General features: G+C 47.5%; 2 protein-coding genes across 2 annotated transcripts; both read left to right on the top strand.

Moving 5' to 3' along the window:
• Positions 1 to 27,934: 27,934 nt before the first annotated feature.
• LOC143958856 (Fc receptor-like protein 2) lies at positions 27,935 to 43,338 on the top strand. The gene is made up of 4 exons (XM_077467837.1): positions 27,935 to 28,522; positions 29,533 to 29,814; positions 38,377 to 38,655; positions 42,455 to 43,338. The coding sequence occupies exons 1-4, from the start codon at positions 28,234 to 28,236 to the stop codon at positions 42,622 to 42,624; spliced, it is 1,020 nt and encodes a 339-aa protein (XP_077323963.1). The 5' UTR covers positions 27,935 to 28,233; the 3' UTR covers positions 42,625 to 43,338.
• Positions 43,339 to 77,792: 34,454 nt separating this feature from the next.
• On the top strand, positions 77,793 to 131,544 carry LOC143958844 (Fc receptor-like protein 5). Its single transcript, XM_077467826.1, has 8 exons — positions 77,793 to 77,814; positions 77,857 to 78,123; positions 95,300 to 95,581; positions 97,645 to 97,926; positions 120,338 to 120,616; positions 120,932 to 121,093; positions 130,807 to 130,878; positions 131,444 to 131,544. Exons 1-8 carry the CDS (start codon positions 77,793 to 77,795, stop codon positions 131,518 to 131,520), a joined length of 1,443 nt encoding a protein of 480 aa, XP_077323952.1. The 3' UTR covers positions 131,521 to 131,544.
• Positions 131,545 to 144,179: the final 12,635 nt, after the last annotated feature.

The following is a 144,179-nucleotide window of genomic DNA, read 5'->3' as shown; positions in this document are numbered from 1 at the left end:
TAAATAACCTTCCGCTGCAGCATACATGCGTTCATATGCACAATGTGTATGTACTAAGCGCACAATTTCCGTACAGGAGATTGGTACGGGGGATTTCCAGTTACGGGCTATCACCAGTCTAGTAGCTAGTAGAATCTGTGTAATAACATATTGAAGTGTGTGGGGGTACTGTTCTATGCCTATGGACAAAATCGCTAAGGCCGGGGATGGTTCAATGGGAATACAGGTTACTTCAGCAATGAGGCGGAAAATATCTATCCACAGTAATTTAACGTGGGGGCAGTCCCAAAGTATATGGTAGAGGGTGCCTGGTGCACCGCATTGTCTCCAACAATGCACGTCGAAAGAATCATTGTACAAGTTCATACGTGCAGGGGTGAGATACCATCTAAGGGTAAGTTTATAAGTGAGTTCCCAAAGGTTAGCAGATTTCGTAGTTTTGTAGATGGAACGTAATGCACATTGCCATTGTTGTGGAGATAGTGACACACCAATATCCCTTTCCCATTTAAGCATGGGAGGAAGAATATCAATGATGCTTTTATCTTTAAGCGAAGCATAAAAAAGTGAGATGCCTTTGACGGGGGCCATAGTGTTAGTGAAATACTGCCAAATTTTCGTGGGCAAGGTGAGATGCGTATGTGGGTGTCTGAGCAGGCAGTGTGAAACTTGAAGGTATGTGTAATAGTCCTTTGAGGTGAGCGAACAAGCTTGCTGTAGTGTGGGGAATGGATGGAGAAATTCAGAAGAGTATAAGTCTCCAATATGTGCTATACCTTTTTTTTTCCAGGGAGCTATTTGTAGGTTAGGGATGAGCAAGTTAAGGATTTCGATTGGTATGGGCACTGTACACAAAGCGGTTGGAGTGGGTACGTTCGTAAGGAGATATAGGAATGCTTTAACGGATGCACGGACAGTCAGGGATATATGCTTGTCCAATTTACATAAAGAGGGAAAGCTTAGGAGCCAGACTGTTAAGTTGCCACCGGGGATTTGAGAAGCTTCAATAGAGCTCCATTGATTAAGGGGGTTAGGAGAGAACCATTCTCTCATCTGTGCTAAGATAGCCGCCATATAGTAGTCCTGTATATCGACGTAACCCATACCTCCAGCTAATTTATGTTTAATAAGGGCTGTTTGGGTTACTCTCTGTCTTTTACCTTGCCACACAAAGTGTTTGAGAAGGGATCGTGTCCGTGCGAAGAAAGACATGGGTATTGGGATGGGCAGGGATCTGAAGAGATATAGAAGCTGTGGAAGTAAGATCATCTTGAAGGCAGCTAACCTACCTGCGCTGGAGAGTGACAGTTTGGAGAGTTTATTCAGTTCTATAGGTAGAGTATTTAGGAGGGGTAAGTAATTAGCTTGATATAATGCTGTAGTGTGTGCGGTAAGTTTTATACCCAAGTAAGTGATAGTATTTGTGGACCATGCATAAAGATATCTGTTCTGCAAAAATGTTTGTTGACGCTGAGACAATGCTATTGGTAGGATATAAGACTTAGAAGCATTAACCTCTTCCCGCCCGCCCTATAGCCGAATGACGGCCGTGGGGCAGGCGGGTTCGTTCGGGCGGTCGTCCCTGGACGGCTTTGTGTTTACTTCCGCAATGCGCGCCCCCGGCGGCGCGCATCGCGGAAGTTTTGTATCCGCCGTGTCTCCGGGAGACAGGCGAATACAGATCGCCGTGAACGGCCAATCAAAGCGGCCGTTCACAGAGCGATCACAGCTGCCAATAGGAGATGATCTCAAATATAAACAAATGAGATCATCTCCCGTTGCCGTGTCTCTCTCTCCTCACACAGAGACAGCGTGTGAGGAGAGAGAGCGGATCTGTGAGTTGTGAACTACTGTGCTAACATCTGTCAGCCCCAGTGCCAGTGCCAGTGCAAACTGTCAGCCCAGTGCCAACTGTCAGCCCAGTGCCAACTGTCAGCCCACTGCCATCTGTCAGCCCACTGCCATCTGTCAGCCCACTGCCATCTGTCAGCCTAGTGCCATCTGTCAGCCCAGTGCCATCTGTCAGCCCAGTGCCATCTGTCAGCAGTGCCGCCAGTGCCAGCACCAGTGCCACCTACCACCTGCCAGTGCCACGTGCCACCTGCCAGCCCCAGTGCCGTCAGCCCCAGTGCCGTCAGCCTCAGTGCCGTCAGCCTCAGTGCCGTCAGCCCCAGTGCCGCCAGCCCCAGTGCCGCCAGCACCAGTGCCGCCAGTGCCAGTGCCGCCAGTGCCAGCGCCAGTGCCACCTGCCAGCGCCAGTGCCACCTGCCAGCGCCAGTGCCACTTGCCAGTGCCGTCAGCCCCAGTGCCGTCAGCCCCACTGCCGTCAGCCCCACTGCCGCCAGCGCCAGTGCCGCCAGCGCCAGTGCCGCCAGTGCCACCTGCCAGCGCCAGTGCCATCCGTCAGCCCCAGTGCCGTCAGCGCCAGTGCCGTCAGCGCCAGTGCCGTCAGCCCCAGTGCCGTCAGCCCCAGTGCCGCCAGCGCCAGTGCCACCTGCCAGTGCCAGTGCCATCTGCCAGCCGCAGTGCCATCTGCCAGCCCCATTTGCCAGAGCAAATAGCCAGTGCCATCTGCCAGTGCCAGCCCCAGTGACATCTGCCAGCCACATCTGCCAGCCACATCTGCCAGCCACATCTGTCAGCCACATCTGTCAGCCACATCTGTCAGCCAGCCACATCTGCCAGCTACATCTGTCAGCCACATCTGTCAGCCACATCTGTCAGCCAGCCACATCTGCCAGCCACATCTGTCAGCCAGCCACATCTGCCAGCCAGCCACATCTGCCAGCCACATCTGTCAGCTACATCTGTCAGCCACATCTGTCAGCCCCATCTGTCAGCCCCATCTGTCAGCCCCATCTGCCTCCAGTGCCATCTGCCTCCAGTGCCACGTGTTGTCAGTGCCACGTGTCGTCAGTGTCACCTGTGATCAGTGCTGTCAGTGTCACCTGCCACATCAGCGTCGCCTGTCAGTGCCATTTGTGATCAATAAAAATGTCACAAAGATTGTATTCAGCTGAGGAGGCATATGATATCCTTGCAGCCGACGAGAGCAACGGGGAGGTTTCCGCTTCGGATTCCTCCTCATATTCAGATTGTGACTCTGACGTGGACTACGAGCCTGTCCTCAGCAGTGGTACCATGACAGCCTCAGAGGAGGAAGATGATAGTCCGCCCGTCAGACGAAGGCGCACTGGTGAGGAGGCGGTACCATCCACCAGCACCGCAGAGCCATCCACCGGCAACCCAGTGCCATCCACCGGCACCACAGTACCTCGGCAAAGGCCACGTACCAGTGGGGTGTCAACTCGGCCCCAAAGGGTTAGGTCCCATGCCAGCCTTCCCTATTCCCTCCAGAACCCCTTGTGGCTTCCTCCTAACTCAGGAGAAGCCAACGTTCCCCCTTTCACTGCCAACCCAGGAGTCCAGGTGGACACACAAAATTTTTCCCTGATGGACTTTTTCCACCTAATTTTTACAGAGGACTTGCTTGAATCCATTGTGGTCCAGTGCAACCTATATGCCCAACAATTTATTCAAAGTAACCCAACGTCCTCTTATGCCCGTCCCTACGAGTGGAGAGCCCTAACAGTGGAGGAGTTTAAAATTTTTTTGGGCCTCACATTTTGTATGGGACTAAACAATAAAAATGAAATACGTGCATATTGGTCAACCCGCCCCATCTATCACATGCCCATCTTTTCCTCAATAATGTCCCGGACCAGATATCTAACGATAATGAGATTCCTACACTTTAACGACAATACCCAGTGCCTTCCCCGGAATGACCCAAATTTTGATAAACTTTACAAAATTCGGCCACTAATAAATTATTTTTCTCAGATTTTCCCCCAGTTGTTTACCCCAGACCAACACATATGTGTGGATGAGTCCCTGATAAAATTTTCTGGCAGGCTGGGGCTAAAGCAATTTATTCCCTCCAAAAGGGCCCGCTATGGAGTGAAGATGTATAAGTTGTGTGACCGAGCCACAGCATATACATATTCCTTCATGGTATACGAAGGGAAGGACACCCAGCTACATCCCCCTAATTGCCCCGAATACATCGGATCGAGTGGAAAAGTTGTTTGGGAACTCATAAACCCACTCCTGGAGAAAGGCTACCATCTCTATGTGGACAATTTTTATACAAGTTTACCCCTGTTCCGCAATCTCCATAGAAAGCAAACTCCAGCATGTGGCACCGTACGAACGAACCGGAAGGGCTTTCCTCAAAGCCTCGTCAACAAAAGGCTAAGAAAAGGCGAAGCGGCGAGCTTACGGAACGAGGAAATTTTGGCTGTGAAGTGGAGGGACAGAAGGGATGTCTATATGCTTTCTTCGATCCACAACAACACTTTTGTTGAGATCACCAGGAGGGATGGCCCAATACAAAAACCCACTTGTATCCATGAGTACAACATGTTCATGGGGGGTGTCGACTTGAACGACCAGATGCTCGAACCCTATCTTGCCATGAGAAGAACATACAAGTGGTATAAAAAAATTGCAATTTATTTCTTTAATTTGGCCATATACAATACATATGTCATTTATCGTAAGTCCACAGAAAGACCCATACCCTTCCTTGGCTACCAGGAGGAAATCACCATTGCCCTTATATACCCCAACGGCCCGCCACAAAACATTCGATCCGATGTAATTAGCAGACTCTCTGAACGCCACTTTCCTGACAAAATCCCTCCCAAACCAACAGGCCGAAGACATCAGAAAAAATGTCGGGTGTGCAGCAAACGAGGAGTGAGAAGAGACACCACTTATCATTGTGCCGAATGCCCTTCCCAACCAGGCCTCTGCATAGGTGACTGTTTCCGCCGTTACCATACTTTAGTGAATTATTAGTGAAGTATGGTAACCCTAACCCTCACTTCCTGCCATTTACCTTCAAACCCCTTATGCCTCTGCTTGCTCTGTAACTGACCCTGGCTTGTTATTCGACCACGCTTCTGCCTACTGATTTTGTACAAAGCTCTGCCTGATCTGGAACTGACCCTGGCTTGTTATTCGACCACGCTTCTGCCTACTGATTCTGTTTATGCCTCTGCCTGATCTGGAACTGACCCTGGACTATTATTCGACCATGCTTCTGCCTACTGATTCTGTACATACCTCTGCCTGATCTGGAACTGACCCTGGACTGTTTGACCATGCCTTTTGCCTGCCTCTTGGACTGATCTTGTACCCTCTGTGGACTAGTGGGATTCATAACAGGGGTCTCACATATGTGAGGGGCTCCAGAATAGATTTTTTGGATGAAGAAGACAATTTCCTTTGTTTTCTCATTCCTAGGGTCTGGAGACTCGGAGGCTTCAAAGAGATTTGGGTGGGAGAAGCCTCTACCCCTATCCCCATTCTGTCCTGAACAAGGCCCTACTTCTGCCTGCTGCCTGTAGGACCTATACCATCATGCCTCTGCCTGTCGCATGAACTGACCACACAACATGGATGGACCATGTTCCTGCCTACTACCAGGACCAATATTTTGGCAATGCTGACGATCTCTGCCTGCACTGACCTTGGACTGTATATGGACAGTATCCCTGCCTGCTGCCAATATTGACTATGGACAGTATACCTGCCTGTTGCCTGGAAAATTGTGTTCATTTTTGCTGACCAAGTCCCTGTCTGCTGCCTGGACCAGTGCTAACATCCTGTGGACAACTGTGCTGCTAAAACCACAGGTAATCTTTTGTTTACTCTTTTCTCGGCAGAATGTATTTTGGGGTGTAATTCTTGGTATGTGCATGCTATGTGTCCCTGGAACACCTGATGGTGTTCCTTGCATGTTGGGCCTCTGTATGTGGCCAAGCTGTGTAAAAGTCTCACACATTTGGTATCGTTATACTCAGGAGGAGTAGTAGAACATATTTTGGGGTGTCATTTTTGCTATGTAAATGTTATGTGTTGGAAATATCTTATAAATTTACAACTTTGCGTAAAAAAAATGCGTTTTCATTTTTTTTCCACATTTTCCCAAAACTTCTGGAAAAAAAATGAACCATCAAACGACTCATTATGCCTCATAGATTATACGTTGGGGTGTTAGCTTTCCAAAATGGGGTCACTTTGTGGGCATTTCCATTGTCCTGGTGCTCCAGGGCCTTCAAAACTGTAATAGGTGGTTGAGAAATAAGATGTGTAATTTATGCTCCTAGAACGCCTGATGGTGCTATTTCAATATTGGGCCTCTGTATGTGGCCAGGCTGTGTAAAAGTCTCACACATTTGGTATCGTTATACTCAGGAGGAGTAGAAGAATGTATTTTGGGGTGTCATTTTTGCTATGTATATGCTATGTGTTGGAAATATCTTATAAATGGACAACTTTGCGTAAAAAAAATGCGTTTTCATTTTTTTTCCACATTTTCCCAAAACTTCTGGAAAAAAAATGAACCATCAAACGACTCATTATGCCTCATAGATTATACGTTGGGGTGTTAGCTTTCCAAAATGGGGTCACTTTGTGGCCATTTCCATTGTCCTGGTGCTCCAGGGCCTTCAAAACTGTAATAGGTGGTTGAGAAATAAGATGTGTAATTTATGCTCCTAGAACGCCTGATGGTGCTATTTCAATATTGGGCCTCTGTATGTGGCCAGGCTGTGTAAAAGTCTCACACATTTGGTATCGTTATACTCAGGAGGAGTAGTAGAACGTATTTTGGGGTGTCATTTTTGCTATGTATATGCTATGTGTTGGAAATATCTTATAAATGGACAACTTTGCGTAAAAAAAATGCGTTTTCATTTTTTTTCCACATTTTCCCAAAACTTCTGGACAAAAAATGAACCATTCAAACGACTCATTATGCCTCATAGATTATACGTTGGGGTGTTAGCTTTCCAAAATGGGGTCACTTTGTGGGCATTTCCTTTGTCCTGGTGCTCCAGGGCCTTCAAAACTGTAATAGGTGGTTGAGAAATGAAATGTGTAATTTATGCTCCTAGAACGCCTGATGGTGCTATTTCAATATTGGGCCTCTGTATGTGGCCAGGCTGTGTAAAAGTCTCACACATTTGGTATCGTTATACTCAGGAGGAGTAGTAGAACGTATTTTGGGGTGTCATTTTTGCTATGTACATGCTATGTGTTGGAAATATCTTATAAATGGACAACTTTGCGTAAAAAAAATGCGTTTTCATTTTTTTTCCACATTTTCCCAAAACTTCGGGAAAAAAATGAACCATTCAAACGACTCATTATGCCTCATAGATTATACGTTGGGGTGTTAGCTTTCCGAAATGGGGTCACTTTGTGGGCATTTCCATTGTCCTGGTGCTCCAGGGCCTTCAAAACTGTAATAGGTGGTTGAGAAATGAAATGTGTAATTTATGCTCCTAGAACGCCTGATGGTGCTATTTCAATATTGGGCCTCTGTATGTGGTCAGGCTGTGTAAAAGTCTCACACATTTGGTATCGTTATACTCAGGAGGAGTAGTAGAACGTATTTTGGGGTGTCATTTTTGCTATGTACATGCTATGTGTTGGAAATATCTTATAAATGGACAACTTTGCGTAAAAAAAATGCGTTTTCATTTTTTTCCCACATTTTCCCAAAACTTCTGGAAAAAAATGAACCATTCAAACGACTCATTATGCCTCATAGATTATACGTTGGGGTGTTAGCTTTCCAAAATGGGGTCACTTTGTGGGCATTTCCATTGTCCTGGTGCTCCAGGGCCTTCAAAACTGTAATAGGTGGTTGAGAAATAAGATGTGTAATTTATGCTCCTATAACGCCTGATGGTGCTATTTCAATATTGGGCCTCTGTATGTGGCCAGGCTGTGTAAAAGTCTCACACATTTGGTATCGTAATACTCAGAAGGAGTAGCAGAACGTATTTTGGGGTGTCATTTGTGGTATACACATGCCACGTGAGAGAAATAACCTATTATATTGAAAATTTTGTGAGGAAAAAAAAAAAAAAAAAAAATCTTCATTTTGCAAAGAATTGTGGGAAAAAGATGACAACATCAAAAACCTCACCATGCATCTTAGTAAATACCTTGGAATGTCTACTTTCAAAAAAGGGGTCATTTGGGGGGTATTTGTACTTTCCTGACTTGTTCGGGTCGCAAGAAATGAGATAGGCCACCAGTACATCAGGTGTGATCAATTTTGTGCGATTCGCACCACAGCTTGGAGACTCTCTAACTTTCACAAAGACCAAATAATATCCACTAATTTGGGTTATTTTTACCAAAGATATGTAGCAGTATAAATTGTGGCCAAAATTTATGAAAAAAAAAATATAATTTGCAAAATTTTATCACAGAAACAAAGAAAAATGCGTTTTTTTTCAAAATTTTTGGTCTTTTTTCTTTTATAGCGCAAAAAATAAAAACCCCAGAGGTGATCAAATACCACCAAAAGAAAGCTCTATTTGTGGGAAAAAAAGGACACAAAATTCATTTGGGTACAGTGTTGCATGACTGAGTAATTGTCGTTCAAAGTGTGAGAGCACCAAAAGCTGAAAATTGGTCTGGGCAGGAAGGTGTTTAAGTGCCCTGTAAGCAAGTGGTTAACCTTGTAATATGAGACATAGCTGAAATCATCAAGTACACTTTGTACCGAAGCCAGGGAAGTGACTGGGTTAGTCAATGCAAAAATAATGTCGTCCGCAAAAAGGTTAATTCTGTGGTCAGTGTTACCAATGAGAAAACCAGATATAGCATCATGGGACCTAATTCTGGCTGCGAGGGGTTCTATCATGAGATCGAATATCAGAGGCGAAAGAGGGCAGCCTTGTCTCGTGCCGTTCGTAATGGGAAATGGTGTAGAGAGCATAGACAAACAATAGACTTGGGCTGAGGGGGTAGAATACAGTGCTAGAATTGCAGAGAGGATAAAACCTCGAAATCCAAATTTTTCTAGGGTAAGTTTTAGGTATTGCCAATGAACCCGATCGAATGCCTTCTCCGCATCCAAAGAAAGGAGCAGAGAAGGCACTCGATGGGTCGCTGCGTGATGAATGATGTTGATCATACGCCGTGTGGCATCAGAGGTCTGGCGACCTTTGACAAAACCAGATTGGTCAGAGTGTATTAACAATGGCAATATGTCAAGCAGCCTAGATGAGATCACTTTCGCATATAGTTTTACATCGTGATTTATACGAGAAATAGGACGAAAATTCTGTGGTAGGTTTGGTTCCTTCCCCGGCTTCGGTATTGTAACAATCAAAGCTTTAAGCATTTCCTGAGGAAAGGAGGCGGAGGAGGCAGCGGAATTGAAAACATTGGTTAAGTGTTCAAGAAGCACATAGTCGAATTGCTTATAGTATTCACCTACAAAACCATCCGGACCAGGGGCTTTATTATTAGGTAAAGTATGGATAGCTTTTCTAATTTCGTCTCGGGTAAGTGGGGCATTTAGTTGTTCCAGTTGCTGAGGGGTCAATTGGGGAAGATTGACTGATTGTAAGAAGGTCTGAATTTGGGAGGGTTGAGGTTGATGTAGTGTCATATCATCAGCGAGATTGTATAGGCCGCTGTAATATTCGCTAAAAGCATTGGCAATAGATTGAGGGTTAGTCAATTTGGAATTGGTGATAGGGTGGAGCAAGTAGGGTATAGTAGATTTGGATACATGGCCTTTGACCTGATGCGAAAGTAATTTACCGGGTTTATTGCCCTCAGCAAAAAATTTCATTCTAAAGCGTTTTTGTGTTTTGTCATGGGTTTCTAGTAGTAAAGTTCTGAGTTCAAGTCTGAGGGAGGTCAGTTGGGCTTTGAGTGCCAGAGTGGGGTGCTGTTTGTTCATGGAATCAGTGGTTTGGATTTTGGCAAGGATATCATCTAAACGCTGCCTCCTACATCTTCTATCTCTAGTTCCATATTGAATAAACAAGCCCCTCATGTACGCTTTGTGGGATGCCCAGAGCACATGAGGGTCAGTAACTGAGTCTTTGTTCTGCGAGAAAAAAGCTAATAAGTTTTCACGTAACAGGTCTTTATATGGGTCTGTTTGCAGGATCCTAGTGTTAAGTCTCCATAAATAGGCCGGAGGGGTTTTAGTTGAGTCCTCAATAGTAATGCTAACCGGAGAATGGTCTGACTACGTTGTGGGGTGAATAGTAGAGGAAGAAATTTTCTGAAGGGTCCAAGGATCTGTTAGAAAAAGGTCAATACGTGAGTAAGAGTTATGGCAGGAAGAAAAAAAAGTAAAGTCCTTTTCATCAGCATGTAAGCATCTCCAAACGTCGTACAGACGAAAGCGGGAGAGAAGGGGATTCAGAGCCGGTCTGGGTCTTTTGGTGCGGATAGAGGAGTCCAGGGCAGGGTCAGGGGTGCAGTTAAAGTCTCCACACCATATCACTGCTCCTTGTTGAACTGCAGTTACTTTCTTATGAAGCTTACGTAGGAATCGTGCTTGGTGCACGTTAGGAGCATAGGAGTTAACAATAGTGTAAGGAATAGTATTGATCGTGCAAGTTAAAATGATGTATCGACCATCGGGGTCCAGGGTAACCTGGGTGAGTTGGTATGTGAGGGTATTGCGAATGGCAATAAGAACTCCTTTCTTTTTGGAGGTAGCGTTGGCCATGTAGATTGTACTAAAGTTCTTGTTTGTACAAGAAGGAGGGTGGCTAGACAAGAAGTGTGTTTCTTGTGCACATAAAATATCACATTGGGTTTGCTTGGTGAGTGACCATAGAGAGGACCTCTTGGCAGGATGATTTAATCCTTTAGCATTGATGGAGACAAATTTGATGGTCATGTTTGCAGGTCAGGTCGGGAGAAACTGTAGTAGCTGGAAAGTTACCTGAAGTACCGTAGAAAAGAGAAGTGAGTCCAAGTGAAGATTATATGCGGTTGCAAGGGATGCTTCCGAAGAAAACTTGATAGTTGATCAGAACGAGGTGTGGACGGGAATGTGGACACTTTCACCAGGGAGTATAGATATTGTGGTAAGCCTGCTGGGAGAGGATAAGAGGAAAAGAAAAACAAACCACACAGAAGAAACAAAAGGGTAAAATCGGTTGGATCAAAGCAGAAAAAGCACGTGTCTGAGCCTCTAGATGTGACTAATTACTGCCTGGTAATTAACCAGAGGGCCGTGCTGCGGCCGCTTACAGTGGCAGTAAGAGGAAAAAAATAAAAATAAAATAAAATAAAATAGAAAAAATAAAAAAGAGACCAATGAAAAAGTGTTTCCAATAGAACAAACCTTAGTACCCTGTGCTAGGAAACACTAACTGGGGGTAAAGAGTTTTTGTACCGAGCGTGAGTGTGAGCAGAAGGCACACCGAATCGGCATGCAGTAATCGTACAACCGGGACCCTAGGTAGGGAGTTGGTTCCTACGGGGTCTTGGCGGAAGAGATTGAGGAGACATGGCCCCTGTGTTGCTCTGATCCATAGGAGTTGCCTCACTATGAGAAGGAACAATGTTCCAGTTGCGCAGGAGTAGCAGGCCTTGCTGCAGCAAATGGACCAGGTGTTTCGATCACTCGTGTTGGATAGAGATTTTGGATGGGGCAATCCATTGATACTGGATTTGATTGTTGCGTAGCGCTTTAGTGATAGTGTTGAGTTGTCTGCGTCTGCTTAAGGTGTGTTGAGACAGATCAGCATACACTTGTAGGTGCCCATAAGGGTCAGGGAGAGAGGGCAGTCCTCTTACTATGCGCATAAATTGCTCCTTAATATGATAAAAGTGCACCCTAAGGATGACATCCCTAGGCACAGCATCTGGGAGGAAGGAGGGCTTGGACAGCCTGTGTATACGATCAATAACTAGTTCAATGCCTTTCTCATCAGGGAGTATAGCTTTAAGAAGGTTTTTTGCAAATAAAGGTAACTCAGTGTTTTGAACAGATTCAGGAATTCCACGGATCTTAAAGTTGTTGCGTCTGGCCCTGTCCTCTAAATCTGCGATTTTGTCCTTAATCCAGCACGTTTCTTGGGCCTGTGCTTCTTGGGCATCAATCATGTCATTTACAGTAATAGTGACATCTCCCATGTTAGCTTCAAGCTGTGTGGCTCTGTCCTCTAGTGCATTGATGCTGGTGCTAAAGTTCTGCATAAGGGAGAGCATGTCAGACTGTAAGGAGCTTCTAAGGGACATCAGCATCTCCTTGAGAGTGGTGTCCATGACTGCCTGACCTGCTGTGGGGAAGGAGGCAATGGCGTCCGGTTGTGGGCTCTGCTGAGGGAAGACATAGGGCATGGTAGTGGCCTGGACACTATCCTGAGGTAAGCCATTATCCAGTCTCATCTTAGATTTCGCCGGACTGTTAGTCAGCGGCGTACCTGGGGGCGATGTATAATTTTCTCCGGTATTGGCACTTACCAGTGCGGTGTGATGTGTGGAGATGTGCTCTCCTTGATGGGAAGAAGCAGCTGCTATTTTCAACCCGCAGCGGGACGGGGCCTCGGCGCCATTTTGGCTGCGCCGTGTGGACGGCTGATACATGAACTCCGTCAGCTTCCGAGGGATCCTGTCCTCTTTTCGTTTGAGGGACATCTCTCCTCTGCCTTGCAGTAAAAGCTCCGGTCAATCGGTGGAGAAATAATTCCCGGGTGTCGCTGTAAGCCGCTGTTTCGCGCCGTCAGTGTGGAGAGCTCTGAGTTCAGGCGTCCATCTTGGTCACGCGCCGGACACGCCCCACTCTACGTGACTATCTTTACCCTCATAAACCATAAAGCTCCATGTATAGCCTGTGGCCCTGTCACAGAACTTATAGAGCTTGACCCCATATCTGGTACGCTTGTTGGGAATGTATTGTTTGAATGACAAGAGACCAGTAAACTTAATCAGGGACTCATCAATGCAGACAACTTCATGGGGAGTAAACAAGTCTGCAAAACGTTGGTTGATGTGGTTTATGAGGGGCCAAATTTTGTAGAGCTGATCGTGTTCAGGGTCTCCACGAGGACGACAAAGTTCATTGTCATTGAAGTGCAAGAACCGCAAGATCTGCTCGTATCGTTTCCTGGACATGGAGTTAGAGAACACGGGCATGTGGTCAGTTGGATGCGTGGACCAATAAGCCCGCAACGTCATGAATTTATGTGTGCCCATGTTGAGGGAAAGGCCCAGAAAGGTCTTAAATTCAGAAACCGCTTGGTTTCCAATCTCTGGCAAGGGAAGGCAACTGGGGATTAGCGGCAATGTGTTGACCAGCATATAAATTAGTTTGGTCCACAATAGATCTATAGAGATCTTACGTGAAATACAGCGAATAAAAATCAAGTGGCGTAAAATCAGCTGTATCCACCTGAATACCGGATTGGCCAGTGAATGGGGGAAGTACTGGTGCTGCAGAAGTGGTGGGCACCCAATTAGGATTGGCGAATTCTGCAGGAAGGGCACTATGGGAACAATGGGCCTGCCTTTGTCTTCTTCTTGGTGGCAGCGGGACACTACTTGTGCTTGCCACCTCGTCAGCTTGAACTGCACTTATGGGACGTCACCACGTGATACTGCAGTGCTGGATGTACGTCCAGGGTGTACTAGGCCACTGGTGCTTGCCAGTTCACCAGAAGGATGAGCGTCTCTAGTACTTCTCTGCTCTATACGAGAGACCTGCGATTCTTGCACCTCAACAACATCAGAAGATCAGGGTCGGGTACACCTGACGTTAGCAGGGACCTCATCTTCGTCGTCAGAGCTATCTGTCATGGAGTCGCTGTACTCTACAGGTTCGTATTCTGAGACTGAATCTGACAGATCAGTGTCTTCCTCTTCACTATCTGTCATGCTCAGGAACATGTAGGCCTCTTCACTAGTGTACCTTCACTTTGCCATTTTGGGCTCTAAATTTAGGGGTACACTAGTGAGACTCACAGGTAAAAAAAGCACCTAGGCTGTCAGCGACTGTATCAAATGCTACAAAAAAAACTGTTAGCGATCGCAGGGATCAAGCCTGACTCTGCGAAAGCTGCAGTTATGTGTGTTGTGTTTTGTAAGTGACAGTGATCGATCGATACTGCACTTAGGTGGGCTGGGCGGAGGGGCAAAACGCAGGTGCTAGCAGGTATTTGGATTGATCCCGCTAACAATGCGTTTTTTTGGAACCCTAAACTGCTGTGAACGCTAGTATAGATCTGATCAGATCAGATATTGATCTGTTCAGATACTATACCACTAAGGGAGGTGTATGCTTTTTGCGCGTGGGTGTTAGCGGTACTGGCACTAACCTAGCACTGCCTGGGGCAACGCAGACCCTAAAACCTAATTGATATCACCCGCCGGGTGATCAGGGGGTTAAACCTTTATTGGGTAATAAATGGTGGGTGCCCTGATGCTATAAAAAGCGAACTACCTAACCAGAGTCACCCGTAACACTTATACGGTGATCACTGGTGAAAGGGTTAACTAGGGGCAATCAGGGGGTTAAAACCTTTATTGGGTTTTTATATGGGGGTACCTGACGCTATATAAAAACCTGACGGGGAACCTAAATAACTAACTTCCTAGCGGCACCAGTGACACTAATGCAGCGATCAGAAAAACGATCGCTTAGTGACACTGGTAATAGGGGGTGAAAGGGTTAACTGTGGGGCAATCAAGGGGTTAAACCTTTTTTGGGGGGGGGTAGGGGGCTACCCTGGACCTAAAGGGTCCTAACATTAGCTGCCCTGACACTTTTTACAGTCACAACTGACAGTAAATGCAGTGATCAGTAAATAAATGATCACTGCAATCAGTGACACTGTGACTGGGGGGGGCGATCGGGGGGTGACTGGGGTGAAAAGTGTGCCTATGTGTGCCTACGTGTCAGTGTAGTGTTGGTGCACTTACTTGGATGTCTTCTCTCCTCGCCGTCCGGTCAAAAAGACCGCCACGAGGAGAGTGACATCACTTCCTCCCTGCCTGTGTTTACAATACACAGCGGAGGAAGCTTCTCATTCGCCAGGAGCGATCGAGAGGGGATGGCCAGAAACCAATGGCCATCCCCTCATCCCTGATCGCTCCTGAAGCGAAACGGACCGCCGCATCCAGCGGGAGGGGGTCCGATCGGACCCCCCACCCGCTGGAAGGCAAGAACGTACATGTACGTGCTTGTGCCTGTCGGTGCCATTGTGCCGACGTACATTGCCTAACGGCGGTCCTTAAGTGGTTAAGGTGAAAAATGATAAGGCTTTACAACCACTTTAAACATTTCTATTACATATGTTTTCAAGCACACAAAAAAGTTGACTTACTGAGCCTACCTAGAAGAACTTAAAAACAGCAACTATTGGGACAATGAACACCTCGGTCAGGACTATTTAATGTACAAAATAATATATAGAGTTCAGGGGTCAGGAGTAAGTTATATGCAAAACAACATATAGAGTGCAGCAGTCAGGATATACCCTGTGGTCACATCAGAGCCCCCTCGTATATCAAAGTCCCCATTATTTCCCTATACATCAGAGTTTCTCCTTACATCAGCGTCCCCCCCTATATCAGAGTTCCCCTGTACATAAGACTCCACAGACTTCCTCCTTAGATCAGAGTCCACAGAGTTCCCCCTTACATCAGAGTCCTCAGAGTTCTTTGCATCAGACTCCACAGAGTTCCCCCTTACATCAGAGTCCTCAGAGTTCTTTACATCAGACTCCACAGAGTTCCCCCTTACATCAGAGTCCTCAGAGTTCTCCTTTACATCAGACTCCACAGAGTTTTCCCTTACATCAGAATCCCCAAAGTTCCCTTCCTTTACATCAGAGTCCACAGGGTTCAGTGTAAGGAGGAACTCTGCAGATACTGATGTAATGGGGAACACTGTGGACCATGATGTAAGGGATGTGATGGGGTCCCCCTTCCATCATTGCAAAGGGGGAACTCTGAAGATCCGGATGTAAATGGGAATTCTAATGTAAAAATGCTGTGCACCATGATGTAAGGAGGAATGCTTTAGACCCTGGTGTAAAAAGGAACTCTGAGGATCACCAGTAGGGATGAGCTTTCTGTTCGAGTGGAACATGAGTTTGATTTGAACATCGGCTGTTCGATCGTTTGATGAAGATCGAACATTATGGGGCGTTTGCGCCAAATTAGAGTGGCACGCTACGCCCCATAATGCACGTTTTATCACAGTACATTGATGGCTGATGATTGGCCAGGCATACACTATGACCCGCATGCTTTGGCCAATCACAGCGCTGTCAGCAAAGAGAGTCATAACTGGCCAAAGGCAGCACGTTGGCCCTGTGTAGTGTGTTGCTGGCATTATATTGTGCAGGCAGTCTGTTCCTAATCCACTTCAGGCAGCAGTGTATTTAATACCTATATACAGTCAGACACGTATACATATATATATATATCCACTGTATCCAGTTTAGCTAGATCTCACTGCAGACCATTCCTGGTGTACTGTTTCTATTATAGTTCAGGTAGTTGATTCAGTTAGCTGTAGTGTATTTAGTATATATATATATATATATATATATATATATATATATATATATATATATATATATATATATATATATATATAGAAAGGCCAGTATGGTGGCCTGAAATTATGGGAGGAGCCCGGTCGTGTATATAACCCGCCGTTCGCCCATCCTTCATCGTCGGTTCCGGTGCGCGATACCTGATACGTCAGATATCAAGGGCCGACTATCCTAGACCAGACGCAGTGATCCCGTTCGTGAGTTCCCGCGTTGTTCGTCTCCGTCTTTACCATCTTCCCGTTCATCAGCGTCCGTGGGTTTCACCGTCGGAGTGTCGTCTTACCATCGAATTTATCGTCACACGTCGGGCCGGCTGTCGCAGGTAGGGCTTCGGCACCCCCTTTTTCAGTTCATGTATTACAATGCAAACATTCCCTGAACTCACGAACCGCTCGAATGTTTTACTGTGGCTCTCGTACGCATGTCACTGTTTCTACTTTCGATGTAGTCGTTGTCACCTTCGGTCTATCACGCCACGTCAGGCGATTCGTTCGCAGGCACATTCGAAACCGTTCGACTCCCCGAGCATTCTATTAGTATCGGTCGAATCGTTCGACTCACAGCCGACTGCTTGTTACGACAAAGCAAGCAGTCCGCACGTATTGGTTGGTCTACCCCAGTTCGACATGTCTCATCATTCATACAGTTGTGTTATGTATCTCATTTTTTCTCATTCAAGTCATTTCAGTCCTACTCATTTCTACCGTTTCTAGTCATTTCTGTCACTAGCTGCGCTCCGGCGCGAATCTTGTCGCACCTCTGGTGCACCGATTCGCTTTGAAGTGCCCCAGGGTTCGGCCTCATTTCTGTACATGCTCCAGAGACTGAGTCACTCGCAGGATCACGTACGGTCCCTGATTCTTGTCTTTGTCATGGCATACCATTTCTGTCACTTATTACGCTCCAATTCGAATCCTGTCGCATTCTTCTATGCACCGATTCGTCCTGGTGTGCCCAGCTGCTACGCCTCATTTCAGTACATGCTCCAGAGACGGATTCTTGGTAACCTACAGTCCAGTCGTTGAATCCTGTTTCTGTCATGGGATATCATTTCTGTCACTTATTACACTCCAGTTCAAATCCTGTCGCATTTTCATGCCCCGATTCGTTCTGGTGTGCCCAGCTGCTACGCCTCATTTCAGTACATGCTCCAGAGTCGGATTCTTTGTTGTTACCGTCAGTCCAGTCGTGGAATCTTGTCTCTGTCATGGGATATCATTTCTGTCACTTATTACGCTCCGATTCGAATCCTGTTGCATTTATTTATGCACCGATTCGTCCCGGTGTGCCCAGCTGCTACGCCTCATTTCAGTACATGCTCCAAAGACGGGATTCATCTGTTAGGTTCATGGGCTTGTCTGCTGATTCCAGTCTTTGTCATGGGTTTCATTTCATTTCACCTATCACGTTCCGGTACGAATAGTCACATTCGTGGACCAAATTCGTCCCGGCGTGCTCCAGGATTGGCCTCATTTCAGTACATGCTCCAGAATCCGTTTCGTGCTCGGTCGCAAGTTCGTGGCATGGCGATTCGGATCTCTGTCATGGCAGATTCACTCATTTCACGGTCTCTCATCGCTTCCCGCTTCTAGTCCAGTTGATTCTTCAATGTTGGATTTAATCGGGGGGGCCCTTGCTCGTCAGCCTCATTCGCTATGGAGTTGACAAAAAAAAAAATAAAAAAAAAAATATAAAAAAAAAAAAATAATTAAGGAGAGAGAAAGGGGGAAAAGAAAAGGGAAGAGGAGATTTCATTTGTTTCTTTCATTGTGTCGTTTCATCTCATGTCTGAATCTCACCTCCACTGTTAGCTAGCCGTTCGTCAGGTGGGAGTCTCAAACAAAACTTCACCTTCATCTCCTCAGGTCAGTCGAGTTCAGTAGGTCCAGCCTGCACCTGGTCGGACGGTGCCTCCTTAGGTAAGCATTATCTTCTGGTAGGAGATGCTCTTCAGCACAATCATCCTTCTTTAAAAAAAAAAAAAAAAAAAAGGAAAATGTATTTTCTTTAGGAGTCTCCAACCAGTTTGTAATCCATGTCCCCCCTATAGGTCCATATTAGGAGAAAACCCGGATCAGAGGACTAGTAGCCTCGCCAGACCCGCATTCTGCCACCATGTCCCAGGCTGGCAGCGAGGACCTCACGGCTCCATTATCTCCATCTATTGTCTCAGAGAATGGCAGCCAAAGGGCCTTCAGAGCGTGGACCATTCCCAGGCTCACAGCCGAGCTAAGACGCAGGGGCGTGCCCTTTCCAGCAACAGCCAGAAAGGCCGAGCTTTTCAGGCTCCTGTTTCCTCCCCCTGCGCCGGTCGAGGCTTCTGCCCAGCAGGCCTCCCTGGGCTCCATCGCCTCCTCAATCTCACAGCTTCACACCCTGGTGTCGTCCCTCACAACCTCAATGTCAGAACTGCAGAGTCGAGTGGCCCTCCTCGAGACCCACCCCGCTGTTCCTCTGCCAGTACCAGCATCCGAGCCAGTTGTTAATCCTCCCGCAGGTATCTCCGGATGTGCACCAATAGTGTACCCGTCCCATCTGGTGTCAGCTAACATCAGGAAGGACATCTTAGAGGGCAAAGACGTCAATTTGGCTTCTCTCCTCATCTCTATTCATGAGCTGGCAGAGAACAAGGCGTATACTTGGGGGGACGTATCAGTGGTCCTCAAAGCCAAGGATTCCAGACTGGACAGGAAACTCTCTATCACCGAGTTTACCTTGGCTTTCGGCATGATGAGGGACATCATTTGCTCAGCTTCCCCTGGCAGGAGGGAGGAGCTGGATCGGTACCTCCATGTGGTAGTTGACCTGGGTTACAAGTACGGCGGGTTTTCATTCTATGATTACCACCGCTCCTTCTCGGCTAAAGCGGCCGCCAGGCTCTCCCAGTTCCAGACACCTACGGACTGGAGCACAATGGATACCGAGCTGTTCTGCCGCCACTTCGCGGGGCTACGGTCCCCTCTGTGTGCGATCTGCCAGTCAGCAACTCATACTGCGGCTTGGTGCGCAAGCTCAGTGGCAGCCCCGCCCTTAGACGGTCCATCTACCTCGAGTGCCGCTCAGGGCCTACAGGCACCGGCACGCCTGCCACAGACCGATAAGCTTGGGCGCCCAGTCAAAACCATGGGCGGTGCACCAATCTGTAACAATTACAACAGTGGGTCGTGCAATTTCAGCCAGTGTAGGCTGCTCCATGTGTGCACCCAGTGTCATAGAGCTCACCCCCGGCTGATGTGTGAGCTCAAGCCGCTCAAGAGGTCCTGACTAAGCCGGCTCAACATTTCATGGCTTAGTGCCTACCTCACCAGTCATCCTACCCCCTCACTATCCGCCTTCCTCGTCCAGGGCTTCACGCATGGTTTTCATACTGGACTTGTCTCTCTCCCTCACATCACGCACGAATGCCAGAACCTACGATCGGCAGCCACGGATGAACAAGCCATTGACCTACTGCTGCAATCTGAGCTAGACCAGGACTTTGTCATCGGCCCTTTCGTACAGCCCCCATTTAACACCTGGCGAGTCAGCCCTATTGGGCTTGTCAAGGGCAAGTTCTCTAATAAACTCAGATTGGTTTATGATTTGTCAGCGCCTCATTCCTCTACGGTCCCCAGCCTCAATTCCCTTATCCCCTCTGAGGAGTTCTCCCTTAAGTATGCATCTGTAGACATGGCCATCCAGGTCATTCTTAAAACAGGCACAGGTACCTGGCTTTCCAAGGCCGACATCTCAAACGCCTTCAAGCTTCTTCCCATCCATCCATCCCTCTGGTGCTGGCATGGCATTAAGTGGAGGCAGCTGTACTACTTTGCCACTAAACTCACGTTCGGATCCAAGAGTAGTCCCTGGCTCTTCGACACTTTTGCGCAGGCTCTCGCATGGATCTTGCTGCACGTAGCCCAGTGTCAGGAAGTCATTCATTATCTGGATGACTTCCTGCTGATAGAGTCACCCGGCTCTCCTCCACGAGATCTGGGTAAGTTGAGGGCAGTCTTCAATAATCTTAACGTCCCCATTGCCGAGCATAAGGTGGAGGGGCCGTCACAGGCCATCACCTTTCTCGGGGTCAGCCTAGACACTAACACTATGCAGGCCAGCCTTCCCCCGAATAAACTGACCCGCATCAGGACGGTCCTGAGGGACTTCACCCGTGCCAGGACTTGTACCAAAAGACAGCTTCAATCCCTTCTTGGCATGCTTAACTTCGCCATGCGCATCATCCCTCAGGGGCGCTCGTTCGTGTCACGTCTGTTAGCCTTACTGTCCCACTCACAGGACCCGGAGCAAGTACTCAGCCTGGATTCCGCAGCTATAGCAGACCTTGCCATGTGGGAGGAATTCCTATCTTCCTGGAATGGAGTGTCCCTGTTCGTCCCCTCCGTGTCCTCCCTTTCACCTCGGGTGGTGACCGACGCGGCGGCCTCCACGGGCTTTGCGGCGATCTTTGGCAACCTCTGGCTCGCAGCCCCCTGGCCTCCCCAGATACTGGCTATTCCTGGCTTCACTGAGACGTCCTCCCTGTTCGAGTTATATCCCATTGTAGCCGCTGCACACACATGGGGCCGCAGCTGGTCGGGCCAGACGGTGGTTTTTTCTACAGATAACCTGGCCACTGCGGAGATCATTAATAAAGGCAGGTCCAGGTCTCTACAGATTATGTCCTTCCTGCGGCGACTGACCCAGCTCTCATTGTTGTTCCAGTTCAACCTTCATTGTTCCTTTGTCCCCGGTAAATTTAATCAGGCAGCGGATGCCCTCTCCCGCTTTAACTTTGTTTCGTTCTTTGACCAGGTGCCCGGAGCCGGACCAACATCAGCAGCTATCCCGGACTGGTCTCAACTGACCTTGGATTAGCCCCACACCTCTCAGCAGCAACTCAACTCATTGATCTCTCCCTCTCAAACAATACCCGCAAGGCCTATCAATCGGCCTGGAGGGCCTTCAGCCGCTTCACGTCGTCTCACGGCACAGAGTCCTCCCGGGTCAAACAAGTCCTTGCCTTCATTTCTTACTGCCATTCGGAGTTGGCATTGTCTTTTAATACGATCCGGTTGTACTTGGCCGGGGTACAACATTTCACGTCCCTTCAGGACCCTACTAAGCCCTCCTTGTTCACTTACCACGCCGTCCGGGCACTCATGCGCGGCATTCAGAAGCGTCGGCCGGTGTCCAGCACCAAACGGCTGCCTATCACAGGTGAAGTGTTCAGGGACATGTCAGATATTCTGGCCTCTTCACCTTTCGGTCTCCACGTTAGTGTTGTCCTGCAAGCAGCCATACATCTGGCCTTCTACGGCTTCTTACGACCAGGCGAGTTTACCTGCAGTAGCCCCTCGGCACGCATGCTGTGCAAGCACCATCTAATCAGGTTCGAGGACCACTTCATCCTACACTTAGCGGTTTCCAAGACACAGCAGCTTGGCTCAGGCACGGACATACACTTCTATAAGACCTACAACCGCTGGTGCCCGGTCACTGTTCTCACCCGCTTGTTGACCCTTTTGGCCGATCAACCAGGGACTGCCCCGCTTCTGCCCTTCCACACGAAACCTCTCAACGCAGCCCAGTTCATGGAACATGTCAGGATACTCCTGGGCATCCTTCACCTCAATCCTGCCCAATACTCTGGACATTCATTTCGTATCGGGGCAGCTTCGACGGCCTCCCGCCAAGGGGTCCCGGTCCATGTTATCAAAAAGTTGGGTAGATGGAAGTCCTCCTGTTTTGCCCGTTACATACCCAATCCGCAAGTGGAGATGGCCCAGGCCTTCGTCAAACTCACCCAGTAACAGTCTTGGTTCAATAAAATGTATTCCCTACCTGAGTGTTTTGCCCCCTTATTTTGGTATACCGTACGTTAGACCAGGGCACACTTTCAGGTTCATTTCAAGTAAGCGAGTTTATGTTATCCTTGTTTGTCATCCTTATCCGTATCGGTCAGAGGGCTCTACACCATAAATAGAAAGGCCAGTATGGTGGCCTGAAATTATGGGAGGAGCCCGGTCGTGTATATAACCCGCCGTTCGCCCATCCTTCATCGTCGGTTCCGGTGCGCGATACCCGCCCACCCGCCCCTTTATCAGGGCTTTTCTCCAGCATACTCCTCATGTGAGTACTCATTTCATCATTTCATATTCATTTCATTTTGAGGTATGCCCCCTTATTTTGGTATACCGTACGTTAGACCAGGGCACACTTTCAGGTCCATTTCAAGTAAGCGAGTTTATGTTATCCTTGTTTGTCATCCTTATCCGTATCGGTCAGAGGGCTCTACACCATAAATATACATCCCGGCTTTGTATATATATCCACTATATAGCCACTGTATCCAGTTTAGCTAGATCTCACTGCAGACCGTTTCTGGTGTACTGTTTCTAATATACTTCAGGCAGGCAGTTGATTCAGTTAGCTGCAGTGTATTTAGTATATATATATATATATATATATATATATATATATGCACTGTATCCTGATCTAACTGCAGGCCATTCCTGGTGTATGTATTCAATTACACTTTCAGGCAGGCCAGGCAGGTTATTCAGTGATCTGTAGCGCATAAAAAATATATATATATATATATATACTGTCGCCTACATACAGTGGTGTGAAAAAGTGTTTGCCCCCTTCCTCATTTCCTGTTCCTTTGCATGTTTGTCACACTTAAGTGTTTCGGAACATCAAACCAATTTAAACAATAGTCAAGGACAACACAAGTAAACACAAAATGCAATTTGTAAATGAAGGTGTTTATTATTAAAGGTGAAAAAAAATCCAAACCATCATGGCCCTGTGTGAAAAAGTGATTGCCCCCTAAACCTAATAACTGGTTGGGCCACCCTTAGCAGCAACAACTGCAACCAAGCTTTGCGATAACGTGCAATGAGGCTTTTACAGCGTCCTGGAGGAATTTTGGCCCACTCATCTTTGCAGAATTGTCCTAATTCAGTTACATTAGAGGGTTTTCGAGCATGAACGGCCTTTTTAAGGTCATACCACAACATCTCAATAGGATTCAGGTCAGGACTTTGGCTAGGCCACTCCAAAGTCTTCATTTTGTTTTTCTTCAGCCATTCGGTGGTGGACTTGCTGGTGTGTTTAGGATCATTGTCCTGCTGCAGAACCCAAGTTCGTTTCAGCTTGAGTACACGAACAGATGGTCGGACATTCTCCTTCAGGATCTCTTGGTAGACAGCAGAATTCATAGTTCCTTTTATCACGGCAAGTCTTCCAGGTCCTGAAGCAGCAAAACAGCCCCAGACCATCACACTACCACCACCATATTTTACTGTTGGTATAATGTTCTTTTTATGAAATGCAGTGTTCCTTCTACGCCAGATATACTTGGACACACACCTTCCAAAGAGTTCCACTTTTGTCTCATCGGTCCACAGAATGTTGTCCCAAAAGTCTTGGGGATCATCAAGATGTGTTGTGGAGAAATTGAGACGAGCTTTGATGTTCTTTTTGCTCAGCAGTGGTTTTCTCCTTGGAACTCTGCCATGCAGGCCATTTTTGTCCAGTCTTTTCCTGATGGTGGAGGCATGAACGCTGACCTGAACTGAGGCAGTTCCTTGGACGTTGTTGTGGGGTCTTTTGTGACCTCTTGGATGAGTCGTCGCTGCGCTCTTGGGGTAATTTTGGGCGGCCGGCCACTCCTGGGAAGGTTCACCACTGTTCCATGTCTTCGCCATTTGTGGATAATGGCTCTCACTGTGGTTCGCTGGATTCCCAAAGCTTTGGAAATGGCTTTATAACCCTTTCCAGACTGATAGATCTCAATTACTCTCTTTCTCAATTGTTCCTGAATTTCTTTGGGTCTCGGCATGATGTGTAGCTTTTAAGGATCTTCTGGTGGACCTTACTGTGTCAAGCAGCTCCTATTTAAGTGATGCCTTGATTGTGAACAGGTGTGGCAATAATCAGGCCTGGGTGTGGCTAGAGAAATTGAACTCAGGTGTGGACAACCACAGTTATAGTATGTTTTAACAAGGGGGGCAATCACTTTTTCACACAGGGCCATGATGGTTTGGATTTTTTTTCACCTTTAATAATAAACACCTTCATTTACAAATTGCATTTGATGTTCCGAAACACACCACTGTATATATTTTCACACCACTGTATATATCCACTGCATTCTAGTCTAGCCAAGCCTATATCTGACTGCAGGCCATTGCTGGCATACGTTTTCAAATACACTTTCAGGCAGGCAGGCAGGCAGGCAAGTGATTCAGTGATCTGCAGTGCATTAAATATATATACAGTCTCCAACATATATATATATCCACTGAATTCCAGTCTATCCAAGCCTATATCTGACTGCAGGCCATTGCTGGTGTATGTTTTCAAATATACTTTCAGGCAGGCTGGCAAGTTATTCAGTGATCTGCAATGCATTAAATATATATACAGTCTCCAACATATATATATATATCCACTGTATTCCAGTCTAGCCAAGCCTATATCTGACTGTAGGCCATTTCTGGTGTACATTTTCAAATACACTTTCAGGCAGGCAGGCAGGTGATTCAGTGATGTGCAGTGCATAAAATATATATACTGTCTCCCACATATATATCCACTGCATTCTAGTCTAGCCAAGCCTATACTTGTCTATAGGCCATTCCTGGTGTATGTATTCAAAGACACTTTCAGGCAGGCAGGCAGGTGATTCCGCGATCTGCAGTCCATAAAGATATATATACAGTCTCCTACATATATATCTACTGCATTCTAGTCTAGCCAAGCCTATACCTGACTGCAGGCCATTCCTGGTGTAATTTTTCCTAGTAAACTTCAGGCAGTGTTTTGCTAATCCAAGTTTAAAGCATTTCTGAAAGGCCACCAAGGAAAGGCAAACTCTCACAGGTCACTAAAAGAGGACAAGCAGGCTCTGTGTCTACAGGCAACAGTGCTGGTCGTGGACACGGTGCATCCTCAGCATGTGGCCGTGGGGCACACTTGTCCTTTTTTTCGACAGCTGGCTGCGTTGAGCCATGACATGCAGAAGAGTTGGTAGAGTGGATCACAAAGCCCTCCTCATCCTCCTCATCCTCTGTCACCCAGGCTAATGAGACGTTTGACTACCAATGCAGCTGCCAAAGCGGCCTATTCCATCGGCTCAATGGCATCAGTCACTCCTTCCCTAGCCCCACCATCATGTCCTGAGGAATCCCCTGAACTGTTGGACCACAGTGTCGGGTACATGCTGCAGGAGGATGTGCAGCATTTTGAAGGCTCCGATGTGATGGTACCCAGGTTGAGGATGAAGGCAGTAACGTGAACCCAGAGAGAGGTGGTGCCCAAGAAGGACAAGAAACTGGCAGTCATGTTCCTCTGGCTGCAGCATACTGCCAGGTTTTCTCCAGTGGCGAGGAGGGAAGGGATGATGAGGTCACTGACTCTACGTGGGTGCCTGATAGAAGAGAGGAGGAGGAGGCACATCTCCAACGAGGAAGAATGCCCTCCAGGGGCCAGCTTAAGGACAGGCAACCAACTGCATCACACCGCCCAGCTCCGCATGTGCAGGGCGCTGAAGTTTTTTCAAAAGTTCTTTGGTGTGGGCCTTTTTTTGAGACGTGAGCAGCAGATCTCACTGTTGCTGTTTGCAACATATGTCTGAAGCGTATCAAGCGTGGCAAAAACAGCAGCCGCTTGGGCACCACATGCTTGACCAGACATATGTCGAGCTCCCATGCAGTCCGTTGGCAACAGTACTTAAAAGACCCACACCAAAGAACAAGGCGGACCTCTCCTTGCTCCTCATCAGCTGGGATCTCCAACCCCACTATGCCTTCAGTCCTCTCAGAGACCTGCACTGAGAGGAATTAAGGTGTAGAATTAGGTGTCCCAAGCACTTGCGGGTAATCTGCTAGTAGAACACCTAAACCCAATTGTAGCAGGCAAATTTCCCTACCCCAGTTCCTAAACCGTCTAAAGAAATTTGGTCCCAGCCATCCACATGCTCTAAATTGCTAGCACTCCTGCTGCCTTTTCAGCTGGTAGACTCTGCCCCCTTTCGAGAATTTGTGGAATGTGCAGTACTTCAGTGGCAGGTTCCCAAACACCATTTTTTTTTTCTCAGAAAGCCATTCCGGCTCTCTACCGGCATGTGGAAGGCAATGTCTTGGCCTCGTTGGACAGGGACGGCATATTACCGCTGACTCATGGTCCAGCAGGCATGGACAGGGACGTTACCTTTCTTCTCGCACTGGGTAACTCTGCTGGCAGCTGGGAAGGATGCAGGACAGGGTGCAGTAATGTTGGAGCTTGGTACGCCACCACACCTGCAAAATGCTGGTAGTGCTGATTCTGCCACACCTCTCTCCTCCACCCCCTCCTCGTCTTCTTCCTCTATGGCCTCTTCCTGTGCAGATTTGTCCTCGAAACCAGCGGTGCTCCGTAGGCGTTCTAGGAGCTATGCAAGCACTCAGGCAAAAAGATGACATACGGTGCTTGAGTTGGTCTACTTAGGGGACAGGAGCCACACTGGGGCAGAGATTCTGGTAGCTCTGCAGGGGCAGGCTCAGAGATGGTTGACGCCACACCAGCTTCAGCCAGGAATGGTGGTTTGTGACAATGGCACCAACCTCCTCTCACATTCTACTTTATCACATTCTACCTTATATTTAATTTCATTTTATTTCATTTATTCACCAACTATTCAGGTGCTCACATATTTATTGGGCATATTTACAGCTCACGGTTTATTGGAATAATTTTTTTAAACAAAATAAGTTATTTAGACACTTTATTTTAGTTGGTGTCAATTTTATTTAAAACATTATAAAAGCATTTGCCTCATCTTTGCACTGAATTCACACATTCATGTGTTTTCCCCCAACTCACACACGTTTAACACGTTTGTTAATCAAGGGTTTCTTTCAGTTGAAGATCTAATTGAGTAATTAACCACACATGAAGTTGCATATTTAAAATATTTTAGTAAGTATGTATATTGTGGTGGTAGGGTAGGTATGACTAAGCACCGTTAAAGTGGAGGTCCACCCTAAAATGGACCTCCGCTCATCGGAATCCCCCCCCCCCTCCGGCGCCACAATTGGCACCTTTCAGGGGGGAGGGGGGTGCAGTTACCTGGATAATCCAGGTAACTGCACCCACTTCCGGGATAGCTGTCTGCGGAAAGGGGCGTAGATTACGCCCCTTTCCGCAACTGCCCGGAGCAAAAAGACAGAATGCCATAGGCAGAGGGAAGCCTATGACTGTGGGAACAGGGGCTGGATGAGAGGGGATCAGGATTGGCAGTGTCTAGGGGGGAGGGGGGTTGTTGTTAATATAAGGGACAGACCCCTCCCCAGAGCATCAGGGAAAGTTGCAGGGAGCATGGCAGAAATGGAGCGCCTGTTAGCACGGCTGAGTGAGGAAGCGGCGTCGCGGGGCCTGGGATGGCTGGAGCAGATGCTTGTGCCAGTGCTGACGTGGCCAGTAGAGACCGGGGGGAGGGAGTCGGTATGAGCTCGGAGGTCCCGGCCTCCGGAAGCACTTCTCGCCGACCCTGCCGACATGAAAGCAGCCCACTGGGGGCTCCTTCGGGCCCATCCGCTAAACGAGCGACCCAGGCAGCAAAGGGGAGACAGGCCAGCAACTCCCCGCCACAAGAGGGACATGTAGAGGGTTGGTCAGGCGGGTTGAGAGCAGCAAGCAGCCCGGGAGGCGGCGGGATCAAGCGAGCGCAGGCCCCACCCCCAGTGTGACGTCAGAGCGGACGGGGGCCTCAGCGGGGAGATTAGAAGTTGCGGCTGCTGGGCATGCCATCCCCTCAGCTGTAGTACCGGATAGACGACCGGCAGTGAGAGGGAGCGGAATGCCAGGACAAGAACAACTAAGTGGGGCTGAGGTGGGATGCACCGGCCCTAAGAAATCCATGCACAAATCAGCAGGCGGGTATGCAGCGTGGAGGCGAGAACGGATGGCTGCTGGTCCCTTGGCATCCAGGGCCATGTCTCCTGGAGGGCTGTCGGAAGGAGGAGAAGAGATGTCCGGGCAGAGGTCGGAGGGTGAGCTGATGGGGTCGGAGGAGGAGGTTCCCCTGAGCCAACCAACAGCAAGGGAGATGGGACGATCGGCTGGTGGGTTTACCCCTGTGCAGCCCAGTAAGTCCATTTCTTCTTTTCCTTCAATAGGGCTAGACTGTGGCAGTACTGAAGCGGGCTGTGGGGGTGGTGAGCAGTCACAAATGGGGGTAGTGGGCAAGACGGGGGGGGAATGGCTAAGGGCACAGGGCACGGTACTGCAGGGGTGGCGGAAAAAGTCTGCTGCGGTTTTTGGCAGGGATCAAGAATCTGGTTACCAGGTTTGAGAAAGAGGACAGGGTTTCCGCCAGTCTGGCGGCTGCCTGGGTCCCTCCGGTTGGGGCGGCTACCTCAAAGCACCCTCCCAATGTTGAGGGCATGTGGCCTGGTACAGATCAGGAGGGCGGGCGCTCTCTTGTCCCCCTCTTTTCCTGCAGCCTGCCAGGTTGCGTGCTTGGATAAGGGTTTGGTATGGATTTTTGGGGGGCCCCACACCATTTTTTTTAAACATTTTGGTGCGGGATACCCCTTAAATCCAATTTTGAGGAGGACCCCACGCCATTTAAAAAAAAAAAAATTGGCGTGGGGTTCCCCTTAATATCCATACCAGACCTGAAGGGCCTGGTATGGAATTTAGGGGGACCCCCATGCATTTGTTTTTCTAATTTTGGCTTGGGATTCCCCTGTGGGGAAATCCCCACGCTGTTTTTATCAATGAACTTTTATGTGTATTGCGGAAAGAAAATTCATCGTAGCTGCGAGTAGTTTTAAATTACTTTTTTTCCTTTAGAAATGTCATTTTGCTGTCAGACTGTTCAAAACGCGGGAAACAAGCGCCCCTTTACAGGCATACTATAGACACCCAAAATTGTGTGCTGTTTGGCGAACAGCCAATGTTCAAGTCGAACATAAAGCTCATCCCCGGTTACTGATTGTCTGTTCACAATTTTACCAAAAGGTTGGAAGCACTGAGCAAAACACTGAGATCTTAATTTAAATTTCCCATATGTATTATTAAGATTCCATACCACACTCACAACAATACAGAAGATACATTACTATAACTGTTTGTCTATGTGATTATTTTTTAGATCTATTTGAAATTCCAGAGATAAAAGTGACCCCGTATCCAGTGGTAGAAGGTGATGAGATGACCCTGACATGTGACACTAGTCTCAGCCCTCTCAGACCGAGGACACAACTGAAATTTCCTTTTCAAAAAGATGGGTGGTATGTCCAAGGATTCTCTTCAACTAATCAATATGGAGTTCAGTCCGCTCAGGTGAAGGACTCTGGGAATTATTCCTGTGAAGTGACAACTACAACCAACAGTGTAAGGAAGAGGAGTCAGGAGATATTGGTGAAGATAAATGGTGAGTCAATTACAGGACCGACCAAAAGAATGAGTAACATTTTATAAACCCAAATCAGAAGACTCAGATTTGTGAGTAGGGATGAGCCGAACACCCCCCGGGTTCGGTTCGCACCAGAACTTTCGAACGGACCCCAAATTCGAACGAACTTTAGAACCCCATTGAAGTCTATGGGACTCGAACGTTCGAAATGAAAAGTGCTAATTTTAACGGCTAATATGCAAGATACTGTCCTAAAAAGGGTTTGGGGACCTGGCTCCTGCCCCAGGGGACATGGGTCAATGCCTAAAATGTTTTTAAAAATGGCCGTTTTGGCGGGAGCACTGATTTTAATGACGATTAAAGTGAAAAAAAAGTGAAATATTCCTTTAAATATGGTGCCTGGGGGGTGTCTGTAGTATGCCTGTGAAGTGCCACGTGTTTCCCGTGTTTAGAACAGTCCTTGCACAAAATGACATTAAACAGAAATAACACCATTTAAAACTGCTTGCGGTTTTAATGTTATATCTGGTTCCTGCAATATGGTTGAAAATCATTGAGAAAAATGGCATGGGTAGCCCTTCCTGCCCATTACCAGCCCCTTTAGGTCTTGTACGCATATTAAGGGGAACCCCGTACCCATATTAAAAAAAGGAAATGCGTGTGGCCCCCAGGCCCTATATACTCAGAACAGCAGTATACAGGCGGTGCAAACAAGACAGGGACTGTGTAGGTTTGTTGTGTTAAGTTGAATCTGTTTGTAATTTTCAACTGGTACATTTTTAAAGTGTAGCTCCAGTCAAAAAAACTATTTTTAAGCTTTTTGGAAAACATAGGGAAGGGTTATCACCCCTGTATAATTTGTTTTGTCGTCCATCTTTTTTCATCTCACTTGCTGTTGTCTCCTTCCGTTTGCAAGTAGGAGATGTTTGTAAATTGGATGTTTGAAAGTAGGGGCCTGCCCTATATGCTCTGCAGAAATAGCGGAACAAGGTGTTGGTTTTGCCACAACATTGTAAGCCCTCAAAGTGACTCTTGGTGGGCGCTGGAGCACCCTGCTGTGAATGATTATTCCGAAAGAACGCTGGATGCAGGACAGGCCAGTAGCTCAATTGCATACTGTGCAAGCTCTGGCCAGTGATCCATCCTCAAGACCCAGTAAGTCAGAGGATTTTCGGTGGGAAAGGTATCCAAGTCTGACCTTGCCTCTAGGTATTCCTGCACCATGTAAATCAGACGCTGGCGATGGGTGCTGTAACCGATCATACCTTGGGGCTGCGGACTAAAAAATTGTCTGAAAGCATCAGTCAGACGGCCACCTTCTCCACCGCTCCTTCTGACTGATGCCTCAGCAACACGTTGTCCAGGACCAGGAGTTTGTAACCTCCCAGTCTCTGGGAACGCGTTGCACAGACCTTTCTGCAAGGCCTCCCGGAGATGTCTCATCCTCTGCTCCCTCTGTGATGGCAAGATAAGGTCGGCAACCTTACCCTTGTACCGTGGATCAAGGAGAGTGGCCAGCCAGTAATGGTCCCTCTCCTTGATCCGAAGAATAGGAGGATCCTTCCGCAGGCTTTGCAGGATCAGGGAGGCCATGCAGCGTAGGTTAGCTGAGGCATTCGGTCCGGAGTCCTCTGGGTCACTAAGGACAACATGATCCGCAGCTACCTCCTCCCAGCCACGTACAAGTCCACGTGTTTCTTGGGACTGTAAATCATCCCTACAAGACTGCTGCTGCTGCTGCTGATGCTGAGTGCCAGCCTCCACCTCCATGCTGACACAATCATCCTCCTCCTCCTCTTCCTCCTCCTCATCCTCTTCCTGTGTGATGGGTGGCACAGCAGGAACACTGTCTGGATAAAGGGGGCCTTGAGAGGCAAGGAAGTCCTCCTCTTCCTGCCTCTGTTCTGCCTCAAGTGCCCTGTCCATTATTCCACGCAGCGTATGCTCCAAGAGGTGGACAAGAGGTACAGTGTGACTGATGCATGCACTGTCACTGCTCACCATCCTTGTGGCCTCCTCAAACAGTGACAGGACAGTGCATGCATCCCTGATCATGCCCCACTGGCGTGGTGAGAAAAAACCGAGCTCACCTGACCCTGTCCTGGTGCCGTAGTCGCACAGGTACTCATTGATGGCCCTCTGCCGCGTGTGCAGCCGCTGCAGCATGGCCAACGTTGAGTTCCATCTGGTGGGCATGTCACATATAAGGCGGTTCTTGGGCAGGTTCAACTCCTTTTGGAGCTCAGCCAGCCGAGCACAGGCATTAAATGATCGGCGGAAATGCATACAGACTTTCCTGGCCTGCTTCAGGACATCCTGTAAGCCGGGGTACCTGCCCAAGAACCGCTGCACCACCAGGTTAAGGACGTGAGCTACACAGGGCACATGGGTCAGTTGTCCCTGTCGGAGGGCGGAGAGGAGGTTGGTGCCATTGTCACAAACCACCATTCCTGGCTTAAGCTGGCATGGCGTCAACCACCTCTCGGCCTGCCCCTGCAGAGCTGACAAAACATCCGCCCCAGTGTGGCTCCTGTCCCCCAAACAAACCAGCGCAAGCACGGCATGGCATCGTTTTGCCTGCGTACTTGCGTAGCCCCTTGAACGCCTACGAAGCACCACTGGTTCTGAGGACAGAGCACTGGAAGAGGCCATGGAGGAAGAAGAAGAGGAGGGGGTGGAGGAGAGAGGTGTGTCACAACCAATAGTAGCATTTTGGAGACCTCCAACACTACTGCACCTTGTCCTGCATCCTTCCCAGCTGCCAGAAGAGTGACCCAATGGGCCGTGAAAGACAGGTAACGTCCCTGTCCATGCCTGCTGGACCATGAGTCAGCGGTAATATGCACCTTACCGCTGACCGCCCTGTCCAGCGAGGCAAGGACATTGCCTTCCACATGCCGGTAGAGAGCCGGAATCGCCTTCCATGAGAAAAAGTGGCGTTTGGGGACCTGCCACAGAAGAACCCCACATTGTACAAACTCACGGAAGGGGGCCGAGTCTACCAACTGAAAAGGCAGCAGTTGAAGTGCTAGCAATTTAGCCAAGCTAGCATTCAACCGCTGGGCATGTGGATGGCTGGGAGTGAACTTCTTTCGCCGGTCCAGCAGCTGGGGCAGGGACATTTGCCTGCTATAATCGGACGTGGGTGTACCGCTAGCAGAGTTCCCAGAAGCACTTGGCTGTGACACACCTAATTCTACACCTTCATTCCTCTCAGAGCAGGTTTCAGAGAGGACTGAAGGTCTAGTGGGGTTGGAGATGCCAGCTGATGAGGAGCAAGGAGAGGTCCGCTTTGTTCTTTGGTGTGGGTCTTTGAGGTACGCTTGCCAACGAGCTGCATGGCAGGTCAACATATGTCTGGTCAAGCATGTGGTGCCCAAGCGGCTGATGTTTTGGCCACGTGAGATACGCTTGAGACATATGTTGCAAATAGCAGCGGTGCGATCTGATGCACTCGTCTCAAAAAAGGCCCACACCAAAGAACTTTTAGAATAACGCGCAGAGGCAGCGCTCTGCACAGGCGGAGCTCTGCGGTGTGATTCAGTCGGTGTGCTGCCCCTAAGCTGGCCCCTGGAGGGCATCCTGCCTCGTTGGACATGTGCCTCCTCCTCCTCCTCCTCCTCTCTCCTTCCAGGCACCCACGTGGAGTCAGTGCCCTCATCATCTCCTCCCTCTTCATCGCTGTAGCAAACCTGGCAGTATGCTGCAGCTTGTGGAACATGACTGCCAGATTGCTGTCCTTCTTGAGCATCCCCTCTCTCTGCGCTCATGCTACTGCCTTCCTCTAGCTGAGTGTCATCATCAGAGCCCACAAAACACTGGGCATCCTCCTGGAGCATGTACCCAACACTGTGCTCAAAGAGTTCAGGAGACTCCTCAGGAGGACGTGGTGGGTCTAGGGAAGGAGTCACTGATGATGACATTGAGAGGAGGGAAGACGATGCGTTGGCAGCTGCTTTGCTAGTACCCTGAGACTGGGTGAGAGAGGATGAGGAGGATGAAGAGGGCTTGGTCATCCACTCTACCAAGTCGTTGGCATGTTGCGGTTCAACATGTCCAGCTGCCGAAAAGAAGTACAAGCGTGTCCCATGGCCACGTGTTGATGACAATGCACCGCGTCCATGACCAGCACTGTTGTCTCTAGACACAGAGCCTGCTTGCCCTCTTTTATCGGCTCGCGCCTGTCTGCCTCTCCTTGCTGGCCTTCCAGACATGGTAATGGCCTGAAGGGAGTTGGGTAAAAAAGCAGTTGGGTAGTGTATATTGTGCTAGAGGCACACAACACCCACTAACTCCTGCAGATGCCTTTATTATAGAACACCAGAGATAAAGGGGTATATACAGATGTATACTGTGCTGTGCTGGAGGCACACACAACTTCCAATAACTCCTGCAGATGGCAAGTGGGCTCAAATAGATAACAGCTATGTAGGTGGATATAGCGGTATGTACTGGGTACAGAGCATGCAGACAGCACGCACTCCTAACACTACTGACTGCAAGCTCTATTATAAAAGATAGATCACTAGCTATATAGGTGAGGTGAATATAGCGGTGTATACTGCGGTCAGGGCACGCAGACAATAACCACTACACAACAGCAAGATCGAAAATAGGCCGACAACGATCGGTGTGTACTGTGTTGAAGGTACACAGAACACCCACTGCTTCAGATGCCAACACAATACACAAGGCCGCCACGCTGGCGGCCTTATATAGTGTGGGGCGTGCACTACACAGCCTGAGCTATGATTGGCCACAGGCATCCTGCCTGTGGCCAATCATGGCTCTCCTCGCTGCTGGCGCTGCGATTGGCCAAGCATGCGGGGTCACAGTGCATGCTTGGCCAGCAATGCACTGCGCCATCGCAGTGCATTGTGGGCCGTGAGCGCCACTCGAATTTGGCGCGAACGGACCAAAATGTTCGGACTTCGCCGAACGGACGAACAGCCAATGTTCGAGTCGAACGTATGTTCGACTCGAACACGAAGCTCATCCCTATTTGTGAGGATCAGAATTTACAGTAACAATGAATTCATGGGAAATCAAACATTCTTCGATGCCCAGTTTCAACTGTAATAGTCCCTAAAAACAAGTGGACAAACCTCTTGGTATGTAGCACCCCCTCAACCCCTGGGGGCAGTTCAAGACCTCCAAGTGGCTCAGGGGGCTGACTTTTTAACTTCAGGGTTGAATCATTGACTTGTAGGGTGGAAGAAAGTGAGAGCCAGTCATTTTAGGACAGTTCAACAGAGTTTATTATATGACCAAATCAACTCAGAGACAGAGGGATTAGGGCAAAGGCTACACAAAGAGCAAAAAGTGCAGACTCCAAATTTCTACTCAGTCAATAAAGAAAAAGGAACTTTAAATGAGATTGGAGCTCTGTACTATTCAGACAGTAGAGCAGCTTCAATTCAGCACAGTAACCACACCGAGCCACCAGAACTTCCTGCAATGTCCACCAGTAGAAGCTTCTCCCGAGCTTCCATTCACTGGTGTCACGAGGGTCACGTTCCTGATGTGAGAACCAAAGTAGTGGGGAGACCTCCCTTGCACCATGAGTCCTTAAACCCTCTGAAGATGGCGACAGAGACCTGGTGGACACCGAGTGGCAGGGGTGCTAGGGGTGCAGAGCACCGAGCAAGCCTTAGTTCGAGATCTGAGCCGAGATCAAGTCCAGTTGGGCAACGAAGCATAAAAGGGTTAATCCGAAAAAGAATGGTCGAGATCCAAGCCGGGGTCATTCCAATCTGGCAGCTGAGTACAAAAAGGGCAAAGAAGTAGAATGGTTAAGGTACAAATCCAAAGTACACCCGCCCTGAGGGATCTTTGGTGCATGCTCATTTGGCACGGATTTCATCTTGCGGTAACACACCATTGGTGTATGCGTAGTAAGCCCTGGACTCTTGCAACTGGGCACTTCACAAATGTACACCAAAACCTGGGGGGGGGGCAGGGACTTTAAAAGACTCTACATGACCCAAGATGGCCACCAGGGTGACCTAGATCCAGTGTAGGCAACCAGTACACTGCTATAGGGAATCTTAAAGAAACCCAGTTTGCCTTGACATCCTCCTCAAGCTGCCTTGCTGTTGCACTCTCCTGCAGTGGAGAAAATAGACTGCACCTGCCTAAACACCACTAGCAATGAATTCCCTAGTGGTTGGTCAGGGAGATATAATTATTGATCACTTACATTTTGGATCCTCTTGCACCATTCTCTAGGCTGTGTTCCTAGGTAAACTGTGAGTGAGCCCACTCCTTGGCTGAGAAGCAACCCCACACATGAATGGTCTCAGGATGCTTTACTGTTGGCATGACATAGAACTGATGGTAGCGCTCACCTTTTCTTCTTCGGACAAGTTTTTTTCTGGATGCCCCAAACAATGGGAATGGGGATTCATCAGAGAAAATGACTTTACCTCAGTCCTCAGCAGTCCAATTCCTGTACCTTTTGCAGAATATCAGTCTGTCCCTGCTGTTTTTCTTGGAGAGAAGTTGCTTTTTTGCTGCCCTTCTTGACACCCAGGCCATCCTCCAATAGTCTTCTCCTCACTGTGCATGCAGATGCACTCACACCTGCTTGCTGCCATTCCAGAGTAAGCTCTGCACTGGTGGTGCCTCAATCCCACAGCTGAATCAACTGTAGGGGACAGCCCTGGCACTTGCTGGACTTTCTTGGGCGCCCTGAAGCCTTCTTCACAAATGCAGTGGAAATGTTTTTATGGGATTAAAGAGGAGTCCCGCCTGGGAAAAAAAATTAAAAGTCAGCAACTACAAATACTGTAGCTGTTGACTTTTAATATATGGACTCTTACCTGCCCAGGGAGCCTGCGATGTCAGCACCCAGGCTGATTTTTGGATCGGCTGTTGGGTGCTGCCGCCGCCGCTGCCATCTCCTTTCGGATTCACAGCCGGTTCCCTACTGCGCATGTGTGCTGCGCTTTCTAATTGTGCCAGCGGCCGAGAAAGGAGGAGGGGGGCCGAACTTCCGAGGGATGCAACAGGTTCCTATTCCCCTCTCCCCACTGAAAGGTGCCAAATGTGGCACTGGACAGGGGAGAAAGCAAATAAACTGAGGTTACACTTTTGGCCACTCACCCCACCAAGGAAAACGGTGTTCCTTCCTAGATATCCCATATAGATACCTTGCTGATGTCTTGGTATAAGATCTCACGCTGCTCGAATCTGGTCAATCCTGGGGCTTACTACTTTTCAGTTCACGGTTCTACTTCTGGTCAACGTGGGACTGCTGGCAGCCTGGCCAACATCCCGAGGCATGGCTCTCCCTCGTTGGGTCGACTTGCTGCTCTGGCCTTCTTCCGCAGCCCTGGCTGCATGTTCTGGACATCTGTGATGGGCAGGAGGGGGCAGAGCCCTGTGATGTGCTGGGTCCTTCTCATGTAGCCGTTCCTGGGTCCCTGGGTCTGCTGGGCACTGGGGGTGGAGAGTCTTTCACGATCCTCTGTTGCAGCTGCCTCTGACCACCAGGGGAAGTGTCAGGGTTGAAGCGCTCCGGCGGCCATGACTGCCAAGCATGTGGAGTCGCAGGTCCCCCCCATTTGGCACCACTCTCCTTTCATTAATTATGGCAGCTATCTGTGCCTACAGTCAGTCAGTACCTTGAGTGGCTGCCGTCGCTCGCAGCTGTGCCATGACTTCATCCATCGCCGGTAGGCAGAGAGGGGACAGAGAGCGGTGAGCGTGTGAATCTTCTACTCACGAATTATGTCACCCCCTTCCTCTTCTCCTTACTGCACACTGAGCGCCTCCCTGCTCCTGGCCCCTCCCCTTTTCTTAAAGGGTATACATTTTTCTTTTGCCAAGCATGACTGTGCTGTCTTAATTTGTCATGCCGTTCCTGCGCTCATCTTTTCTCTGCTCCGGGACTTTCTCTCTAGTGTGCGTATGGAATTTTCTCCCTTTTGTTTCTAGAAGTGACAACTGCAACCTGCAGTGTAAAGAAGAGGAGTCAGGAGATATTGGTCGAGATAAACGGTGAGTCAACCCGAGGGACCAACCAAAGGAATGAGTTGTATTTCTTAAACCCAAATCAGAGGACTCAGTGCTTAATAATAAATGAATGAGCCATAAATTAACTTCAAATTTACGTAGTAATGATGCCCAGTCTGGGCTGTAATAGTCCCCCCAAAAAAAAAAACAGATGGATAAACTTCTTTGGATGTAGCACCCCTCACCCCCTTGATGCAGTTTGGGCCCTGAAGTGGCTCAGTGGGCCACGAAGCTTGAGGATTTGTTTACTACCACTGATGCTGAGCCATTTTCTACTCCCACTAGCCACAGTCTGGCCCTCCCGAAATTATGAGCAACAGTAAACTGGCCCTTTGTTTAGAAAGTTTGGAGACCCGTGCTTTACACTATACTAATTTATAGGGATGAGCAGCAACTTCAACTTGTATTGAAAAATCTTTGATAATCAACCCCCTAATTGACTCCAAAACTAAATTTGTCTTTGTCAAATTTTTGGGACAGTTTAGAAAATATGTATTGATATTAATCCGAGACTGATACATTTCATCAAAATTTCACAGAATGTTTTTTGTTACTCATTTTTAGAGCTGTTTGTCACCCCGGTGCTAAATGTAAGCAATTTTGAAGTCCTAAAAGGTGACAACGTGACCCTGACATGTAACACAAGTCTCAGTCCACTCAGACAGAGGACAGAACTTCAGTTTGCTTTCTCCAGAGATGGACGGAATGTTCAGGACTTCAGTTCATCTGATCATTATGGTATTCGCTCTGCTCAGCTGGAGGATTCTGGGAATTATTCCTGTGAAGTGAGATCTGCAGCCAACATTTCTAAGAAGAGTGAGGATGTCTTTGTCCACATAAGAGGTAAATTGTTTCACAGTTATGAAGAAAGTTACCCTACATGGGTATGTACATCCAGTGCCTTGTTTTAAATTAAAAGTGTAAAATGATTAACATTGTCTTTCTCCTCCGCTGGGCTGATCCTGAGTATTTCAGGGGGCCTGCCACCTGCCAACCCATCTGTCGGGGACTGGTACTGGGACTCTTCTCCAAGTTTCCAGCAAGAAAATCACCAGAGATGCTGCTTCTGAGTCATCCAGCCCTACCTGAGTCACTCAAACTCTGACCCAGAAAAACACGCAGGCATGGCTGCCAGCCAAACCTGAATTTACCTACACTAACAAAAAACCCTAACATTAGCTCTCTAGCAACACTAGGGGGTGCTACACCAGTATGGATCAGAGTGAGTCTGATTGGTTAGTGTTTGCATGTGAATGTGAATAAGACATTAATATTATTATTATTATATTAGGTATACTGTGTTAAAGAGGAAGTAAACCCTGATGGGTCTACTTCCTCTTTCATTCCCTGCAAAGGTAAAGCATAATGGACTACTATGCATCGCATAGTAGTCCATTATGTGTCACTTACCTGACACAGGAGCCAGCGAAGTCACCGCTGTCCCCTGTAGTCCGGCGCATCCATCTTCTCGGTGGGTCTCGCCGCGATGACGTCACTCCCGCGCATGCACATGCGAGCCGCCACTCGCGGCATTTCGCCGTTGACCGCGGCACGCTCAGTGCACCTGCGCGCCACTGTCTACGGTGCATGCGCCGTAGACATCAGTGCCTGTCTTTCGGAAAATATCTCCTAAACTGTGTAGGTTTGGGAGATATTTCTTGGACCTACAGGTAAGCCTTAATCTAGGCTTACCTGTAGGTCAAAGTTGGTTGTAAGGGTTTACAACCACTTTAATGGGAACACATAACAGACATATGATGGAGTTACAAAGGTCGCATCTGGGAGGGGTCCCAAGACGGCAGGAAGGGAGCCCGCTGCAGGACATGTGAAAGGTGTGTGACGGAAGACTGGTTCACACTGCTGTGACCCCAAAGTTGTGTGACTTGTCTGTGACTTGCTTGCCCTTTTCTTGCAACTTGCTTGTGATCTGCTTGCAACTTTTGTGATTTAATTTTGAAATCTATGGCACTCAGGTCGCATAAAAGTAGTGCAGAAAACTTTTGGCACCCATTGAAATGAATGTGTTTTGACTTGTCATCTGATTTTATGGGGTTTTAGTAAATTAACCCCTATGTGTTGCATGATAAGTCACAGCCGTGTGAACGGGGGACTATAAAGGGCTCTCTCTGCCCCAGGAGTAATGGGCCCCTGGGATCAATGGAAAGGGCCCCTGAACCCGGAGGGAAGGGCCCTGGGCTCAGACGAAAGGGCCTCGGGACAGATGGAAAGGGCCCCTTCATTGTTTCTTGCACTAGAGCCTTGAAGGTTCTAGTTACGCATCTGCTGCTATAACCACTTGCTGATTATATAACTTATATATACGGTGGCAAAGTGGTACAGCTGTGCCGGATCATGTACCTAGTAAGTGGTCCAACACTTCCGGGTCTGGGGCGCGCATGCACACCACCAGCACCCACTGGTCCTTCGGTACAGAGGGAGAATGGTGATCTGCCTATATAACAAGACAGATTTTAATTCTGTCAGTACAGAAGGAATGGATCCTGTGTTCCTGCAAAGCAGGGACATGGATCCATGCCTTCCTCTAGTACAAGCACAGTAAGAAAATACTGGCTAGGCACACATTTAACCCTTTGATCACCCCTAATGTTAACCTCTTCCCAGCCAATGTCATTAGTACAGTGACAGTGCATGACAGTGTATATCCAGGCTCACGTCCCTCAAGACACAGTTGCTTGTATTAGGCAGACAAGTATCGATTATGCACGCCTGCAGAATGGTCCGTGCGTGTTGATGTCACGCTACTAGCTCCTAACCAACGCGTTTCCTCTCAGGAGGCATCGACTGGGAATGGAGGCTTAATATACCTTAAAGGGGTTGTAAAGGTTTGTTTTTTATTTTCTAAATAGGTTCCTTTAAGTTAGTGCATTGTTAGTTCACTTACCTTTTCCTTCGATTTCCCTTCTAAATGTTTTTTTTCTTTGTCTGAATTTCTCATTTCCTGTTTCTCCTCAGTAAACTTCACACCATCATCCGAGCGATGTTTAGTCAGCCAGAACAGCTTACTGAACAGCTTACTGAGGAGGAACAGGAAGTGAGAAATTTAGACAAAGAAAACAAAGAAAACATTTAGAAGGGAAATCGAAGGAAAAGGTAAGTGAATCAACAATGCACTAGCTTAAAGGAGCCTATTTAGAAAATAAAAAACAAACCTTTACAACCCCTTTAATCCCCTAAGGCTGGTCGGCAATCAACCCTTGGTTGTGATTTTGTTCGTGCACATAGGATCCCTTGGTGGGATCTATATATCTGGTAAGCCGCCATCCTTTTGTTGTGGAGTACAGTGGTGATGCACAAGCACTTTTCATTTATTTATTTTTGCACAAGGACACTCTTTTATCTTCTCGCATGTGGGGAAGTAGTTCCACTACAGATCAAGTTTATGCAAAGAGACTGTATCAACTGTTGGATCACACTTTTAATCATATGTGTTTTGGAGCACAATGTTTAAATTACATATTTATAGCACAATTGTTTACTACCACTGATGCTGAGCCTATGGGCAATTAAGGGGATTGTCACTTTTGTATGTTATTCGATTTTTGATGCAATTTTTATGAGTGCATCAAAACACAGGCAGTGGCTCATCAGAAAAAGCACACTATTTCTAGATTCTACAAATATAATAACATAAGGTATGGAATATGAATGAAAATTAAGAATTTGAGAGGTACGTATGAACGTTCAGCATTAGATCAGCATAGTCTACAGTCTGACAAATGTGCACTCCTCAAACTACTTTTCAGACTATTTATGACTTTACCATTTAAGACAGGGCCTCATTAAAAGTATTTTTTGTAGACCCTGAGCTAGTAAAGGTTTATGATGCCTTGCATACTGTCTAACTTCTCTGCTTTCTATCAAATGTGCCTTAAGCAGTCCATCTTTCCATTACCATTTCTACTTTTCCATTATCATTCAATATGACTACTCTCCTTTACACTAGCATTCAGAAGAATTGTCCACTTTACATTAGATGTCAGTGGAATGGTCCACTTTATATTAGATGTCAGTGGAATGGTCCACTTTATATTAGATGTCAGTGGAATGGTCCACTTTATATTAGATGTCAGTGGAATGGTCCACTTTATATTAAAATTCAGAGTGATCATCCTCTTTAAATTTGAATTCAGAGGTATTGTCTACTGTACATTAGAGTTCATAACGTTCATTTGCTTTACAATTAATGTTCAGAGGAATCATCCATTTTGTATTAGAGTTCAGAGGAATTGTTCCCTTTCATTAAAGTTCAGAGGAATTTTCCACTTTGTATTAGTGTTAGGAGAGATAATCCACTTTATATTGACGTTCAGAGAGATCATCCACTTAAGGTGAGGGAATTCCTGGTTGCCACCAGAACTAGTGTCCCTTTGGAAGATTTTCCTCCCTATTCTTGTTCTGGGAACAACCCATAATTTGGGATTTTCTTTCATTCTAAGTGATAACAGTAAACAGGACAAATAGAAAAGGCTAATCCGCCGAATAGGGGCACAGACATTGATAAAAACCTGACAAGGGCTCTAATCCCTCTCTACTCTATACAAAACGTAAAAAAAAATGTTTTGCATTTAGTTATACTTTCATGGTTATAGTTATTTCATATGTTCCTTTTTTATTTTTTAAGGCGAAAAGACCACAGATTACACATTACAGAACATACTTCGATTGTTGGCGTCTGGAATCATAATACTTATAGGGGCCTTTATTGTCTACTGTCACATGAAGTTTGTCAGGGATTCCAAGACCAAGAATGGTGAAGATGCTGAGGAGAGAGTGGAAGAGCACCAACTCTAATCTCTATGACTATAAAGCACCAATTGTATGTTGTCAATAATAGGGAAATATAGGAAAGAAGAAGCCATGATGGTTTAGCAGCTTTATCATTAAAGCTGATTTCTAGGCAGATATAACAGACACAAATATTTACAGCTCTGTAATCATTAATATGTTATCAAATATGTATATTTTATAAATAGAAGTAGTGTATATACAGTTCCTGAATGTGACTGGTACAGGCCATGTGCAGGGCCTGGAGTGTGAGAGCCAATCAGTTCATGTGCTGACAAGAAGGATGCTAATAGGAAGAGAGCAGAGTGACAGAGAGATGAGCTCATCACTGTGCTGCTTCTCCTTTCACTGTTCAGTCACAGGTTGGGGACTGGTCCGGGATTATCTAGGCTTGGGGGATGTGGGTTGAATGGTGCTGCCCATTCAAATGGGGACCTTTATTGTAAGGTGAACATTGCAGAAATGTTTCTTTTATTTTATCTTTTAATGGACTATTCCAGTGGTCATTAACCCTGTCCTCATGGTCCACTAGCAGGCCAGGTTTTATGTATTACCTTGGGGAGATGCAGACTAGAATACTGCAGCAAATATCACCTGTGATGTATTTCAGTTATCTTGCAAACCTGGCCTGTTAGTGGGCCCTGAGGACAGGGTTGATGACCACTGGGCTATTCAATTATACATTATATTACCAAAAAGTATTGGGACGTCTGCTTTTACATGCACATGGACTTTAATGGCATCCCAGTCTTAGTCCGTAGGGTTCAATATTGAGTTGGCCCAACCTTTGCAACTACAACAGCTTCAGCTCTTCTGCAAAGGCTGTCCACAGGGATTAGGAGTGTGTCTATGAGAACTTTTGACCATTCTTCCAAAAGCGCATTTGTAAAGGCACTGATGGTGGACGAGAAGGCCTGGCTTGCAGCCGCCTGTGTAATTCATCTCAAAGGTGTTCTGAAGGGTTGAGGTCAGGACTCTCTGCAGGTCAGTCAAGTTCCTCCACCCCAAACTCGCTCATCCATGTCTTTTGAACCTTGCTTTGTGCACTGGTCCAAATCATTTGGTGGAGGGGGGATTATAGTGTGGGGTTATTTTTCAGGGGTTGGGCTTGGCCCCTTAGTTTCAGTGAAAACTTAAGGCGTCAGCATACCAAGATATTTTGGACAATTTAATGCTCCCAACTTTGTGGGAACAGTTTGGGCATGGCCCCTTCCTGTTCCAACATGACTGCGCACCAGTGCACAAAGCAAGGTCCATAAAGACACGGATGAGCGAGTTTGGGGTGGAGGAACTTGACTGGCCTGACCTCAACCCAATAGAAGACCTTTGGGATGAATTAGAGTGGAGCCTCAGAGCCAGTCAATCTCGCCCCAACATCAGTGCCTGACCTCACAAATGCACTTCTGGAAGAATGATCCCATAGACACACTCCTAAACCTTGTGGACGGCCTTCCCAGAAGAGTTGAAGCTGTTATAGCTGCAAAGGGTGGGCCAACTCAATATTGAACCCTACGGACTAAGACTGGGATGCCATTAAAGTTCATGTGCGTATAAAGGCAGGTGTCCCAATACTTTTGGTAAAATAGTGTATTTTCTTATTTTTGGATAGTATAGTTATGTAACTATTTCTGACAAGCTATAGTAACATATGACAATGTAGTGTTTATATAGAATTAAATTCAATTTTAAAAAGGCAAAGCTGTAATTCCCTTCAGCCACCGCTTACCTAATATGTGGCAGTGTAGACTACAGACTAGCGTGGAACAATGTTTGGAGAGTGGTAGACCACGTGTTCTTAGCTTGATCACAATTCCTTCTTGTTAAAGCCTATAAGTATGAAAATATAACAGATCTGTATATAGAGAATCATTTCTTTATACCAGCTGCAGGAAACTGTGCAACCACTAAGGTCTATATTTTTGTAAAATACACCAATAAAGCTTTTACCAAACTAACTCTATTGTTGTTTTGATTTGCACTGAGGCTTAAGCCCGACCCGATCTAAAACTTTCTTAATCCAAGAAACAGTATGTAAGGGTTAGAATCTCTTTCAATTGTTCATTATCACTTTTTTCCCCATTTGGGAGATTTCTCCTTATTTCCTGTGTGATTAAATTATATCAGATGGGACAGGATATAAGAGGGAATTCTTACAGGCAGAAATTAAAAAAATTTCCAGCATAAAGAGCAAGGGTTAGAAACTCTGTAGGACTTTATTCTTATCTGTGCCCCCCATGAAATAAACTTTTCCTCACTTTTGTATGTATAATGGAAAGGAGACTTGGGCAGCTATAAAAACCCATTTGTTGACTCTTAACCACTTGCCGACCAGCCGCCGCACTTTTACTGCAGCAGAATGGCACGGCTGGGCAAAACGACGTTACCTTATGTCCTCGCCCTTCTGGCCACTAAGGGCACTCGCCCACAAGCGTGTCCCTGGAGCCGATGCAAGTGCCCGGCGGGCGCAATGACCACCAGGCACCCGCGATCTCTCGTAACAGAGCGAGAACCGGGATCTCATTGTGTAAACGCACACAAATCCCGGTTCTTTCAGGGGAGTAGAGGCAGATCGTGTGTTCATACTAAGTAGGAACACCGATCTGTCATTTCCACCAGTCAGTCGCCTCCCCCCTGCAGTTAGAACACACATAGGGAACGCATTTAACCCCTTGATCGCCCCCTAGTGTTAACCCCTTCCTTGCCAGTGACATTTATACAGTAATCAGTGCATTTTTCTAGCACTGATCGCTGTATAATTGTCAATGGTCCCAAAAATGTTTCAAAATTGTCTGATCTGTCCCCTGCAATATCGCAGTCCCGATAAAAATCTCAGATCGCCACCATTACTAGTAAAAAAATAAATAATAATAAAAATGGCATAAATCTATCCCCTATTTTGTAGACACTATAACTTTTGCGCAAACCAATCAATATGCACTTACTGCGATTTATTTCTTTTTTTTTACCAAAAATATGTAAAAGAATTCATATCGGCCTAAACCGAGAGAAAAAAAAATTTGGGGGGGAAAAAAAAATGGGGATATTTATCATTATTATTATTTTTCAAAATTTTCGCTTTTCTTTTGTTTATAGCGCAAACAATAAAAACCCGCAGAGGTGATCAAATACTACCAAAAAAAAGCTCTATTTGTGGGGAAAAAGGATGTCAATTTTGTTTGGGTACAACGTTGCACGACCGCACAATTGACAGTTAAAGCAACGCAGTGCCGAATCGTAAGAAATGGCCTGGTCGTTGAGCATCCAAATCTTCCGGGGCTGAAGTGGTTAAAAAAGGAAAAAAAAATAATGCCATATAATACTGATATATATAACCAGTTGGACCGCCGCATGAAGATGTACGTCGGCACAATGTCACCGACAGGCACAAGCACGTACCGGTACGTGCTTGCCTTCCAGTGGGTGGGGGGTCCGATCGGACCCCCTCCCGCTGGCTGCGGCGGTCCGTTTAGCTTCAGGAGCGATCCGGGATGAGGGGATGGCCGTTGGTTTCTGGCCATCCCCTCTCGATCGCTCCTGGCAAATGAGAAGCTTCCCCTGCCTGTGTATTGTAAACACAGGCAGGGAGGAAGTGATGTCACTCTCCTCGTGGCGGTCTTTTTGACCGGACGGCGAGGAGAGAAGACATCCAAGTAAGTGCACCAACAGTCCACTGACACATAGGTACACATAGGCACACTTTTCACCCCAGTCACCCCCCGATCGCCCCCCCCCCAGTCACAGTGTCACTGATTGCAGTGATCATTTATTTACTGATCCCTGCATTTAGTGTCAGTTGTGACAGTAAAAAGTGTCAGGGCAGTTAGTGTTAGGCCCCTTTAGGTCCAGGGTAGCCCCCTACCCCCCCTAATAAAGGTTTAACCCCTTGATTGCCCCCTCAGTTAACCCTTTCACCCCCTTTTACCAGTATCACTAAGCAATCGTTTTTCTGATCGCTGCATTAGTGTCACTGGTGCCGCTAGGAAGCTAGTTATTTTTTAGGTTCACCGCCAGGTTTTTATAGCGCTAGGTACCCCGATATACTACCCTATAATGGTTTTAACCCCCTGATTGCCCCTAGAGTTAACCCTTTCACCGGCGATCACTGTATAAGTGTCACTGGTGACGCTGGTTAGCCAGTTAGTTAATTAGTTATTTAGGTTCCCCGTCAGGTTTTTATATAGCGTCAGGTACCAACATATAATACCTAATAAAGGTTTTAACCCCCCTGATTGCCCCTAGTTAACCCTTTCAGCAGTGATCACCATATAAGTTTTTTACGGGTGACGCTGGTTAGGTAGTTTGCTTTTTATAGCATCAGGGCACCCGCCATTTATTACCCAATAAAGGTTTAACCCCCTGATCACCTGGCGGGTGATATCAATTAGGTTTTAGGGTCAGATAGGGTCTGCGCCGCCACAGGTAGTGCTAGGTTAGTGCCAGTACTGCTAACACTCACGCGCAAAGCATACACCTCCCTTAGTGGTATAGAATCTGAACAGATCAATATCTGATCTGATCAGATCTATACTAGTGTCCCCAGCAGTTTAGGGTTCCAAAAAAAACGCAGTTAGCGGGATCAATCCAGATACCTGCTAGCACCTGCGTTTTGCCCCTCCGCCCAGCCCAGCCCACCCAAGTGCAGTATCAATCGATCACTGTCACTTACAAAACACAACACACATAACTGCAGCATTCGCAGAGTCAGGCCTGATCCCTGCGATCGCAAACAGGTTTTTTTCGGTAGCGTTTTATACAGTTGCTGACAGCCTAGGTGCTTTTTACCTGTTAGTCTCACTAGTGTACCCCTAAATTTAGAGCCCAAAATGGCAAAGCGAAGGTACACTAGTGAAGAGGCCTACACGTTTCTGAGCATGACAGATAGTGAAGAGGAAGTCACTGATCTGTCAGATTCAGGCTCAGAATACGATCCTGTAGAGGACAGCGGCTCCATGACAGATAGCTCTGACGACGAAGATGAGGTCCCTGCTAACGTCAGGCGTACCCGACCCCGATTTTCTGATGTTGTTGAGGTGCAAGAATCGCAGGTCCCTCGTATGGAGCAGAGAAGTACTAGAGCCGCTCATCCTTCTGGTGAACTGGCAAGCACCAGCGGCCTAGTACACCCTGGACGTACATCCAGCACTACAGTATGCTTTGCAGGTATGGTATGGTAAGGTTTTACTGTTATACTGTAATGTTACTTTGTTTTAACGTTAACCATAATTTGCTTAGCAGGTACGCCATTCAGTTGCAGCGCGGATTTATTTATCTTGACAGCAACAGCGTTTGCTCCCACAATACATAAAGCCGTGACTCCAACACTGTAGGAGGTGGTTTCACCTCTACAGTTAAAAAATATTCAATGGGCTCAACCTGCCCTTCAGCAAATAGCTTGGGGTATCTACTTTCCAAAATGGGGTAATTTGGAGGGGGTTTTGTGCCATCTTGGCATTTTATGGACTTCAAAACTGTGATAGGTAGTGATGGGTAGTGAGGAGTAAAATAAAAAATGAATGCCCTTAGAAATCCTGAAGGCAGTGCTTGGATTTCGGGGTCCCGTATGCGGCTAGGCTCCAAAAGAGTCCCACATATGTGGTATCCCCGTACTCAGGAGAAGCAGCAGAATGTATTTTGGGGTGTAATTTCACATATGCCTATAGCATGTGTGAGCAATATATCATTTAGTGACAACTTTGTGCAAAAAAAAAAGTTTGTAATATTCCCACAACTTGTGGCAAAATATAAAATATTCCATGGACTCAACATGCCTCTCAGCAAATAGCTTGGGGTGTCTACTTTCCAAAATGGGGTCATTTGGGGGGGGTTGTGCTATTTTGGCATTTTATGGCCTTCGAAACTGTGATAGGTAGTGAGGAGTGAAATCAAAAATTTGCGCCCTTAGAAATCCTGAAGATGGTGATCGGTTTTCGGGGCCCCGTACGCAGCGAGGCTCCCAAAAAGTCCCACAAATGTGGTATTCCCGTACTCAGGAGAAGCAGCAAAATTTATTTTGCGGTGCAACTCCACATATAACCATGGCATGTGTGAGCAATATATAATTTAGTGACAACTTTTTGTAAAAAAAAAATATTTTTATTTTTTGTCATTATTCAATCCCTTGGGACAAAAAAAAATTCAATGGTCTCAACATGCCCCTCAGAAAATAGCTTGGGGTGTCTACTTTCCAAAATGGGGTCATTTGGGGGGGGGGTTTGTGCCATCTTGGCATTTTATGGCCTTCAAAACTGTGATAGGTAGTGAGGAGTGAAATCAAAAATTTGCGCTCTTAGAAATCCTGAAGATGGTGATCGGTTTTCGGGGCCCCATACGCAGCTAGGCTCCCAAAAAGCCCCACAAATGTGGTATCCCCGTACTCAGGAGAAGCAGCAAAATTTATTTTGGGGTGCAACTCCACATATAACCATGGCATGTGTGAGCAATATATAATTTAGTGACAACTTTTTGTAAAAAAAAAAAAAAAATTATTTTTTGTCATTATTCAATCCCTTGGGACAAAAAAATATAAATATTCAATGGTCTCAACATGCCCCTCATCAAATAGCTTGGGATGTCTACTTTCCAAAATGGGGTCATTTGGGGGGGTTTTGTGCCATCTTGGCATTTTATGGCCTTCAAAACTGTGATAGGTAGTGATAGGTAGTGAGGAGTAAAATAAAAAATTAATGCCCTTAGAAATCCTGAAGGTGGTGCTTGGATTTCGGGGTCCTGTACGCGGCTAGGCTCCCAAAAAGTCCCACACATGTGGTATCCCTGTACTCAGGAGAAGCAGCAGAATGTATTTCAGGGTGTAATTTCATATATGCCCATAGCATGTGTGAGCAATATATCATTTAGTGACAACTTTGAGCAAAAAAAAAAAAAGTTTGTAATATTCCCGCAACTTGTGGCAAAATATAAAATATTCCATGGACTCAACATGCCTCTCAGTAAATAGCTTGGCGTGTCTACTTTCCAAAATGGGGTCATTTGGGGGGTTTTGTGCTATTTTGGCATTTTATGGCCTTCGAAACTGTGATAGGTAGTGAGGAGTGAAATCAAAAATGTTCACCCTTAGGCCGCGTACACACGGGCGGACTGTATGGCCTACTTAGTCCGTCATACAATCCGACGGACAGTCCGTCATACTTTCGAATGAACGGACTTGACCACACACGGATAGCCAAACAGTCCGACGAAAGCTTGCGCGATGACGTGTACAGCACGTACAACGGGACTAGAAATAGGAAGTCCAATACACAGCAATGCACCCTTCTGCCGTGTAAATCCTTTCTGAGAATGCGCCATTCTTAGTCCGTCGAACTAGCCTACTGACGAGCGGATTGTCCGCTGAAACCAAAGTATGACGGACAGAATTACGGAAATTCCGAAATACTTAGTACGCCAGACTGCACGCTGAAAAAGTCCGCTGAAGCCCATACACGAGTGGACTGTCCGCTGAAATGTGTTTCGACGGACTAAGTAGGCCATACAGTCCGCCTGTGTGTACGCGGCCTTAGAAGGCGGTGATTGGTTTTCGGGGTCCCGTACGCAGCTAGGCTCCCAAAAAGTCCCACACATGTGGTATCCCCGTACTCAGGAGAAGCAGCAAAATGTATTTTGGGGTGCAATTTCACATATAACCATGGCACGTGTGAGCAATATATAATTTAGTGACCACTTTTTGTAAAAATTATTATTATTATTATTTTTTGTCATTATTCAATCCCTTGGGACAAAAAAAAAATATTCCATGGGCTCAACATGCCCCTCAGCAAATAGCTTGGGCTGTCTACTTTCCAAAATGGGATCATTTTGGGGGGTTTTGTGCTATTTTGGCATTTTATGGCCTTTGAAACTGTGATAGGTAGTGAGGAGTGAAATCAAAAATTTGCGCCCTTGAAATCCTGAAGGCAGTGATTGGTTTTCGGGGCCCGTACGCAGCTAGGCTCCCAAAAAGTCCCACACATGTGGTATCCCCGTACTCGGGAGAAGTAGCAGAATATATTTTGGGGTGCAATTCCACATATAACCATGGCATGTGTGAGCAATATATCATTTAGTGACAACTTTTTGTAAAAATGTATTTATTTTTTGTCATTATTCAATCCCTTGGGACAAAAAATAAATATTCAATGGGCTCAACATGCCCCTCAGCAATTCTTTGGGGTGTCTTCTTTCCAAAATGGGGTCATTTGGGGGGGGGGGTTTGTACTGCCCAGCCATTTTAGCACCTCAAGAAATTAGATAGGAAGTCATAAATTAAAAGCTGTGTAAATTCCAGAAAATGTACTCTAGTTTTTAGACGCTATAACTTTTACGCAAACCAACAAATATACGCTTATTGACATTTTTTTTGCTAAAGACATGTGGCTGAATACATTTTGCCCTAAATGTAGGACTAAAATTGAGTTTATTCGATTTTAGAAAATATGTTTTTTTCTCAAACTTTTCGGTCTTTTTCCATTTATATCGCAAAAAATTTAAATCGCAGAGGCAATCAAATACCATCAAAAGAAAGCTCTATTTGTGGGAAGAAAAAGACGCAAATTTTGTTTGTGTAAAACATTGCATGACCGCGCAATTACCAGTTAAAGCGGTGCAGTGCGAAATTGTAAAAAAAACTCTGGTCCTTAGGCTGACAATTGGTCCGGGGCTTAAGTGGATAATATATGTACAGCTCTGTGTACAGATAAATTGGGCACAGGCTGCAAAGTGAGAGACATCAACAGCCATTTCCTGTAGACGTGAGAATTTCTCACATATAGATATGTAGCAGTCGGGTGTTTGATGATAGTGGCACTCTATACATCTCAACATAGAAAAAAACAATCTATAGTCTTTAACTTCTTCAGCCACAACATCTCTATTCCCCCTACAGACAGGAGCATTCTTTACATTACTGCCATAGGCCCATTCAGCAATAACTTTGTCATCAGTTAGGGTAACAACATAATACATATATTGTATTTTTAAGGACAAATTAGGTTTTTATTTGGTGATATTGTCTTGTATTGTTTTTATTTTCTCCGCATTCCAAAAAACTAAAACAAAAATCTATTTTTTTTCTATTTCCCCCAGTATTAGCTTTGATAAAAGTTTTTACTTTAGATAAAAGTATAAATGACATTCAATAATTTGTCCTGTTTATAGTCACAAAAAAAAATTAATTGAAATTTTCTTCTACTTTGACCAGTGTTGGTTTTTTATAAATGTTTTACTTTAGATAAAAGTATCAATGTTTTTCAATCATTTGTCCTGTTTATAGTGACACTAAAAATGCTTTCTGATTCAAAGCATTGCATTCATTAACAAACAAATTTATGGATTTTTTTTTTAAATATTGCAATTTTTTTTTTCTTCGTTTAATACATTTTTTATTAGAATTTTGACTGGGTTACATTAAAATCATAAATAAATTGTAAAATTAGCATTTAGTAATAGAATTATGCAGCTTTTAGTTTATGACTGCCTATCTCATTTCTTGAGGTGCTAAAATGGCAGGGCAGTACACCCCCCCCCCCCATGACCCCATTTTGAAAAGTAGACAGCCTAAGGAAATTGCTGAGCGGCATGTTGAGCCCATTGAATATTTTATTGTTTGTGATTGAATAATGACAAAAAAAAAGCTGTCACTAAATGATATATTGCTCACACATGCCATGGATATATGTGGAATTACACCCCAAAATACATTCTGCTGCTTCTCCAGAGTATACCACATGTGTGGGACTTTTTGGGAGTCTATACGCTTACGGGCCCCCGAAAACCAAGCACACTACCTATCACAGTTTTGAAGACCATAGAATGCCAATATGGCACAACCCCCCCCCCCCCCCCCCAAATGACCCCATTTTGGAAAGCAGACACCGCAAGCCGAGTACATGGGTACTAAACACGACATGCTTTAAAATTGCGCACAAACGTGTATCAACGACAAACTACATACATTTTTAAAAGCCATTAAAAGCTTTTACAGGTTACCACTTTAGATTTACAGAGGAGGTCTACTGCTAAAATTACTACCCTTGATCTGACCTTCATGGTGATACCTCACATGCATGGTGCAATTGCTGTTTACATATGACGCTAGGCTGACGCTTGTGTTTGCCTTTGCGCAAGTGCGGGGGGGCAGGGGTGCTTTTTTTTATCTTATTTTTAAACAGTTCTCTTTATTTTTTTATTTTTTTTATCATTTTTATTGTTATCTCAGGGAATGTAAAAATCTCCTATGATAGCAATAGGTAGTGACAGGCCCTCAAAGCATCTGACCACACCAAGATTGGTGTGATAAAATGCTTACCCAATTTCCCAATGGCAAAATCTAAGTCATGAAATGCTCGTAGCTTCTGGTTTCTTAGGCCATAGAGATGATTGCAGCTGTTCTGGTCTCTGATCAGCTCAATGGTCAGCTGGTGGAACCACCGGCTGCATTCTCAGGTTCCCTAGAGGCTAATTAGCCGCTATGATTGCTTTAACATGAAAGACGACCGCTGGCTGAAAAGAATGATACCAAGATGATACCTAAACCCACAGGCATCATTCTGGTATAACCACTCAAAGTCTAGCAACATACCAGTACATTGCTGGTCCTTGTTGGGCATATATTGCAATCTTTTTTTTCATGCAGCCTGTGGGCTGAACGAAAAAAAGAGATTGATCGGTGGGTATGCCCACCATTAGAATACCTCCCTTCATCCACCCACTTCTAATGATGGGCATACATGCACCATTTTATTTTTAATTGTGGCGGCGAAATTCCCTCCTACAGCACTGGAGTCACGGCTTTATGTATCGTGAGAGCAAACGCTGTTGCTGTCAAGATAAATAAACCCATGCTGCAACTGAATGGCGTACCTGCTAAGCAAATGATGGTTAACAATAAAACAAAGTAACATTACAGTATAACAGTAATATTTACCATACCTGCAAAGCAAATACAAAAAAAAACATAGTAAAAAATAAAACATTTTTAACACAATCTGTGCCTAAAATATATATATGCTGAAGCATGGGGGCATCCACCCCCAAAAGTTAGGAGGATATCACTCCTCCACCCCTGCTGCCCCCATGCTCTGGCATATATGCTCTTTTTTTTAACTGTGGTAGTGAAATCACCTCCTACAGCACTGGAGTCACGGCTTTATCTATCGTGGGAGCAAACGCTGTTGCAGCTGAATGGCGTACCTGCTAAGCAAATTATGGTTAACAATAAAACAAACATTACAGTATAACATACCATACCTGCAAAGCAAATACAATAAAACATAATAAAAATAAAACTGAGAGAGAACAATAGATATAGAACAATAGTGAGCGAACAGACACCTTTTGTATACAGACACCTTTTTATACCAGTGTCTGGCCTTACAGGCAATTAGGTACGGCGCCAACAACTGGTTGTTGAGGTCCACCCCTCCCATACTGAGGTTATATTTTCATGGACACAGTCCACTCCTGACTGATATTTCATGCATAAATTCTGGCCTGGCTCCTGACTCTGCTCCTCGCTCTTCCTTTTGCCAAGTCTCATCTGGTTCTCCTGAGAGACTCCAGCGAACATCTCCTCATCACCTCAGCCTATCACACCTGGCAACCGCTGCTTCTTTGGGCGTAGCACTTCCTGTCACCACCTTCAGGGGTGCTCTGCACATAGCCGCAAGAGAAGCCCTCTCAGCACTTTGGCCTCCGACCAGGTATGTGACATGCCCCCAGACCTAAATCAAGTATTTTAACCCTTATAGTTTGGGGTAAACCCACTGCGGGGGGGTCAACTTTTTTTTTTTCCCCGAGTTAAGCTTTAGAGAGAGAACATCTCTACAAGATGTCACTTGCTTAGTTCCTGTTTTTTTTATTTTTAGTTATGTTAGTTTCTTTATTCTTCTTTGTGGGTGTTAATAACATGAGCCCTCCAGGCGTCTCGGAAAACCCAACACTTCTTAAAGTCCTCGTTCTTTCTACACTCTTAATATGGAACCACAAAGCTGAAATGATGGTCCGGGCCACAGCTCTGATAGTCTTCATCTGTAAGTATCTGCTTTAATTATTGTCAAGATATTAATTGATCTACCTATTTGTTCCATATCTATTAAATGTTGCTACTTATTCTAATTACTTACCCAATGAACAATTAACTAGTAACTATTTTAAAAAGAACTGCAAAAAATAACATTTTACTTGAAGTTGCTGCGAGGTAACAACAGTTGAGTATTGTCCGTGATACTTTTTTTATTTGCACTAAAATACAAATTTTCAGGACAAGCTTTCGCAGTGTGTCCCCTTCAAGGTCCAAGCCGTACCAATACCAGTATGGACATTGAAGAAGGGAGTACACCATGAAAGCTTGTCCTGAAAATTTTGGGTTTTATTGCTATAAAAAAAAGAAGTACCACGGACAGTTCTCAACTGTTTTTGTTGCAAGTGCACTGTATTAATGCACTTGCAACAACAACAGTTGAGAACTGTCTGTGATACCTTTTTTTTTTTTTTGCAATAAAATCCAAAATTTTCAGGACAAACTTTCAGGGTGTACCTCCTTCTTCAAGGTCCATACTGGTATGATCCACAATCACCTCATACGAGGCAACAAAAACAATTCAAGTAAAAACCAAGACAACGTTTTTACTACTTAGAAATGTGGATAGAACTCTTTGTGTGATTGCTTTGTATCCTTGTTATTGTTATCACCAAGTGTTGCAGTAAAGTGTAGGTACAGTGGGTATAGAAAATAATCACCCCCCCCCCCCCCTTTAAAATAATCACATTTTGTTGCTTTGCAAACAAACATTAAGGCAGACACAGTTTTTGTCTTATCTAGCTGTATTTACTCAGTGCAACTTATAACGCGCCTAGAGGCGATTCAGTTCGCATTGTGCGCTATATAAGTATTTCATTCATTCATTCATTCATAACATCCAAGTGAAAGGTATAACTCTAACATATCAGATTTTTTTTTTTTTTTATTCAAAAACACAATCACTGAGTTGGAAAAAGGATCACCCCCTTGTGTCAGTATTTAGTTGAACCACCCTTTGTTTTAATTCCAGCCTTTAGTCTGTTGGGATTTGTCTCTACTAACTTTGCACATCTAGACTTTGCAATATTTGCCCGCCCCTCTTTGCAGAACTGCTCAAGTTAAATTTGATGGTGACCATTTTTGGACTGCAGTCTTCAAGTCATTCCACAGATTCTGAATAGGCCATGCAAGGACATTCACCCTTTTCTCCTTCAATCACTGTGGGGTCATTGTTGCTGTGTGCTTTGGATCATTGTCATGTTGGAAGGTAAGCCTTCTTCCCATTGACAACTTTCAGGGAGAGGGCAGCAGTTTTTCTTCAATAATTTGATGGTATTTTCCTACATTCATTTTTCCTTCTATCCTGACAAGTGCTCCAGTCCCTGCTGCAGAGAAACACCCTCATAACAGGATATATACCACCTCCATAATTTACTGTAGGAATGGTGTTGTTTGCATGGATTTCTTCCAGACATATCATTTGATGTTGAGGCCAAATAATACAATTTTAGCCTTATCTGACAATAACACCTTTTTCCATGTGGCCTCAGAATCTTCAAGATACGTTTTGGCAAAGCTCAGTTGTGGTCTTTCTTGAGGAGCGGCTTTTTTCTTGCAATGCCTTTGACATTTTTTTTATCCATCTCCTGACTTGTGCCTGTCCACAACTTTATCCCGGAGACCCCGGTGACAGTTCCTTGCCACCCATAGTTGATTGTTTGCTTCAGTTGCACTACCAGGGACTGAAATGCTCCAGCAAAGCTCTCTTCATGCTGAGCTAATCAAAATGACCACCGTTGTTCATAGTTGAAAGTCAAATGGCTTTGTGTGCCATTGAGAAGGTGATTAGCTAGACCCGATTGAGTCATTTTTTGTGTAGCGATTTAGTTGCCGTTAGAAACAAACAATCCACCAATTCACCCCACTGCCAGACTTCATACATCACTTACAGAGACAATGAACAGTCTTTTGCTGGTTTTGTTTTTGTTGTTTTATTGGGGGGTACAACTTGGATAGGGGAAAGGGGATATGGGATGTCCACAGGACCTTTTGAGTGCCATCATATTTTAAGAATAAGCACAAGAGCACATAGTTAGAGCCAGAAGATATGATGTTAATTTTTACTGGGTATGAATCTCCTCCTGCATCTCCATGCAGACTGTTGCTCCTCCACTGCTTAACTCCCACAGACTATTTGGGACACTTTTTTGGCAGTAGGCGGAGTCATTGTATAATTAGGGGGCGGGGCATTCTTTTATAGGTGTTGCATAGAAAAAGGTAAAAATGCGGCACTTAGCGCACCGCGGCGAAAAATGGGCGTGATTACGTAGAATAGTGGGTGTGGCTTACATGGGGCGTGGCTCAAAGGGGTGTGGTTAGAGTCTGAGATGAATGCGGGATGGAGAGGGAAAGGAGGGGGATGGAGAGAGGGAAAGGAGGGGATGGAGAGAGGGAAAGGGAGGGGGAGAGAGGGAAAGGGAGGGGGGGAGGGAAAGAAGGGACAGCAGCCCCCCAATCCTACACCACAATAGCAATATGTGTTTTCCAGAGTTTGACAATCAGCAGATAAAGATACTCCAAATACCTGGTGTTGGCGCTTCAATCATCCCGGCGCCATGATTGTTATGGTGTCAGGATGATTGAAGCGCATTATTTCTATTATTACATTGTAATATAAAATGAAATCATTCAACTTACCATAATGCAGAATCAGTGGTACCCATGCGCGTGTCACTAGCCACGTTGCCTGCCACCAGATGCCATCAGGTGTCCCAAGTGGAGTCTGTCCTTACATCAGGTGCCCCATCAGAGGTACCTTCCTCACATCTGTGTCCATCAGCGGAGCCCCTTCTTACATTTGGTGCCCCTCTGACATCCACAGACCGCCCCCCCCACACCCTGCACAGACCTGCCCCCATATACTCCACAAACCAGCCCCCACATCTCCAGACTGGCCCCCGACATCCACAGACTGGCCCCCGACATCCCACTGGCCCCAGACATCCACAAACTGGCCCCCGACATCCACAAACTGGCCCCCCACATCCACAGACTGGCCCCCACATCCACAGACTGGCCCCCGACATCCACAGACTGGCCCCCACATTCACAGACTGGCCCCCGACATACCACTGGCCCCCGACATCCACAGACTAGCCCCCACATCCACAGACTGGCCCCCGACATCCACAAACTGGCCCCCCACATCCACAGACTGGCCCCCCACATCCACAGACTGGCCCCCACATCCACAGACTGTCCCCTGACATCCACAGACTGGCCCCCGACATCCACAGACTGGCCCCCACATTCACAGACTGGCCCCCGACATCCACAGACTGGCCTCCGACATCCACAGACTGGCCCCCACATTCACAGACTGGCCCCCGACATCCACATACCATGACTGTCACTGGCCCCCGACATCCGACTGGCCCCCGCCCCGACATCCACATTGACAGACTGGCCCCCAACATGCCACCGTTGCCGCGTGCAGACATTTAACTGTGGCGCCGCCCACCGCCCTTTACACTGACACAAACACACACTAGCAGCGGGGGTGGGCGGCGCCACAGGTGTAGACCAACTTCTGGTCCTCTTAAAAATGGCGGCCGGCAGGGAAAAAAACGGGAAATTCAATTTCCCGGGAAAAACCGAATTTCGCGGGACATTTCCCGGGACAAAATAAATTTGGGACAAATGTCCTAATGTCCCGCGAAATTTGGGACAGTTGGCAACTATGCCCATCCATTACCATGTAAAGATTATAGACATCACTGTTGACCATGTAACAGTGATGGTCTCAGAACTCCTTCTCCTCCTGCTCAAACTTATGATTTCTGAGGTAAAGTAATGTCACATCTTCTTCTTTTGAGCAATAAGGACCCACTGTGAATAAGCCCCTAAACAGGCTCTGGTTGATCACTGCTACTAGGCCTGAGGCCTGCAGCACCTCTCCCCGGAGGCCTAGTAGTTTCAAAGCATTTGTTTGGATGGTGGACTACTGTTCCCAGCCAGCCCAACTTGCAAATCCTGTGCCCTCAGGCCACATCGATTTGACACAGATCCCCACAGTCTCTCCTCTGATCCATGACTCCCCATCATTCACCGTGTAAATGATGAAGACTTTTATAATGACTGTGTAGAAGCAGAGTTCCCTCAATGACTTCCTGGCACATCCAGCCCTCCACTGTAGTAACACTCACCGACCTTCCACAGCCCCGAGTCCTTGATGAGGAACTTGACCGTACCGCATGTTCCCACAGCTTCACCTGCCCCTCTGCTCCAGGAGTTCCTTACCACCGACCGTGTGGTGAGAAAGACATTGCCAATGCCCATGTCCCTAGTAAAAAAAAATATTATTAGCACCTACCTATTGGTAGAGGGTGCTACACAAGTCAGTAATTCTGTTTTTTGATTTTTTTGGTGTTATATCTTTTACTTGGATGTTATAAGTAGAGATGGACGAACTTCCGACGGGACGTTTCGCGAATGCGAACCGTGAATGCGGCCAAAAGTTTGCGAACTGCAAAGTTTGCGCCGGGCTCCATTGACTTCAATGGCAGGCGAACTTTAAAAACCTTCAGGTCATATTTTCAGCCACAAAATACTTACTAGCTGTGCACACATAGTCCCACCACATGGCCACTGACATAACACATATATGAAGTGAATCTGGGATTGACAACTACAAGCATTCTTTTTTTATCTGTAAAATTTTGACAATTCAGGACTCAGGAGTGCATGAAGGCAATGGAGGAGAGGAAAGGTCAGGGTAGGCTATGAAGGGGGTGCAGGAGATGATCACCAGCAACATGATATAGAGCACTGACACCAGCACCATGATAGAGTGCACTGACACCAGCACCCTGATACAGAGCACTGACACCAGCCCTGTGATAGAGTGCACTGACACCAGCACCGTGATATAGAGCACTGACACCAGCACCATGATAGAGTGCACTGACACCAGCACCGTGATAGAGTGCACTGACACCAGCACCGTGATATAGAGCACTGACACCATCACTGTGATAGAGTGCACTAACACCAGCACCGTGATATAGAGCACTGACACCAGCACCTTGATAGAGTGCACTGACACCAGCACCATGATAGAGTGCACTGACACCAGCACCGTGATATAGAGCACTGACACCAACACCGTGATATAGAGCACTGACACCAGCACCGTGATAGAGTGCACTGACACCAGCACCATGATATAGAGCACTGACCCCAGCACCGTGATAGAGTGCATTGACACCAGCACCATGATATAGAGCACTGACACCAGCACCGTAATAGAGTGCATTGACACCAGCACCATGATATAGAGCACTGACACCAGCACCGTGATAGAATGCTCTGACACCAGCACCGTCATGTAGAGCACTGACACCAGCACCATGATAGATTGCACTGACACCAGCACCATGATAGATTGCACTGACACCAGCACCGTGATATAGAGCACTGACACCAGCACCATGATATAGAGCACTGACACCAGCACCGTGATAGAGTGCACTGACACCAGCACCGTGATATAGAGCACTGACACCAGCACCGTGATATAGAGCACTTACACCAGCACCGTGATATAGAGTACTGACACCAGCACCGAGATATAGAGCACTGACACCAGCACCGTGATATAGAGCACTGACACCAGCACCGTGATAGAGTGCATTGACACCAGCACCATGATATAGAGCACTAACACCAGCACTGTGATAGAGTGCATTGACACCAGCACCATGATATAGAGCACTGACACCAGCACCGTGATAGAATGCACTGACACCAGCACCGTCATATAGAGCACTGACACCAGCATCATGATAGATTGCACTGACACCAGCACCATGATAGATTGCACTGACACCAGCACCGTGATATAGAGCACTGACACCAGCACCGTGATATAGAGCACTGACACCAGCACCATGATATAGAGCACTGACACCAGCACCGTGATAGAGTGCACTGACACCAGCACCCTGATACAGAGCACTGACACCAGCCCTGTGATAGAGTGCACTGACACCAGCACCGTGATATAGAGCACTGACACCAGCACCATGATAGAGTGCACTGACACCAGCACCGTGATAGAGTGCACTGACACCAGCACTGTGATATAGAGCACTGACACCAGCACCGTGATAGAGTGCACTGACACCAGCACCGTGATAGAGTGCACTGACACCAGCACCGTGATATAGAGCACTGACACCATCACTGTGATAGAGTGCACTAACACCAGCACCGTGATATAGAGCACTGACACCAGCACCTTGATAGAGTGCACTGACACCAGCACCATGATAGAGTGCACTGACACCAGCACCGTGATATAGAGCACTGACACCAACACCGTGATATAGAGCACTGACACCAGCACCGTGATAGAGTGCACTGACACCAGCACCATGATATAGAGCACTGACACCAGCACCGTGATAGAGTGCATTGACACCAGCACCATGATATAGAGCACTGACACCAGCACCGTAATAGAGTGCATTGACACCAGCACCATGATATAGAGCACTGACACCAGCACCGTGATAGAATGCTCTGACACCAGCACCGTCATATAGAGCACTGACACCAGCACCATGATAGATTGCACTGACACCAGCACCATGATAGATTGCACTGACACCAGCACCGTGATATAGAGCACTGACACCAGCACCATGATATAGAGCACTGACACCAGCACCGTGATAGAGTGCACTAACACCAGCACCGTGATATAGAGCACTGACACCAGCACCGTGATATAGAGCACTTACACCAGCACCGTGATATAGAGTACTGACACCAGCACCGAGATATAGAGCACTGACACCAGCACCGTGATATAGAGCACTGACACCAGCACCGTGATAGAGTGCATTGACACCAGCACCATGATATAGAGCACTAACACCAGCACTGTGATAGAGTGCATTGACACCAGCACCATGATATAGAGCACTGACACCAGCACCGTGATAGAATGCACTGACACCAGCACCGTCATATAGAGCACTGACACCAGCATCATGATAGATTGCACTGACACCAGCACCATGATAGATTGCACTGACACCAGCACCGTGATATAGAGCACTGACACCAGCACCATGATATAGAGCACTGACACCAGCACCGTGATAGAGTGCACTGACACCAGCACCGTGATATAGATCAATGACACCAGCACCGTGATATAGAGCACTGACACCAGCACCGTGATATAGAGCACTGACACCAGCACCGTGATATAGAGCACTGACACCAGCACCGAGATATAGAGCACTGACACCAGCACCGTGATATAGAGCACTGACACCAGCACCGTGATAGAATGCACTGACACCAGCACCGTGATTGAGTGCACTGACACCAGCACCATGATAGAGAGCACTGACACCAGCACCGTGATATAGAGCACTGACACCAGCACCATGATAGAGTGCACTGACACCAGCACCGTGATAGAATGCACTGACACCAGCACCGTGATTGAGTGCACTGACACCAGCACCATGATAGAGAGCACTGACACCTGCACTGAGATAGAGAGCACTGACAGCAGCACTGATCCCACCAACTCGCTGCAAGACCCCAAAAATATGACACCGCTCAACCTCTTCAAACAGGAGGGTACGGGCATATAGTACGGTGTGCTTTTTTCTACAAAGAAGTGAGCCATATGTAGAAAAAAGGTCTGTGTGCTCGATTAAATAAATCGTTTATAGAGATATACATGGTCTACTGGTCACATGTGTTGAATTGCTTCGAGATCCATGCCTCATTCATTTTTATAAATGTGAGGTAGTCAACACTGTCGTGAGCTAGGTGAGTGCGCTTATCGGTCACGATCCCCCCTGCTGCGCTGAACGTCCTTTCGGACAGGACACTGGACGAGGGGCAAGCCAACAGTTTGATTGCAAATTGGGCAAGCTCTGGCCAGAGGTCAAGCCTGCCCACCCAGTAGTCCAGGGGTTCATCACTCCTCAGAGCGTCCACATCGGCCGTTAACCCGATGTAGTCGGACACCTGTCGGTCTAGGCGTTCCCTGATGCTGGAGCCGGATGAGACCTGTCGATGGGTCGGCTGAAAGAATGACCTCATATCAGAAGTCACCAACACATCTTCAAACCAGCCTCTTCTTTCAGGCGCTGTTGGATTCGTAGCTGCAACTCTTTCTCTGGGAGTTGGAATTCCTCCTCTGCCAGCGCACGCAAAAGCAGAATGCAGCATTTCTTGAAGCAAGGCCTGGAAGTGCTCCATTCTGACATTCCTCTGTGACGGTGGTAACATTTCCGCCATTTTGTGTTTGTACCAGGAGTCTAAGTACGTTGCCACCCAGTACTGGTCCTTGACCCTTATGCTTTTTATATGGGGGTCCCTGTTAAAACACTGGAGCATGAAGGCCCCCATTTGTACTAAACTGGAAGGGGTGTGGTGGCCTGGCTCCTGCTCATCATCCAGGATAATGTCGTCCTCCTCGTTCTCCTCTCCCCATCCACGCACAACAACAGGGATCCCAGAAAGGTTTAAAGCATGCTCTTCTTGCTCCTCCTCATCCGCCCCGGCACCATCCTCCTCTGACTCCTCTTCAGACTCCTGTTGTCTCAGATAGAGTAGCCCCCCCGGGAATTCATCCAGCATTGCAACTTCCTCATCTTCCCGCTCCTGCTCCTCCATGGCTTGATCAATGTCACGACGCAATGCACGCTCCATAAAGAAGGCATAAGGTACCATGTCACTGATGGCACCATGGCTGCAACTGACCAGTTTGGTGATCTCATCAAATGGCCACCACAGAAGTCTGCAGGCATCGCGCATGAGCAGCCACTGGCGCAGTGAAAAAAACCAAGCTCCCAAAACCTGTTCTGCTGCAGAGTTCATACAGGTAGACGTTAACTGCACTTTTCTGCTGGAGCAGCCTATCAAGCATATAGAAGTTTGAGTTCCATCGCGTCGGGCAATCGCAAATAAGACGTCTGACTGGCAGATTGTGTCGCCGCTGAATGTCAGCAAGGTGAGCCATGGCCGTGTAAGATCTTCTGAAATGGGCCGAGATTTTCCTTGCCTGCCGCAAGATGTCCTGGACCCCAGGGTATTTGACAACGAATTTCTGCACAACCAAGTTTACGACGTGTGCCATGCATTGCACGTGCGTAATTTTGCCCTGTTTCAATGTGTTAAGGAGATTGGCACCATTGTCACACACCACTTTACCAACTGTCAAATTGAGCGGTGTTAGCCACTGATCTGCCTGTGAATGCAAAGCTCAAAGGAGTGCAGGGCCAGTGTGGCTCTTGGCTTCCAGGCACAACAGACGCAGCACAGCATGACACCGTCTCACCTGGCATGTCGAATAGGTTCTGGAGAGCTTGGGCGGCGCAGCGGAAGAGACACTAGTAGCGGAAAAGGAGGAGTCAGCCGAGGAGAAGAGGGAGGATGGAGTAGGAGGAGGAGAAGAAGAGGCAGACCTGCATGCAATCCATGGCGGTAAAACCAAATCTACACGGGTGCCACGGGTTACATGCTTGACGGCCGTCAGATGTTTCACCCAGTGGGCAGTAAAAGTGATATACCTTCCCTGCCCGTGTTTGCTAGACCAAGTGTCTGTGGTCAGATGTATGTTGGCACCAACACTGTGTGCCAGAGATACATTCACTTGCCCTTGAACATGGCCATATAGCTCTGGGATGCCCTTCTGTGAGAAATACTTCCTTCCTGGGACCTTCCATTGTGGTGTTCCAATGGCCACAAATTTTTCGAAAGGCAGGCCTCCGAGTCCACAGTTTATATGGCAGTAGTTGGCAGGCTATCATTTCTGACAAGCCAGCCGTCAACCGTTGGGCAAGAGGGTTATCTGGCGTCATCATTTTTTTACGCTCAAACATTTGGTCCACAGAAGCCTGCCTTTTTGCAGAAAAACGTGAGGATGGCGTGATGGAAGGTGGAGTGGAGGACAATTGTGAGGAGAGAGGAGAAGGAGAAGTAGAAGACGAGGCTGGACAGTGAGAGCCTGGAGTGTGGCTTTGTGGGTTCCGTTGCTCCCACTGGGCTCGGTGATGGCAGCTCATGTGCCTTCTTAAGGCACTCATCCCTAGGTTGTTGGGCTTACCGTGACTTATGCGTTGACTGCAAAGATTGCAGATGGCAACACTATTGTCAGCAGCGGACACGTTAAAAAAAGCCCACACTGCGGAGCCATGTGCCGGAGTCCTGGGAGCTCCAGATGTGACCGTACATGGTTGATGCCTCACTCCTGATACATTCGCAGTCTGCTTTGTCCCTCCTGTGCAATCTAAGTTCTTCCTGCTTCTCCTCCCTATCTGCTGGTCCATATCTCCCTCTGAACTCCCCTCCTCTTCCTCTCTTGTGGGCACCCACGTGAAATCACTAGACACGTCATCATCTATGTCACCTTCCCCACCGCTATAATTAGAGATCTCGGAGTAGGCAGCAACAGCGGGGACCAACCTCCTCCTTGGGCTGATCTGGGTACTGTCGTCAGACTGCTGAGTGGCGGTTGTTGCTACCTCCTCTTCCTGATCCAATGCCAAGAGTGGCTGCGCATCGGAAATGTCTTGATATGGATCGGAAAATAATTCCTGTGACTCAAGCGGAAGGTATATAGTGGTGGTGTTGTTGGTAGTAGTGTCTTTGGGGGTGCACACAGCAGAGAGTGAAGAAGAGGGTGCAGATCGAGAGGATGAGGAGGGTGCAGAAGAGTAAGGCTGAGTGAGCCACTCAACCAAGTCTGGTGTATCCTTTGACGTAATCGCACGCACCTTCTGCAATTTGCCCCTTTGTCTCAAGCCTGTTGCTCTTGCCCTACCCCTACCACCCCTGTGGAAGGGCCTGCCTCTTCCTCTGCCTATCATTTTTTAAATGACCCTGTGACAAAAGTCTCTAGAGAAGTGCAGTATGTATGTGGAAGAAGGTATATAACTCCCCGCTTCAATCTGTCGTTTGTGGGGGCCACTGGTCTATCACACCAGTTATAATACTTTTTTTATATTGCGTTTGTCACTCTTTGTAGTATCGCTGCAGAACCGCTCAGCAGTCACAATGCTGCACAATGGAAACACACTATACTATGCTTTCTATATGTGCAAGTATTTTATACGTGTATTACACACCTATATACTGCACACCAAATAGTAAACCTATACCAGTCCTTAACAGGACCTTTGTGGACCTAGTAGCTAGTGATTTGCAGACTGTCCCTCAGTCCCTACACTGATAAAAGACTGCTGCAGAATAGGGCAGTAATCTGCAGCACAGCCCTGCACCAGCACCCTATATATTGTACACCTATACCAGTCCTTACACGGACCTTTGTGGACCTAGTAGCTAGTGATTTGCAGACTGTCCCTCAGTCCCTACACTGATAAAAAACTGCTGCAAAATAGGGCAGCAGTGCACCACAACCCTATATATTGTACACCTATACCGTGTTTCCCCGATAGTAAGACACCCCCGATTGTAAGACGTATCGGGAGTTTCAGAGGGGTCGGCTAATATTAGCCGTACCCCGAAAGTAAGACATATGTCTTACTTTCGGGGAAACACGGGGGTATTGCCGCCTCCAGTGGCGTACTAAGAGTGGGGCGGGGGTGCGGGCCGCACCGGGTGCCACACCCTGGGGGGGTTGCCAGGCCAGCGCCCTCCCCCTCCGACTGAAGAGACAGCGCCGTTCTGATCAGTCTCGGGTAGCGGCTGTCACTCACAGCCGAGCAGAGTGAAGCCGCCTCCCCCTCCTCTTGTATGGCTACACAGTGCTGTCCATGAAGGAGAAGGAGGGGGAGGCGGCTTCACTGAAGCCGCCTCCCCCTCCTCCTCCTCCTCCATACACAGCACTGTGTAGCCATACAAGAGGAGGGGGAGGTGGCTTCACTCTGCTCGGCTGTGAGTGACAGCCGCTGCCCGAGACTGATCAGAACGGCGCAACTCAACCACAGAGAAGGGGATTATTGCGCCAGGTCCCGGATCACTGCCGACAGGTGTCACTGGCTCTGTGTCCTCCCGGTACAGGTCAGTGCTGGTCATACAGAGAGAGACCAAGGAGGGGGAGGGGGAGGGGGGGTGTGAAGAGATTCTCTGCAGCTCTTATTATGTAACCGCAAGATGCAGCTGAGGAGGACTACAAGTCCCAACATACCGGGCTGTGTGGGCTTACAGTTCTCCTCTGCTGAGCATAGCAGCTTTGTATGCTTGGACTTGTAGTCCTCCATAGTGCAGCCTTGCATGCTGGGACTTGTAGGCCTCCTCTGTAGTACAGTGCAGCCTTGCATGCTGGGACTTGTAGTCCTCTGTAATGCAGTGCAGCCTTGCTTGCTGGGACTTGTAGTCCTCTTCTGTAGCGCAGTGCAGCTCTGCATGCTGGGATTTTTTTCCAATATAAGACATACCCCGAAAGTAAGACATAGTGGGGCTTTTGGGGATAAAAAGAAAGTAAGACACTGTCTTACTTCCGGGGAAACACGGTACTAGTCCTTACAAGGACCTTTGTGGACCTAGTAGCTAGTGATTTGCAGACTGTCCCTCAGTCCCTACACTGATAAAGGACTGCTGCAGAATAGGGCAGGAATCTGCAGCACAGCTCTGCACCAGCACCCTATATATTGTACACCTATACCAGTCCTTACAAGGACCTTTGTGGACCTAGTAGCTAGTGATTTGCCGACTGTCTCTTAGTCCCTACACTAATAAAAGACTGCTGCAGAATAGGGCAGCAGTCAGCAGCAGTGCACCACAACGCTATATATTGTACACCTATACCAGTCCTTACAAGAACCTTTGTGAACCTAGTAGCTAGTGATTTGCAGACTGTCCCTCAGTCACTACACTGATAAAGGACTGCTGCAGAATAGGGCAGTTATCTGCAGCACAGCCCTGCACCAGCACCCTATATATTGTACACCTATACCAGTCCTTACAAGGACCTTTGTGGACCTGTAGAAATTGAGTTATTACTGTATTAATAACTATATTTCAATACATCATATTAATGAGGAAAGTTCCAAGAAAATCCGTTCAGTTCTCATGTAAAAATACCAAAATTGATTTAATAATAAAAATGGCAAAATATTACAAGAACAGTGTCAAAATGTAGAATATAAAATAGCATCGATAAGTTTCTTATTCTTAAAATGAAGATTGTATATATGTATCTTTGTGTGTGTATGTGTGAGAAGGTTTGTCAGCTTCTCCTCCCAAGTCTGCTCATGTCTGCTGGTGTGCAAGTCTGCCCTCTAGAAACAGCCTGTCTGTATTTTCTACCCCTAAAACTAAAAACCCCCACCCTTTTACCAATTAAAAATGGTTTAACAATCTCTGAGCTCTGTTGTACCACAAGAAAAGCCCGCAAATTCTGAATGAGCAAATTCCCTCCCACCTCATCCAATAGGATGTTGAAATACAAAACCGTCTCTAATCAAAACATTCCATAGGGATGGCAAAACTGCCATGTATTAAACCATTTACCTTATACAATACAAGTTTCCTATCTTCTAAACCAAATACTACATATATCAGTAAATAGATTATATACGTTTAAAAAGCAATGTACGTAATGATAATCCTAATCAGGAAATACTGTAATATAAAGAAATAACTTATATCATACTGAAACTTTGTGTCTTTTAGACAAGGATGTAACCTTATCTCTTATAATGGGGGGATGTGAATAGTCAACTGACTCTAAATTACAGCCATATGTGAAATGTACATAGAACTGCTTCCCATGAAATGCATATGAAGCTTTAAAAAGACTTTTACATACATGTATGTAAATACATATACATACATATACACACATACACATATATACACATATATATATATATATATATATATATATATATATATATATATATATATATATATATATATATATATATATATATATATATATATTTATTTCACTTTATCCATATCTAGAACATATAATGATATACATAAGCAAGTCAATCATTCTCAAAAGACCCAAACCATTTATAAATTTTCATATTCTAACAGGACCTAGTAGCTAGTGATTTGCAGACTGTCCCTCAGTCCCTACACTGATAAAAGACTGCTGCAGAATAGGGCAGCAGGCAGCAGCAGTGCACCACAACCCTATATATTGTACACCTATACCAGTCCTTACAAGGACCTTTGTGGACCTAGTAGCTAGTAATTTGCAGACTGTCCCTCAGTCCCAACACTGATAAAAGACAGCTGCAGAATCGGGCAGCAGTCAAGTATAATATTCTTTCTATATTTGGAAGAAAGTATATCATACGTGTACAACCCTATATACTGTATACCTATACCAGTCCTTAAAAGGACCTTTGTGGACCTAATAGTAATAGCTAGTGATTAAACTGACTGTCCCTGCTCCACACAGCGTCCTGTCCCTACATTGACAAAAGACAGCTGCAAAATCAGTCAGCAGTGCACTCAGCAATCACCAGCACAGCAGTGCACCAGAACCCTATATACTGTACACCTATACCAGTCCTTAAAAGGACCTTTGTGGACCTAATAGTAATAGCTAGCTAGTGATTAAACTGACTGTCCCTGCTGCACACAGCGTCCTGTCCCTACACTAACAACAGACAGGCTACTGCAATCACCAGCACAGCAGTGCACTGAACCCTATATACTGTACTACACCTATACCAGTCCTTTAAGGGACTTTTGTGGACCTAATAGCTAGCGATTTGTGTCACTACAGTCTCTCCCTGCTCCACACAGCGTCCTGTCCCAAAACTGACATAAGACAGAATGTAAAATGCCCGCCAGATCAGGTCTATTTATAAGGTAGGGGGAATGTCCAATTGTCCATGTGCTGAAATGTCTCAATTGGCTGTCCTGTCCCCCATGATGGATGTGTCATCATGGGTCAAAGTTCTTTCACACTGTAAACACATATGTCCTCCGGGCGAACAGCGGCAATAGTCCACCGATTGGGCGAATCGCGAACACGCCAAATTCGCCGCGAACCGACCCCCGGGCGAACAGTTCGGCCATCCGAAGTTATAAGGTACACTAAGTAAATACAGCTGGACAAAAAACAAAACAAGCTGCATGCTATGGGGGCACTGGTGAGGGCTCGATCCCAAGCCAGTCTCTGTGTGTGCACTGACACTCATACAGTATGGCTCAGCCCTGCCCCACCCTTTCCTCTAAGGCTGTGATTGACAGCAGCAGGACCCAATGGCTCCCACTGCTGCCTCCTTGTCCAATGAAGAGAGACGTAAGAGAGAGCTGCTGTTCTTCGGCACAGGGCTGGATTGAGATCTGGCTCAGGTGAGATTAGGGGGGCTTGGGGGGGGGAACTGATCGCAGAAGGTTTTTTTACCTTAATGCAAAAATACATTAGAGATAAAAAAAACCTTCTGCCTTCACAATCGCACTAAGAACTGAAGCGCCACACAGTCCAAATACAAGTTTATTCCAATGATGAAATGTCTGTCAAGCCAATGTGTTTCGGGAGCCACAGTCCCTTCATCAGGGCTTGAAAGAATGATACTTTGTAACAGTCTATATGGGCTCAAATTGGTTTATAGTTGTGTATTGTTAGTTTGATTTTCTATGGCTGTCAGTAGCTAATTTAGATTGTATTAAGGTATCAGGGTATGGAAGAATGCTTAAACCGGCTGCTGGCAGATTGCTGTGCCAACTCACATTAATAATATACAACTATAAATATATTCTTATCTCCGTATACACTGTTACAATGTATCATTATTTCAAGCCCTGATGAAGAAGATGGAGATACAACCCCCAAAGTGTGTTGGTTTTACAGACATTTTATCATTGGAAAAATCGTATCTTTAATGGATCTTTAATCTTACCATATGGCACATCAATTCTTAATCATTCACAATTATTAATACAGCCAACATTTATCTGAATTGTTCTTCTCTTTTTTCAATTTGTATTTCAGACATGTAATAGTTTTTTTGTCTTATTTTACAGCCACAATCTTGGGACACACAGGTGAGTCTTTATTTTATATCATTCAATCAATCCATCAATTAATCAATCAATCGCTATAGTAAAATGATAGAAACTGAGAGCCTGAGCCAGCCGCTCCCTCCACAGCTCAGCGCTCCAGTGAGCGAGGAGGAGGCAGAGCAGAGATCAGTGACTGACAGTCAGAAGCTCTCTGCTCATGAGGTTGTGAGAACCGAGCGATGGGCGGTGTTTGATCGCTCGGTTCTCAGTGTTAGAGGTGCCAGTGGACAGATGCTACATCCATTTAGGTAAATATGAATCTACAAAAAAACCTCATACTTCTCTTTTAATAAATGAAATCATCATTTGAAACTGCATTTGGATTTACTCGGGTTATCTTTGTGTAATATAAAAAACAAGTTTGATGATCTGAATCATTTAAAGTGTTTGTTACCCCAACATTTCATATTCCTGATATGTGCCTGCTTTACCATGTACTTGTATGAGAAAATGTTCTATTCTTTTTGTATTACTTCCTTTGTGTGAAATTCCTCTAAATCCCCCTGCTTTCCTATTAAAAACTGACCACACTAAACATGAGAGCACAACATGGTCAGTGCTCTAGCTATGCTGGGAACTTAGCTTGCTCCCCTCTAATGATCAGACTTGTCTTGACATGTTCCCCCACCTTGCTCAGCACAGTCTTTCACTGGGGAGATCAGTGTGCTGTTGCTTCTCCTCCCCCAGCTCTTATGCAGCTGAGGACAGAGGGAATGTGATCAAAAAAGGTAAAAAAGGTATTTATAATGTTTTTATATCTATACACAAATGTTTTGCCTGTCATGTCTATTTGAAACTGAATGGGTTGTTTTTACAAGGTGATCGTTTCCAACCACTTTAAGTATTACAAATATGCAAAAAAATAAAAATAGAGGGGCAAACACAGCACTGTATATGGGAAAATATTTTTATATTGATTTTCACTATGATTGTGGGGGAAATTAGCGCTGCCTCTTTATGTATACATATGTTTTACATCAGATATTAGAAAATAAGGTCTTCACCTTTCTCTTCTTTTTGGCTGCAAGCGCAGTTTTCAATTCACATTTGATCACCGCGATTGGTCATCACGGCGATCACATGGTACCGAGCCACTCAGATCAGCTCTGTACACTGTATGTGTGACCGGAGCCGTCCAAGAACAGCTCAATTTACAGACATTAATATGACTAGTTATGTAGATGAATTCATCTGAAGGGTCAGTTGGCTGAGTACCATGTCATGCCACTTTCTTAGAACATATTACATTTTATTGTGTGGAATTACCATGGCAGAAGTTAGAATTCCACTTTATTCCTCTTCAGGATGGGCAGTGAGTCCTGTGGTCACCTTCACCCCAAACTGGAGGAAGATCTTCACAGGAGAGTCTATAACAATGACGTGTGATGTGGGGTCCTCTGGAGGAGAAGATCTGACCTACGACTGGTACAAAGATGGTACACGGGCACGTACAGGAAAAATCTATAACATTACAACTGCAGACACTTGGAATAGCGCGAACTACAGCTGCCAGGCCGGTACAGAAAGAAGCGGCACTGCCAGACTGGACGTTGTTTATGGTCAGTTCATTTTTTTCATCTAATGATAAATTCATCCATCAAAACAGCGCATAATGTTATATTTACAAACAATAACCATAGAGTGCAATAAATGATAAGATGATCCTCATTAAAATTATATAGATTCACAATGTATATATAATCAGTGGATTCAAACTCTGTGTCTCATTTTTTAGTCCATCTCCAATCTTAAATTGTTAACTCTTGATGGTGAGTTTTTAAATCTCGCAGCAATTTAACCACTTCAATACAGGGCACTTAAACACCTTCCTGCCCAGACCAATTTTGAGTTTTCAGCGCTGTAGCACTTTGAATGACAATTGTGCGGTCATGCTACACTGTACCCAAATGAAATTTTTATCATTTTTTTCTTACAAATAGAGCTTTCTTTTGGTGGTATTTGATCACCTCTACGGTTTTTATTTTTTGCGCTACAAATAAAAAAATACCGAAAATGTTGAAAAAAATTTTTTTTTTTTTTATTTCAGTTTCAAAACTTTGTAAATAAGTACGTTTTCTCCTTCACTGATGGGCACTGATGGGGCTACACTGATGGGCACTGATAAGGTGGCACTGATGGGCACCAATGAAGTGGCACTGATGAGGTGGCATTGATGGACACTGATAGGCGGCACTGATAGGGGGCACGGATGGGCGACACAGATGGGCGACACGGATGGGCGACACGGATGGACACTGATAGGTGGCACAAATTGGCACTGATAGCTGGCACAGATTGGCATGGATGGGCGGCAGAGATGGGCATGGATAGGCGGCACAGATGGGCATGGATAGGCGGCACAGATGGGCAAGGATAGGCGGCACAGATGGGCATGGGTGGGCACTGATAGGCAGCACAGGTGGGCACTCATAGGCGGCACAGGTGGGCACTCATAGGCGGCACAGGTGGGCACTCATAACAGGTGGGCACTCATAGGCGGCACAGGTGGGCACAGGTGTTATACTGTACTAATGGATGCCAATCAGTGCCAAACAATAATGCATGCCAATCAGTGATGCCCATTGTGGGCACTGATTGGCATCCATTATGGGCACTGATTGGCATCCATTGTGCTGACCATTGGCATCCCTGGTGGTCTAGGGAGGATTACCTTTTCCCTGGTGGTCTGGTGGCGTCCCTGGTGGTCCAGTGTGGGCATCCTCGGGGGGGGGGGGGGGGGTGCTGATAATCGATCAGCACAGACCCCCCCCTGTCAAAGGAGCAGCCGGTCGGCTCTCCTCTACTCGTGTCTGACAGACGCGAGTGAGGAAAAGCCGATCACCGGCTCTTCCCATTTACACTGTGATCAGCCGTGATTGGACACGGCTGATCACGTGGTAAAGAGTCTCCGTCGGAGACTCTTTACCGAGATCGTAGTTGCCGGGTGTCAGACTGACACCCCGCAACAACGATCGCCGCGATGCGCGCCCCCGGGGCGCGCATCGTGCAGGAATAACATGAATCGGACATTTGGTTTGCAACACATAAGCAGGTCCCTGCAGTAACCAGTAATAAAGAGAAACAGAGTAATCAGCATAATAAAGTATTGCTATGCAACTCTAGCGCTGCCCTTTTTCAGCTACTTCCCTGCATGGGTAAACTAACACCCAGCACTATCTACCTATGCAGTCAGGCCTGACTGATCTAGATGGAAGTCCAGTGAGACAATATTCGCTAGCAATCTTTCGGTGGTGCACTTGAAGAACAACTTTGTAATCCAAACGAATAATAAAGATAAAGTATCTGTCTTTAAACAGCTCTCACCACCCAGACAAGTACAAATCCGTTTCCTCCGCCGATTCGTCTAGGAACAGGAATCCACCGACCTCCGAGTCTTCAATCCTTCTGGTGTACTGCAGCAAGGATGAGAAATGTCTCTCAGGTGCAGCTAGGCTGGCAGAGGGCTCTTTGGAAAAGAGCACAAGGCCCAGGCTTCAGGCCTTGTGCTTCCAGCAGTTCAGCACAGACCTCCTCTTGCTAGGAGAGGGGAGGGGGTGTCCAAAGAGAGAAAGAAACTAGGCCTCCCCCCCTCCTTATATGCCCTCCCCCATGAGTCTCTGGGGCATAACCCCAAACATCCTGGGAACCAGCGGGGTTCTGGGAAAAGTAGTTTTATAGTCCTTAAAGAGACCCCGCTACACACTCCCCCCACTTAAACTCTTTGGTCCCCAAAGATAAACTTTTAACACATATCCTGTACCAATTTTGAAAGTGCTGGGTATGATGTTGGTACAGATGTTATACTGTACTAATGGATGCCAATCAGTGCCAAACAATAATGCATGCCAATCAGTGATGCCCATTGTGGGCACTGATTGGCATCCATTATGGGCACTGATTGGCATCCATTGTGCTGACCATTGGCATCCCTGGTGGTCTAGGGAGGATTACCTTTTCCCTGGTGGTCTGGTGGCGTCCCTGGTGGTCCAGTGTGGGCATCCTCGGGGGGGGGGGGGGTGTGCTGATAATCGATCAGCACAGACCCCCCTCTGTCAAAGGAGCAGCCGGTCGGCTCTCCTCTACTCGTGTCTGACAGACGCGAGTGAGGAAAAGCCGATCACCGGCTCTTCCCATTTACACTGTGATCAGCCGTGATTGGACACGGCTGATCACGTGGTAAAGAGTCTCCGTCGGAGACTCTTTACCGAGATCGTAGTTGCCGGGTGTCAGACTGACACCCCGCAACAACGATCGCCGCGATGCGCGCCCCCGGGGCGCGCATCGCGCAGGAATAACATGAATCGGACATTTGGTTTGCAACACATAAGCAGGTCCCTGCAGTAACCAGTAATAAAGAGAAACAGAGTAATCAGCATAATAAAGTATTGCTATGCAACTCTAGCGCTGCCCTTTTTCAGCTACTTCCCTGCATGGGTAAACTAACACCCAGCACTATCTACCTATGCAGTCAGGCCTGACTGATCTACATGGAAGTCCAGTGAGACAATATTCGCTAGCAATCTTTCGGTGGTGCACTTGAAGAACAACTTTGTAATCCAAACGAATAATAAAGATAAAGTATCTGTCTTTAAACAGCTCTCACCACCCAGACAAGTACAAATCCGTTTCCTCCGCCGATTCGTCTAGGAACAGGAATCCACCGACCTCCGAGTCTTCAATCCTTCTGGTGTACTGCAGCAAGCATGAGAAATGTCTCTCAGGTGCAGCTAGGCTGGCAGAGGGCTCTTTGGAAAAGAGCACAAGGCCCAGGCTTCAGGCCTTGTGCTTCCAGCAGTTCAGCACAGACCTCCTCTTGCTAGGAGAGGGGAGGGGGTGTCCAAAGAGAGAAAGAAACTAGGCCTCCCCCCCTCCTTATATGCCCTCCCCCATGAGTCTCTGGGGCATAACCCCAAACATCCTGGGAACCAGCGGGGTTCTGGGAAAAGTAGTTTTATAGTCCTTAAAGAGACCCCGCTACACACTCCCCCCACTTAAACTCTTTGGTCCCCAAAGATAAACTTTTAACACATATCCTGTACCAATTTTGAAAGTGCTGGGTATGATGTTGGTACAGATGTTATACTGTACTAATGGATGCCAATCAGTGCCAAACAATAATGCATGCCAATCAGTGATGCCCATTGTGGGCACTGATTGGCATCCATTATGGGCACTGATTGGCATCCATTGTGCTGACCATTGGCATCCCTGGTGGTCTAGGGAGGATTACCTTTTCCCTGGTGGTCTGGTGGCGTCCCTGGTGGTCCAGTGTGGGCATCCTCGGGGGGGGGGGGTGTGCTGATAATCGATCAGCACAGACCCCCCTCTGTCAAAGGAGCAGCCGGTCGGCTCTCCTCTACTCGTGTCTGACAGACGCGAGTGAGGAAAAGCCGATCACCGGCTCTTCCCATTTACACTGTGATCAGCCGTGATTGGACACGGCTGATCACGTGGTAAAGAGTCTCCGTCGGAGACTCTTTACCGAGATCGTAGTTGCCGGGTGTCAGACTGACACCCCGCAACAACGATCGCCGCGATGCGCGCCCCCGGGGGCGCGCAGCGGCTCATAATCCTGAGGACGTCATATGACGTCCGGTCAGGATTATGAAACCACTTTGCCGCCGTCAATTTGTAATAGGGCGGGCGGCTAGTGGTTAACATAGTTCATTAAACTCTTGACATATATTACACCATTGCCCGGAATTTATCGTTAGATGTATTGATTCATTTTTATAGAGTTTTCTTTGCGATATTGACAGGGTTTTATTTTACATAAAACCTGATTTAAAGCAGCTTCAAAATAGGAGCGTAATTCCACAGTCCCCAGAAGATATACACACAATTTTGGGGTGTAAGCGCTTGTCTTTTTACATCTAGCAGGGCGGTGGTTAGCTGTAATAAAGTTGGGGTAGTTTCATTTTTTTCATATTTGGAAATATTTCATTTATTATTCTCTTTGCCCATTCCAGACAAAATAACAGAAACCTATTATCAAGCAGTACCCACATTTTTCTTCTTAGTGCAGCCAGCAGTTGACTATATTATGGATTACAGATATAACAGATTCTACAAGTCCCAGCATGGGAGGCTGCCATATCTCAGCCCCCTGTAGTCTAGGGCATTACAAGTCCCAGCAGAGCAGGCTGCTCTTACAGAACAGGAGAAGGAGCTGGGGGGGGGGGGGGGGGGATTGCTGGGAGGGGAGAGAAGGAGCCACAGGTTTTAGATGAAGGAGGATTTTTTCTGAAAGTGAGGATTTATGCTGGGAGGGGGAGATGTGGGAGGATTTGTGCTGAGAGGGATATTTATGCTGAGAGGGGGCAATGGGGGAGAATTTGTTTTGAGAGGGGTATTTATGCTGGGAGGGGGCGATGGGGGATGATTTGTGTTGAGAGGGTGAATTTATGCTGGTAGGGGTGATGGGGGAGGATTTGTGCTGGGAGGGGTATTTATGCTGGGAAGGGGAGATAGGGAAGGATTTGTGCTGGGAGGGGGAGATGGGAAAGGATTTGTGCTGGGGGGTTTTTATGCTGGGAGGGGGATATGGGGAAGGATTTGTGCTGGGAGGGGGAGATGGGGAGGATTTGTGCAGAGAGGGGGAGATGAAGGGATTTTTGCTAAGAGGGAGAATTTATGCTGGGAGGGGGTGATGGGGGAGGATTTGTGCTGAGAAAAGGGGGATTTGTACTGGAAGGGGTTATATGAGGGTGAGGATTTGTGCTGAAAGGGGTATTTTTGCTGCTAGGGGGAGATGGAGGGGGTGTGGCTTACAGATGATAGGCCGGGTCTTATATAGGTAGGGGTGTGGCCTTGACAGGAAGGGTGGGTCGTATTTAAATTAGGGGGTGCATGAATCTAGTCTGGCCTAGGACAGTACAAAACCTAAATACACCACTGCTCTGGAGCGCCCTCTGCTGGCCAATACAACATGTAGCAGCCCCTGGAAGGGAAGACTGGAGTCACTGCCCGCCAGACAGATAAGTATTGGAGATCCTCTTTACAGCGTTTTCTCCTAAATTGTTATCCTAGTGATGAGGTCTCCTAAATGAAAATGAATTGATAAATGAAGCATACAGTATATACTAATTCCTGGAGGTCACACACAGGAGGCATCTACTACACATCTCTACTACAAATGGTTGTGGGAGTAATTCTGTGTCTGTCCTCCATCTTCTCATGAGATCTTCTCTGTGTTCCAGGCCCGGTGATCCTGAGGGTTCCTCTCCATGTTCATGAAGGAGATGATCTGACTCTGAGATGTCTCCATCGTTCTGACTACAAGGAAAAATATACAGAATTCTACAAGGAAGATTCTGTCATTCAAAATCAGAGCGAAACATCTGAATTTCATGTAGGAATTGTAAACATGATGAACATCGGGAGATACAAATGTGCAAAGAAATTAGCTCCGAAAACTTGGAATAATTATAAACATTTCTCAGATGAAGTTTTTATCTCCATACACAGTAAGTCATGGGATGTGTACATATCTACCCTTTAATACAGCCAAAATAGTTTATTTATAAATCCTTTCCAAATGCACATTTTAGGCCTGAAGATTCGTTTGCAATTTTTAGAAACATATAAAAGATGGGGTTATGTCAATCAAATAGATACCAAACATAACAAGCTTTAACCACTTCAATACTGGCCAGTGGTATTTAATCACCTCTGTGGTTTTTATTTTATACGCTATAAACAAAAGAAAAGCGACAAGTTTGAAAAAAAAAAAAACAATATTTTTTTACTTTTTGCTATAATAAATATCCAAATTTAAAAAAAAAAAATTTCTCAGTTTTGGCAAAGTATTCTTATACATATTTTTGGTAAAAAAAAATCGCAATAAACGTATATTGATTGGTTTGCACAAAAGTTATAGTGTCTACAAATTTATGGCATTTTTTTTTTTTTTTTTTTACTAGTAATGGTGGGGATCTGTGAATTTTATCGGGACTGTGACATTGCGGCGGACATATCAAACACTTTTGAAACCATTTTGGGACCATTCATATTTATACAGCGATCATTGCTATAAAAATGTATTGATTACTGTATAAATGTCACTGTCGGGGAAGGGGTTAACACTAGGGGGGGATCAAGGGGTTAATTATGTTTCCTAGGGAGTGATTCTAACTGTAGGGGGGGGACTCACAAGGGGAGGAGACCGATCATTGTTCCTCTATACCGGGAATAGGGATGAGCTGAACACACCCCCCCCCCCCCACCACCACCTTCGGTTCACACCAGAACATGCAAACAGGCAAAAAATTTGTTCGAACACACGAACACCGTTAAAGTCTATGGGACACGAACATGAATAATCAAAAGTGCTAATTTTAAAGGCTAATATGTAAGTTATTGTCATAGAAAGTGTTTGGGGACCCGGGTCCTGCCCCAGGGGACATGTATCAATGCAAAAAAAAGTTTTAAAAACTACCGTTTTTTTGGAAGCAGTGATTTTAATAATGATTAAAGTGAAACAATAAACGTGTAATATTCCTTTAAATTTCATACCTGGGGGGTGTCTATAGTATGCCTGTAAAGGGGTGCATTTTTCCCCTGTTTAGAACAGTCTGACAGCAAAATGACATTTCTGAAGGAAAAAAAATGCGTGGGGGTCCCCCTATATTCCATACCAGGCCCTTAAAGTCTGGTATGGAAATTAAGGGGAACCCCACACCAAAATGTAAAAAAAAAAAAAATGGAGTGGGGCTCCCCCTCAAAATCCATAGCAGACCCTTCAGGTCTGCTATGGATTTTAAGGGGAACCCCGCACCAACATTTAAAAAAAAAAAGGCGTACCAGACCCTTAACTAAGCACGCAACCTGCCAGGCCACAGGAAAATAGGGGGAGGGGGACAAGAGAGCGCCCCCCCTCCTGAACTGTACCAGACCACATGCTCTCAACATTGGGAGGATGCTTTGAGGTAGCCCCTCAAAGCACCTTGTCTCCATGTTGATGGGGAGAAGGGCCTCATCCTCACAACCCTTGCCCGGTGGTTGTGGGGGCCTGCGGGCGGGGGGGACTTATCGGAATCTGGAAGCCCCCTTTAACAAGGGGACCCCTAGATCCCGCCACCCTTGTGTGAATTGGTAATGGGGTACAAATGTACCCCTACCATTTCACAAAAAAAGTCTCAAAAAGTTCAAAAAGACAAAAGACAGTTTTTGACAAGTCCTTTATTAAATTCTTCTTCTTTGCACTTCTTCTTTTCATCTTCTTTCTTCTGGTCTTCCTTCCTTTGCTCTTCTCGTCCCGCATCTTGCTCCTGCTTCTTCTCCGCGCTGTCCGCACGATTCATCTCTGTGGGAATCTTCAGCAGTGTAATGCTCCACTTCTTCTGACAGTTCTTAAATAACGGAGGGCGGGGCCACCCGGTGCCATGCTCTGACCCACGGGGACTTCCCTATGGCTTTCGCCATGTTACGTAAATGGGTGACCACGCCTCCCTCTGACATCACGGGGAAAGTCATAGGTAAGTCCCAGTGCGTCAAAGGAGGGCACTGGGTGGCTCCGCCCTCCAATGATTGGCCAAGCATACACTATGACCCACATGCTTTGGCCAATCACAGCGCTGTCAGCAAAGAGGGCCAATTATGGCTCGGGGGTTAAGTCCACGCCCCATACTATATAAGGCTGCCTGCACGTTGGCCCTGTGTAGTGTGTTGCTGGCGTTATATTGAGCAGGCAGTCCATTCCTAATCCACTTCAGGCAGACAGGTGATTCAGTTAGCTGCAGTGTATTTAATATCTATATACAGTCAGACTATATATATATATATATATATATATATATACACACACATTCCGGATTTTTGTGTATATATATATATATATATATATATATATATATATATATATATAGCGATACCCTCACTTAAGAGGGCCGCAAGTTTGGTTTGGGCCCTGAGCACAGCTCCGCCAACCCCCCCGGCAATCTGCTCTACTTGTTGTTTTATAAAAGGAATAACATGAATCGAACATTTGCTCTACCCACTCTGGCACAGTTAGTATCTAGCAATACACATTAAATCGCTTATACTCTAAATATGTGTGTGTGTGTGGGTGGATAACTCAAGCTCATAGACAATCTTTGAAAGTATATAACTGACTTTACTTGTTGTTTTTATAAAAGGAATAACATGAATCGAACATTTGGTTTGCAACACATAAGCAGGTCCCTGCAGTAACCAGTAATAAAGATAAACAGAGTAATCAGCATAATAAAGTATTGCTATGCAACTCTAGCGCTGCCCTTTTTCAGCTACTTCCCCGCATGGGTAAACTAACACCCAGCACTATCTACCTATGCAGTCAGGCCTGACTGATCTAGATGGAAGTCCAGTGAGACAATATTCGCTAGCAATCTTTCGGTGGTGCACTTGAAGAACAACTTTGTAATCCAAACGAATAATAAAGATAAAGTATCTGTCTTTAAACAGCTCTCACCACCCAGACAAGTACAATCCGTTTCCTCCGCCGATTCGTCTAGGAACAGGAATCCACCGACCTCCGAGTCTTCAATCCTTCTGGTGTACTGCAGCAAGGATGAGAAATGTCTCTCAGGTGCAGCTAGGCTGGCAGAGGGCTCTTTGGAAAAGAGCACAAGGCCCAGGCTTCAGGCCTTGTGCTTCCAGGAGTTCAGCACAGACCTCCTCTTGCTAGGAGAGGGGAGGGAGTGTCCAAAGAGAGAAAGAAACTAGGCCTCTCCCCCTCCTTATATGCCCTCCCCCATGAGTCTCTGGGGCATAACCCCAAACATCCTGGGAACCAGCGGGGTTCTGGGAACAGTAGTTTTATAGTCCTTAAAGAGACCCCGCTACACACTCCCCCCACTTAAACTCTTTGGTCCCCAAAGATAAACTTTTAACACATATCCTGTACCAATTTTGAAAGTGCTGGGTATGATGTTGGTACAGGGAATTTCCACCAGAACTCAGAGGTGGGATTCCCTGTCCCACAGGTCACACTGGCATGAGTGGCCTGCCTAACTGTGCCAGAGAGTGAGCTGGGGTTGCCCTCCACCAAATGGTCAGTGGAGGGATTAGAGCGTTCAGCACTTCTTCTAGCAGTCACAACAGAGTCCTCAGAGCTCTCCCCCATTTGAGAGTAGGTTAGCTTCTTGGGGGGTCTCACAACTCGGCGAGCTCTCTGTTCTCTTGGGACTTCAGGCTCTGGTGCCACAGGCTCTACTTCAGAAACACACTCTGACAGCATCACTGGTTCTGGAACATCGGCCCTTTCCTCTTCTGAGTAAATGCTAGGGATATCTTCCCAGCCTTCAGGCACACCACTAGATGGAATGAACTCTGTAGCTTCTGGGTTCAGTGTCCCATCCTGTATATCCTCAGTAGGTGGGAGATCTATGGCAGAATTTCCTGGAGTTGATGAAGGCCACAGCCACTCAAGCTCTCCTCTTCCACCTTCACCTCGTTGGGGATCTTGTCCATCTCTAACCCGGGAGGTCTGAGACCGAGTGCTAGGACCTGGGGTATCCAGAATGGAAACAGATTCAGGTGGATTTCTCACTGGAGGTATTCTGACTGCTTCAGTAAGCGGGAGCAAATGATTCATGTGCCAAGTCTTCAAGGGCCCCACTTTCCCCTCTGGTTTTAACTTATACACAGGCAATCCAGGTAGCTTTCTGCAAATGACATAGGGCTCCGATCTCCATCTATCAGCAAGCTTGTGCTTCCATGGGATCCCCAGATTGCGTAGCAGTACATGGTCCCCAGGCTGCAGGTCTTGCACTCGAACCTTCAGATCGAAGTTCCTCTTGTTGCGGGCTCCGCTTTGGTCCGAGGCCGCCTGAGCTCGTTCATGGGCCACTTTCAAATTGTGCCTAAGTCGGTCCACATATCCCTTGTGGGAGGTAGCAGAGGTATGGTCTAGGGAAATGCCAAAGGCCAGATCCACCGGCAATCTTGCTTCTCTCGCAAACATGAGCCGGTAGGGGGAGTAACCCGCCACATCACTTGTGGTGCAGTTGTAAGCGTGCACCAAAGCTGATATGTGTTGGCTCCAGTGTTGCTTCTTCTTTGTCTCTAGAGTTCCAAGCATGTTTAGTAAGGTCCGATTAAACCTCTCAGGTTGGGCATCTCCTTGTGGATGATAAGGTGTAGTCCTGGTCTTCTCTACTCCCAATGAGTCTAGTAGGTTCCGGATCAGACGACTCTCAAAGTCCCTTCCTTGGTCTGAGTGGATTCTCTGTGGAAATCCATAGTGGACAAAATATTTTTCCATGAGCACCTTGGCCACAGTGGAGGCCTTTTGGTCTTTGGTGGGGAAAGCCTGGGCATAACGGGTGAAATGATCGGTTACCACCAGAACATTTCCCAATCCACTCAAATCGGGTTCGAGGCAGAGAAAGTCAATGCACACCAGATCCATTGGACCCTGACTCTGTAGGTGGCCCATTGGGGCAGCTTGATGGGGTAGAGTCTTCCTCTGGATGCATCGTGCACAAGAACGGCAATATTCCTCCACTTCTGCCCTCATACAGGGCCAATAGAACCGGCTTCTGACAAGCTGGAAAGTCCTCTCCGCCCCTAGATGGCCATGCTGGTCATGTAAGGCAATTAGTACCGTCTCTCGGTGCTTCTCTGGGAGAAACAACTGCCACTTATCTTCTGAGTTATCAGAGGGGCCCCTTCGGTAGACCACTCCCTGATGTACTTGTAGCTTATCCAACTCTTTCCTCAGCAGGCGAGCCTCCTTGGAAGGGTGATGTCGAAGTCCCTCTGGATTCTCGTTCTCCAAAGCTTCAAGGACCAATCTCCCCATGGGGTCTTCCAATTGGTCATAGCTCAGCTCCTTTCTGGACAGCTTTGGCAGGAGTTCCTCTGCTAGTTGAGTTACCCCACAGTAGGGTTGAGGGACTCCCACTGCGGTGACTCCTATCTCCTCGGCTCTGGAGCGCCCTCTTGCTTGAAACTCAGCACCCTGACAGAGTGCTCGCACTCCTTCCGGTGCTACCTGGGTCCAGTCTTCCCAGTCATTGACCATGACATGAGATCTTCGGGACAGGGCATCTGCATCCCTATTTCCAGCCCCTGGTCTGTATTTTTGACTGAAGTTGAATCCGGATAATGCAGCCAACCATCTGTGTCCGGTTGCATCTAACTTTGCAGTAGTGAAGAGGTAGATCAGAGGATTGTTATCTGTCTTTACGGTAAACTCCGCCCCATAGAGATAGTCCTTCAGTTTGTCTACTACTGCCCATTTGAGGGCCAAGAACTCCAATTTATGAGTGGGGTAGTTCTTCTCCGAGGGAGTCAGGCTCCGGCTCACATAGGCCACTGGTCGCAGCTGCCCTTCATACTCTTGATAGAGCACTCCGCCTAGGCCCTCATGACTGGCATCGACATGTAGCTCATATGGTCTGGTGGGGTCGGCATAGGCCAGGACTGGGGCCGTGGTAAGGCTCCTCTTCAAGGTTCGGAAAGCCTCTTCACACCTTGGGTTCCACTGATCTTGAACCGACTCACCGGCCCTCCTAGGTCCCAAGCCATCCTCTTCTCCTTCAGTCTTGAGCAATTCGTTTAGTGGCTTGGCAATCTGGGCAAACCCCTCCACAAATCTTCTATAATAGGAGCAGAACCCCAGGAAAGATCTGAGCTCTGTGACTGTTGTCGGTCTTGGCCAAGAGGTAACTGCCTCCAACTTCTCAGGGTCTGTAGCCACTCCCTTTTCAGACACTATGTGTCCCAGATAGTTCACAGAGGATTGGTAAAACCGGCACTTCTCGGGAGAAAGCTTGAGTCCCTCTTCGCTGAGTCTTCTCAACACCTTCTCCAACCTGGCCTCATGTTCTTCCAAAGTCTTCCCGAAGACAATGACATCGTCCAAGTATACAAGGACTTCTATGAGGTTCATGTCTCCAACGGTCTTCTCCATGAGGCGTTGAAAGGTAGCAGGGGCTCCAGACAGGCCCTGAGGCATTCTGTTGAATTCAAAGAATCCCACTGGGGTTATGAAAGCTGTCTTCTCTCGGTCTTCCTGGTGCATGGGGATTTGGTAGTACCCACTCTTGAGGTCCATTACACTGAACCACTTGGCACCAGACAAACTCTGTAGGGCATCCTCTATTCTCGATGTGGTATACTGGTCAGGGATGGTCCTCCTGTTGAGAGTCCTGTAGTCGATACAAAGCCTCAACGACCCATTCTTTTTCCTGACCACCACTATGGGGGAGGCATAGGGACTTCTAGACTCCCGAATCACACCAGTCTTCTTCAACTCCGCAAGCTGCTCCCTCAGATCCTCCAGATCAGCTAGAGGGACCCGCCTAACCCTTTCCCTGAAGCGGATTCGGTGGGTGGCACTCCTGGCACATCCCACATCAAACTCATCCTTTGAGAAAATCCTCTCCCATCTAGTCAGCTGGGCCTTGGCTCTCTCCTTCCAGGCTCCAGGTAGGTCCAGGTTCTCCATGGAAAGTTTTTCCCAAACATCTCCTCCTTCACCCGTTCCTTTTACTTCTGACCAGCTGACTGGGGCCGCAGGACTCACCTGCCCCAACAGCATCCTGGCAGGGATCTCTATGGGTCTCTCCGTAGGGTTTCTCACACTCACTGGGACTCTTCCTCAAACCTTCTTCAGGGCCTTGATTGGAATCACTTCCGGTATCACTTCCAGGCCTGAGTGGTCCTCCCTTGGATCGGATTCCAGCATGACAAAAGGGCCAGGCTGCTCCCAGGTAAGCTTCACCGTGGCCCTGAGGCAGGCTACCTCTCCGGGCTGCAGCACCACTCCTTCTCTCCCAAGTCTCCACACCTTCCCTATCCCCTCTCCTGGGGTCTTCTGCTCTAGGACCAACCGTTGGTAGGCTGTCTTCAGCATGGGATGGATATTGGGATCTTGATGGTTTCTCGTCTTCACTAGAGGGGTCAGAAGTCTTCGCACCAGATCCGTATTGGTCCCTATGATGAGGGATATCTTGCTGGCCCCGGGCGGTCTAGGACACACAACTGCCAGGGTGTCAAACACCTCTGTTTTCCCCGCCACAGATGGATCGAAGGTCAGCTTTATGGGCAGGTAACCATCGTAGGGGAAACTCTGAGCTCCCAGGCCCCATATCTCCAGCTCTTCTATCTTCTGTATAGGCAAATGGCTCAAGTGCCTATCATAGAAGTCTCTGTACAACAAAGTCACTTGAGCTCCAGTGTCCAGGAGGGCCTTCGTGTAGACTCCTTCCACCTGGATGGAGACAGTGGGGGACGGGCCGACCAATTCTTCTGGGTAGGGCCGGGTTGAGGCCACCCTCTTCTGGGGACCCGTCTTCATCCAGTTGGGTTTTGACTTTATTCTTTTTCGAGCCTAGTATGCATTGACCCTCCCCACAGTAATGGGAGTACAAACCCGCTGAGGGATGTTATTGTTTCTTATTTGTAGACATTCCTTCTGAGGGGTCTGGTTTTCTCTCTCTCTCTTCCTTCTATTCAGTTTGGAGTTCACTGAAAGGCATGGGCACCCGGTTGACTCCCTCACCGGGGCCCTCTGGAGTTTCCCGCCGGCTGGCGGTTATCTGTCTTCTTCTTCCTGGGACTGGAACATCTACTGGCGAAGTGGCCACTGCCCCCGCAGTTGTAGCATAGCATCTCTTCTCGGTCTCGAGTGGGGCTTGGTGTATCTGGAAACAACTCCTTCCTAGAACTTGGTTTCTCGGCTCCCCCTTGACCTTTCGCCATCATAGCAGTCAACATCTCCATCACCTGGGACATCTGTAACTTCAAAGTGTCCACCTCCTTATCTCTAGCGGGAGTCATGGCCGGTGTAACTATTGCTACCGGTTGTTTGTCGGGCTCGGTGAGATGTTCTTCCCTTTTCTCTTCCAGTAGGGCCTCTTCCTCTCTGATCATTCGGATGAGGTCAGTGTACTCCAGACTCTTCCCATCCTGTCGGGCACGCAGTGTCCATGCAATAGGATCCATGGGTTGAGCTCCCCTCAGTACCTGTTGAGCACGGGCCTCATCTACTTTTCCTGGGCTGATCCCCTTCCTTAGGATCATCCTATGCAGGATTTTATCTAAACGTCCCATGTAGTCTGATAGTTTTTCACCTTTCTTCTGGTAGCAATGCTCTAACTGATAAGCAAGCTCAGAGATTTTCTCTGTCCCACCAAACACATTCTGTAATACATCTAGGTACTCCTGCGCATTACAGTCTGTCTTGCTCATCTTCAGGTTGCGTACGGCCTCTAGAGCAGGCCCCTTTAGACTTTCCACAATCCTCTGCTTCTTTCTGCGCTCTGGAACTTCCCATTCCTCTAGTGCCTGAGTTGCGCTATCTAACCACTCTTCAAATCCCTCTTCTTCCGAAGGTACAGGTTTCCTCCCTGAAAACATCCAGAGTTTTCTGTACCCCGACATCGGGTAATCTGTGGGATCCTTCTTGCACTGGGCCACAATCTCCCCCAGGACAGCACACAGTTCTGCGCTAAGGGTGGCCGGTGCTGATCTGAGACTCTCGGGTGATCCCGTTGGTGATGGCTCCTCCTTTGTTGCGTGCGCCAACCTATAGGATCTGTTGTCTTGTGTCCGTACACAGTTGCGCTTAAAAGCCTCCGGCATCCCATCCCAGTATTCCACTAGCGCGTACTGATATGAGATGTCTGGGTCTGATTTTATCTCCATCACCCATGGTTCATGGTCTGGGGACACTGACTTCATTAACTCCTCTACGGTCTCAGTCGACCATTTCTCCCCTGGGAGGCTAATGACCACTGACTGATTTGGGTCGGCCTTAGCCGCTTCACACCACGCTCTGACTCCCTGTGGGTCCATGCCGGTACCTCTGGCGTGTTCACCGCTGTCTCAGAAATCCCGGATTTACGAGCCCCCACGTATAGCGATACCCTCACTTAAGAGGGCCGCAAGTTTGGTTTGGGCCCTGAGCACAGCTCCGCCAACCCCCCCGGCAATCTGCTCTACCCACTCTGGCACAGTTAGTATCTAGCAATACACATTAAATCACTTATACTCTAAATATGTGTGTGCGTGGGTGGATAACTCAAGCTCATAGACAATCTTTGAAAGTATATAACTGACTTTACTTGTTGTTTTACAAAAGGAATAACATGAATCGAACATTTGGTTTGCAACACATAAGCAGGTCCCTGCAGTAACCAGTAATAAAGATAAACAGAGTAATCAGCATAATAAAGTATTGCTATGCAACTCTAGCGCTGCCCTTTTTCAGCTACTTCCCCGCATGGGTAAACTAACACCCAGCACTATCTACCTATGCAGTCAGGCCTGACTGATCTAGATGGAAGTCCAGTGAGACAATATTCGCTAGCATCTTTCGGTGGTGCACTTGAAGAACAACTTTGTAATCCAAACGAATAATAAAGATAAAGTATCTGTCTTTAAAGAGCTCTCACCACCCGGACAAGTCCAAATCCGTTTCCTCCGCCGATTCGTCTAGGAACAGGAATCCACCGACCTCCGAGTCTTCAATCCTTCTGGTGTACTGCAGCAAGGATGAGAAATGTCTCTCAAGTGCAGCTAGGCTGGCAGAGGGCTCTTTGGAAAAGAGCACAAGGCCCAGGCTTCAGGCCTTGTGCTTCCAGCAGTTCAGCACAGACCTCCTCTTGCTAGGAGAGGGGAGGGGGTGTCCAAAGAGAGAATGAAACTAGGCCTCTCCCCCTCCTTATATGCCCTCCCCCATGAGTCTCTGGGGCATAACCCCAAACATCCTGGGAACCAGCGGGGTTCTGGGAACAGTAGTTTTATAGTCCTTAAAGAGACCCCGCTACATATATATGCACTGTATACTGATCTAACTGCAGGCCATTCCTGGTGTATGTATTTAAATACACTTTCAGGCAGGCAGGCCAGGCAGGCTATTCAGTGATCTGTAGTGAATAAAATATATATACTGTCACCTACATATATATCCACTGCATTCTAGTCTATCCAAGCCTATATCTGACTGCATGCCATTGCTGGCATACGTTTTCAAATACACTTTCAGGCAGGCAGGCAGGCAAGTGATTCAGTGATCTTCAGTGCATTAAATATATACACAGTCTCCAACATATATATATATCCACTGAATTCCAGTCTAGCCAAACCTATATCTGACTGCAGGCCATTGCTGGTGTACATTTTCAAATACACTTTCAGGCAGGCAGGCAGGTGATTCCGCGATCTGCAGTGCATAAAGATATATATACAGTCTCCCACATATATATCCACTGCATTCTAGTCTAGCCAAGCCTATACTTGTCTACAGGCCATTCCTGGTGTATGTATTCAAAGACACTTTCAGGCAGGCGATTCCACGATCTGCAGTCCATAAAAATATATATACAGTCTCCTACATATATAGCCACTGCATTCTAGTCTAGCCAAGCCTATACCTGACTACAGGCCATTCCTGGTGTAATTTTTCCTAGTAAACTTCAGGCAGTGTTTTGCTAATCCAATTTTAAAGCATTTCTTGAAGGCCACCAAGGAAAGGCAAACTCTCACAGGTCACTAAAAGAGGGTAAGCAGGCTCTGTGTCTACAAGCAACAGTGTTGGTCGTGGACACGGTGCATCCTCAGCATGTGGCCATGGGGCACGCTTGTCCTTTTTTTTCGACAGCTGGCTGCGTTGAGCCACGACATGCAGAAGAGTCAGTAAAGTGGATCACAAAGCCCTCCTCATCCTCCTCATCCTCCTCATCCTCTGTCACCCAGACTAAGAGAAGTTTGGCTGCCAAAGCAGCCTATTCCATCGGCTCAATGGCATCAGTCACTCCTTCCCTAGCCCCACCATCATGTCCTGAGGAATCCCCTGAACTGTTCGACCACAGTGTCGGGTACATGCTGCAGGAGGATGCGCAGCATTTTGAAGGCTCCAATGTGATGGTACCCAGGTTGAGGATGAAGGCAGTAACGTGAGCCCAGAGAGAGGTGGTGCCCAAGAAGGACAAGAAACTAGCAGTCATGTTCCTCCAGCTGCAGCATACTGCCAGGTTTTCTCCAGCGGCGAGGAGGGAGGAGATGATGAGGTCACTGATTCTACGTGGGTGCCTGATAGAAGAGAGGAGGAGGAGGCACATCTCCAACGAGGAAGGATGCCCTCCAGGGGCCAGCTTAAGGACAGGCAACCAACTGCATCACACTTTACAGCTCCGCATGTGCAGGGCACTGACGTTTTTTCAAAAGTTCTTTGGTGTGGGCCTTTTTTGAGACGTGTGCAGCAGATCTCACTGTTGCTGTTTGCAACATACTGTATGTCTAAAGCGTATCAAGCTTGGCCAAAACAGCAGCCGCTTGGGCACCACATGCTTGACCAGACATATATCGAGCTCCCGTGCAGTCCGTTTGCAACATTACTTAAAAGACCCACACCAAAGAACAAGGCGGACCTCTCCTTGCTCCTCATCAGCTGGGATCTCCAACCCCACTATGCCTTCAGTCCTCTCAGAGACCTGCACTGAGAGGAATGAAGGTGTAGAATTAGGTGTCCCAAGCACTTGCGGGTAATCTGCTAGCAGATCACCTAAACCTGAATGTAGCAGGCAAATTTCCCTACCCCAGTTGCTAAACCATCGAAAGAAATTCGGTCCCAGCCATCCACAGCGGCTGAATGCTAGTTTGGCAAAATTGCTAGCACTTCAACTGCTGCCTTTTCAGCTGGTAGACTCTGCCCCCTTTGGAGAATTTGTGGAATGTGCAGTACTTCTGTGGCAGGTTCCCAAACACCATTTTTTTTTCTCAGAAAGCCATTCCGGCTCTCTACCGGCATGTGGAAAGCAATGTCTTGGTCTCGTTGGACAGGGCGGTCAGCGGTAAGGTTCATATTACCGCTGACTCATGGTCCCGCAGGCATGGACAGGGACGTTACATTTCTTCTCGCACTGGGTAACTCTGCTGGCAGCTGGGAAGGATGCAGGACAGGGTGCAGTAATGTTGGAGCTTGCTCCGCCATCACGCCTCCAAAATGCTGGTAGTGCTGATTCCATAGTTGCCAACATTGTAAAAAAAAATTCGGGACACTTTTTTGGCAGTGGGCGTAGTCGTGGTATAATTAGGGGGTGGGGCATACGTTTATAGGTGTGGCATAAGAAAAGGTAAAAATGCGGCGTGGTTTATGTAAAATAGTGGGCGTGGCTTACATGGGGCGTGGCTCAAAGGGGTGTGGTTAGAGTCTGAGATGAATGCGGGATGGAGAGGGAAAGGAGGGGGATGGAGAGGGGGGGGAGGGAAAGGAGGGACAGCAGCCCCCCGATCCTACACCACAATAGCAATATGTGTTTTCCAGAGTTTGACAATCAGCAGATAAAGATACTCCAATTACCTGGTGTTGGCGCTTCAATCATCCTGGCGCCATGATTGTTATGGTGTCAGGATGATTGAAGCGCATTATTTCTATTATTACATTGTAATATAAAATTAAATCATTCAACTCACCATAATGCAGAATCAGTGGTAGCCATGAGCGCGTCACTAGCCACGTTGCCTGCCACCAGATGCCATCAGGTGTCCCAAGCGGAGTCTGTCCTTACATCAGGTGCCCCATCAGAGGTACCTTCCTCACATCTGTGTCCATCAGCGGAGCCCCTCCTTACATCTGTTGCCCCTCTGACATCCACAAACCGCCCCCCCCACATCCTGAACAGACCTGCCCCCACATACTCCACAGACCTGCCCCCACATCTCCAGACTGGCCCCCGACATACCACTGGCCCCCAACATCCACAGACTGGCCCCCGACATACAACTGGCCCCCGACATCCACAGACTGGCCCCCACATCCACAGACTGGCCCCCCACATCCACAGACTGGCCCCCCACATCCACAGATTGGCCCCCGACATACCACTGGCCCCCACATTCACAGACTGGCCCCCGACATCCACATACCATGACTGTCACTGGCCCCCGACATCCGACTGGCCCCCGACATCCGACTGGCCCCCACCCCGACATCCACATTGACAGAATGGCCGCCAATGCCACGCACAGACATTTAACTGTGGCGCCGCCCACCGCCCTTTACACTGACACAAACACACACTAGCAGTGGGGGTGGGCGGCGCCACAGGTGTAGACCAACTTCTGGTCTTCTTAAAAATGGCGGCTGGCGGAGATATTGTCTCCGCCGGCCGCCGACCTCTAGCGGCCGGCGGCAAAAAACTGGGAAATTCAATTTCCCGGGACAAACCGAATTTCGCGGGACATTTCCCGGGATAAAATTAATTCGGGACAAATGTCCTAATCGCGGGAATGTCCCGTGAAATTCGGGACAGTTGGCAACTATGTGATTCTGCCACACCTCTCTCCTCCACCCCCTCCTAGTCTTCTTCCTCTATGGTCTCTTCCTGTGCAGATTTGTCCTCGAAACCAGTGGTGCTCCGTAGGCGTTCTAGGGGCTATGCAAGCACTCAGGCAAAAAGATGCCATACGGTGCTTGAGTTGGTCTACTTAGGGGACAGGAGCCACACTGGGGAAGAGATTCTGGCAGCTCTGCAGTAGCAGGCTCAGAGGTGGTTGATGCCATGCCAGCTTCAGCCAGGAATGGTGGTTTGCGACAATGGCACCAATCTCCTATCACATTCTACTTTATCACATTCTACCTTATATTTAATTTAATTTTATTTCATTTATTCACCAACTATTCAGGTGTTCACATATTTATTGGGCATATTTACAGCTCACAGTTTATTGGAATAATTTATTTAAACAAAATAAGTTATTTAGACACTTCATTTTAGTTGGTGTAAATTTAATTTAAAACATTATAAAAGCATTTGCCTCATCTTCATCTGCACTGAATTCACACATTCATGTGTTTTCCGTCAAACTCACACACGTTTAACACGTTTGTTAATCAAGGGTTTCTTTCAATTGAAGGTCTAATTGAGTAATTAACCACACATGGAGTTGCTTATTTGAAATATTTTAGTAAGTATGTATATTGTGGTCCTAGGGTAGGTATGACTAAGCACCATTAAAGCGGGAGTCCACCGGGACTCCGCGTTTTTTTTTTTTTTTTTAAAAGCCAGCAGCTACAAATACTGCAGCTGCTGACTTTTAAATAGTGACACTTACCTGTCCAGCGCGCCCGCGATGTCGGCACCCGAAGCCGATCGCTCGCTCGGCTGCCGGGTCCCGCCGCCATCTTGGGTATGGGAATCAGGAAATGGAGCCTTTCGGCTTCATTTCCCGGTTCCCTACTGCGCATGCGCGAGCCACGCGGCGCAATCCGGACGGTCCCCGCTGCCTCTGGGAGCCGTGTGTTTCCCAGCAGGCAGCGGGGCACTTGCTGAAGGGGGCGGGCGCTTGCGGAACGGGGGCGTAACCTACGCCCGTTCCGCAGAGAGCTAGCCCGGAAGTGGGTGCAGTTACCTGGATTATCCAGGTAACTGCACCCCCCTCCCCCCTGAAAGGTGCCGATTGTGGCGCCGGAGGGGGGGGGGGATTCCGATGAGCGGAGGTCCATTTTAGGGTGGACCTCCGCTTTAAGTGAGAAACACGTCAGTTAGTTTGTCCCATTTTTTGCTGTGGCCCGGAGCAAAAAGACAGAATGCCATAGGCAGAGTGGAGCCCATGACTGTGGGAACAGGGGTTGGATGAGAGGGGATCAGGATTGGCAGTGTCTAGGGGGAGGGGGGTTGTTGTTAATATAAGGGACAGACCCCTCCCCCATGGCACCAGAGCATCAGGGAAAGTTGCAGGGAGCATGGAAAAAATGATAGCATGGCTGAGGGAGGAAGCGGCGTCGCGGGGACCGGGATGGCTGGAGCAGATGCTTATGCCAGTGCTGATGTGGCCGGTAGAGACCGGGGGGAGGGAGTCGGTGCGAGCTTGGAGGTCCCGGCCTCCGGAGCACTTCTCGCCGACCCTGCCCCCAGGTCCAAGCGTCATGAAAGCAGTCCACTGCGTGCTCCTTTAGGCCCACCCGCTAAATGAGCGGCCCAGGCAGCAAGGAGGAGACAGGCCAGCAAACTCCCCGCCACGTGAGGGACATGTAGATGGTCGGTCAGGTGGGTTGAGAACGGCAAGCAGGCCCGGGAGGCTGCGGGATCAAGCCAGGGCAGGCCCCACCCCCAGCGTGACGTCAGAGCGGACGGGGCCTCAGCGGGGAGATCAGAAGTTGCTGCTGGGCATGCCATCCCCTCAGCTGGAGTACCGGATAGACGACTGTCAGTGAGAGGGAGCGGAATGCCAGGACAAGAGCCACTAAGCGGGGCTGAGGTGGGACGCACCGGCCCTAAGAAATCCATACACAAATCAGCAGGCGGGTATGCAGTGCGGAGGCGAGGACGGATGGCTACTGGTCCCTCGGCATCCAGGGCCATGTCTCCTGGAGGGTTGTCGGAAGGAGGAGAAGAGATGTCCAGGCAGAGGTCGGAGGGTGAGCTGACAGGGTCAGAGGAGGAGGTTCCCCTGAGCCAACCAACAGCGAGGGAGACGGGACGATCGGCTGGTGGGTTTACCCCTGTGCAGCCCGGTAAGTCCATTTCTTCTTTTCCTTCAATAGGGCTAGACTGTGGCAGTACTGAAGCGGGCTGTGGGGGAGGTGAGCAGTCACAAACAGGGGTAGCGGGCAAGACGGGGGGGGGGGACTGGCTAAGGGCACGGTACTGCAGGGGTGGCGGAAAAAAGTCTGCTGGGGTTTTTGGCAGGGATCAAGAAGCTGGTTACCAGGGGTCCCTCCAGTTGGGGCGGCTACCTCAAAGCACCCTCCCAATATTGAGGGCATGTGACCTGGCGCTCTCTTGTCCCCCCTCTTTTCCTGCAGCCTGCCGGGTTGCGTGCTTGGATAAGGGTTTGGTATGGATTTTTGGGGGAACCCCACACCATTTTTTTAAACATTTTGGTGTGGAGTTCCCCTTAAAATCCGATTTTGAGGAGGACCCCATTCCATTTTTTTTTAAATGGTGCGGGGTTCCCCTTAATATCCATACCAGACCTGAAGGGCCTGGTATGGAATTTATGGGGACCCCCATGCATTTTTTTTTTATTTTGGTTCGGGGTTCCCCTGTGGGGATAACCCCATGCCATTTTTATCAATGAACTTTTATGTGTGTATTGCGGACTGACAATTCATTGTAGCTGCGAGTAGTTTTAAATTACTTTTTTTTTTCCATTAGAAATGTAATTTTGCTGTCAGACTGTTCTAAACACGGGAAACATGTGCCCCTTTACAGGCATACTATAGACACCCCCCAGGTACGAAATTTAAAAGAATATTATACTATTATATTTATACATTATTAAAATCCGTGATCTCAAAAAATGACCATTTTTAAAACTTTATTTTGCATTGATACATGTCCCCTGGGGCAAGACCCAGGTCCTCAAACACTTTTTATGACAATACCATGCATATAAGCCTTTAAAATTAGCACTTTTGATTTCTCTCATAGACTTTTAAAGGGTGTTCGGTGGCTTTCGAATTTTCCACGAACACCCAAAATTGTTCGCTGTTTGGCGAACAGCCAATGTTGGAGTCGAACATAAAGCTCATCCCCGGTTACTGATTGTCTGAACAAAGTTCACAATTTTACCATAAGGTTGGAAGCACTGAGCAAAACACTGAGATCTTAATTCCCCATATTTATTATTAAGATTCCATACCACACTCACAACAATACAGAAGATACATTACTATTACTGTTTGTCTATGTGATTATTTTTTAGATCTATTTGAAATTCCAGAGATAAATGTGACCTCGTATCCAGTGGTAGAAGGTGATGAGATGACCCTGACATGTGACACTAGTCTCAGCCCGCTCAGACCGAGGACACAACTGAAATTTGCTTTTCACAAAGATGGACGGAATGTCCGAGAATTCACTTCATATAATCAATATGGAGTTCAGTCCGCTCAGGTGAAGGACTCTGGGAAATATTCCTGTGAAGTGACAACTGCAACCAACAGTGTAAAAAAGAGGAGTCCGGAGATATTGGTGAAGATAAAAGGTGAGTCAACCTCAGGACCAACCAAAGGAATGAGTAACCTTTTATAAACCCAAATCAGAGGACTCAGATTTGTAATGATCAGCATTTACAGCAACAATGAATTCATGGGAAATCAAACATTCTTGGATGCCCAGTTTCAACTGTAATAGTCCCTAAAAACAGGTGGACAAACCTCTTGGTATGTAGCACCCCCTCAACCCCTGGAGGCAGTTCAGGACCCCCAAGTGGCTCAGTGGGCTGAATTTTAACTTCAGGGTTGAATCATTGACTTGTAGGGTGGAAGAAAGTGAGAGCCAGTCACTTTAGGACATTTCAACAGAGTTTATTGTATGACCAAATCAACTCAGAGACAAATGTTACACAAAGAGCGAAAAGTGTAGACTCAGAATTTCTACTAACAGTCAATAAAGAAAAAGCAATTTTAAATGAGATTGGAGCTCTGTACTATTCAGACAGTTGAGTAGCTTCAATTCAGCACAGTGACCACACCGAGCCACCAGAACTTGTCCACCAGCTTCCATTCACTTCACAAATGTACACCAAAACCTGGGGGGGGGGGGGGGCAGGGACTTAAAAAGACTCTGCATGACCCAAGATGGCTACCAGGGTCACCTAGATCCTGCATGATTAATTGTTAAAAAAAACGCGATCTCGATTCACTCCCTTGATGATCTCTCCCGCTGAGAGAAGGCGATTCTTTCATATAAACAAGTGGAGAGATTATCTGCTCACTCAGCTGTCAAAAGAAAGTATCCCGGGCAATCTGCCAAGTGTAGAACTTGAAACATTGTAACTAATGCTTACTTCTTAGATCAAAGGGAAAGAACTTCTTGTGTAAACAAATAATGTGGGCAGTCTGCCAAGCTTTCAACTAAGTTTGCCAAGCAGTCTTTCAAATGCACTTGTTTGGGGAAAAAATGCACTTCAATAAATTAAAAAAAAACGAAACAGTAAAGTTAGCACAATTTTTTTTTTAGTTTTAATGTTAAAGGTTGATGTTACGCCGCGAGATTCGTGATCTATCTTCTAAGCAAGAAAATAATGATTCTCATTTTAGCCAAAATCGTGCATCTCTACTAGATCCAGCATAGCCAACCACAATGCTGCTATAGGGAATCTTAGAGAAACCCAGTTTCCCTTGACATCCTCCTCAAGCTGCATTGCTGTTACACTCTCCTGCAGTGGAGAAAATAGACTGCACCTGCCTAAACACCACTAGCAATGAATCACCTAGTGGTTGGCCAGAGAGATGTAATTATTGATAACTAACTTTTTGGATCCTCTTGCACCATTCTCTAGGCTGTGTTCTTAGGTAAACTGTGAGTGAGCCCGCTCCCTTGGCTGAGAAGCAACCCCACACATGAATGGTCTCAGGATGCTTTACTGTTGGCATGACATAGAACTGATGGTAACGCTCACCTTTTCTTCTCCGGACAAGTTTTTTTCTGGATGCCCCAAACAATGGGAATGGGGATTCATCAGAGAAAATTACTTTACCCCAGTCTTCAGCAGTCCAATTCCTGGACCTTTTGCAGAATATCAGTCTGTCCCCGGTGTTTTTCTTGGACAGAAGTGGCTTTTTTGCTCCCCTTCTAGACACCAGGCCATCCTCCAAAAGTCTTTTCCTCACTGCGCATGCAGATGGACTCACACCTGCTTGCTGCCATTCCAGAGCAAGCTCTGCACTGGTGGTGCCTAAGGATGAGCCGAACACCCCCTTCGGTTTGCACCAGAACCTGCGAACAGACCTAAACTTCGTGTGAACTTTAGAACCCCATTAAAGTCTATGGGACTCGAACGTTCAAAATCAAGTTATTGTCATAAAAAGTGTTTGGGGACCTGGTCCTGCCCCAGGGGACATGTATCGACTTAAACATAAAGCTCATCCCCGGTTACTAATTGTAACAAAAGTTCACAATTTTACCATAAGGTTGGAAGCACTGAGCAAAACACTGAGACCTTAATTTAAAGTCCCCATATGTATTATTAAGATTCCATACCACACTCACAACAATACAGAAGATACATTACTATTACTGTTTGTGTATGTGATTATTTTTTAGATCTATTTGAAATTCCAGAGATAAAAGTGACCTCATATCCAGTGGTAGAAGGTGATGAGATGACCCTGACATGTAACACTAGTCTCAGCCCGCTCAGACCGAGGACACAACTGAAATTTGATTTTCAAAAAGATGGACGGAATGTCCGAGAATTCACTTCATATAATCAATATGGAGTTCAGTCCGCTCAGGTGAAGGACTCTGGGAATTATTCCTGTGAAGTGACAACTACAACCAACTGTGTAAGGAAGAGGAGTCAGGAGATATTGGTGAAGATAAAAGGTGAGTCAATTACAGGACCGACCAAAAGAATGAGTAACATTTTATAAACTCAAATCAGAAGACTCAGATTTGTAATGATCAGCATTTACAGTAACAATGAATTCATGGGAAATCAAACATTCTTGGATGCCCAGTTTCAACTGAAATAGTCCCTAAAAATAAGTGGACAAACCTCTTGGTATGTAGCACCCCCTCAACCCCTAGAGGCAGTTCAGGAACCCCAAGTGGCTCAGGGGGGTGAATTTTAACTTCAGGGTTGAATCATTGACTTGTAGGGTGGAGGAAAGTGAGAGCCAGTCACTTTAGGACAGTTCAACAGAGTTTATTATATGACCAAATTAACTCAGAGACAGAGGGATTGGGGCAAAGGTTAAATAAAGAGTGAAAAGTGCAGACTCCAAATTTCTACTCAGTCAATAAATAAAAAGGAACTTTAAATGAGATTGGAGCTCTGTACTATTCAGACAGTAGAGCAGCTTCAATTCAGCACAGTGACCACACCGAGCCACCAGAACTTCCCACAATGTCCACCAGTAGAAGCTTCTCCCCAGCTTCCATTCACTGGGCACTTCACAAATGTATACCAAAACCTGGGGGGGGGGCAGGGACTTAAAAAGACTCTGCATGACCCAAGATGGCCACCAGGGTCACCTAATCCAGTGTAGCCAAACAGAACCCTGCTATAGGGAATCTTAAAGAAACCCAGTTTCCCTTGACATCCTCCTCAAGCTGCATTGCTGTTCCACTTTCCTGTAGTGGAGAAAATAGACTGCAGCTGCCTAAACACCACTAGCAATGAATCACCTAGTGGTTGGCCAGGGAGATGTAATTATTGATAACTAACATTTGGATCCTCTTGCACCATTCTCTAGGCTGTGTTCTTAGGTAGGGATGGCCGAACTGTTCGCCCGGCGGTCGGTTTGCGGAGAATTTCGGCTGTTCGCGAACCGCCTGATTGGAGGACTATTGCCGCTGTTTGCCCGGCAGACCCACGTGTTTACTGTGTAAAAGAACTTTGACCTATGATGACACATCCATCATGTGGTACAGGACAGCCAATTGAGACATTACAGCACATGGACACTTGGACATTCCCCCTAACTTATAAATAGACCCGATCCGGTGGCCATTTTACATTCTTTCTACTGTCACTATAGGGAGAGGTTGCTGTGTGGAGCAGGGAGAGACTGCAGTGACACAAATCGCTAGCTATTAGGTCCACAAAAGTTCTTTTAAGGACTGGTATGCTATAGGTGTAGTTCAGGATATAGGTTTGAGGCACTGCTATTCAAGTCACTGTTGCAGCAGATTGTCTTTTCTCATTGCAGATAGGGACAGGACGCTGTGTGCAGCAGGGACAGTCATTTTAAACATTAGTTGTTACTATTAGGTCCACAAAGGTCCTTTTCAGGACTGGTATGGTGTAGTAGTACAGGATATAGTTTTGAGTGCAGTGCTATTCAAGTTATTGTTGCAGCAGCCTGTGTTTTGTCAGTTTACATAGGGACAGACAGGAAGCTGTGTGTAGCAGTGAGGGACAGTCAGTTTAATCATTAGCTGTTACTATTAGGTCCACAAAAGTCCTTTTCAGGACTGGTATGGTAATAGGGTTGTACACGTATAATATTCTTTCTTCCAAATATAGAAAGAATATTATACTTGACTGCTGCCCTTCTGCTGCAGTAGTCCTTTATGAGTATAGGGACTGAGGTACAGTCTGCTAATCACAACCTACTAGTTTCACAGCGGTCCTTATAAGGACTGGTATGGTATAGCGTACTACACTATATAGGGTTGAGTGAGGTACAGTCTGCTAATCCTTAAGGACTGGTATAGGTCCACAATATATAGGGTTGAGGTGCACTCAGGGGAGGGCTGGGCCAGGGGGCAGGGATGCAATTGCCCCCTGGGCTGCTCTGATATGCGGTGGCAAAGGCTGCTGTGTCGTCAGCTCAAAACCGCAACATGCACAGTTCTTGAGCTGGCCGAGTCCAGTACTGTGAGCCAGCGATGTCTTCATGTCGGGGCTGACAGTCTGTGTTACACAGCACAGCCCCGCCCAGCCCCTCCCTACTCCACACCATTGTCTGGCAGAGGCTGGACCTGCTCTCTGCTCAATCTGAGCAGTTGGCTGGAATCCAGTGAGGCTCCTGGGAGGCTGGGACCATCCAAGTAAGTGAGCTCCTCCTCTCTCCTCCTCTCTGCAGCCAAAGAGTTTTTTTCTAGCAGCCTGTGCCAGTACCTTGCCCTCCTAGGGCTAGGTGGTATGATGTGGGCTCTCACTGACATGCTGCAGTTTGGCTGCAGTGCTGGTGTACTGGCAGTCATCCTGCATATTGCCCCTGGGACATAGAGGATGCACATTTTTACTGCATGTTCTGAAAGTGCATAAAACGTCCTGCATACTGCATGTTTGGTGCACTTTCAGAACATGCAGCAACAATGAGTAACCTAAAAGAAGTCTGAGGGGGTGTGACACCCGTCAGTACACCCGCACTGCAGCCAAACCGCAGCACACCAGTGTGAGCCTAAATGCTTGTATTCACTTGCAGCAGCCACTGCCACTCCTCTGAAAAGTGATCAATGCTCAGGTCACTTTTCAGAGGCATTTGACAGGCAGTGAATAGTTGATATCACATTTCATCCCTGCCTGCTTTAACCCCCCTAAATGCCAATCCCTGCAGGTAATAACACAGTTCACTTTGAACTCCACCTTATTTCCATTACTCTCTGTAGGTATTAGATGTGGTCTCACCTTTTTGTTTGCACATCTAATACCAAAGGGTATTTTCACACTGGGGCGATGTGGGCGGTAGTGGTACAGCGCTGCTTGTTTTAGTGGCGCTTTACCATTGTTTTAGTGGCGCTAGCGGGGCACTTTTAACCCCCACTAGTGGCCAAAGAAAGTGTTAAAAACGGCCGTGTTGCATTCATTTCAATGGGCTGGGCACCTCTCCCAAACCGCTCCAATAATGCTGCTTGCTGGACTTTTCAGAATGTCCTTCAAGCGCACCGCCCCAGTGGGAAACCTGGGGTGGCATAAGAAGCGCTTTACAGGTGCTATTTTTTAGCACTAAAACGCCTGTACAGCGCATTCAGTGTTAAAGGACTCTAAAGAGAGTTCTGGAAATAAGGTGGAGTTCAAAGTGAATTTCTACACCTAAGTGGAGCCCCCTTTCAGAAGATTTGAGGATATTATTAAACCCAGAGACTGGTGGACTTCTGCCGGTTCAGCAGACATTTCAATCTATCTCTGTGCAGACTGGTTGTACAGAATTTGACTCCATCAACTGACAGTACAACCAGCGTGTCTTTATGTTTTTAGCGATCAGTGCTGGCTGCTATAGCTGCCAGCAGTGATCACTGTATTCTGATGGCTTGGAAACTTTCACCTCAGAGCACACACCGACACACGGCTCTTACGGAAGCTTGGTAATTCAAGTTCTGGGCTTCCCTAACATTACAGCCCTGTGGGGCTGTGACCAAGTCTGGGCAAGAGCTGGGATATGACATTACTTACCTCATATCCCTGCCACTCCTAAACCTGCTCCACTGCAGCACCAGGCCCACAATGCCCTTAATCTGGCCGGTGCTCCGGAATGCACCTGCATGTGCATTTCTTACTATCTGCAATTGAGACAGGAGGAATCTGCACCCTGGTGAATCTGGTGTTCATGCCGGGGAGACAGCAGGACTTGCGTGTTTAGCCTGCTGCGCTCACTGTGACTCTCAGCTACTCTGCTTGCTTGGCTTGCCCAGTGGTGTGGTGCTCACTCACCAGAGAAGCTCCGGACTCCACAGGTAGTGCTTAGTTTGGTGGCAGTGACAGCACAGTCTTTAGTCTTCATCTTCCTGCAGTCTCATTGGTCTATGTACTGGGTGTGGGGAAGGGGCAAGCTCTTTTTCTCAGTCTCTCTGGGGGCAATCATGCAGTCTCTTTCTGAGAGACTGCTCCATTCTCTGAGAGACTGCTCCACTTCACACTGCCTGTACAGAGACTGACTGCTTCACAGTGCCTGCACAGAAAGTGACTGCTCTTTCTGTGGAGGCAGTGTGAAGCGGGGTCTCTCTCTGTGCAGGCAGTGTGAAGCGGGGTCTCTCTGTGGAGGCAGTGTGAAGCGGGGTCTCTCTCTGTGCAGGCAGTGTGAAGCGGGGTCTCTCTCTGTGCAGGCAGTGTGAAGCGGTCTCTCTCTGTGCAGGCAGTGTGAAGCGGGGTCTCTCTGTGGAGGCAGTGTGAAGCAGTCTCTCTCTCTCTGTGGAGGCAGTGTCAAGCAGTCTCTCTCTCTTTGGGGCAATGTGGAGCAGTCTCCCTCTCTCTCTGTACGGGGAATGTGGTGTAGATGGGTGGTGAGCTGATTCAGTGGTTCAATGGGCCACTTGACTGGACTTGCCCCCCCAGGCCTAAGGCTGCCAGCCCTCCCCTGGGTGCACTACTGCTGAATTCTGCCCTTCTGCTGCAGTAATCCTTTATCAGTATAGGGACTGAGGTACAGTCTGCTAATCACAACCTATTAGTTCCACAAAGGTCCTTCTAAGGACTGGTAAGGTATAGTGTACTACAGTATATAGGGTTGAGTGAGGTACAGTCTGCTAATCCTTAAGGACTGGTATAGGTCCACAATATATAGGGTTGAGGTGCACTACTGCTGACTTCTGCCCTTCTGCTGCAGTAGTCCTTTATCAGTATAGGGACTGAGGTACAGTCTGTTAATCACAACCTACTAGTTCCACAAAGGTCCTTCTAAAGACTGGTAAGGTATAACATACTACAGTATATATGGTTGAGTGAGCTACAGTCTGCTAATTACAACCTACTAGTTCCACAAAGGTCCTTCTAAGGACTGGTAAGGTATAGCGTACTACAGTACATAGGGTTGAGTGAGGTACAGTCTGCTAATCCTTAAGGACTGGTATAGGTCCACAATATATAGGGTTGAGGTGCACTACTGCTGACTGCTGCCCTATTCTGCAGCAGTCCTTTATCAGTATAGGGACTGAGGTACAGTCTGCTAATCACAACCTACTAGTTCCACAAAGGTCCTTATAAGGACTGGTAAGGTATAGTGTACTACAGTATATAGGGTTGAGTGAGGTACAGTCTGCTAACCCTTAAGGACTGGTATAGGTCCACAATATATAGGGTTGAGGTGCACTACTGCTGACTTCTGCCCTTCTGCTGCAGTAGTCCTTTATGAGTATAGGGACTGAGGTACAGTCTGCTAATCACAACCTACTAGTTCCACAAAGGTCCTTCTAAGGACTGGTAAGGTATAGCGTACTACAGTATATAGGGTTGAGTGAGGTACAGTCTGCTAATCAGGGCTGGTGCAAGGATTTTTGACACCCTAGGCGAAACCTAATTTTGCCGCCCCCCTTGGCTCCACCCCTGACTCCACCCCTGACTCCACCCCCTTTGCCCTGCCCATGTAATCCCCACCTTTTTAATGACCGCTACTATTTTGCATGCAACACTTTGCTAGACCAGCTAAATTTTCGTTTTGCCCTCAAACCAGGTTTTGGAACAAATAATTCAAACCAAATTTTTGCGCTCATCAAATACAGACTCACCAGCACCCATCAATGCCACTTTACCAGCGTCCATCAAATACAGACTCACCAGCACCCATCAATGCCACTTTACCAGTGTCCATCAAATACAGACTCACCAGCGCCCATCAATGCCACTTTACCAGCGTCCATCAAATACAGACTCACCAGCGCCCATCAATGCCGCTTCACCAGCGCCCGTCAAATACCATATCACCAGCGCCAATGAAATACAGACTCACCAGCATCCATCAATGCCACTTCACCAGCGCCCGTCAAATACCATGTCAGCAGCGCCCATCAAATACAGACTCACCAGCGCCCACCAAATACAGACGGATCAGCGCCTATCAATGCCGCTTCACCAGCGCCCGTCAAATACCATATCGCCAGCGCCCATGATCCAATACTGACTCAGCAGCGCCCATAAAATACAGACTCAGGGGGGGACATTTTAGCAGATCAGTCCATATATAATACATATACACTCACATACATTTTAAAATCACATTTCATATACAATCTCATTAAGAGAGAAAGCAACAGTTTTTACTTATTCCACCAGCGACACCTGTTTCTCACTGGCACCCACTCTGCTGTGTTGTCTGTGTACGGTGTACCTGCTGCTTCAGTTCTGTGGTGCCTCTTCCTGTTACAGCCAGCCCAGGCTGCACCTGTCCCAAAGCCCAGAGAGCTGCCACCAGGCGCCACGCCGCCATGCATCCCATGATGCTTGCATCCTCCATCCATCCATGATCCATACTCTGTTCCAGGAGCGCGTGGGGGGGGGGGGGGGCGGGCCGGGGGAACTGTGCTGCTGGAGTCTGGAGAGTGGCCTCGGCGAGATATGAGTCATGACGTCACGTGACAGACTGAGACTGACAGACAGTCAGAAAGCGGAGAGCGGAGAGCGGAGGAGGGGAGTGGAGGGCACTACTGCTGCCTGACACACAGAGAGTGCCCAGGGGTTTACTGGCTGGTTCGCTGCAGAGCAGAGAGGGGGGATGTTTGTGTGTAATGTAATGTGTGTTTACATCAGCGGAACGGAGGGGGGGCGGGGGGGGTGTTGGTGGCAGTGCTGCTTGACATGGCAGGATTATTACAAGGACAGTGCACTGTGCAGGAGTAAAATAACCAGCGGCTGGGCATCCTAGGCGGCACTGTGCCCTAGGCTGCCTAGTCCACCTAGTGGTAGCACCGGCCCTGCTGCTAATCACAACCTACTAGTTCCACAAAGGTCCTTCTAAGGACTGGTAAGGTATAGTGTACTACAGTATATAGGGTTGAGTGAGGTACAGTCTGCTAATCACAACCTACTAGTTCCACAAAGGTCCTTCTAAGGACTGGTATAGGTGTACTATTTGGTGTGCAGTATATAGTTGTGTAATACACGTATAAAATACTTGCACATATAGAAAGCATAGTATAATGCGTTTCCACTGTGCAGCATTGTGACTGCTGAGCGGTTCTGCAGCGATACTACAAAGAGTTACAAACGCAATCCAAAAAAAAAGTATTGTAACTGGTGTGATAGAACAGTGGCCCCCAAAAACAACAGATTGAAGCGGGGTGTTATATACCTTCTTCCACATACATACTGCACTTCTGTAGAGAGTTTTGTCACAGGGTCATTTAAAAAATGACAGGCAGAGGAAGAGGCAGGCCCTTCCACAGGGGTGGTAGGGGTAGGGCAGGAGCAACAGGCTTGAGCCAAAGTGGGAAATTGCAGAAGGTGCATGCGATTACGTCAAAGGAAGCACCAGAATTGGTTGAGTGGCTCACTCAGCCTTACTCTTCTGCACCCTCCTCATCCTCTCGATCTGCACCCTTTTCTTCACTCTCTGCTATGTGCACCCCCAAAGACGCTACCACCAACAACACCACCACCACCACCCCGACATACCTTCCGCTTGAGTCACAGGAATTATTTTCCGATCCATATCAAGACATATCTGATGCGCAGCCACTCTTGGCATTGGATCAGGAAGAGGAGGTAGCAACAACCGCCACTCAGCAGTCTGACGACAGTACCCAGATCAGCCCAAGGAGGAGGTTGGTCCCCGGTGTTGCTGCCTACTCCGAGATCTCTAATTATAGTGGTGGGGAAGGTGACGTCGATGATGACGTGTCTAGTGATGTCACGTGGGTGCCCACAAGAGAGGAAGAGGAGGGGAGTTCAGAGAGAGATATGGACCAGCAGATAGGGAGGAGAAGCAGGAATAACTTACATTGCACAGGAGGGACAAAGCAGACTGCTAATGTATCAGGAGCGAGTCATCGACCATGTTCGGTCACATCTGGCGCTCCCAGGACGCCGGCACATGACTTTGCAGTGTGGGCTTTCTTTAACGTGTCCGCTGCTGACAATAGTGTTGCCATCTGCAATCTTTGCAGTCAAGGCATTAGTCGCGGTAAGCCCAACACTCACCTAGGGACGACCGCCTTAAGAAGGCACATGAGCTGTCATCACCGAGCCCAGTGGGAACAACGGAACACACAAAGCCACACTGCAGGCTCTCACCGTCCAGCCTCGTCTTCTACTTCTCCTTCTCCTCTCTCCTCACAATTGTCCTCCACTCCACCTTCCATCACGCCAAGCTCACGTTTTTCTGGAAAAAGGCAGGCTTCTGTGGGCCTAATGTTCAAGCGTAAAAAAATGATGACGCCGGATAACCCTCTTGCCCAACGGTTGACGGCTGGCTTGTCAGAACTGATAGCCCGCCAACTACTGCCATATAAACTGGTGGACTCGGAGGCCTTTTGAAAATTTGTGGCCATTGGAACACCACAATGGAAGGTCCCAGGAAGAAGTATTTCTCACAGAAGGGCATCCCAGAGCTATATGGCCATGTTCAGCGGCAAGTGAATGTATCTCTGGCACACAGTGTCGGTGCCAAGATACATCTGACCACCGACACGTGGTCTAGCAAACCCGGGCAGGGAAGGTATATCACTTTTACTGCCCACTGGGTGAACCTTCTGACGGCCGTCAAACATGTAACCCGTGGCACCCGTGTAGATTTGGTTTTACCGCCACGGATTGCATGCAGGCCTGGCTCTTCTTCTCCTCCTCCTCCTACTCCATCCTCCTCCCTCTCCTCCTCGGCTGACTCCTCCTTTTCCGCTGCTAGCGTCTCTTCCGCTGCGTCGCCCAAGCTCCCCAGAACCTATTCGACATGCCAAGTGAGACGTTGCCATGCCGTGCTGCGTCTGTTGTGCCTGGAAGCCAAGAGCCACACTGGCCCGGCACTTCTTTCAGCTTTGCGTTCACAGGCTAACACCGCTCAATTTGACAGTTGGTAAAGTGGTGTGTGACAACGGTGCCAATCTGCTTAGCGCATTGAAACAGGGCAAAATTACGCACGTGCCATGCATGGCACACGCCTTAAACTTGGTCGTGCAGCAATTCGTTATCAAATACCCTGGGGTCCAGGACATCTTGCGGCAGGCAAGGAAAATCTCGGCCCATTTCAGAAGATCTTACACGGCCATGGCTCGCCTTGCTGACATTCAGCGGCGACACAATCTGCCGATCAGACGTCTTATTTGCGATTGCCCGACTCGATGGAACTCAACCTTCTATATGCTTGATAGGCTGCTCCAGCAGAAACGTGGCATTAACGTCTACCTGTATGAGCTCTACGGCAGAACAGGTTCTGGGGAGCTGTTTTTTTTTCACCACGCCAGTGGCTGCTCATGCGCGACGCATGCAGACTTCTGCAGCCATTTGATGAGATCACCAAACTGGTCAGTCGCAGCCATGGCGCCATCAGTGACATGGTACCTTATGCCTTCTTTATGGAGCATGCATTGTGTCGTGTCATTGATCAAGCTGTGGAGGAGCAGGAAGATGAGGAAGTCGCAATGCTGGATGAATTCCGAGGGGGGCTACTCTATCTGAGGCAAGTGAACAACAGGAGTCTGAAGAGGAGTCAGAGGAGGATGGTGCCGGGGCGGATGAGGAGGAGCAAGAAGAGCATGCTTTAAACCTTTCTGGGATCCCTGTTGTTGTGCATGGATGGGGAGAGGAGAATGAAGAGGACGACATTATCCTGGATGATGAGCCAGAGCCAGGCCACCACACCGCTTCCAGTTTAGTGCAAATGGGGGCCTTCATGCTCCAGTGTTTTAACAGGGACCCCCATATAAAAAGCATAAGGATCAAGGACCAGTACTAGGTGGCAACGTACTTAGACCCCCGGTACAAACACAAAATGGTGGAAATGTTACCGCCGTCACAGAGGGCTGTCAGAATGGAGCACTTCCAGGTCTTGCTTCGAGAAATGCTGCATTCTGCTTTTGCGTGCGCTGGCAGAGGAGCAATTTCCACTCCCAGAGAAGGAGTTGCGGGTACCAATCCAACAGCGCCTGCAAGAGGCGGCCGGTTTGAAGATGTGTTGGTGACTTCTGATATGAGGTCACTCTTTCAGCTGACCCATCGACAGGTGTCATCCGGATCCAGCATCAGGGAACGCCTAGACCGTCAGGTGTCCGACTACATCGGGTTAACGGCCGATGTGGATGCTCTGAGGAGTGATGAACCCCTGGACTACTGGGTGGGCAGGCTTGACCTCTGGCCAGAGCATGCCCAATTTGCAATCGAACTGTTGGCTTGCCCCTCGTCCAGTGTCCTGTCCGAAAGGACATTCAGCGCAGCAGGGGGGATTGTGACCGATAAGCGCACTCACCTAGCTCACGACAGTGTTAACTACCTCACATTTCTAAAAATGAATGAGACATGGATCTCAGAGGAATTCAACACATGTGGCCAGTAGACCATGTATATGTCTATAAACAATTTTTTTAATCGAGCACACAGACCTTCTTTCTTCATTTGGCTCACTTCCTTGTACAAAAAAAGCACACCGTACTATATGCCCGTACCCTCCTGTTTGAAGAGGTTGAGCGGTGTCATATTTTTGGGGCCCAGCAGCAAGTTGCTGGTATCAGTGTTGCTGTTAGTGCTCTCTATCTCGGTGCTGGTGTCAGTGCACTCTATCACGCTGCTGATGTCAGTGCTCCCCTGACCTTCCCTCACCTCCATTGTCTCAAGAGTCCTGAATTTTCAGAATGTCACATATAAAAAAGAATGCTTGTAGTTGTCGATCCCAGATTCACCTCATACATGTGTTATGTCATTGGCCATGTGGTGGGACTATGTGTGCACAGCTAGTAATTATTTTAAGTAAATACTTCCTCCTGGGGCTGCTTATTATGAAGGGCTCCCACCATCCCTGTGCTATGCTGACTTCCTCCTGGGGCTGCTTATTATGAGGGGCTCCCACCATCCCTGTGCTGTGCTGACTTCCTCCTGGGGCTGTACCTCTGCTCTGCATATTATGAGGGGCTCCAACCATCCCTGTGCTATGCTCTTTATGAGGGACTCCCACCATCCCTGTGCTATGCTGACTTCCTCCTGGGGCTGCTTATTATGCGGGGCTCCCACCATCCCTGTGCTATGCTGACTTCCTCCTGGAGCTGCTTATTATGAGGGGCTCCCACCATCCCTGTGCTGTACTGACTTCCTCCTGGGGCTGTACCTCTTCTGTGCATATTATGAGGGGCTTCCACCATCCCTGTGCTATGCTCATTATGAGGGGCTCCCACCATCCCTGTGCTATGCTGACTTCCTCCTGGGGCTGCTTATTATGAGGGGCTCCCACCATCCCTGTGCTATGCTGACTTCCTCCTGGGGCTGTACCTCTGCTGTGCATATTATGAGGGGCTCCCACCATCCCTGTGCTATGCTCATTATGAGGGGCTCCCACCATCCCTGTGCTATGCTGACTTCCTCCTGGGGCTGCTTACGGTGCAGGTGTCAGTGCTGTATATCACGGTGCTGGTGTCAGTGCTTTATGTCACGCTACTGATGTCAGTGCTCTCTATCACGGTGCTGGTGTCAGATCACTCTACCACGGTGCAGGTGTCATTGCTCTATATCACGGTGCTGATGTCAGTGTTTTATGTCACGGTGCTGATGTCAGTGCTCTCTCTCTATCACGGTGCTGGTGTCAGATGACTCTATCACGGTGCAGGTGTCAGTGCTCTATATCACGGTGCTGGTGATCATCTCCTGCACCCTCTTCTTTGCCTACCCTGACCTTCCCTCGCCTCCATTGCCTTATGAGTCCTGAATTGTCAGAATTTCACATATAAAAAAAGAATGCTTGTAGTTGTCGATCCCAGATTCACCTCATACATGTGTAAGGCTGACCGCAGGGTAAGCCTGTATTTGTAGGAGGAGTCAGGCTGCATAAAGCCTGCCCTCCTCTGCCTCCTTCTCGTTGGACGTCGGGTCTCGTATGGCTGACGTCACTTCCGGCGGGTCGGAGGAGGATGTCATTCTGTTGCTCTGGCGCACATGGACGGGGGTGCTTGTGGCCCCCGCCGTCTCCGTTTATGGGCATCTATGGGTGGGGGGGGGGGGGTTCTCCCGCCGGCAGCTGCTGTCTGCACGGGGGAGCCTTCCTCCTGCCTACAACCATGCGAACGATGCTGCGGTGGTGCGTTTGCTACTACAGCACCGATTCTCCTGGCAGGGGGAGGGGGAGGTTTTCGGCCGCGCCGGCTCCCCCTCCCCCCCACCCCTCACACATGCAGTGCACCCGCCCGCCCCTCCTCCCGTGGTTCACGCCGGGGGGAGGGGGGTGTTTGGCCGCCGTCCGCTCCTCTCCTCGGGCTGTTTCCGGCTCCAGAGGGTGCTGCCCGCCCCTCCTCCCGGTGTCCATGCCGGGGGGAGGGGGGGGTGTTTGGCCGCCGTCCGCTCCTCTCCTCGGGCTGTTTCCGGCTCCAGAGGGTGCTGCCCGCCCCTCCTCCCGGTGTCCATGCCGGGGGGAGGGGGGGTGTTTGGCCGCCGTCCGCTCCTCTCCTCGGGCTGTTTCCGGCTCCAGAGGGTGCTGCCCGTCCGCTCCTCCCGGTGTTCACGCCGGGGGGGGGGGGGGGTGTTCGGCCGCCCGTCTGTTTCTCTCCTCGGGCTGATCCGGCGCCATGAGGGGACTGCCCGCTCCTCCCGGTGTTTTTTTTTTCTGCAAGTGCTTGTCCACTGGGGGGTTTGCACCCGCCGATTCTCCTGGCGGGGGGAGGGGGAGGTATTCGGCTGTGCCGGCTCCCCCTCCCCCCCCTCACATACGCAGTGCACCCGCTGTCTCTCCTGGGGGGGAGGGGGAGGTGATCGGCCACCTCTCCCGGGGCAGATCTGGCTGCAGGGGTGGGGGGGGGTATCTGCTTGCTCATCCAACTCCATGAGGGAGCCGCCGGCTGGTGCATTCAGTTCTGGTATGAGGGGGACACGCTGGCCGCCCGCTTCTCCCGCTGGCAGAGGGGGGGGTTTTGGCTGCCATCAACTTCCCTGTCCTGGCTCCACGTGGGGGAGCCCACTTCTCCCGCTGTTCCGCTGGGAGAAGGGGGGTGGTTTTGGCTGCTATCCGCTCCCTCTGTTCTGGGGGGGGGGGTTGGCTCCACGAGGGGGCCACCCACTTCTCCTGGTTTCCGCCGGGATGGGGGTGGGGGTTTTTCGGCTGCCGTCAGCTCCCCTGTCCAGGGTAGATCAGGCTCCACTTGGGGGCCACCCGCCTGTTTCTCCCGGTGTTCCGCCGGAAAAGGGGGGGGGGGGGTTTCGGCTGGCACCGGCTCCCACTCTCCCCTCGCATCTTCTTGTCCACTCTAGTGCAGGGAGACTGTGTTTTTTTGCACACACTTTGCCCACGGGGGGTGGTGAGTGAGTGCATTTTCGGTGGGACAGAGCAAGCAGAGCTAAAATAAAATCTCACACACTGGAAGCTTTTCAGTGGGGGGGGGGGGGGGGGGGGTGTTCATGCCCTTTGACATTCCCCACATTTTGTCATATCAGACAGCAATAAGAAAAAAAAAAAAAAAACCTCACTATGGTCCCAATCCCCGCCTGAGCTCCACGTGGCGTGCCCAACCCCCGCCTGAGCTCCACGTGGCGTGCCCAACCCCCGCCTGAGCTCCACGTGGCGTGCCCAACCCCCGCCTGAGCTCCACGTGGCGTGCCCAACCCCCGCCTGAGCTCCACGTGGCGTGCCCAACCCCCGCCTGAGCTCCACGTGGCGTGCCCAACCCCCGCCTGAGCTCCTCGTGGCCTGCCCAACCCCCGCCTGAGCTCCTCGTGGCCTGCCCAACCCCCGCCTGAGCTCCTCGTGGCCTGCCCAACCCCCGCCTGAGCTCCTCGTGGCCTGCCCAACCCCCGCCTGAGCTCCTCGTGGCCTGCCCCCGCCTGAGCTCCACGTGGCCTGTCCCCGCCTGAGCTCCACGTTCTCGTGCTATTCACGGTTTTCTCATGCAGTTTCACGTTCTGGTGCATTTCATGGTTTTCCCATGCGATTCGGTCCCATGCGTTTCCGGTTTCAGGCCATTCACGTTCTCTTAGCGGTCACGTTCTCAAAGCATTTGCGTTTTCATGCATTTGCATTTTCTTGCAGTTGCGTTTGTCATGCATTTGCATCTTCTTGCAGTTGCGTTTGTCATGCAGTTGCGTGTCTTGCAGTTGCGTGTCTTGCAGTTGTGTTTCTTGCTGTTGCGTTTCTTGCTGTTGCGTTTCTTGCTGTTGCGTTTCTTGCTGTTGCATTTCTTGCTGTTGCGTTTCTTGCAGTTGCGTTTCTCGGGCAGTTGCGTTTCTCAGGCGGTTGCGTTTCTCAGGCAGTTGCAGCTTCTTGCAGTTGTGTTTTTCATGCATTTGCATCTTCTTGCAGTTGCGTTTCTCAAGCAGTTGCGTTTCTCAAGCAGTTGCGTTTCTCAAGCAGTTGCGTTGCTCAGGCAGTTGCATCTTCTTGCAGTTGCGTTTCTCAGGCAGTTGCGTTTCTCAGGCAGTTGCGTTTCTCAGGCAGTTGCGTTTCTTGCATTTGCGTTTCTTGCATTTGCGTTTTGTTTCGATTACGTTTTCATGCAGTTATGTTCTCGTTCATTTACATTCTCATGCAGTTATGTTCTCGTTTCGTTTTCCGTTCTCATTCGAGTTGACGTTCTCATGCTTGTTGGTTTCAAGCACGTTGCTTACTGTTCTTACGCAATTTTGTTTTTCATGCGTTTTGGGTCTCTCATGTGATTTACTTTTCTTATGAAGTTGTTGTTTCTCATACAATTGATGGTTTTCCATGCAATTTTACGGTTTCTCATGCATTTGCGTTTCTCGTGCGTTTTGCAGGCAGTTGGCGGTTTTTAAACGACGTACAGTTCTTACGCATTTATGGTTCTCATGAATTTATGGTTCTCAGGCATGTTAAATTTCTCAGGCAATTTACGTATTAGATGTTAGTTACGTGTCTCACGCAACTTCTTGCGTTTCCCATGTTTCTGACGTTTTCCCCATGTTTTTTATAGCATTTTCTGACGTTTCCCGTGGTTCTGACGTATTCCCGTGGTACAGTTGACGGTTCATGCAACTACGGTTTCTCATGCTTTTTATGGTTTTCTCTCGCTTTCCAGGTTTTCTCTCACTTTCCAGGTTTTCTCTCACTTTCCAGGTTTTCTCTATCGCTTTCCAGGTTTCTCTATCGCGTTCCAGCGTTATGCGTTTTGCGTTTCATGCTTTTTGGCATTTCATGTTTTGCGTTCTCATGCAGTTATGTCCTCGTTTCATTTTACGTTCTCATGCACTCATGTCCTCGTTTCGTTTTACGTTCTCATGCACCCATGTTCTTGTTTCATTTTAACATTCTCATACACTCATGTTCTCGTTTAGTTTACGTTCTCATGCATTTTATGTTCTCATTTCATTTTACGTTCTCATGCGATTATGTTCTCATTCGATTTGACGTTCTCATGCTTTGTTTTCACGCACGGTTCTCACTCGTTTTACGGTTTTACATGCAATTGCCATTTTCTCATGCAATTCAGTTTATGCAATTCTCGGTTTCCATGCAGTTGGTGTTTCTTGAAGTTACGGTTCTTACGCAATTTCGTTTTTTCAAGTGATTTAGGTCTCTCATGTGATTTACATATGAAGTTGGTGTTTCTCATATATTTGATGGTTTTCCATGCAATTTTACAGTTTCTCATACAATTGCGTTCTCGTGTGTTTTGCTGGCAGTTGACGGTTTTTAAACGACTTACAGTTCTTGCGCTTTTATGGTTATCAGGGTTTTTACGTTTCTCATGCAATTCACGTATCGGATGTATTGTTCATGGCTGTTATTTACGTGATGCAACTTCTTGTGTTTCCCTTGTTTCTGAAGTTTCCCCATGTGTTTCTAGCATTTTCTGACGTATTTCCATGGTTTTGACGTATTCACATGTTTCCTTACGTGTTGTCCGGTGTTTCCTTCCGTATTTCCCATGTGCCGCACGTTTCATGTCTCATGCCTTTCATGTCATTACCCTTGTGTAGTTTCATGATTCTCAGGCTTTTTACGTTCCTCATGCTTGTTAGTGTCGGATGTATTGTACGTATCTGATGCTATTTACGTGTCTCATGCATCTTCTCGCGTTTCCCATGTTTCTTTTGTTTCTCGTGTTTTCTTGCCTTTTCTCGTGTTCGTACATATTCCGATATGCCGCACGTTTTGTGTCTTATGCTTTTCTTTTCTCTGGTGTACCCCCCAGGGTTTTCTTTTGTGTTTTTCATCAATTTGTGAAGCCTGCTTTTCCTAGGCAGGTCATGTTTTCTAGCAGCCGCGGTTCTTAAGCCACTCACGGTGATCAGTTCACGCTTCTCATGTTTTCGTTCAGTCACGTTTCCTTATCGCAGGTTTCGTTTTTGTCGCAGGTGTTTTTGTTTGATCACGATTCTCTCGCTAGTTGTGTTCCTGATCAGTTGGGTGCCATTCCTCACTATTTACTTTATTTTCCTAGCTGCGTCTCCGGCCAGGAGTTGTCCTGGGGTATGGAAGTTTGGTTAGTCAGTTTTTCACTGATCCACGGTTTCTACTGGCTCAGGGGCTTTCGTGGATCACGGGGCCCGGGCTAGTATCTGTAGGCTCGGGTCTCAGAAGCAGGTTTCCAGTGACGCACTTTCTTGTCAGTTCCAGTTGTGGTAGATTGGTTTTCCATTTGGTTGGCACTGCAGCCTTGATCATTGGGTTTTGTTTTAAATTCCAGGAAAGCCCATGACACTGCTTGGCACGTTTCCAGGTTAGGTTTCCAGTCCTGATGGTGAAACGTCTAGTTCCCTTTGCTTTTCTGTTTTGTTTTAGTTTCCTTTTTTGCCTCCTCCAGCTTGTATCAGCCTTCAGCACTTTCTGGGCGTATCCAGTTAAGTCCCAGCATTTCATGTTGAATGATCTGTCAGGTTGTTTTATTTTCGGCTTTTCCGTTTGAAGCCATCCAGGTCTCCAGCGGTGGGGACTCCCTGCTGTGCTTAGCTGACTTTCCATGGTGGGTTTTATTTTATGACGTTCACGTACTCTCAGGTTTATCTTGTGTTGGTCGCTGGGTTGGGCTCAAGGGGGTGCTATAGCTGGCCTTGTGATTCCTGAAGCCAGGGGAGGGGCTACTGCCTTTCTTAGCGTTTCCTTCTCTGCGGCGAAGGCATAACTCATTTGCCACCACTCCAGGTTAGACGTTATTCATTGGGTCATCTGCTTGTTGAGCTTTCTTCCTACTGTGTTAATTTTTGGCCCCTTTAGGCATACTGACCACGTGACCTTTGGCACACTTCAGGTCTTTGTTTCCTTGTTGCTCTTTGTTCCTTTCCTCATCATCCACAGAGTGACTCTGAGTACAAGTGTAAGGCTGACCGCAGGGTAAGCCTGTATTTGTAGGAGGAGTCAGGCTGCATAAAGCCTGCCCTCCTCTGCCTCCTTCTCGTTGGACGTCGGGTCTCGTATCCCACCCACCCATTCCCCTTTTTCTTTTAATTTCATTCTTTACATTTCATACTTGGGTATGCCCCCTTTAGGCATACTGACCACGTGACCTTTGGCACACTTCAGGTCTTTGTTTCCTTGTTGCTCTTTGTTCCTTTCCTCATCATCCACAGAGTGACTCTGAGTACAAGTGTTATGTCATTGACCATGTGGTGGGACTATATGTGCACAGCTAGTAATTATTTTGTGGCTGCAAATTTGACCTGTAGGTTTGTAAAGTTGGCCTCCCATTGAAGTCAATGGGGCCCGCCGCGAACGTTACGGTTCGCGAACTATCAGCCGCGTTCGCGGTTCATGTTCGCGAAACGTCCTGTCGGAAGTTCGTCCATCACTATTCTTAGATAAACTGTGAGTGAGCCCACTTCTTTGGCTGAGAAGCAACCCCACACATGAATCGCGAACTATCGGCCGCGTTCGCGGTTCGTGTTCGCGAAACGTCCTGTCGGAAGTTCGTCCATCACTATTCTTAGATAAACTGTGAGTGAGCCCACTTCCTTGGCTGAGAAGCAACCCCACACATGAATGGTCTCAGGATGCTTTACTGTTGGCATGACATAGAACTGATGGTAGCGCTCACCTTTTCCTCTCCGGAACAAGGTTTTTTCTGGATGCCCCAAACAATGGGAATGGGGATTCATCAGAGAAAATGACTTTACCCCAGTCCTCAGCAGTCCAATTCCTGGACCTTTTGCAGAATATTAGTCTGTCCCTGATGTTTTTCTTGGAAAGAAGTGGCTTTTTTGCTGCCCTTCTTGACACCAGGCCATCCTCCAAAAGTCTTCTCCTCACTGTGCATGCAGATGGACTCACACCTGCTTGCTGCCATTCCAGAGTAAGCTCTGCGCATGTGGTGCCTAAGGATGAGCCGAACACCCCCCTCAGTTTGCACCAGAACCTGCGAACAGACCTAAACTTCGTGTGAACTTTAGAACCCCATTAAAGTCTATGGGACTCGAACGTTCAAAATCAAAAGTGCTAATTTTAAAGGCTAATATGTAAGTTATTGTCATAAAAGGTGTTTTGGGACCTGGTCCAGCCCCAGGGGACATGTATCGACTCGAACATAAAGCTCATCCCCGGTTACTGATTGTCTGAACAAAGTTCACGATTTTACCATAAGGTTGGAAGCACTGAGCAAAACACTGAGCTCTTAACTTAAATTCCCCATATGTATTATTAAGATTCCATACCACACTCACAACAATACAGAAGATACATTACTATTACTGTTTGTCTATGTGATTATTTTTTAGATCTATTTGAAATTCCAGAGATAAAAGTGATCTTGTCTCCAGTGGTAGAAGGTGATGAGATGACCCTGACATGTGACACTAGTCTCAGCCCTCTCAGACCGAGGACACAACTGAAATTTGCTTTTCACAAAGATGGACGGAATGTCCGAGAATTCACTTTATATAATCAATACACAGTTCAGTCCACTCAGGTGAAGGACTCTGGGAATTATTCCTGTGACGTGACAACTGCAACCAACATTGTAAAGAAGAGGAGTCCGGAGATATTGGTGAAGATAAAAGGTGAGTCAACCTCAGGACCAACCAAAGGAATGAGTAACCTTTTATAAACCCAAATCAGAAGACTCAGATTTGTAATGATCAGCATTTACAGTAACAATGAATTCATGGGAAATCAAACATTCTTAGATGCCCAGTTTCAACTGAAATAGTCCCTAAAAAAAAGTGGACAAACCTCTTGGTATGTAGCACCCCCTCAACCCCTAGAGGCAGTTCAGGACCCCCAAGTGGCTCAGGGGGGTGAATTTTAACTTCAGGGTTGAATCATTGACTTGTAGGGTGGAAGAAAGTGAGAGCCAGTCACTTTAGGACAGTTCAACAGAGTTTATTATATGACCAAATTAACTCAGAGACAGAGGGATTAGGGCAAAGGTTACATAAAGAGTGAAAAGTGCAGACTCCAAATTTCTACTCAGTCAATAAAGAAAAAGGAACTTTAAATGAGATTGGAGCTCTGTACTATTCAGACAGTAGAGCAGCTTCAATTCAGCACAGTGACCACACCGAGCTACCAGAACTTCCTGCAATGTCCACCAGTAGAAGCTTCTCCCCAGCTTCCATTCACTGGGCACTTCACAAATGTACACCAAAACCTAGGGGGGGGGGGGGGGCAGGGACTTAAAAAGACTCTACATGACCCAAGATGGCCACCAGGGTCACCTAGATCCAGTGTAGCCAATCAGAACCCTGCTATGGGGAATCTTAAAGAAACCCAGTTTCCCTTGACATCCTCCTCAAGCTGCATTGCTGTTCCACTCTCCTGTAGTGGAGAAAATAGACTGCAGCTGCCTAAACACCACTAGCAATGAATCACCTAGTGGTTGGCCAGGGAGATTTAATTATTGATAACTAACTTTTTGGATCCTCTTGCACCATTCTCTAGGCTGTGTTCTTAGGTAAACTGTGAGTGAGCCCACTTCCTTGGCTGAGAAGCAACCCCACACATGAATGGTCTCAGGATGCTTTACTGTTGGCATGACATAGAACTGATGGTAGCGCTCACCTTTTCTTCTCCAGACAAGGTTTTTTCCGGATGCCCCAAACAATGGGAATGGGGATTCATCAGAGAAAATGACTTTGCCCCAGTCCTCAGCAGTCCAATTCCTGGACCTTTTGCAGAATATCAGTCTGTCCCCGATGTTTTTCTTGGAAAGAAGTGGCTTTTTTGCTGCCCTTCTTGACACCCAGGCCATCCTCCAAAAGCCTTCTTCTCACTGTGCATGCAGATGGACTCACACCTGCTTGCTGCCATTCCAGAGTAAGCTCTGCACTGGTGGTGCCGAACACCTCCCTCAGTTTAAGGATGAGCCGAACACCTCCCTCAGTTTGCACCAGAACCTGCGAACAGACCTAAACTTCGTGTGAACTTTAGAACCCCATTAAAGTCTATGGGATTCGAACGTTCAAAATCAAAAGTGCTAATTTTAAAGGCTAATATGTAAGTTATTGTCATAAAAAGTGTTTGGGGACCTGGTCCTGCCCCAGGGGACATGTATCGACTCGAACATAAAGCTCATCCCCGGTTACTGATTGTCTGAACAAAGTTCACAATTTTACCATAAGGTTGGAAGCACTGAGCAAAACACTGAGATCTTAATTTAAATTCCCCATATGTATTATTAAGATTCCATACCACACTCCCAACAATACAGAAGATACATTACTATTACTGTTTGTCTATGTGATTATTTTTTAGATCTATTTGAAATTCCAGAGATAAAAGTGACCCCGTATCCAGTGGTAGAAGGTGATGAGATGACCCTGACATGTGACACTAGTCTCAGCCCGCTCAGACCGGGGACACAACTGAAATTTGCTTTTCAAAAAGATGGACGGAATGTCCGAGAATTCACTTCATATAATCAATATGGAGTTCAGTCCGCTCAGGTGAAGGACTCTGGGAATTATTCCTGTGAATTTACAACTACAACCAACAGTGTAAGGAAGAGGAGTCAGGAGATATTGGTGAAGATAAAAGGTGAGTCAATTACAGGACTGACCAAAAGAATGAGTAACATTTTATAAACCCAAATCAGAAGACTCAGATTTGTAATGATCAGCATTTACAGTAACAATGAATTCATGGGAAATCAAACATTCTTGGATGCCCAGTTTCAACTGAAATAGTCCCTAAAAATAAGTGGACAAACCTCTTGGTATGTAGCACCCCCTCAACACCTGGAGGCAGTTAAGGACCCCCAAGTGGCTCAGTGGGCTGAATTTTAACTTCTGGGTTGACCCAAACAATGGGAATGGGGATTCATCAGAGAAAATTACTTTACCCCAGTCCTCAGCAGTCCAATTCCTGGACCTTTTACAGAATATCAGTCTGTCCCTGATGTTTTTCTTGGAAAGAAGTGTCTTTTTTGCTGCCCTTCTTGACACCAGGCCATCCTCCAAAAGTCTTCTCCTCACTGTGCATGCAGATGGACTCACACCTGCTTGCTGCCATTCCAGAGCAAGCTCTGCACTGGTGGTGCCCCGATCCCACAGCTGAATCTACTGTAGGAGACGGTCCTGGCACTTGCTTGACTTTCTTGTGCGCCCTGAAGCCTTCTTCACACAAATGCAGTGGAAATGTTTTTTTTTTTATGGGATTAAAGATGAGTTCCGCCTGGGCAAAAAAAATTTAAAGTCAGCAACTACAAATACTGTAGCTGCTGACTTTTAATCTATGGGCTCTTACCTGCCCAGGGAGTCTGTGATGTCAGCACCCCAGCCGATTTTTCAGATCAGCTATCGGGTGCTGCTGCCGCCATCTCCTCTATGGGCTTCACAGCTGGTTCCCTACTGTGCATGCACAAAGTGCGCTGTGCTTTATAATTGCGCCTTACATCCATGCACTTACCGATCGAGAGTCACCTTTTGCCCCGCAGTTCCCTTCTAAATTGCAGCACATTGCAGCAATTATTAAATTAAATATGTTTTTTATATATGGTCCATGATTTATACCGAATCAATTTAAGACTTGTGTATCAATTGTTTTTTGAAGTATTTATTATTATCAATTACATTTTTATTCAATGCAACAAGATATCAAATTGGTCCATTTCATCAAAAAATTGTTTTTGTTTTATTTTGTCATAAATATTCCATGTATATAGGGGGCTCAGGTAAGAGATTTTTTTTTGGGTGAGGTGGAATGGGTGCTATAACCCTCATAGGATTTCACATACTGGCACCATCATTCTTAACCACCGATGACTCATCAGCTGTCAGCGGGCTTCCCCAAGACAAGAGTGGCAACCATGAAAAACTTCCCCCTAAAAAACAGCGTGAGGTCCCACATTGAATCTGAAAAGTTTACAAAAGTCACAAAAATTCTCATACGACAGAATAAAAATTCGGAAGTGATGTAATGTGTTATAATGTGTTATAATGCATTGGTATTGAGTTTTGAATGACAGCTGTGCTCATTAAACGAAAATCGTACTATCTGGCATCATACGAAAAATGTCCGATCAAAATTTTCCCAGACTTTCTACGCTCATCCACTCTTTTTTTTTGCAGAGTTGTTTTTCACCCCGGTGCTAAATGTAAGCACATTGGAAGTCTTAGAAGGTGGCAACATGACCATGAAGTGCAACACGAGTCTCAATCCGCTCAGACAGAGGACAGAACTGCAGTTTGCTTTCTACAGAGATGGACGAAATGTTCAGGAATTCAGTTTATCTGATCAATATGGAGTCCAATTTTCTCGGCTGGAGGATTCTGGGAATTATTTCTGTGAAGTGAGATCTGCATCCAACATTTCTAAGAAGAGTGAGGATGTCTTTGTCCAGATAAGAGGTAAATTGTTTCACAGTTATGAAGAAAGTTACCCTACGTAGGTATGTACATCCAGTGCCTGGCCAAGGTCACCCAGTACACGAGGCAAAGATAAGCAAACTGCACCCCCCTCCCACCCTGAGCATCACTGATGTCATTTGGACAGCTAGAGAATGGAGCACCAACCAGCTCCCAGCATCACCTTCCTCCACATACAAAAACTGTGCCCGGGGCAGGCACCCCTTTTGCCCCCTCTGTTGTCCCAGCCCGTGTACATTTACTGATATGTAGTGTAGGTTCTCATAAGCTAACACAGTTCTTATTTAACTTTTGCAGGGAAGAGCAGCAAACATGAAACCCCAATAATCATTGTGACTCCTCTGGTCTTGCTCTTGGTTGCCACTTTTCTACTCTTTAAGTACAGACACAAGCTGCACCGGCCAACCACTGGGTGTCCACGAAGAGGACAGCAACCGGAGCCTCAAATTTCTCCAACATGTATGACCATTATCAATATATTCAAGCAATACTGAAGACTAGGATGTAGTAAGAATATGGTAGAAACAGCCCAAAGACAGCTTCTTTAATATACAGTTGTGCTTTTAAGTTTACACACCCTGGCAGAATTTATGATTTCTTGGCGATTTTTCAGAGAATATGAATGATATCACAAAAACATTTTTTTCACTAATGGTTAGTGTATGGCTGAAACTATTTATTATCAATCAACTGTGTTTACTGTTTTTTAAATCATAATGGCAACAGAAACTACCCAAACAACCCTGATCAAAAGTTTACATACCCTGGTGATTTTGGCCTGATAAAATGCACACAAGTTGACACAAAGGGGTTTGAATGGCTATTAAAGGTCACCATCCTCACTTGTGATCTGTTTGCTTGTAATTAGTGTGTGTATAAAAGGTCAATGAGTTTCTGGACCTAAAAGACCCTTGCATCTTTCATCCAGTGCTGCACTGACGTTTCTGGATTCTGAGTCATGAGGAAAGCAAATGAATTGTCAAAGGATCTGCGGGAAAAGGTAGTTGAACTGTATAAAACAGGAAAGGGATATAATAAGATATCCAAGGAATTGAGAATGCCAATCAGCAGTGTTCAAACTTTAATCAAGAAGTGGAAAATGATTGGTTCTGTTGAAACCAAACCACGGTCAGGTAGACCAACTAAAATGTCAGCCACAACTGCCAGGAAAATTGTTTGGGATGCAAAAAAAAACACGAAATAACTTCAGGTGAAATACAGGACTCTCTGAAAATTTGTGGTGTGGCTGTTTCAAGATGCACAATAAGGAGACACTTGAAGAAAGATGGGCTGCATGGCCGAGTAGCCAGAAGAAAGCCATTACTACGCAAATGTCACAAAGTATCCCACTTACAATACCCCAAACAGCTGTGAACAAGGCTTGTCACCAAAACTAGTCTGCTGCTGACTGTACTCACTGTGAAAGCTTGAAAATAAATAGGCTTGATGTTATGGAGTTGCCGGCTGCTTTTATTCGATGACATTACTACGCAAATGTCACAAAGTATCCCACTTACAATACGTCAAACAGAACAGAGACAAGCCTCAAACCTTCTGGCACAAAGTCATTTGGAGCGATGAGACCAAAATTGAGCTTTTTGGCCACAACCATAAACGCTACGTTTGGAGAGGAGTCAACAAGGCCTATGATGAAAGGTACGGAGGTGGATCGTGTGAGCTACAAAGGTACAGGAAATTTGGTCAAAATTTTTGGCAAGATGAATGCAATATGTTATCAAAAAATACTGGAGGAACATTTGCATTCATCAGCCAGGAAACGCATGGGACGTACTTGGACATTCCAACATGACAATAATCCAAAACACAGTCGACCTGTCATTGGCTACAGTAGAATAAATTGAAGGTTCTGGAGTGGCCACCTCAATATCATTGAGCCACTATGGGGAGATCTCAAATGTGCCGTTCATGTAAGACAGCCCAAGAATTTACAGGAACTGGAGGCTTTTTGCCAAAAGAAGTGGGCAGCTTTACCATCTGAGAAGATAAAGAGCCTCATCCACAAATACCACAAAAGACCTAAAGCTGTCATTGATGGGGGCAATACACGGTATTAAGAACTGGGGTATGTAAACTTTTGATCAGGGCCATTTTGGGTAGTTTCTGTTGTCATTTCGATTAAAAAAGAGTAAACACGGTTGATTGATAATAAATAGCTTCAGCCAAACAATAACCACGAGTGAAAGAAAAGTTTTTGTGTTATCATTCATATTCTCTGAACAATGGCCAAGAAATCATAAATTGTCCCAAGGTATGTAAACTTATGAGCACAACTGTACATGACTTAAAGCGGGAGTCCACCGGGAGTCCGTCGTTTTTTTTTTTTTTTAAAAGCCAGCAGCTACAAATACTGCAGCTGCTGACTTTTAAAATATTAACACTTACCCGCCCAGCTCGCCCGCGATGTCGGCACCCGAAGCCGATCTCTCGATCATCTCTGGGGTGCTGCCGCCGCCATCTTGGGTATGGGAATCAGGAAGTGGAGCCTTTCGGCTTCATTTCCCGGTTCCCTACTGCGCATGCGCGAGTTGCGCTGCGCAATAAGGATGGTCCCCGCTGCCTCTGGGACTCTGGGACCTTCGGAAAGGGGCGTAGATTCTGCGGAAAGGGGCGTGCATTCTGCAGAATCTACACCGGAAGTGGGTGCAGATACCTGTACTGTACAGGTACCTGCACCCCCCTCCCCCCTGAAAGGTGCCAATTGTGGCGCCGGAGGGGGGAGGGTTCCAATGAGCGGAAGGTCCACTTTAGGGTGGACCTCCGCTTTAAAGTTGAAGTTTATTCTTTTTATATTTTGCCTTCACTGGTTCCTTATTTCCCTCCATATCAACATGCTAATCAAATTTCAGATCAGATCATGGCTGATTGATATACAGTATATATAAATAATGGGATTTTTATATACAGCTTACCTGTAAAATCCTTTTCTTGAGAGTACATCACGGGACACAGAAGCTTCATTACATAGTGGGTTATATAGGCACCTATGGTGATTCGACACTGGTTGACCCTAATTAAGGAGAATTCCTCCCCTATATAACCCCTCCCATTTGGGAGGCACCTCAGTTTTGTAGCAAAGCAATAAGAAACCACGTAAAACCCAAGAGGGGCGTGAGCCCTGTGTCCCGTGATGTACTCTCAAGAAAAGGATTTTACAGGTAAGCTGTATATAAAAATCCCATTTTCTTGATCATACATCACGGGACACAGGAGCTTCATTACATAGTGGGATGTCCTATAGCAATGCTCAGATTGAGGGGAGGGAGACACAGATCATAAATATAGACCGCCAGGGACCTGAGGACCTAAACTGCAGCCTGCAGTACACTGCGCCCGAAGGCGATATCCTCTTGCCCTCTGACATCCACCTGATAGAATCTGGTGAATGTGTGGACTGATGACCAAGTTGCAGCCTTACAGATCTGAGCCAGGGAGGCCTGGTGATGCACTGCCCAAGAAGCACTGACAGCCCCAGTAGAGTGCGCTTTCACCTGAAAAGGAGGAATCTTCCCCTTTAAGCCATACGCCTGAGAAATAACTTGTCTGATCCACCTTGGGAGAGTGGACTTTGACGCTGCCTGGCCCTTTCTAGGGCCTTCCGGCAGAATAAATAAACAATCAGTTTTCCTTATCTGAGAAGTTGCTTGAAGATAAACACTGATTGCTCTAACCACATCCAAAGTGTGTAAAGACTCTTCCTCTGTGGACTGAGGGTCCGAAAAAAAGGATGGTAGGATTACATCCTGATTCAAATGGAAACCCGAAACCACCTTAGGTAGAAAGGACCTGTTGGGGCGCATGACCACCCGGTCCTTATGGATAATTAAATACGGCTCTTTACTGGAAAGAGCTGCCAACTCTGATACTCTTCTAGCCGTAGATATGGCTACTAAGAAGACCAGCTTTTTAGTCAGGAGAGCTAAAGAAGCCAAATGCAAAGGTTCAAATGGTTGTCCCTGTAAGGCCGAGAGAACCAAATTCAGATCCCATGGGCATACCGGAGGTTTAACTGGCGGTTTTGTCCGCATAGCCCCCTGGATAAAAGCCCGTACCAGGGAATGTGATGCAAGCGGTTTTTGAAAAAATACCGACAGGGCCGAAATCTGCACTTTAATAGTGCTTATGGCCAAATTCATTTCTAGGCCTGACTGGAGAAAGGCCAAGATTCTGTTAATGACATATTTTCTAGGATGCCACTTCCTGAGTTCACACCAGGAAACATATGTCCTCCAGATTTTATAATAAATAAGCCTGGAGGCCGGCTTTCTGGCATTGACCAGAGTAGAAAGGACTGGCCCCGAAAGGCCACGGTCTCTCAGAATGTGGGTCTCAGCAGCCAAACCGTCAAATTCAGACTGCGTAAAGCAGGATGGTAGATTGGACCCTGTGAGAGCAGATCTGGCCGGAGAGGGAGGGTCCATGGCCTGCCTACTGTCAACTTCATGATTTCTGCATACCATGGTCGCCTGGGCCAAGCCGAGGCCACCAAAAGGACCGACTTCGTCTCCCTCTTGACCCTTCCCAGGAACCGCGACAGCAGCGGGCTCGGGGGGAAGGCATAGATCAGATTGTACTGATCCCAGGGAACCGTCAGAGCATCTGACCCCTGAGCAAGTGCATCTCTTGTCCTTGACACAAACTTGTCCAGTTTCGCAAACAGATCTACGTCTGGGGTACCCCACTTGTGACATATGTTCTGAAACACATCGGGGTGCAGAGCCCATTCTCCTGGGCACAACTGCTGGCGGCTGAGAAAATCCGCCTGCCAATTCTCCACTCCTGGGATGAAGACTGCAGAAAGACACGGAACATGCTTTTCTGCCCAGACAAGTATGCGATTCACCTCCTTTTGGGCCACCAGACTTCTGGTACCGCCCTGGTGATTGATGTAAGCCACTGCGGTGGCATTGTCGGACTGAACCCGAACCGGGAAACCTCGCAGTCTGTAAGACCACTCTATGAGTGCCATGTAAACTGCCCGAATCTCCAAGACATTTATGGGCAGTAGACTTTCGGTCGCAGACCATTTCCCCTGCGAGCACGTTCCCTCCAATACAGCTCCCCAGCCTGTCAGGCTGGCATCTGTTGTGATAATCTTCCATGAGAGAGGAAGAAAAGTTTTGCCCTTCAGCAAATTCCTGGTTTGTAACCACCAGACAAGACTTTTGCGTGTCCCTGGGGATAGACGCATAGGAAGATCCAGGGATTGGGGCTTCCTGTTCCAAGCCGCAAGGATGCATCCTTGCAGAGGCCTTGAGTGGAACTGGGCGAACGGGACGGCCTCGAAGGAGGCAACCATCTTCCCTAATAGTCTCATGCACAACCGAATGGAGGAGGATCTTCTGCCCAGAATCAGGCGCACCAGATCTCCAATGGCCAAGGCCTTTAGCCTTGGAAGAAACACCCTGCCTTGAGCGGTGTCGATAATCATACCTAGGTATTCTAACCCGGTAGTCGGTTGTAGGGATGACTTTTCTAGGTTTATAATCCAACCTAGGCGTTCTAGATGTTCTAGCGTTTTGGTGACGCTGCGACTTAGGAACGCTGCAGTTTTCTCCATGAGAAGCAAGTCGTCTAGATAAGCCATGACGGCTATGCCCTGAACTCTTAAGATTGCTAAGAGAGGGTCCAGAATCTTTGTGAAGACTCGAGGGGCTGTAGCAAGCCTGAACGGCAAGGCCACAAATTGAAAATGGCGCCGCTCTACCGCGAACCTTAGAAATTTTTGGTGTGCGGGAAAAATTGCCACATGGAGATATGCATTCTTGATATCTACTGATGAATTCTCCCCCTTGCAGGGAGGACACCACAGACTGCATTCGGAAGGTCTGGATGTGTAAAAACCGGTTTAGGTCTTTCAGATCCAGGATAGGTCTGACACTTCCATTTGGCTTTGGAACGGTGAAGAGATTTGAGTAAAACCCTGAACCCTGATTTTTCGGGCTCACTTCTACTATCACACCCTGGGATAGTAACTGATCTAAGGCCAGAAATAGCGGTTTTTGCTTTACTGGATCCCTGGGGATCCTTGACCTTAGGAAACGATAAGGTGGAATCTCCTGAAACTCTAGCTTGTAGCCCAGAGATACTGAAGAGATCACCCACTTGTCCTGGATCTCTTCCCGCCAGGCACCTGCAAACTGCAGGAGCCTTCCCCCCACTCTGCCGAGCGAGGGCGCCCCTTCACAAGGAAGTTTTGGGGCTCTGCTTGGCAGGCTTTCGCCCCCAAGTCTTTTTCTGTCCCTGGGCTCGGCCTTGAGCCTTTCTAGCAGCGGAGGACTGAAAAGGCCGTCGCCACTGTTTAGAGCTTGATGCTTCGGGACAGAGAGCATGCCTAAATGAAGGACGCTTGCTCCTTTTGACTGGAAGGAGAGTAGATTTACCTCCTGAAATATTTTGGATGAATTTATCTAATTCTTCCCCAAACAAACGCTCCCCTTTAAACGGGAACCCAGTCAAATGCTTTTTGCATGACAGCTCAGCAGCCCAATTCTTTAGCCATAGGGCCCTTCGCATGTGAACCAACATGAGAGACAAACGTGATGCTTGTTGGACGGAATCCAAAATCGCATCAATTATGAAACACAGGATGTGAGGCAATTCTGCATAATTTTCTACTTCCTCACTGGGAAGGAGCCCAAGCATCTGTTTAACTTGTTCCTTGAGGAACTGACACAACCCCACGGCTGCGACTGTAGGTTGCACCACAGTGCCAGCCATGGAAAAGGAGGCTTTTAATAAGGTTTCCAGCTTCTTATCAGTTGGATCCTTGAATACCTGCGCATTATCCAAAGGACAAGTTAGGTTCTTATTCACACAAGAAACAGCCGCATCGACAGATGGGACCCCCCACTTCTTGGTGAAACTTTCCTCCACAGGATAATGCATGGAAAAACCTCTTGGGAGGAGTAAACAGTTTATCGGGATGTCCCCAATCCTCATACATCAATTTATCCATTAAAGGATGAATTGGGAAGGAATAAGCAGTCTGTGGGGCTTTCCTGTCTCCCAGGAAGAGACAGAGGACGTAGCGACTTCAGCAGCAGGCATTCTGAATGTGGTATGCACCAATTCAGTATAATACTGCACCTGCTTTCTGAGTGCCTGGGAGGAGGGGACTATCTCCTCTTCCTCTGACTCATCCGACTGCTCATGATCCCTATCCAAAGATAGGGATCCCTCCTCATTTTCAGAAGAACTATCCGAGAGAGGGATTTCAGCAGAGGGAGGGAATCTACCCCTTTTCCTGCTATCTTTTAGGGAAGCAGAAATAAAATTCATGATTCTCCCTTCAAAACCCTCCAATGTAGCCCTAAGGGAGTCCTCAGTGACATAAACTGGGGCTGCGACATTAGGAGAGGCTGCAAAACCTGACAGGGGCACCGACTCGTCTTGAGAGGCTGGCTCCAGTCTTGCAGAGGGGGATGGTAATTTACAGGCACTTTTGGAACCCCTGGACCTAGGCGGTGACTTACCAGTGCTCTTATTACCTCCCCCTGAGACCCTCTTACGAGGAGACATAGTACTAGGCTACAAAGCAGAGGTACTAGTACAAGTGCGATCACTGTTGCGCTTAAAGTCTCACAATAAACAAATATATGCTTAAACTGCACAACCTGATGCTGAGTAGGTGTCTTAAGGTTTGCCTGGATCCAATCCCCACGGATGCTTACTGCCCACAGCTCCTGTGTCTCCAATTACAGTCCCCTGACGCTCTGGGCTTTTAAAACTGCCGCCTGGCGCCTGCGCAGTACAGCACCATGCACACTGACGTGCACGGCTCGCAACCACACCCCCCCTCCTCCATTAGGCCGGGAGCGCGCCCGGCACGCATGCACGCGCCTGCGCGCATGCACGAGGACCGCGGAATCCGGGGGGAGGAGAACCCAAAATGGAGCAGCGTGGGACCCCTGAACTGCGTGGGACCCCTGTTTACCTTTTTTGTGGCAGGGACTGCAATGGAGACGTGAGTTATCTGGAGAAACAGGCTTTCACTTGAGCGTGTGTATTGAAAGGCATGTAAGTATGCATCAGGCTGCTCTTTCTCCCTCTAGTGGTGGAAACCAGGTAAGACATACAACTACTCACAATGAAGAAATCCATTCATATATTAAATATACAGGATGACTTCCCTTACCTGTCCCCGCCGCAGGAATTGCTGAACCAGACAAATTCCAGCCTTCACCCATCACGGCGGGTATTGTTAGCCAACCTTCAGGTATATCTGGGGCTCTTACTCGGAAGAACCTCCCACCTGGGCCATGTAGAAAGCTCTGCCAGAAACTTTTGTGCGCTCTGTATAAACAGTACACCAAGTCTGGTTTTCCCAGAGCCCAGTCTTCCAATGGAAAGGACTTACAGGCAAAACCTCGCTTCTTCGGCAGACGAGGCCCGGGTACCATACCATCTTGGGAGTCAAATATCGGCCCGAGGTATGGATCCGGTTTGTTGTAGCCCTTCAGCCCTCGCAGGGACCTGCATAGAGCTAAAGTTTTACGTGACCATCACCTAGACACTGGCGAAAAAACTGAGGTGCCTCCCAAATGGAAGGGGTTATATAGGGGAGGAATTCTCCTTAATTAGGGTCAACCAGTGTCCAATCACCAGAGGTGCCTATATAACCCACTATGTAATGAAGCTCCTGTGTCCCGTGATGTATGATCAAGAAATATATTTATACTATACTATATTTATATATTTATACTATACTATATACTATATATATATATATACTATATTGTCAAAAGTATTGGAACGTCTGCCTTTACGCACACATGAACTTTAGTGGCATCCCAGTCTTAGTCTGTAGGGTTCAATATTGAGTTGGCCTACCCTTTGCAGCTATAAAACTTCAACTCTTCTGGGAAGGCCGTCCACAGGGTTTAGGAGTGTGTCTATGGGAATGTTTGACCATTCTTCCAGAAGAGCATTTGTGAGGTCAGGCGGTGATGTTAGACGAGAAGGCCTGGCTTGTAGTCTCTAATTCATCTCAAAGGTGTTCTATGGTATTGAGGACTCTGTGCAGGCCAAACAAATTCCTCCACCCCAAAATCGCTCATCCATGTCTAAGACTGGGAACCCTACGGACTAAGACTGGTGTTAAAGTTCATGTGTAAAGGCAGCCATCCCAATACTTTTGGTAATATAGTGTGTGTGTGTATATATATATATATATATATATATATATATATATATATTATATTACCAATACTATATATGCTGTATATTTATGTACTGAATATACACACAAATACTTTTTTCCAAGGGTTTTTTTGGCTGGTCTGTTGATGTCACAAGTTTCTTTCACTTCTCCTCCAGCATGCTTTCTGCTGAACTGTTGTCATGGTTATGCAGTGATCTTCCTGTGTTTGCTTACCTCCCCTCATGTGTTCAGACTAAGAGGCCAGCCACTTCGACCTGGTGGTTTTTATAACCTCTCCTCTATCTCCTCTATTCCTTTGTGTGTTTGGCTTCCTGTTACCTGCCGTGTGCTCTTCTGTTGTTCCGTTACCGACTTTGGCGTGTCTTTGACTATCCCTGTTTGCCTGTGATCCTGACCTTTTTAGCGTGTCCCTGACTATTCTGTCTGCTTCTGGCCCCGACCTTGGCTTTGTCCCTCACCATCCCTATCCTCCTGTTGCCTACTGTGGGTGTGAGCTGGGGGACCCTGGGGGTCGCGACCTGGAGCCAGTTGCAGCCAAGTCCATCCTCACCACTCGAGGCTCTGGTGAACACCTGCTGGCTCTTAGACTCCGCGCCCCAGGGAATCTTATGCTCTAACCCCGGTGGGACCTGTCTCCCGTCTGCAGCAGTCAGACGTAGGCTCCACAACCTTGCGGTGCACTCCTGATCCCTACGGTGTGCATCTGTCACCTCGCCTCAAGGTGATCTAACAACTGTTTAGCACATATGTGCAGTAGTACTCTGGGCTCATAGGAAGTAGGTTGAATAATGCTGGCCATCATTCAGTCTGGAGACTGAGGACACCATGGAGAACTGATAGTGAATATTTTTGAAGGTAATGTTTTCATGTTTTACTTTTGCTAGGCTATAGTTTTTATTTAATTATTTATTTGATACAATTCTGCTTTAAATATCGCATTGTGCAAACAAAATACAGACAAATGTGTTATTATCATGTCTCTCTGTCTCAGATGCTGCCAGAGAGTCAGCCGATGACACTGATGTCAGTTACAACGACCTTGTTCTGTATCATGGACCACAAGGTAATCCCAGTGTAGGAGTTTATGTTCTTGTCTACTGTTTACATATTTATAAGCCATTGACCACATAGAACACAGCCATAGTCTCCTGCTTGTAAGCTCCCTTTATATGACTGAAACCTCATACTGAGCCATCCAGTGAGGGAGGGGTTCGTGTTCAGACTCATTCACATACAGTATGCATGCAGATCTTAGCTTCAGCTACTGATCCCTGTAGACACAGGCTTTTAACAACACTTTGGTAAGAAGATATGGAAAGCGTAAGGGGGCCTGTAGCTCCATCTAGGGGCAGAATAGCAAACCTAATTTTTGAAAAAAACAGTTGTGGTAGGTATCAGTAATTGGTATCAGCGAGTACTAAAAAAAAAAAAAAGGGTACTCATACTCAGTGTTAAACAAATGGTATTGGTGCATCCCTAGTATTGTTTGCTAGAGAATTACTTAGAACCCCCAAACATTGTATATTAGTTTTTATTTAATTATTTATTTGATACAATTCTGCTTTAAATCTCGCATTGTGCAAACAAAATACAGACAAATGTGTTATTATCATGTCTCTCTGTCTCAGATGCTGCCAGAGAGTCAGCCGATGACACTGATGTCACTTACACCGACCCTGTTCTGGTATCGTGGACCACAAGGTAATCCCAGTGTAGGAGTTTATGTTCTTGTCTACTGCTTGTAAGTTCCCTTTATATGACTAAAACCTCAGACTGAGCCATCCAGTGATGGAGGGGGTCCATGTTCAAACTCATTCACCTATGTATGCAGATCTTATCTTCAGCTACTGATCCCTGTAGACACAGGCCTTTAACAAACATATAGCTCCATCTAGGGGCAGGATAGAAAACTACTATACATGCAATCCATTTTTGAGACGAATGCATCAATTGTGACATGGAACATATAAAATGTGTCTGTTAAATCTATTAGTCATGTGAATTTTACAAACAATTCATTTTATTGATATAAAATAAATAATTTTATAAATTTTGTGTCAATTTGCACCTTTAAAGTCCCCATTTTTCTCGTACCTGTATCTAATATACATGCAATATTTCATGTTTAACTAAGTTAAAAAAAGGTTTTTAAAATGGGACTTTTTTTTGTTTAGGCCCAACTATATTAAAATAAATAAGTATATAATGTACAAAATTATTATACAATTCCTTAAGGCTGGGTTCACACCAAAGCAATGCGGGAACGCCGCAAATCCACGGCGTTTTCCCGCATCGCATGACTCCCGCCGGCAGTTCACACTGCCCTATGCGAACGGCTGGGAGTTTCAATGAAATGTTAATGACACCCCCAGATCCGTCCGCATATCGCAGTGCGATCTGCAGACTCGCACAGGAATCGAATCGCATGGTGTGAACACCCATGCGATCTGATTCTGTTGCGGACCAAAAAAAGGGTCCCGTGCGAGTTTGCTGCGGGAGCGATGCGAATTCAGCCATACTATCTGTATGGCTGAACTCGCATCGCTACGGAGATCGGATGTGATTTGCACTGCAGTGCGGTGCGAATCACATCCGGATCTCCCCCCGCAGCAGTGTGAACCTGGCCTAAAAACTCCCATGTTTTGCCCTCCCTGTGGCTGCACGCCCTGTGTCAGCCAAATCAAATATTTTTGTATTTATTTGGAATGGCGACAACCTACGGTACCTAAAAATCTCCATAGGCCATACTTTAAAAAAGTTTAATGGTTTAGAGTTACAGAAAAGGTCTTGTGCTAGAATTATTGCTCTCGCTCTTGCAATACCGCACATGTGCGATTTGAACACTGTTTACATTTGCAGGTGTGACTTATGCATGAGTTTTCTTTGATGCGAGAGCACTTTAAAAAAAATAAAAAATAAAAATCCACGTATTTATTTATTTAATTATAAATGCAAACATCCCTTGTGACAGTAATAGGCGGTGACAGGTACTCTTTATGGAGGGATCGGGGGGGTCTAAAAGACCTCCAATACCTCCTTTGCACTTCAAAGTATTCAAAATGCCAAAATATGCATTTTTGAATACTGGGGATTTTTTTTTAATTGGCGCCGTTGGCTGCCGGCATCGCCCTGGTACAACCAATTCCCCAAAATGACATACAGGTATGTGATTTTTGCGGGAAGTGTTTAAAGCAACCTGTCAAGTAAAAAAAAAAAATTGTTGTGCTTTTTATTAAATGTTCCTCTGTTTAACCCTTTATTAATCCTTAATTGACTCTAATCGGTCTTAATTAACTCCTTATTCTCCTCCGTTTAATTATTATTTTCCTGCAGGTTTTATTTGATTTTTATTCACTTCTATTTTATAAACTATTAATAATTAGAAAAATAATTTTTGTTTGATTAGTTCATTAATATTTTTACACCTTTAACATATATTTACAAGTTTCACATTGAAAAAAAAAATTTAATTTGTAAATAACTTTTCAATGCTCTGTACTAATGCTGACAGCTAAAGTGTAAACAAAACAGTTGTGGTAGGTATCGGTAATTGTTATCGGCGGGTACTAAACAAAAAAAAAGTATAGGTTCTCATTGTTAAACAAATGGTAATGGTACATCCCACATATTTTTTGCTCGAAAATTAGTTAGAACCACCAAACGTGATATATTTTTTTTTTTTTTTTTTTTTTTAACAGAAACGTTTTTATTGATCAAAGCAAAGCAACAGTACAACTTATGCACAGTTCTCAATACATTCATATTGAACAGAGTTCGAACCTCAATCTTAGTGTATGACAAGTAAGGGAAGAAGGAAGGTGTTACAATTAGACAGTAAGAGAGTGGGCACTCAACCATGGATCCCAGATACCGCCAAATTTCTTGGGGCATTTCCGTCCCATATATGTAAGTTTATATAGTGGCAGCACTGAGTCCACAATCGAGTGCCACTGGGAAACTGTAAGGGGAGACGACTGCTTCCACATCTGCAGGAGTACTTTCCTAGCATAAAAACAGAGATAAAACAGTAGGAGACTTCTATAAGTATTCTGAACGACATTATCCGTTATGCCAAGGAGAAGAACCTTAGGATCCATGGGCACTGAGAGACCAGTAACAGCATTGATATCAGCAAGTATGTGTTGCCAATACCCCTGAATAATTGGGCACTCCCAGGTGACGTGGTAGAATGTACCAGTCGCCTGCTGACACTTAGGGCAAAGTTCCGACTGGGTGGGATAAATCCTAGCCAACCGTTGGGGAGTGTAGTAGGCTCTATGTAAAAATTTTAGCTGAATGAACCTATCTCTTGCGGAGATTACCCTTGGGAGGTAATTTTGAATAGCGGAGTCCCACTCCTCCTCAGAGAGGGACGGAATGTCCCCTCTCCAGACTAAAAGTAGGGGCGAATCCTCACCCGGGCACTCACAGGTGAGGCGTAGATATATAGAAGAGAGAATCCTGTCCACCCCACGGGAGGCAAGAAACCTCTCCACCCTGTGAGGCTCAACCAGGACCCTCCCGGGGAATTGGGCCTGCGAGGCATGTTTCAGCTGGAGGTATTGGAACAACATCCAGGAGGGAAGATCATAGACCTCTGTAAGGTCTGGAAAGGGAATGAGAGTCCCATTAGGCATGATATGTGCAAGGTTAATTATTCCAAACCTGGACCATAGGCCAGGGTCTGGGATAGAGCCAAAATGCCGAAGTTTGGGGTTGCCCCATAGCGGTGTATGAGGGGAAACAGAGTCAGCAGCCTTAACAGTGGCAGCGACTCTGTCCCAAACTTGGATGGTAGTTCGCATCGGGATCGTTACATGGGGACTAGACTTAGATCCTCTTTAAACCAACCCCGCCAAAGCTGCGTGTGAGCCCAGGATCGCCGCCTCTAACGTAACCGCCGGGTTAGATTTAGGCAGAGAGAACCACCAGCGAACTGTGACTAACACCGCCGCCCAATAGTACCGCCGGAAACAGGGTAGCGACAGTCCCCCCAAGGACAATGGCATCTGCAACTTGGCCCTAGAGATCCTCGGAACCCTACCACCCCATACAAAGGAGGAAACCACCCCGTCCAACTTACGGAAGAAAGTGTTAGGTATCGGGACGGGGGTATTACGGAACACATATAAAAATTTAGGGAGAAACGTCATTTTAAGTAAATTGACCCTTCCTACCGGTGTCAAGGGCAACGTCTCCCAGATTTGACATTTCGCTAATAAGGCACTCAGGACTGGGTATAAGTTATCCGCCAGGAAATGGGAGAGGTCTCTGGAGATCTCAATCCCCAGGTATCGGAAACGGGAGACCAGCTGTAGAGGGGACGAGGAGGGCGGGGGGGGGTGTAGAATCGGAGAGCAAAAACAGACTGGATTTACCCCAGTTAATCCGGACCCCCGAGAATCTACCATACTCGTCAATTATGGATAAGGCCGACGTAAGCGAGTCCGAGGTATCCCCGAGGTACAATAAAGCGTCGTCCGCATAGAGCGAGACCCGCTCCAACAGGGGGCCTACCCTCAACCCCTCCACCCCCTCCGCAGAACGCAGGAGAATCGCCATGGGCTCAATGGCCAGGGCGAAGAGTCCCGGAGACAGGGGGCAGCCCTGCCTAGTGCCCCTACCAAGACGAATAGGGGAAGAAAGGACACCACCGGTGCGTATGCGGGCCCTAGGGGAGGCATACAGTTGTTGTATCCAGGCCACAAATTTAGGACCAAACCCAAAGCGGTCGAGGACCTGCCAGAGAAAGCCCCACTCCACGGAGTCGAAGGCCTTCTCCGCATCCAGAGAGGCTACCGCTCCCGCACCCCCCCTCCCCACCCACGCTATATTCGTGAAAAGGCTGCGCAAATTAATATCAGTGCCTTTCCCGGGCATGAAACCAGTTTGATCCCCATTGATTAGAGCCAGTATTACCGTGTTCAGCCTACCAGCCAGTATCTTCGCCAGTATCTTAGCATCGACGTTTAACAAAGATATCGGCCTGTAGGATGAACACAGCTCTGGATCCTTCCCTGGCTTTGGTATTAACACAATGACGGCCTCCGAGAAGGAGTCGGGAAGTACATCCATCTCCAAGGCCTTGGTGAGGTTAGCATGATAATAAGGGACCACCACTTCCATATTAGCTCTGTAAAACTCAGAGGGGAGTCCATCAGGACCTGGAGTCTTCCCCGCCTGAAGGGACTTAATTGCCCGCTGAACCTCGAGTACAGAAATAGGACTCTCCAGGGCCAACGCAGCCTCTCGGGTCAGGGCAGGGAAAGCCAGCCGGTCCAGAAAGGAGGTCAATTGCCCCTGGGAGTACACCGCCTTGGATTCATACAGGTGGGTATAGTACTGCTCAAACCTAGCGTTAATTTGAGTAGGGTCAGAAAGGAGAGAACCATCAACCTCTCTAATGTTGGCTATGCATGGGCTACCCGTCCACTCCGCGGCCAGCCAAGCCAACAACCTCCCCGGCCGTTCGCCTTGCTCGAAAATCCTTTGCGTCTGGGAGAGGAGGAAGCGACGGCAGGAAGCGGTGCGGAGTAACGCCAGCTCCCTATATGCGGTGAGCATATCCCCGTGAGAGCTCGGGCTAGGGGAGCGGGCGTAGCGGTCTTCTAGGGCTATTGCTTTACGCTCTGCTTCCGATAGCGCTAGTCGCGAGGCCTTTCGGATCTGAGCAATGTTGAACTGGTACCTGCCCCTGGCATATGCTTTGAATGCATCCCAGAACGAGGCCGGAGATGCCGAGCCATCGTTATGGGTCCAATAGTCTCCCAGCTCCGACAACATCAGCGGGGCCACCTGTTCATCTGTGATCCAGTATCTGGAGAGTCTCCAGAGCCCCATCCCCGCCACCGAGTCTGTCCGGAGAGTCAGCATTACCAGGGCATGATCGGAGATACCCCGCGGCAGGATGGAGACCCCGGAGACCCTCTGCAGCAGAGGGGTACTCGCATAAATCAAGTCTATGTGCGACAAAGTGGCATGCGTAGCCGAATGACACGTATATTGTTTGGCTACAGGGTGTTTCCACCTCCACAAATCGTGCAACCCAAATGTTGCAGCCCATCTGTCCAGACCCACATCCGTCACCCTCCCGGCCGCGAGCCTGTCGACACTCGGATCCGGGGGTATGTTGAAATCCCCAGCGAGAACCACGTTAGTGACTGGGTTGCCAGCCACTATAGCAAGGATCTTCCGGAGTATCGAGAGGTCCGCCGGCGGTGGGACATAAAGTCCAACCACCATCATTTCCACCCCATCACATAGTGCATGTAGAATAACATATTGGCCATCAGGGTCCAAGTGCAAGTTAAACAATTGAAAAGGGAGCGTCTTATGCACCAGAACACTGACCCCCCTGGAATGAGAGGAGAAAGTGGAGTGGTAATAAGAGCCTACCCAGGGCTTCTTAAGCAAGAGGATACAAGAACCCGTAAGGTGTGTCTCCTGTAAGATACAGATGTGCGGGAGATATTTCTTCAGGTAAGTAAAAACCAGGGACCGTTTGATTTTGGAGTTCATCCCCCGCACATTCCAGGAGATCAACCTTAGGGGGGCCATATTAGAGAAGACAAAAACATTACAGTCCCAACCTCGACACCCCTCCCCACCCCCACAGCCCAAGACTGGGATAAAGAAGCAGAACTCCAGACCAGGAGCTGGAAAGCTCCTGCAGGTTACAGTGCAGCGAGAAAAGTGCATACAATCTACCCAAACCATAAAACCATGTAGTAAACCCATTGAAACCAACCAACCCCCCCCTCCCCCCACCCCACGCTACCCCCCCAACTTGGGTGCGTTTGAAATCCCCAAAAACACATAAGTCTCAGTCCCTGGGGAGCAATGCACCAAGAGAACGCCTAGAAGGCAGAGTAAAAGTCACCCACGATCAATCCGCCACCGCAGAGTCAGGTGGATAAACAGTCCATAATAGCAACCTCCCTGCGGGAGGGAGTCACCCGGACAGACAGGTCCGGGGGCACAGTTCTTGAGATAACCGGAATGTGGGAAAAAACAAAAAACAAAGAGGGGAAAAGAAAAAGAGGGCAAACGATTTCCCACCAACTACACCCCGCAATAACCCACAAGCAGCAAGGCATTAAAGTCCCCCCACTCCATCCCCAAGGACAGGCAATGAGTGCATAGCCAACCATAAGTAGTGTTCCATGTCCCACAAGCTGATCAAAAAGGGGGATAGGGGAAGGCAGAAAGGTACCTTGGTAAAAAGAGAACTCAAAAAAAAAAAAGAAAAAAAGAGGGAACGAGGAGAGGGACCACTGACAGGGACAGGGGAACCCCAGGTCCAGTAGCAGGACAGTCCTCTGAAGCAGGTGGAAGGAGCTGTGTAGGTCAAGGCGGCAATAGTTGTAAGAAGGAACCATCGGAGTCAGCAAGAAGCAGGTAGATAGGAGCAAAGAATGGCCTCACCAGTTAACGACGTGGCAGGGACTCCAACCAGTTGGATGCATCTTCGGGCGAGGTGAAAAACCGAAAGGATTCCCCGTCCCGTACTCGAAGGCGTGCCGGGAAGAGCATGCTATATTTCAGGCCCTTCTGCCGTAGGGCCATCTTTACATGGTCGAACTGCTTCCGCTGCTTTTGTGTTTCCAACAGAGAAATCCGGGAAGATCATAAGTCGGGTTCCCTCGAAGCGGAGGTCCTCTACATTCCTGCTCTCCCTCAGCACCAGGTCCCGATCTCTATAATTGAGGAGGCGTAGAATAAGTGTACGAGGGGGGGCTCCAGGAGGGCCTCTAGCCGCCGGCATTTTGTGCGCCCTCTCGACCGCAAAGAACGGCGAGAAGGCCGCCTCGGGGAATAGCTGGCGGAACAGACGTTCCATGTAGGCCGCAGGGTTGGAGCCTTCGGATCCCTCCGGTAAGCCAATAACGCGGAGATTGTTTCTCCTATTGCGATTCTCAGCATCCTCCGCACGATACTCCAAAGCGCGGACTTTAGTAGTAAGGGAATGGAGGGAGGCGGTATGTTCTGCAAGGGTATCCTCCACCGTCCCCACGTGGCCCTCAACCTCCGTCACCCTAGAGCGGAACTTATCCATGTCTTTCCTAATCAGTCCCATCTCAAGCTGAATGGTGTCTATTTTCGCCGTCAGTGCAGTTTGGCACGTATTAATGGCCTGCATAAGGGCAGAGAACTTGTCCTGGTCCCGGAGTTTAGGGTCCGCAGGGTCAGCCTCAGCAGCCGGCAACTCCATGTCCGAGAGCACGCAGGGCCGAGGTTCCCCGCCACGAGGTAGGCCACGCGGCGTAACGGCTTTCAGTGGGGTCCCGAACTTCTTTTTGCTGGGCATACCACACCAGAGGACAAGTATCTGGGACCCAGGGACCCCGATGGCAGTGTTATCCGCAGGGAAATAGGATGGTTAGCGGCACGAATCACGGAGCTCCCGCACTATGCCTCCACTCCGGTTGCCATCTTGGACACGCCCCCCGATATATTTGTTTTTAGCAGAGACCCTAGAGAATAAAATGGCGGTTGTTGCAATTTTGTATGTCACGCGGTTTTTGCGCAGCAGTTTTTCAAATGCAATAAAATAAAAAAATACACTTTAATGAATTAAAAAAAAAAACCATAATATATAACTTATTTTTTTTTGTATAATATAAAAGATGATGTTATGCCAAGTAAATAGATACCTAACATGTCATGCTTTAAAATTGCGTGCACTCATGGAATGGCCCCAAACGAAGGAAATTTCCATAGGCGATGCTTTAAATTTTTTTACAGTTTACCAGTTTAGAATTACAGAGGAGGTCTAGTACAAGAATTATTGCTCTCGCTCTGATGTTCATGGCGATACCTCACATGTTTTGTGCAAACACCGTTTACATATGTGGTCGTGACTTACATATGCATTCACTACTGCGTGCAGGAAAGAAAAAAAATATATATTTTTTTATTCTTATTTTTATTTTTATTTATTATTGTATTACTTATTATTATTATTATTATTATTATTTGTATTCTTGTTTATTATTGTATTACTTTTTTTTACATTTTTACACTGTCCCTTTAAAACATTTTTTTTTATCACTTTTATTGCAATAACAATACAGCATTACATGTTCTCTTAATGGAGAGATCTGGGGTCTAAAATACCCCAAATCTCTCCTTTACTCTTAAAAGCAAAACAAAAAATTAAACATTATTATTAAACAATAAAAAAAATGCATCCTTTGCTTTAAGGAATAAAAAAAAAACGTTTGCCTGGCCTGAAAACCGGAAGTGATGTCGCCGTCACGGGGGTCCTCCAAGGGCATAGAGAGGAGCGGTGGCCCATCTTGTTAGCAAGCCTGTGTTTATCACTATGGATCAGCCTAATGATAATTCGTATTTATAGTGGAGGACATACACATGGCAACATTTGAAGAACTACAGCACATTTTTTTTTCATAAATTCCCATCCTGAACTATTCTCTCTTTTTTAAAGTGTACCAGAAAGTCTATTTTCACATTTTCACTTTGGTTTTAATTACATTTTTGTAGCCCACTAGTGGATATCAGTTTGTCAGAAAGGGCTGTTGCCATCCGTGATGGACACTTGCTGAACTTAAACCAATTGCACGTTAGCTGACGTATTGTTTTTATTGCCTCAATAAAGTCTGTCCATGCACGTTTCATGGAATAGGAGAAGAAGTATATTGTGAATATTGTGTACATTTATTGTATGCTCATTTTTCAGGGTCTTCAACATTGACCAGAGAACCTGTAAGTATTACTTAATATTAAAAACATTGGCTAAGTGCAAGATGTACAATATTGGGTTCAGAAGAATAATTGGAAGCATTAATGGGTGATGATGGGTACCCAAATTAGTGTTTCCAGATGGTGGTATGCAAGTGGTGGCAACACTAGACTGGCTCTACTCCCAAACCAAAGGGCTTCCAAGCCCACTTTTGATGATACTGGAAAAAGAGATAAGGACTGGGGGGCCACACAAGAATACTGAACCATCAGATGCTGAGGAACATGCTAAAAAGCTGCCTTATAACAACTCTATGACTCTAATACCTACTCCCTAGACCAGCCTTTCTTTCATGAGGGCCACGTACCTGATGTGAGACCGAAGTAGTGGGGAGGCCTCCCTTGCACCTCAGGTCCTTAAAGCCTCTGGAGATGGAGACAGAGACAGAGACTTGGTGGACACAGAGTGGCAGGGGTGCGGAGCATCGTTCAAGCCTTAGTCTGAGATCCGAGCCGAGGTTAAGTCCAGTTGGGCAACAAAGTATAAAAGGGTTAATCAGAAGAAGAATGGTTGAGATCAAATCCAGGGTCGGGTCCAATAAGGTACAAATCTGAGGTCAATGGCAAGCAGCAAACAAGAGTAGTCAAAGAGTTTTCCAGGTCATAAAAGGTTCAGACAGATCAAACACTAGCACAGGAACAAGGGGGGACTGGAGATAATCCAGCAATTTGACAGTGTCTGGGCTTATATAGGGAAGTTCACTGAGGTCACTGAGGTCAAAGTTGAGGTCACTTCCTGTGTGCCTCCTGGGCCTTTTCCCACCTTTTTCCATCAGGTTGATGTCACTTCCTGTGCACCTCCTGGGCATTTTCCTGCCTTTTCCCATCAGGTTGATGTCCCTTCCTGGGCATTTTCCCGCCTTTATCCATCAGGTTGATCTCACTTCCTGTGCGCCTCCTGGACATTTTCCTGCCTTTTTCCATCAGGTTGATGTCACTCGCTGTGCGCCTCCTGGGTATTTTCCCGCCTTTTTCCATTAGGTTGAGGTCACTTCCTATGCGCGTCCTGGGCATTTTCCTGCCCTCTTCCATCAAGTCTTCTGCGCAGGTGCGGGTTGGCACCCTGAGGCATCTTTGGTGCATGCTCAGTTGGCACGGATTTCCTCTTGCAGCAACGCGCTATTGGTGCATACGTAGTAAGCCCTGGACTCTTACAGAGCCCCCCCCCGAAGGCAACAATGCCACCTAGTGACAGAAGAGAGAGATGCATAAAATCCAGAGTTAGGGGAAAAGTCAGGGAACCCCCCCCCTAACATTTAGCCAGGCTGCTTACCACCTAGCAAGCTAAAATTGTTAGCAACCCTGCTTACAACCAGGGAGCTACATTAGTATGACATGCAGTGGCGTCGCTAGGGGGTGGCTTTTGGGGCTATAGCCCTGAATCTGGGGACCATAGCCCCGAGTCTCTGCAGGGGTCCCCAAGGGGAGGGGAGGCTCTTTGGGGACCCTGATGTAAGTGGGGGGCTCTCTGGGGACCCTGATGTAAGTGGGGGGCTCTCTGGGGACCCTGATGTAAGTGGGGGGGCTCTCTGGGGACCCTGGTGTAAGTGGGGGGCTCTCTGGGGACCCTGATGCAAGGGGAGGCTCTCTGGGAACCCTGATTTAAGGGGGAGGCACTCTGGGGACCCTGATTAAAGAGCGAGGCACTCTGGGGACCCTGATTTAAGAGGGATGCACTCTGAGGACCCTGATGTAAGTGGGGGAGCTCTCTGGGGATCATGATGCAAGGAGAGGCTCTCTGGGAAACCTGATTTAAGAGGGAGGCTCTCTGGGGACCCTGATGTAAGTGGGGGCTCTCTGGGGACCCTGATGTAAGTGGGGGTGCTCTCTGGGGACCTTGATGTAAGTGGGGGGGCTCTCTGGAGACCCTGCTGTAAGTGGGGGGCTCTCTGGGGACCCTGATGTAAGTGGGGGGCTCTCTGGGGACCCTGATGCAAGGGGAGGCTCTCTGGGGACCCTGGTGTAAGTGGGGGGCTCTCTGGGGACCCTGGTGTAAGTGGGGGGCTCTAGGGGGACCCTGGTGTAAGTGGGGGGGGCTCTCTGGGTACCCCGATGTAAGTGGGGGGCTCTCTGGGGACCCTGATGCAAGGGGAGGCTCTCTGGGGACCCTGATGTAAGTGGGGGGCTCTCTGGGGACCCTTATGCAAGTGGGGGGGCTCTCTGGGGACCCTGATGCAAGGGGAGGCTCTCTGGGAACCCTGAAGCAAGGGGAGGCACTCTGGGGACCCTGATTTAAGAGGGAGGCACTCTGGGGACCCTGATTTAAGAGGGAGGCACTCTGGGGACACTGATGTAAGTGGGGGGCTCTCTGGGGACCATGATGCAAGGGGAGGCTCTCTGGGAAGCCTGATTTAAGAGGAAGGCTCTCTGGGGACCCTGATGTAAGTGGGGGGCTCTCTGGGGTCCCTGATGTAAGTGGGGGGCTCTCTGGGGACCCTGGTGTAAGTGGGGGCTCTCTAGGGACCCTGGTGTAAGTGGGGGGGGCTCTCTGGGGAACCTGGTGTAAGTGGGGGGTTCTCTGGGGACCCTGATGTAAGTGGGGGGCTCTCTGGCGACCCTGATGCAAGGGGAGGCTCTCTGGGAACCCTGATGCAAGGGGAGGCTCTCTGGGGACCCTGATTTAAGAGGGAGGCTCTCTGAGGACCCTGATGTAAGTGGGGGGACTCTCTGGGGACCCTGATGTAAGTGGGGGGCTCTCTGGGGACCCTGGTGTAAGTGGGGGGCTCTCTGGGGACCCTGATGTAAGTGGGGGGCTCTCTGGGTACCCTGATGTAAGTGGGGGGCTCTCTGGGGACCCTGATGCAAGGGGAGGCTCTCTGGGAACCCTGATGCAAGGGGAGGCTCTCTGGGAACCCTGATTTAAGGGGGAGGCACTCTGGGGACCCTGAGTTAAGAGGGAGGCACTCTGGAGACCCTGATGTAAGGGGAGGCTCTCTGGGAACCCTGATGCAAGGGGAGGCTCTCTGGGAACCCTGATTTAAGGGGGAGGCACTCTGGGGACCCTGATTTAAGAGGGAGGCACTCTGGGGAATCTGATTTAAGAGAGAGGCACTCTGGGGACCCTGATGTAAGTGGGGGGCTCTCTGGGGACAATGATGTAAGTGGGGGGCTCTCTGGGGACCCTGGTGTAAGTGGGGGGCTCTCTGGGGACCCTGGTGTAAGTGGGGGGGCTCTCTGGGGACCCTGGTGTAAGTGGGGGGTTCTCTGGGGACCCTGATGTAAGTGGGGAGGCTCTCTGGGGACCCTGATGTAAGTGGGGAGGCTCTCTGGGGACCCTGATGTAAGTGGGGGGCTCTCTGGGGACCCTGATCCAAGGGGAGGGTCTCTGGGACCCTGATGCAAGGGGAGGCTCTCTGGGAACCCTGATGTAAGTGGGGGGCTCTCTGGGGACCATGATGTAAGTGGGGGGCTCTCTGGGGACCCTGATTTAAGGGGGAGGCTCTCTGGGGACCCTGATGTAAGTGGGGGGCTCTCTGGCGACCCTGATGCAAGGGGAGGCTCTCTGGGAACCCTTATGCAAGGGGAGGCTCTCTGGGAACCCTGATTTAAGAGGGAGGCTCTCTGTGGACCCTGATGTAAGTGGGGGGTTATCTGGGGACCCTG

The sequence above is a fragment of the Lithobates pipiens genome, unplaced genomic scaffold (assembly GCF_037356315.1).
Source record: "Lithobates pipiens isolate NorthernLeopardFrog02 unplaced genomic scaffold, aLitPip1_a1.2 Scaffold_62, whole genome shotgun sequence".
Lineage (NCBI taxonomy): Eukaryota > Metazoa > Chordata > Amphibia > Anura > Ranidae > Lithobates > Lithobates pipiens.
This window is presented reverse-complemented; position numbering and strand designations above follow the sequence as displayed.

Excerpts from the sequence above, each read along its gene's own strand:
- LOC143958856 (XM_077467837.1), top strand. The coding sequence starts at position 28,234 with ATGCCAGGACAAGAACAACTAAGTGGGGCTGAGGTGGGATGCACCGGC. Across the intron at positions 28,523-29,532 it reads GTTTACCCCTGTGCAGCCCA|ATCTATTTGAAATTCCAGAG; the intron begins GTAAGTCCATTT and ends ATTATTTTTTAG. Across the intron at positions 38,656-42,454 it reads TGTCTTTGTCCACATAAGAG|GCGAAAAGACCACAGATTAC; the intron begins GTAAATTGTTTC and ends TTATTTTTTAAG.
- LOC143958844 (XM_077467826.1), top strand. The coding sequence starts at position 77,793 with ATGGTTGTGGGAGTAATTCTGT. Across the intron at positions 77,815-77,856 it reads GGTTGTGGGAGTAATTCTGT|GCCCGGTGATCCTGAGGGTT; the intron begins GTCTGTCCTCCA and ends TCTGTGTTCCAG. Across the intron at positions 97,927-120,337 it reads GATATTGGTGAAGATAAAAG|AGTTGTTTTTCACCCCGGTG; the intron begins GTGAGTCAATTA and ends TTTTTTTTGCAG.